This window comes from Pelobates fuscus, chromosome 12, assembly GCF_036172605.1.
Source record: "Pelobates fuscus isolate aPelFus1 chromosome 12, aPelFus1.pri, whole genome shotgun sequence".
Lineage (NCBI taxonomy): Eukaryota > Metazoa > Chordata > Amphibia > Anura > Pelobatidae > Pelobates > Pelobates fuscus.
The window spans coordinates 136,706,069-136,850,247 of NC_086328.1; the positions used below are offsets into that span (position 1 = coordinate 136,706,069).

The 144,179-nt window shown below is 43.1% G+C and overlaps 2 protein-coding genes and 1 long non-coding RNA gene across 5 annotated transcripts; 1 reads left to right on the top strand and 2 right to left on the bottom strand.

Moving 5' to 3' along the window:
* The first annotated feature begins 22,375 nt into the window (after positions 1–22,375).
* LOC134578327 (uncharacterized) lies at positions 22,376–112,545 on the top strand. Its single transcript, XR_010086099.1, has 3 exons — positions 22,376–22,441; positions 101,903–102,015; positions 112,210–112,545. It is a non-coding gene; the product is annotated as an uncharacterized LOC134578327 (long non-coding RNA).
* LOC134578326 (PRKC apoptosis WT1 regulator protein-like) lies at positions 30,650–57,784 on the bottom strand. The gene is made up of 7 exons (XM_063437312.1): positions 57,743–57,784; positions 52,185–52,609; positions 51,770–51,841; positions 51,348–51,382; positions 49,185–49,272; positions 48,946–49,050; positions 30,650–31,955 (listed from the first exon to the last, which is right to left on the bottom strand). Exons 2-7 carry the CDS (start codon positions 52,587–52,589, stop codon positions 31,869–31,871), a joined length of 792 nt encoding a protein of 263 aa, XP_063293382.1. The 5' UTR covers positions 52,590–52,609; positions 57,743–57,784; the 3' UTR covers positions 30,650–31,868.
* Positions 112,546–119,520: 6,975 nt separating the features above from the next.
* On the bottom strand, positions 119,521–138,319 carry LOC134578982 (protein phosphatase 1 regulatory subunit 12A-like). 3 transcript variants are annotated; one of them, XM_063438103.1, is made up of 24 exons: positions 138,033–138,319; positions 131,920–132,050; positions 130,166–130,284; positions 129,913–130,072; positions 129,467–129,611; positions 129,097–129,171; positions 128,846–128,931; positions 128,325–128,452; positions 128,064–128,140; positions 127,813–127,980; positions 126,206–126,282; positions 125,888–126,109; positions 125,350–125,424; positions 125,138–125,228; positions 124,835–124,993; positions 124,593–124,725; positions 124,063–124,193; positions 123,172–123,228; positions 122,867–122,886; positions 122,570–122,657; positions 122,137–122,241; positions 121,568–121,618; positions 120,304–120,354; positions 119,521–119,969 (listed from the first exon to the last, which is right to left on the bottom strand). In XM_063438103.1, exons 1-24 carry the CDS (start codon positions 138,297–138,299, stop codon positions 119,883–119,885), a joined length of 2,703 nt encoding a protein of 900 aa, XP_063294173.1. In that variant the 5' UTR covers positions 138,300–138,319; the 3' UTR covers positions 119,521–119,882. The 3 variants fall into 3 exon arrangements, with proteins under 3 accessions (XP_063294173.1, XP_063294172.1, XP_063294174.1); XM_063438102.1 differs by having other exon boundaries at positions 128,325–128,476; XM_063438104.1 differs by lacking the exons at positions 119,521–119,969; positions 120,304–120,354; positions 121,568–121,618 and having other exon boundaries at positions 122,154–122,241; positions 122,867–122,882; positions 128,325–128,476.
* Positions 138,320–144,179: the final 5,860 nt, after the last annotated feature.

The following is a 144,179-nucleotide window of genomic DNA, read 5'->3' on the forward strand; positions in this document are numbered from 1 at the left end:
AGTCTTACTGCACATTTCTCTATCATTTAGGAGTTAAATTACTTGTTGTTTCTGTTTATTTAGCCATAGTCACACCTCCCCTGGCTGTAACTCACACAACCAACATAAAAAATGGTTTCCTTTTCAATCAGATGTGGCAGCATTATGTGTTTATTTTAGAAGTTTTTGTCTCCTGCTCTGTTAATTTCACTTTTACCACAGTAACGGAATCATTCCAACATGGCTGTTTTTCCCCTTAGGACCCATGGTGGAATATTTCCGGCATGCAATATTTTACCAGCAGGAACTGTCTCCCTGCTGGTAAAAAGGGGAACACTAGGTATTATTAACAGCAAAAATACAATGCGTATGTAACAATTAAAAAAAGAAAAATTAGCTTTACAAACTTTAAAAAAAAACAGCACCACTACAAAGCTCAAAATATAAAGGGGGTTATTCTGTACTCAGCAGACCTTGGGAAAGCACAATTTAGTGGTAGTGCATGTCAGGTATACAAAATAAACTGCTAAATTGTAATGTGCTTGTAAAAATACTGTGAAAATAAACTGCAATAAACCTTGAAATAGGTGCTAAATTATCTCTACAATAAGGCTCAAAATACATTGCCTGGCCAAAAAAAAAGTCGCCACCTGGATTTAACTAAGCAAATAGGTAAGAGACTCCTATGGGATAGTTACTGTATGGGAGATTATCAGCTGGCAACAAATTATTTAACCTCAACTGATGAAATGAGTAGCTCCTCATCAGAGGCGGCTCTCTAATTAGGCGGTTTATGCAGCCGCCTAAGGCCTCGCGCTGTGTGGGGCCTCGCGGCCGCCTAAACCGCCATAGGGCAGACTGACACAGGAGGGGGCCCGGCGGCTTGCCCTTTGTGCCGCCGGATGCGAGGCCCCTCCTGTCAGTCCGCCCGGGGAGAGAGACAGCCTCAGTCTGAAGCTCCGCCGGGTGTGAGCTGCAGACTGAGGTGTCTCGCTCTCTAGCCAATCAGAGCGTTGCCGCGGGTTACCACGGCAACGCTCTGAATGGAGATCGCGAGACATTCCCCATGTGGTCTGCAGCTCTGCATCCGGTGGAGCTGCAGACCGGAAAGCCCACTGGACCACCAGGGAGCCATCTAGGACACTGGACCACCAGGGACAGATTGTCCCCACCGGACCACCAGGGAAAAAGGTACATTTTGACCCTTCCTAACCCTGCACCCCACCTGTCACCCCCTGTCAAAACCCTGTCACCCCCCTCACCCTGCCACCCCATCTGTCACCCCCTGTCACCCTGCCACCCCATCTGTCACCCCCTGTCACCCTGCCACCCCACCTGTCACCATCATCTCACCCTGCCACCCCATCTGTCACCCTGCCGCCCCCTCCTCCCTCTATCTCACCCTGCCACCCCATCTGTCACCCTGCCACCCCACCTGTCACCCCCTGTCACCCTGCCACCCCACCTGTCACCATCATCTCACCCTGCCACCCCACCTGTCACCATCATCTCACCCTGCCACCCCACCTGTCACCCCCCTCACCCTGCCACCCCTCTCTCACACTACCACCCCACCTGTCACCACCTGTCACCCTGCCACCCCACCTGTCACTCCATCTCACCCTGCCACCCCACCTGTCACCCCATCTCACCCTTCCACCCCACCTGTCACCCCCTTTCCCCCATCACCTTGCCACCCCACCTGCCACCCCCTCTCATGCTACCACCCCACCTGTCACCCCCTGTCACCCTGCCACCCCTCCTGTCACCCCCATCTCACCCTGCCACCCCACCTGTCACCCCCTCTCACCCTGCCACCCCACCTGTCACCCCCTGTCACCCTGTCACCCCATCTCACCATGCCACCCCACCTGTCACCCCCATCTCACCCTTCCACCCCACCTGTCACCCCTTCTCACCCCGTCACCTTGCCACCCCACCTGTCACCCCCCTCTCACGCTGCCACCCCACCTGTCACCCCTGTCACCCTGCCACCCCACCTGTCCATCTCACCATGCCACCCCAACTGTCACCCCCCCTCACCCTGCCACCCCACCTGTCACCCCCTCTCACCCTGCCACCCCCTCACCCTGCCACCCCACCTGTCACCCCCTCTCACCCTGCCACCCCACCTGTCACCCCATCTCACCCTGCCACCCCACTTGTCACCACCATCTCACCCTGCCACCCCACCTGTCACCCCCCTCTCACGCTGCCACCCCACCTGTCACCCCTGTCACTCTGCCACCCCACCTGTCACCCCATCTCACCATGCCACCCCAACTGTCACCCCCCCTCACCCTGCCACCCCACCTGTCACCCCCTCTCACCCTGCCACCCCACCTGTCACCCCCCTCACCCTGCCACCCCACCTGTCACCCCATCTCACCCTGCCACCCCACCTGTCACCCCCCTCACCCTGCCAATTCACCCTGTCACCCTGCCACTTCACCCTGTCACCCCTCTCTCACACTGCCACCCCACCTGTCACCCCTCTCACCATGTCACCACCTCTTACCCCTCTCTCACCCTGCCACCCCACCTGCCACCCCCTCACCCTGTCACCCACCTCTCACGTTGTCACCACACCTGTCACCCCCTCTCACCCTGCCACCTCACCCTATCACCCGCCTCTCGCCCTGCCACTCCACCTGTCACACCCTGTCACCCCCTCTCACCCTGCCACCCCACCTCTCATCCTGTCATCCCCCTTCCACCCCACCTCTCACCCTGCCACCTTGCCCTATCATTCCCCTCTCACTGTCACCTCACCCTGTCACCCCCCTGCCACCCCACCTGTCACCCCCATCTCACCCTGTCACCCCACCTCTCATTCTGTCATCCCCCTTCCACCCCACCTGTCATCCCTCACCCCCCTCACCCTGCCACCCCACCTGTCACCACCCTCACCCTGCCTCCTCTTCTCACCCAGTCACCCCCATCTCACCCCACATTTCACCCTCTCACCCCACCTCTCACCCTGTCACCCCCTCACCCTGTCACCCCACCTCTTACTCTGTCACCTCACCCTGTCACTCCCACACTGTCACCCACCTTACTCTGTCACCTCACCCTGTCACTCCCCACACACTGTCACCCCACCCCACACACTGTCACCCCCTAATACTGTCACCCCCTCTTACCCTGCCACCCCACCTTTCACCCCCACACCCTGCCTCCCCTCTCACCCTACATCTAACCCTGTCACTCACCCTGACACCCCACCTGTCACCCTGCCACCCCACCTGTCACCCCTTCTCACCCTGCCACCTCACCTGTCACCCCCTCACCCTGTCACCCCACCTCTTACTCTGTCACCCACCCTGTGACCCCCCACACTATGTCACCACCCTTACTCTGTCACCTTACCCTGTCACTCCACACACCATCACCCCACCTCACACTGTCACCCCCTAATACTGTCACCTCCTCTCACTCTGTGAATAGAGTAAGGAGCACACCAAAAATATTTATATATATGAAATGAACAAACTTTATTTACATGGGTATATACTCTGGGTCTGTCTCTTTAAATAGTATCCACAGAAATACAGAGTCATGCTATAAAAAAGCATTTACCAAAACAACATATGTATACAGACACATATGAACACGCAATGCGTGGTATATAAATGACAGAAATATCATACAAACAGACCAATATAGTATAAAGTATAAACAAAACCCAAACATATAAAAAATGCAAACAACCATACCAAGATCAGTGAGAAGCAGGTATGATCTTGGTATGGTTTTTGCATTTTTTATATGCCGCAGTTTTTGCATTTTTTCATCCCGCAGCCCGTCCGTGTGCCTCTTCCCCCCAGCCCTCTCTGTCCTTTCCCCCCTTAGCACTTTTATTTCTTTAAAATGTGTACACCGTTAAAACAGAAATTCACAACATAGAACGTTAAATGCACTTACCATTTACAATGGAACACTCACATGTTCCAGAGCTATAACCTAGCTCTGGTAATAGAGGCTTATGGATCCGCAGTGATAAGTTGTCTTCCTTAGGAGATTTTTCAGAATGATCACAGAAGTGAAAATATGTATAGCATAATATTGCATTAAAAAACATCCAGTATAAAAAGTAAGATTATTAGTCACAAGTGTGGAGCCTGTCAGTAGATAAATAAATAATATATATTAACTTCCTAGATTTTAAGGAAGGTGGCATTGCCCTCTGGTTGCCCAGCAGCTATTATCAGGTCCACCAAGCACTGCCCAATGTGGGCAAATGTTTTCTCTTACAGGGAAGCAGCTTTCCTCCCCTTCTAGCCCCGCCCACACTTTCTGTGGCTGTCCAATCACAGACTTCCAAATGCAGCTCAATGAGAAGTATTTGCAAGGCAGGTGCTCTGGGCAATTTCTGCCTCTTGAGTTTAACTCCCGTACGCTTACCAAAGCAGGAAGTAACTTGACCCGTTGTCTGCTTGAAAGCCAGGAGGGTGTAACCAGGTTAAGTTATAAAAATGTAAATTTCTATTGGAAACTGCACTTCTTACAAAATGAAAAACAGAGAACACACTATTCACAAATAAAGGGGGCTTCAACGCCGTTAGTGCAGCATGGTATGCCCTAATGATCATAAGCGCTCCCGGATACAAACACTCACGATCTGTGGCAATCCACAAGGTTCCCGATCTTGAGAAACTGTCTGACAAGCCAGGCAGTCCCCCTGCATCCAGACAGTACATCCCGGGAAATGTGATCGCGATGTGACCTTACAGCTTGTGGTGTCATCATTTATTACACAAATTAGCATGGCCATTTTTTTTTTTCACAAAGTTGCCAACGCTAATTGTGGAGCAGCAAAAGGCTATCAACACTATGGCTTCTAATCAGTTCATTGGGATCAAGAGCCCACTTTAGCAGAGAAGACTGGGCAACGATTGGGCAGTTAGTGGCAGTACTTAAAGGGACACTATAGTCACCAGAACAATTACAGCTTAATGTAGTTGTTCTGGTGAGTATATTCATTCCCTTAAGGCATTTTTATGCAAACACTGCCTTTGCAGGGAAAAGGCAGTGTTTACATTGCCCCTAGGGACACCTCCAAGTGGTCGTTCCTCAGATGGCCACTGGAGGTGCTTCTTGGCTCAGTGCTGCACAGTAGGCAGCCCTGCCGTTCAGCATCTCCACGTTTTGCATGGGGACACTGAATTTTCCTCATAGAGATGCATTGATTCAATGCATCTCTATGAAGAGGTGCTGATTGCCGATTGCTGATTGCCGATTTCAGCCAATTCAATGCTTTCCCTTCTAAGGGGGCTTAGGAGGGCAAGCCACCTAAATAGTGGGTTAAACACTATAGGGTCAGGAATACATAGTTGTGTTCCTGACTCTATAGTGTTCCTTTAATTCTTTCAGGGATGGTACTGAGAACATGCCACCCTGGGGTCAGATCATCAACTTATTCATGCACTTCTTGAGTAAAATAGATGACATTCCTCAGAATTGCAAAACAAATTAGTCTGCTCCTTAGCATTTCTGGCCCGTGGACCCTGCAGTCCTTCAGACACCTATTGTCCTTCTCCTTGCCCTTTCTCTATATTGTCCTATCAACTCTACCAAACGTCTGTCAATGAGTTACCAATAATTTACGGTCATATAAATTACTCTGTATATTTAGAATGTTGTTTACAAATGTCACATGAGTGATAACATTAGAAGTTTTCTTTACACTTTACTTCACGCTTGATTGACTATTTTCTTTTTATCTTTCCAAAAGACATGGTAAAAGCTTTTTTTATTATTTTTTGTGAGCCAGAGAGACAGTTGAGTTTATTTGTTGTTGCACTATGCCTCGGTGCCACTGCTTGTGCGTGCTGTAAATTACTATACTTGTGGCAGCTTATTGCACAAGTGAACCCTGCTCTGAATGTAACAGGTCTTTTTTAACACTTTGTAGAAAGAAAATCCGAGTGTTTAGTTTAATGTGCTGCAGAATCAATGGTGTTGCAGACAAAGTACAGCACCATTAGAGAACCAGTTTTAGCCCCTTAACCCCTTAAGGACACAGGCCATGTGTGAAATGTCATGATTCCCTTTTATTCCAGAAGTTTGGTCCTTAAGGGGTTAAAGCTGTTACTGCATTCTATGCTGTCCCACATTTTGGGCTTTAAAGCTGTTGCTGCGCCATAGAATGCCATAACAGCTTTCACCCCATGAGTTGCCAGGTACCTTCCTTACCAAAATTTTGCAGGAAACCACAGGTTTTTGAATTTCCCATATCTAAACTTTTACATATATTTTTTTACCAGGCACCCCTGCTGGCTGTCACACTTTTCTCAGGCTCCTGACCTTTCCAGGAATGATCTTAATTTTAACCTCCTTACACTCATAATTCATCAGAAATATTTCAAGGACCAATCCTCAATCTAAGCCTCTATCACAGCAGGCCAAACAGTTACCAGAACCACTACAATGGAATGCCAGATTGCCCCAGTTTATGGTCCACTTTTACAAATGTGGATATAATGGAGTTAAAAGAACCATGCAAGAGTTACACCCTACTATGTGCGACTTAGACCCTGCTCCAACTCAGCTTATATCTGGATGCATTGATACATTCGCCCCAGCCGTCACAAAAATAGTGCATTGTTCACAAAAAAATGGAGACTTCCCAGAGCCTCTAAAAGAAACCTCTATTGGACCCAGACTGCATGGCTAATTACAGACCAGTATCCAACCTTCCATTTCTGGGAAACTAATTTAAAAAGTCGTGGCAACTCAACTGCAGGCCCATCTATCAAGCTTGTACATCTTTGGTCCTTTCCAGTCAGGCTTCAGATACGGCCACAGCACTGAAACAGCGATAGTCCGAGTGCTAAATGATCTCCTTATTGCGAGAGATCTCTCAGCTGCATTTGACACCATTGACCAAAGGATGTTAACCCCTTCAGGATGGAGTCAATAGTGCACGTTCTGATCAAAACAAAACGTAAACAAAAACTAGAATTTGCGCTATATGTCTGTTCACCCGTAGTTCCCCTCTTTCAAATTATATGCACCCACACTTATTATATATCATTTTGCTCAGGAGAAACAGGGCTTTAATTTAACATTAACTATATTAACTAACATATTTGGAACATAATTTATTATGAATAAAATTTAAAAAACATGTGAGAAAATAAGATTTTTTTAAAGACATTTTAACTGTGAATGTCATAATACTGTTAGGTTTTACTGCACAAAAATGCACATATTTGTAATCAGCGATGTCTCACGAGTACAACAGTACCCCCCATTAACAGGTTTTATGGTGTTTTGGAAAGTTACAGGGTCAAATATAGAACATTCCATTTTCAAATTGAAATTTTCCAGATTAATAATGTTACCTTTGAGACGGTGTGGTAGCCCAGGAATGAGAATTACCCCCATAATGGCATAGCATTTGAAAAAGTAGACAAGCCAAGGTATTGAAAGTGGGGTATGTTTAGTCTTTTTAAGTAGCCACTTACCGCATATACTCGAGTATAAGCCGAGTTTTTCAGCCCATTTTTTGGGCTGAAAAACCCCAACTCGGCTTATACTCGAGTCAAGGTCTGTATTATGGCAATTTACATTGCCATAATACAGACTGGGGGGGAGAGGGGGGCTGGCAGAGCTTACTTACCTTTCCTGCAGCTCCTGTCAGCTCTCTCCTCCTCCGCGCCGTCCGTTCAGCACCTCGGTCAGCTCCCAGTGTAAATCTCGCGAGAGCCGCGGCTCTCGCGAGACTTACAGTGTGAGCTGATAGAAGGAGCTGCACAGACCGCGCGGAGGAGGAGAGAGCTGACAGGAGCTGCAGGAAAGGTAAGTAAGCTCTGCCAGCCCCCCTCTCCCCCCCACTGAACTGCCACTGGACAACCAGGGAAGGAGCCCCCCTCCCTGCCATGTATCAAGCAGGGAGGGGGGACGAAAAATAAATAAAAATATAAATAAAATAAGAAATAATAATAAAAAATAATAATAATAATAATAATAAAAAAAATAATAATAAAAAAAAGGAGGTATAAGGACCACTGTGGGAGGGGGGGGTATAAGGACCACTATGGGAGGGAGGGGGTGGGATAAGGACCACTATGGGAGGGAGGGGGGGATAAGGACCACTATGGGAGGGAGGGGGGGATAAGGACCACTATGGAAGGGAGGGGGGGATAAGGACCACTATGGAAGGGAGGGGGGGATAAGGACCACTATGGAAGGGAGGGGGGTATAAGGACCGCTATGGGAGGGAGGGGGGGTATAAGGACCACTATGGAAGGGAGGGGGGGGTATAAGGACCACTATGGAAGGGAGGGGGGGTATAAGGACCGCTATGGGAGGGAGGGGGGGTATAAGGACCACTATGGAAGGGAGGGGGGGTATAAGGACCACTATGGAAGGGAGGGGGGGTATAAGGACCGCTATGGGAGGGAGGGGGGGGATAAGGACCACTATGGGAGGGAGGGGGGGGATAAGGACCACTATGGGAGGGAGGGGGGGGGATAAGGCCCACTATGGAAGGGAGGGGGGGTATAAGGACCGCTATGGGAGGGAGGGGGGGTATAAGGACCACTATGGAAGGGAGGGGGGGTATAAGGACCACTATGGAAGGGAGGGGGGGTATAAGGACCGCTATGGGAGGGAGGGGGGGTATAAGGACCACTATGGAAGGGAGGGGGGTATAAGGACCACTATGGAAGGGAGGGCCGCTATGGGAGGGAGGGGGGGGATAAGGACCACTATGGGAGGGAGGGGGGGGATAAGGACCACTATGGGAGGGAGGGGGGGGATAAGGACCACTATGGAAGGGAGGGGGGGATAAGGACCACTATCGGAGGGAGGGGGGTGGGATAAGGACCACTATGGGAGGGAGGGGGGGAGAAAAGGAACACTATGGGAGGGAGGGGGGATAAGGACCACTATCGGAGGGAGGGGGTGGGATAAGGACCACTATGGGAGGGAGGGGGGGAGAAAAGGAACACTATGGGAGGGAGGGGGGGATAAGGACCACTATGGGAGGGAGGGGGGGATAAGGACCACTATGGGAGGAAGGGGGATAAGGACCACTATGGGAGGGAGGGGGGATAAGGACCACTATGGGAGGGAGGGGGGGATAAGGACCACTAGGGGAGGGGAGGGGGAAGTAAGGACCACTAGGGGAGGGGAGGGGGAAGTAAGGACCACTAGGGGAGGGGAGGGGGAAGTAAGGACCACTAGGGGAGGGGAGGGTAAGGACCACTAGGGGAGGGGTGAGTCAGGACCACTGGGGGAGGGGGGTGAAGGAACACGGGGGTGGGGAGGTAAGGACCACTGAGGGAGGAGGAGGGGAGGTCAGGACATATGGGGGGGGGCAAATATCCTTGCACCGGCCCTGCACACACTGCATTCATACACTGCATTCATACACACACTGCACTCATACACACACACACTGCACTCATACACACACACTGCACTCACACACACTGCACTCACACACACTGCATTCATACACACACACACTGCATTCATACACACACACACTGCACTCATACACACACTGCACTCATACACACGCTGCACTCATACACACGCTGCACTCATACACACACACGCTGCACTCATACACACACGCTGCACTCATACACACACACGCTGCACTCATACGCACACACTGCATTCATTATACACACACTGTAAATAAATATTCAATTAATATATTTTTTTTAGGATCTAATTTTATTTAGAAATATACCAGTAGCTGCTGCATTTCCCACCCTAGTCTTATACTCGAGTCAATAAGTTTTCCCAGTTTTTTGGGGAAAAATTAGGGGCCTCGGCTTATATTCGGGTCGGCTTATACTCGAGTATATACGGTATATTAGTGTTTTAAAACAGTAAAACATATTACAACAATAATATAGACCATAAAAATGCCGTTCGCTTGTAAAAAATGCGAAAAAAAGTCACTTTTACTTAAAATATCATCGTTGTAATACAATTTACCAGTTTGAAACACTACCGTAATATTTTAGTTCAGCGAAGTCTCCCGAGTAAAACAGTACCCCCCATGTACAGGTTTATGGTGTCTTGGAGAGTTACAGGGTCAAATATAGTGCTTGCGAATTAAATTCTCGGCACTTTCTCCCTGTGTTGTCAGGCACGTCAATCAAATTTTAATTAATCAAATCACATAATTACATTAAAAGATTATTTAAATATACACGTAGCATTTTAATATATATGCATTTATAGGTATTTAAATTCTACGTGTATACTAATGTAATCTTTTATGTAATTATATGTATTTATCTATATATATATATTTGCGGTTATTTGTATTTTATATAGATAGATATATATAGAATGTCATTCTAAGTGTATTTTGTTACCATTATATATATATATATTAATAACAAAATACAGTTAGAATGAAATTACATATGCATATATAATTTATATTAAATTTTGTTTCAATATTTTATTTATTTGTTTTATTATTTTATTTATTTATTATTTTTGGAGGCTCTGAAATCGTTAGTTCATCAAAGGTACGAAACCTCGGAGTGCTGATTGACTCTGGACAATCATTTAAACAGCAGATTTCCTGCATAATAAAATCTGCCAACTTTCATCTGAAAAACATAGCCAGGATACAACACTTAATTCCACCGGATGATATGCCAACATTAATCCATGCATTGTATCCTCTCGGCTAGATTACTGCAGCGTACTTTACTTGGGTCTCCCAGAAAAAGAACTCCATCGCCTTCAGACAGTACAAAATGCAGCAGCCAGACTACTGACCAATCAAACTCACTCCGGCCACATAACACCTGTTCTCCACTCCCTGCATTGGCTTCCAATTAAATGGCGAACATATTTGGAAGGTCCGCAGTGGAACACATACTGAAACGCACGCCGTCCTCACCGGCGGTCAGAATCCAGAGGACGAATTCATCACCAGTATCCTCATCCATCACGGTTGGAAATTAAGGTTATCTTGCCCTTTTTACCTGCAATAGACTGCTTACACGCTTGTGCATTGATATCCATCTTCATTTTTAACTTTTGACTTTTAAATAATAAACTGGTTATTGATCCCAGTTTGTTCTTCTTATTATTATTTTTGTGGTTCTAGAGATATATTATTTATATTGCATCTAGCAACCGATTCCATATACTGGTATGCTTAATTTTAAGTGGACTTTGGTATAATCTTTTATTCTTATAGAAGTATATTATGTTGGCATTGGTACCACCTACGCTGTATTGCTCCTCCAATCAGGGTTAGGATACCTATACCATATATATTGCAATTGGTCACTTCCTCCCAGCACTTCTTGCAGTGCAGCTGGCATTTTTAAAGGGGCCCGGTCACGCTATTACACGGCCGCAGTGCTAACCGGACCCCTGAAGATTTAAGGCCTATTGGGTGGCCCTAAATACTTGGGCCACCCGACAGGCCCTATCAGCCCCAGGGCCGCTGGGCCCGTGACAACCGTCATGGTTGTCATCTCCTGATGGCGGCCTGCCTTCAGGTAACTGGTGCATATCCTGGATTTTCCATGACATGCGCACAGTCGTTATTCGGCTTGTGGCATTTTGATCCCCATAACCCACCAATAAACACAGACACCAATTTCTGTTGGAAAATAAAAGTCCACAGCTTTATTTAAATTTTTCAATAAACAAGATAACAAATTGGGGTCATTGCCAAATAAAATTAATTTACCCCCACCCCCATCCGTACAGCATTAACCCAGACAATGACCCCATACCATAAACAATATATAACAATATAAATAACACATAAATATAACACACGGCCTACCAAAGAGGCCCCATAATTATAACTTTATTAACTGTAGGGGTGTACCGAGACACCCCTACACCACCAGGTTCGGAGCCACCGATGAGCTCGAACCAACAGACCACTTCCAACTCTGGCCTAATTCAACCTAAGCTCAGCCTAGCCACTTGCTAATCCACTTCCATCCCAATTACCCTAGCCCTATCCCGCCGCTGTGACCAAACGGGACCTGCTAAAAACCAGGGAGGGTGGGAGGGACAATTAACAGGTCAGTGCAGATTCTGATTAAAATGGCCACTTGCTAAAATGGCCGCTTAATATACTTGCACTTTTCACACCCTTTAACATGCTCCACCCTAATTCCCCACCCCTAAATCTATAGCTCCACCTATACAAAACAATGATAAGGTGCGCTGTGTCTTTAAGACCCAAGTGATTCAAAAGTGCAACTTGTGCAGTATATTGTAATAAAGTGCAAAGTGTTATAAAGTGCACTTAAATACGTAAACAAATTTATACATACATATATCCTCTCGATTTATACATAAAGAAAAAAGAGAGACATAAAAAACATGATAGTGTAAAAACGTTTTCGGAAAATGAATATAAATATAAAATGCCAGAAGGGTGCACTCACAAACATAGAGCAGAAAGAGCCTGCTCTAGCTTTAATCGCTTCTTGAAATATATGACTGCATGAACGGAGATACTTCACAAAAATTTATTTGCCCAGCACAGCATAGAATAGTCACCTTCCTTCACATCCAATTTTCAAATAAACACAGAGTCCGGCAAAAAAGCAGCTTCAGGGTGTCGACTGTCCCTTTGTGTTGATCGCCGCTAAGATCACCGTCTGTGTACGAAAAAAACTTCCGGGAGGAGGGACTTCTCGGTATGCGTGACGTAAGGTGCGTAACTTTGCGTGATGACGCGTTTCGCCGTATTCACGGCTTCATCAGATCTGTCCATGCAAGTCTTAGTCGTTATTTTATACCCATCTTAATGGGTAAAACATGGGAAATTGGCAATCAAAGTCCTTTACCTTAACGCTGGTGTCAATTAAATACATGTTTCACAAAACACACAATTATACTTTATTATAAGAACTTTCTCAATTAAAAATAATGACTTTACACTACTATACTTATAAAAAACCTAAATGTAGCTATAAAAACTTATATAAATTATATATATTATTACAAATCACATAATTCCAAGGAGAATATTCCGATAGACTTATTTAAAGAGACATTTTGGTGAGGCATTTTTTTAAAAAAGGGACATTTTTTTTTAAAAAGAAACAAACTTCAAAATATACAATATACGAAAACCAGAAAATAAGAGCAAAAATTAGTTAATACATGTAATACAAAGGAGAAAAATATGTTTTCCAGCATTAGGAGATATCTCTAAAGTAGAAAAAAAATATATTTATTAATATTAAAAATATTAAAAACAAATAATAAATTTAAAACAATAAATTATTACAATTTTAGCTTAAAAAGTTAAACAAATCAAATTCTATGTTGAGTCCCCTAGGTTCTAACGTTTTTAATCTGTGGACCCATTGCATTTCTTTTTTACCTATATCGATAATGTGATTTCCCCCTCTCCATGATTTCTTTACTACTTCTATTCCTAGGAATACCAGCCCTCTAGGGTCTTTATTATGACATTTTTTAAAATGTGCCGAAACGCTATGATTTTCATAGCCCTTGATGATGTTATTCACGTGCTCATATATTCTTTTGTGTAGGGGGCGAATTGTCCGCCCCACATACTGTAGTCCACATGGGCATATTATTAAATAAATTACATTCTTACTAAAACACGTAATAAAATCTTTGATATAAAATTCAGTATCTTTCATGTTATTTTTAAATTTACTAACCCCCTTTAAAGTAGCATTTTTACTACACCTACATCCTGCGCATTTATTGCAGGAGTAGAACCCTTTTTTATTGTCTAAAAACGTCTTGGGAATTTCTTTTTTAGGATGATTAAAAGTAAGAATACGTTTAAAATTCGGAGCTCCTCTGAACGTAATGAAGGGTTTTTCAGGGATAATTTTACTGAGTTCATTATCTTTCTTTAAAATATGCCAATGTTTGTTCACTATTGATTTCATTTTATTGCACTCTTGATTAAAATCAAAAACCAAGGGAAATAGGATTTCTTTTTCTTTATTTGGATTTCTTATTTCTTCCTGGTTACTCACTAATTGATTAGATTCTAAGCTTACTATTTCATTATATGCTTTTTCCAAAATTTGTTGGGGGTACTTCTTTTGCTTAAATCTGTCTATAATAATCTTGGCTTGTTCCTCGAATTTATCTTTATCGGTACAATTCCTCCTAATCCTTTGTAGTTGGCCTTTGGGGATATTATTAAGCCAAGGAGTATAATGGCCACTGTTATATAAAACATAATTGTTAGAATCTACCTTCTTAAAAAAGTTTTTTGTTTTTATCTCCTCATTTTCTATATATATTTCTAGATCTAAGTAATTAATATTTGTCTTACTAAAAACACTCGTCAAGCTAATACCCCAGTTATTATTATTAAGTTTTTCTAAAAATTCTTTAAGAGCTTCTTCATGTCCATCCCATATAAAAATTAGATCGTCAATATATCTATAATATAGGACCAGGTTTGCCCCCCATTCCGGACTCTCATACACATGTTTTTCTTCCCAGCCGGCCATGTATAAGTTCGCGTAACTCGGGGCAAACCTGGTCCCCATAGCCGTCCCTTGGCATTGTAGATAAAAATGAGAATTGAATAAAAAATAATTATTATGTAAAATCCAATTAATACTCTTAATTAAAAAATCAACATGTTCAATTGTGAATTTATTAGATCTATTTAGGGAATCTTCTATTACTTGGCAGCCTTGTGCGTGGGGGATAGAGGTGTATAGCGAAGATACATCGCTAGTTACCAGTATATATGTACTCTTCCATTTTACATTTTTTAAAAAATTAATAATATCTAAAGTATCCTTTAGATACGAAGGCACCATCTTAACTAAATCCTGTAGCCATGTATCTACATACTTCGAAAGATTGGCAGAAATGGAATGTATCCCCGAAACAATGGGTCTTCCAGGGGGATTCATTTTATCCTTATGGACCTTGGGTAGGGTATAGAAGACTGGCATTCTGGGGAAATCATTATGTAAGAATTTGTATTCGTCCTCATTCAGAATGCCGTCCTCTTTTCCCCTGTCCAGCAGTTCATACAAGGATTTTTTTATTTCCTCTATGGGGTCTTTTTTTAAGACTTTATAGACTTTTTGATCTTGAAGTTGTCTATAACATTCTTTTATATACGTCTCTGAATCCTGTACTACTATACTCCCTCCCTTATCCGCGGGCTTTATGATGATAGTTTTATTGCTTCTTAATTGCTGTAATGCCTCTCTTTCTTCTTTGTTTAGATTATTCCTCCTATTTTTAATCTTTTTTTCTAATTTCTCAAAATCTTCTGTTACTGATTTTTCGAAGATAGCTATAGCTCCACCTGCCTACTCCTTGGCTCTGTCAAGGCCCATTCCCCTGACTGCGCTGATCCATGGGCTTCATGACATGCGCACAGTTGTTATTCGGCTTGTGGCATTTTGATCCCCATAACCCACCAATAAACACAGACACCAATTTCTGTTGGAAAATAAAAGTCCACAGCTTTATTTAAATTTTTCAATAAACAAGATAACAAATTGGGGTCATTGCCAAATAAAATTAATTTACCCCCACCCCCATACGTACAGCATTAACCCAGACAATGACCCCATACCATAAACAATATATAACAATATAAATAACACATAAATATAACACACGGCCTACCAAAGAGGCCCCATAATTATAACTTTATTAACTGTAGGGGTGTACCGAGACACCCCTACACCACCAGGTTCGGAGCCACCGATGAGCTCGAACCAACAGACCACTTCCAACTCTGGCCTAATTCAACCTAAGCTCAGCCTAGCCACTTGCTAATCCACTTCCATCCCAATTACCCTAGCCCTATCCCGCCACAGCCCGAGACTTGATCCCTTAATGTCTCGAGCGCCCCCCACCACACAGAAATAGGGCCCGGGATATCCCCTCTTGAAAACCGAGGTTAAGCAAGTCACAACCAACCTCCGAAAGGTGCACCCCATCCTTACGATAATACCCAGGTAACATACCCTCTAGCTCCCAATGCCTGACCGGGACCCCACCTGACCTCCTAACGAAAACAGACATGGCCTTGTTAACTTTCCCCCGACATCTCGCCACCGCAGCTGTGTCCCTGGCGTGTCTCCAATTAAATCTAGGCACCATCTCAGACCATACTATAACCACTCCCGGCACCCGCTCCCGAAGGCGGTCCAAATCCCGCTTCATCCTCCTAATTAACTCCCTCTGAGGGATAAGCCCCAAATCGTTACCCCCACCATGTATCAGTATTACGTCCGGGGGATTTCCTTCCAACAATTTTTCAAAAATCACTCCACTAATGCTCTGCCAGCTGAAACCACGAAAACCAAACCATTTTAACTGTACAGTGTCCTGAAGAAAGCCCAGTTGTGATCCATTCCTCCGAACTGCGGCCCTCTTCTGCGCCCAATAAACGTAGGAGTGACCCACCAACCATACAACCCGACCTAGAAAGAAACACAAGTTATTAACTAGCAGAGCATTGAAACCACACTTTCAAACCAACCAGACCCCCCCTTCAAACCAACTTATCTGTTCGTACATATGTCCTAAAACGCGCAGACTCCCACCGACCTATCTGTTTAATCCGGTCATCCCGAGTCCAAGCCACGCTGCTTCCGTTGCAGCCCCTATGCGAAATGAATGAGTCCCAAATTGCATGGGATGCAAACCCAACTGCCGCAGCCCCATGCGAAAGACCCTGACAAATTGGAAGCGCGACAGCGCAAGACCATCCTTGTGAACGAGGAAGCACCCCAAGCCTTGAGGGCGAACGCCTAAGTATTTGTGCCCGCATGCTACTGGGCAGACTTCCGACCCTGGCAACGCAAACAAAATTATTGTCTTACCTCTCCCAAAGACATCCGTCTTGGAGCACCTCAGGCGTATCTCGGCTTTGTCCTGCCCCAGCACCACAGCCTCGAACCGGATCCCGTTCGCCCCGAACTTATTAGAGCTGACCAGTTCGCCGATGCGGAACGCCCCAAAGAACGCCCAGACAAAAGCTACGGTAAACAAAAGCACTTCAAACGGAGATGTACAAACGTCATGCAACCCTTCTGTCAAGCCCTGTAGAATGTTAAACGACACAGGCCGTCTCGAGTCTACAGTCCTTCGTCCTTTTCGAAAGCCGCGTAACGCCTGCCTCACCAAAATAGTTTTTGTAATATCCTCCTTACCCGTGAATTTAAACCAAAATGCCAATGCTGACATGTAACGGTCCACCTTCGCGGGAGAAGCCCCTCCCGCGAATAACCGACACAACAACCATAAGAGCGTGTCCAACCTACCTGCCGGTGAATTCGCCCCTCCAGACTGCCCCATCATCTCCTCCCATTCATACCATACCCTGGTGTACGCTGTCCACGTTCCGGGCGCCAGGGAACTTCTTATAAAGCCCCCAAGCAAGACGTCCCGAGCCGCCACATCTCCGCCGGGCATGCCTAACCCGTCTCCCGAGCTCCCGGCGCCGCTGCCCAAAAACGCTCCCACTGTGAACGAGATAAGGCGTCAGCGACAACAATCAACAATCCCGGGACATGTTTTGCCCTAAACACAATATTCCAAGACATGCACAGCAGCACCAAGCGCCTCAACAACCGTACCACAGGCAGAGAAGAGGCCGAGATATTATTAACTGCCTGCACCACCGCCATGTTATCGGAGTGAAAGATCACCTTCCTGTTCGCGAGCTCTTCGCCCCATAAAGATACCGCCACTACCACAGGAAAGAGCTCTAGAAAGGCCAGGTTCCTGATCAAGGCGCTTTCCTTCCACGCCTCCGGCCACTCTTCCGCGCACCACCTCCCTGCCAGGTAAGCACCGAAACCTACGCTCCCGGAAGCGTCCGTAAATAAGCCGATTTCTTCCGACGAGGCTGCCTCATCCCTAAAATACACCCTACCATTGAACTCCTGCAGGAAACACAACCAAACATCCAGATCAGCCTTCATCGCAGCGGAGACTCTGATATAATGACCCGGTAATCGCACACCGCAAGTTGCTCGAGCCAACTGCCTGCAAAAAACCCTCCCCATAGGGATCACTTTACAAGCAAAGTTCAAGCTCCCCAGCAGGGACTGTAACTGCCTCAAGGTCACCTTCTTCGAACCCCTGACTCCCCCCACCCGCTGGCGGAGCGCTGTCAGTTTATCCGATGGTAACCTACATTCACCCTTCACCGAATCTATCTCCAGCCCTAGGAAGCTCAAGCATACCGTCGGGCCCACCGTCTTCTCAGCCGCCAACGGGATCCCAAAGACCTGTGCCACCCATTGCAACACCCCCAGTATTTGCCCACAACGATCGGACCCTGCCGGTCCTACGCACAAAAAGTCGTCCAGATAGTGCACTACTGCACCCCCAGCCGACTCCTGACGCACCACCCATTCAAAGAAAGAGCTGAACTTTTCAAAGTATGAGCAAGAAATAGAGCAGCCCATGGGTAAACATAAATCCACGAAAAACCCCTCATCAAAGAAACATCCCAATAAATGGTGACATGTCGGGTGAATAGGAAGCAACCTGAAAGCTGCCTCCACGTCCACCTTCGCCATCAACGCTCCCGGCCCCGCTCTCCGTACCAACTCGACCGCTTGATCGAATGATGCGTAGGAAACGGAGCTTAGGGCCGCGTCAATGTCGTCGTTAACAGAAGCCCCTTTTGGGTAAGACAAATGGTGTATCAACCGAAATTTGCCTGGCTCCTTCTTGGGGACCACCCCCAACGGAGACACCCTCAAGTTCGGCATAGGTGGGACCGCATAGGGTCCCGCCATCCTGCCAGGCCGTACCTCCGACATCAATTTTTCCCGCACCACCCCTGGGTGATCCCGGACGGATCGTAAATTCAAACATAAAGTCCCTGGCCCCTTCCCTTTGAACGGTATCATAAACCCCTCTGTGAATCCTTTCCTCAAAAATTCTGCGTCAGCCCGGTTAGCGTAGCGCTTTAGCCAAGGCAGCATCTCGCCTACCTTCACCGGAGTTGCCCCCAGTGGCAGCGGCAGGAGCCGTGGCGCCGCTGGGACCTCCCCCGCTAGCCGGTTTGCCTCTCTTGAAGCACCTATTAACTCCATGCGCACCGCCGCAACCGGAACACTCGTGTTTGAATCTACACGACGAGCCCCATTTACATTGGCCCTCGTTGAAGAGCCAGCAGAAACCCTTCTTTTGTCCGGCCGGCGCCGCTCCTCCAGGTGCTGCACCGGCCGCCCCGTGAAAGGGCGCAGCCTTCTGCGCCATCATGAGCCGCATCCACAGGGGCAGATCCATCTGATCCCATCTCATGCTCGGGTTCGCTGCTAAACGCTGGCGGAATTGCTCATCGTATTTCCACCATGCAATACCACCGTACGTCCGGTAAGCGTCCCCTATCCCGTCTAAGTAGCAAAAAAGCTGCGAACAGCGATCGGGAAACTTTTCCCCGATGACGCTGGCCAGTATGCAAAAAGCCCGCAGCCAGTTCGCAAACGTCTTGGGGATCTTCCGATACCTACGCTTCTTCTCTTCTTCCTCCTTCTTCGCATCCTTTTTATCCTCATCCTTTAGATCGAGGAACTCCTCCAGAGGAAGAAGAGAAAAAACCTCTATGAACTCACCTTTCCAAATCCTGTCCTTTACCTCAGACTTCAGGTGACATCCCAAGGGGCCCGCGAAAGAGACATGCACATTCTGCCGCGCCGCATCGGAAACCTCCCCTCCTCCGACCGAACCTAAGCCTGTCTTCTCACCTGGTTCAGGCGTACTCCGTCCGGAGACACCACTCACCGCCCCCTTAGCCTGTCCCGTTACCCATACCCTCGAAAATTGCGGTGAAGCCCCCTCCCCACCGACCCAGGAATCTAACAACGATTTTAGGCAAGTTAACATGGAATCAGAATGTGATGTAACAGGCAACTCACCGCCAGAGCCTCCGGCCGCGGAGGGCCGCGGGGTCGTTTTCCTTCCATCCGCCGCGTGCGGCTCCGGAGTGTCCAGTTGACGCCGACTCCCTTCCGCCGGATCCCGCCGTGGGACCGTAGGTGTACCGCTCCGTGACCTGTAAGGAGAAGAACACCTGGGTAGTCTGTTCGAGTGCCCGTCTACCCACCCTTCCTCCTTACGTTCCCTGCCGTCAACCCTGCGCCTCTCCCGCCTAGTAACCAGGCCCTCTAGGCCGTAAGAACTCCCCGGCCGTCCTTGGGTGCTCCCGTTGGAGGACCCAGACTCGCTGCGCCGTTCCCTTCTCCTCCTGGCCCTGCAGACTGATCCCTGCCTACTGTACCCATCAGTAGACGGGCTCCTCTCCCTGACACACCCTGCCCGGTTTTGCCTGGCGCCTGCCCCGCGCCGCCTCTTGTATTCCGCAGGCCTAGGGTTGTCTCTGTAATCCTGCCGTCCCCGGGAGCGACATTCATGGCCCTCCCGTCCACTCCTAACCCCGCTGTCAGAGTGTGTGTCATACCCCTGAGACAATCCCTCACTGTCCGCTCCTCTGTCCACCGGGGACGCGCTGCGCTGGCCCTGACAAGCGGAAGCCCCTTCCGTTGCCGTCCTGACTTGGTCCTGCTGCCCTAGCTGGGTGACCTGTCCTGCCGTCCCCCCGCTGCCTTGCCTGGGCCTTGTCTCGCCCGCCTGATCAACTCCCCCTCCACTGGCGTCCCTTGCTGCCCCCTGAGGTGGTGTCAGCCCGTCCTCCCCAGTCCCCAGTGCCTTTCCTTGCCGCCCGGTATTTAAACCGGCGGCAGACTCACCGAGACGTGACTGGGCTCCATCCACACCTCCGCCATCCTCTGCGGTCCCGGTCTCCTCGGAGGCCGTCGCCAATTTTGCCGCCTTGCCGCCCGCCGTCCTGCGAGCAGCGCTCCTCGTGGTAGGCCGCGACACCATGCCAGGCCTAGTCGCCGCCCTTGCCTTACCGGCGCCGCGTCGCACAGACGGGGCCGGCGGCGTTTGCGATAGCTCCGACCGGCCTGCCTCCACAACCGATGAGCCGCTCGCCTCTCTGGATGGACTCCGTCTCCGACGCGCTGCGGGCATCACGCCCGGGCTCAGCCGCTGGGGCGGTCTCGCCCTCCGCACCGAGCGCCTCTCCACAGCCGCCGGGGGGTTACCGCTGGTCCCAGGAACCGCCAGTTGCTGTTGCAGCCATGCCATCCCCCTGTCTCTCACGGCTGCTCTCACACCGTCCAGGATCTCTTCAAGCGAAGCCATCTGAAAAACAGAAGAAAAGAAACCACACAACCTGCCAAAACAATTAACAGGTCAGTGCAGATTCTGATTAAAATGGCCACTTGCTAAAATGGCCGCTTAATATACTTGCACTTTTCACACCCTTTAACATGCTCCACCCTAATTCCCCACCCCTAAATCTATAGCTCCACCTGCCTACTCCTTGGCTCTGTCAAGGCCCATTCCCCTGACTGCGCTGATCCATGGGCTTCATACTCAGAGGTGACTGGACAAGTCAGGATTTGGCGCATCTAGTCTGCCCAATTTTCAAAATACTTTAATTAGTTCCCGGCCTTATCTTATAGTTAGGATAGCCTTATACCTATCCGACGCATGCTTAAACTCCTTCACTGTGTTAACCTCTACCACTTCAGCTGGAAGGCTATTCCATGCATCCACTACCCTCTCAGTAAAGTAATACTTCCTGATATTATTTTTAAACCTTTGCCCCTTTAATTTTAGACTATGTCCTCTTGTTGTGGTAGTTTTTCTTCTTTTAAATATAGTCTCCTCCTTTACTGTGTTGATTCCTTTTATGTATTTAAATGTTTCTATCATATCCCCCCTGTCTCTTCCTTCCTCCAAGCTATACATGTTAAGATCCTTTAACCTTTCCTGGTAAGTTTTATCCTGCAATATATGTGTATTCTTTTTTCTACTGTATATATCCCTTGATATACGTTTAGTTTTTTGTCACATGTTGATTAAAAAGATTTTTAAAAATCATTTTATTGGAAGACATTTGTAAATACCTTTGAAAGTGCATACCAAACACATTTACATAAAAATGTTCAGTAAAAAGTATAAAATAAAATATTTAATACCTAATTCTAATACCATAATATGTATTCATATTGTAATTCATTGAATTGGGCTCAGTGTTTGCTGATAATCTAAGATACTGCCTTACACTACGAAGTACACACACACAATAAAATTGAAGAATGTGTAACAGGGTACATTGTTTTATTATGTACACACGGTTGGCACGAAAGGTTCACTGAAAACAGTTAAAAAAAGGTAAATGTGGAACAAGCAGTAATGTTTTGAATTCCAAGCAGTGTAGGTACAATCGGTTATGAGGGTTGTACCTAGAAGTCAACAAACAGTATACAAACAAAAACAGAATAACCAAACTCAAACCATATGTAAAAGTAAGGAGTTTCTATACATTATGGTTATTATTACCATCTCATACTGAGATCAATACCTGTATGTATATATCGGGAAAGCTAACTGATACGTTTTATTACAGTGGGTGCGATCTGTCACATTGAAGGTGAGTGTACATAAGACTTCATCCAATAATTATATTATCTGATGATGATAATAATAAGTGGGGTTCCATTTTTTTAAAAACATAGTTCATTATCATTTCACTTTTATGTAACAACTTTCTCCCAAAGATACATTTCCTAAACATTCGGGGTTATCAGATCCAGTGTGAATTGTCGGGACTTCAAAGTGAGTTTAAAATGTTCCGTTTTCAATTTGTCTATAATGGTCTTCATTTTGAACCTCCCATTACTGAGGCTAGGTGCCCATGAAGGCACAGTTTAGGATTTCTAAAAATACAATTCCATGAAAACACACATTCCTGCTCGAACTCGTTTCACAAACTATTTGATGTGTGTTCTCATGATTTTTGTAAGAGAACAACGCTCAATATCAGACAAAATAATTTAGATACTTGTCTTTTTCAGCATTTCACATATGGCTGAGTAACTGAAGAATGTTACGAATGGCTCTTTAGTGTATCGACCCTCTAGGCTGGGAAATGTAACAATCATTTTGTTGCAACCCTAAACTCTTCAGATTTGCCAATGCGGAGAACTCTTACGATCATATTTCATTAGATAGCCTGGCCAACTGTCTGAGAATTTTTAGCTTTTATTTTTTTTTTGCTTCATGATTTTTAGCTGTTTTTTTTTTGCATATACTTTTGTTTTTTGAATATAAGATATATTTCTAAATACTTTTGTAATTTTTCTCTTGATACTTTAATAAATCGTCTGTCTTCTTTTTAATAATAATGAATACATCTTAAATTTTACTGTACTAGTTTGACAATTTCCGGTTCGGGTTACCCTTCTCCACGTTTATATAATTTTGAAACTCACTTTAAATTCACTTTCCCAACATACACACTTTAGTGGATAGCCCTGTATTTCAGGGATAGGCAACCTTCGGCACTCGTGATGTGGACTACGTCCCCTGATGCTTTGCCAGCATTATGGATGTAAGAGGAGTAAGGGAGATGTCGTCCACAACAGCTGAAGTACCGATGGTTTCGACCAGTGCTGTATATAAACCAGTGTATGTATTGCATAACTTTCCAGGAGACTCATTGACGAAACATCGGAAACGAGTCCTCAGGATGTCGCTCGTGGTTTCAAGCCTTTAGGAACAGACTGAATCATGGGAAAAGAAAATAGATATGCAGAGCTGTAAAACTTAAACATAAATTATTCAAAATGACAGCTCACATAGCTAAGTACTCTTGTTATGTTTTAAGGGTGCACAGAATACGTAGAGCTCCGTCACCCCCCTGGGAGCTTGCTGGCATTTGTCACACACAATTTTACTCTAAATTCTGAATTATTTTGACATGGTTTCTCATGGAAACAAACTCACAAACCAACAACACCTGGAGAGACACAATTGTATTAAATAGCTAGGTGCAAACCATACAAACACTCCCTCAAATGTTGCAAATATCCAAATATCTATATAATACAGAATGCACACTATACTAAAATACCAAAAAGATTCTTACAAGCCACAAGACAGAAACACAAGTTACCAAACCCCCCAACGTTTCGGCACCAACTGGCTGCCTTTACCTTTATCAGGTACCCCAACATTTCAGCACCAACTGGCTGCCTTTATCAGGTACCCTTGATAAAGGCAGCCAGTTGGTGCCGAAACGTTGGGGGTTTGGTAACTTGTGTTTCTGTCTTGTGGCTTGTAAGAAACTTTTTGGTATTTTACCATTACATTATTGTATTTGCCCTTGCTTCTGTCATTGTGTTTATTGTTCTTGTATGTTTTTACTTTGGTACTTTTTGTACATAATAAAGCTAAGTTTTTTGAGATTGTTATAGTGTGCATTCTATATTATATAGATATTCTCATGGAAACATATCCATTAGGACTATTCTTGCATCAGTAGACTAAGATTCTTTATTGAAGTCTTTCAACCACAAGATAAGTAGATACTACACAAATAAAGGATCATTTCAGGATAGAGCTGACCCTCTTTTTTAGTCCATTAAGATAATGTGTGAAGAAAATCTGTGCAAAAAAATAATTTAACAGAATCAGAGATGTGAAATTTCCCTAATATGCAGCAAATCAGCAAAATATGCAGGAACACAATCTGGCTGGAATTTCTCAGCCTGCCCTGTCCCGTTTTTTGTTTTTAATGGGTAAATCCATAACCTTTTGCCAAGTATGAGTTCAATGTGTACCCCAGCAGACGCTAGCAGTTTCATTTATGAAAAACATGAGTTGTGGCTTATATGAGCTGACTCAGTAGCTTTATTCATGCTTTTCATCAATGAAGCTACTTGTATGTACACATACTTGCTCTACGCGCTCTCATGGGATTGCAACTGGTTATTTGTAACTATAATGAACACACTAAAGGGAGACACAAACAACCTAGACATAGGTAGTTATGGTTCTTACAGTTTCTAAATTAATTTAATGAGCTGCAAATATTTTAAACAAATAAAGGGTGCAGAACATCTCCTATTACCTTGACAAATAGCTAATGTTGGAGGAGATTATTCTAGACAAAACCAATGTTCTTCTGATGCATCGTGCTAAATGGTGAGAAACATTCTATTGGTTTCCGTGGTGATTTAGAATTCTGACTCAGAACACGACCTGGTTGGATCTAGTACAGACCTCTTAGAAGTGTATGGGGTTGTGGGAATGTATAGACGTATAGTGCTGGAGTGTTTAAGCTTCACTCTCAGTTTTGATATTACTAATGTTTGGTTTTCTTAAATGCTGAGAAATTGGCATTTTGGAATTTGTGTTCCTGTATATGTCATCATTCGTGGTACACCGTGTAGCATTGCCTTGTTAATGAGTTAGACAGGATTGTAACATCCCAGCTAAACCGAATGATAGAAGGTCGTATTTATAAAGAACAGAAAATCCAAGCTTCGTAGTTTTATGTGAATAGGGTCAAAGGTACAGCTGAAGGAGACATAACTGTGAACTATGTATTATGGGAAAATTGTTTATACCAAAATCCCAGGATAGTGTATTAGTGTCAGATCTAGTGTTAGTGTTGCAGTTTTGGGTAGACTGGATAGTGTGGGTGTGCCATGCGATCTGCTCCATATTTTATACATACTATTTATTTATCCTTAAAGTGCCCACCGTGCAATAATAGACATAGATACAGAGCAAGTATAGTGGTATTTAGCATCTCCAGCTCCTCACTTTGGGGGTAATCCCACTCACATTAAGGATCATAAGGTTCCACTTCTTGCCCATACAAGATGAGGAATGGTGAGATCACCAGGCCCCTGACCCTTACGCACACCTCCCAGGTGTACCTACTTAGGAGAGACAGTCCCTATTTCAAAAATCTCTCTGTTCTTCTCTTCTACCCTCAACTCCCTCCATTGTAGGAGCTCAGTATTCTTAGTCTGTCTAAATTTATACCAGAGCTTCACAGAAATAACATTCACAGTAAAGTGTGTTTAAACTACAACAAATATTTTAGAAATCAGTTTGTGTAGATAGGATATATTGTTCTATATTATATTAAGACGTACAAATTATTATTAGTGAGTCATCGAAAATTTCTCAGGACAGCCGTACCCCCATACCATCTCCTAAACGTTCCTTTTTGGCTAAACCTTCATAAACTGCTTAAACTAGGTGCACATAAAATGCAATTCGTTTTAGGGTCTTAACTCTAAAGGTGGAACATTTCTGCTCCCATCACTTTAACTGCGTTATGGCAATTAGTAATATGCTGATTAGGAAATTCACACTCGCTAACAGCAAAGCATTATGTTTTGTATTACGCAATGCAGCGGCAAATTTCATTTTGCTTCATGTTACCTCTACTAAATGTACTTCCCGTGTAAAAACTTAAAGATCCAGTGAGAAAAAAAACTGAAAATATTCTGAATGTACGTTGTTTCTAAAGGACTCTTCCATTCCCCAAAAAATAGTCTTTAATCTCAGTTTAACCAGACTGTACAATATGATCTATTTCCCCCCTATTGCTTTTTTTGCATAAAATAAGTGGATTAGTGGAAGTAGTTTGGATATTGTGAAATTACTTGGGACCTGTCCCTTTTCTGTCTCATGTTCCACTCTCTCACTAGTGATTGTTTTCCCACTAGTGCGTCACACTAAGATCTCAAATTTCACCTAAATCAAAACATTAACATCTAAAAAACAAACAAACACACACAATGCCTTAATTGGCATGCAACAAAACCTCCTCTGTTTGTCTGCTCCGCATATTTTCTACCATTTAATTTGAAGAATGAAACGAGATCTTACTAAACATGTACGTTGTCATGGTACAATTTGTCACACAATTTGGCATTATTCAATACGCTTTTAAAGGTGAAAAACTGGACAGCAACAATTTAAATCATATTTTATGACGCAAGTGTGAAAGGAAACTAAAGAACTAGCAATCAGACTCTGCGGCTTGGCAGCACTTCCTAACATCTTACAGGGGTATAACGTCTTACAGGGGTATAATGTCTTACAGGGGTATAACATCTTACAGGGGTATAACGTCTTACAGGGGTATAACGTCTTACAGGGCTATAACGTCTTACAGGGCTATAACGTCTTACAGGGGTATAACGTCTTACAGGGGTATAACGTCTTACAGGGGTATAACATCTTACAGGGGTATAACGTCTTACAGGGGTATAACGTCTTACAGGGGTATAACATCTAACAGGGGTATAACATCTTACAGGGGTATAACGTCTTACAGGGCTATAACGTCTTACAGGGGTATAACATCTAACAGGGGTATAACGTCTTACAGGGGTATAACGTCTTACAGGGCTATAACGTCTTACAGGGGTACAACATCTTACAGAGGTATAACGTCTTACAGAGGTATAACGTCTTACAGGGGTATAACGTCTTACAGGGCTATAACGTCTTACAGGGGTATAACATCTTACAGGGGTATAACGTCTTACAGGGGTATAACGTCTTACAGGGGTATAACGTCTTACAGGGGTATAACATCTTACAGGGGTATAACGTCTTACAGGGGTATAATGTCTTCCAGGGGTATAACATCTAACAGGGGTATAACGTCTTACAGGGGTATAACATATTACAGGGGTATAACGTCTTACAGGGCAATAACGTCTTACAGGGGTATAACGTCTTACAGAGGTATAACGTCTTACAGGGGTATAACGTCTTACAGGGGTATAACGTCTTACAGGGGTATAACGTCTTACAGGGGTATAACATCTTACAGGGGTAAAACGTCTTACAGGGCTATAACGTCTTACAGAGGTATAACGTCTTACAGGGCTATCAATGTAACAATTTAAGATCCATCCTTTCAGCAAATTTGCAGATTTTAGAGAGCTAATGAATAGAAATGATTGGGCAGATCCATTAATTTATTGTGTTTGTTGGTTAATTGATTGGAGAATGGAAGAATAAGTGGATTGCTTTTGTAGCTAAATAGATTGATATGCTGGGATGGATGGATGGATGGATGGATGGATTGATGGATTGATGGATGGATGGATAGATTTGGTAGCTAAATAGATAGAGATGGATGGATAATGGCTTGAGATGGAAGATGGGTGGAACAGAGTTGGTAGCTCAATAAATTGAGTTGGATGGATTTGGTAGTTAAATAGAGTGGGATGAATGGATATATTTAGTAGCTAAATAGATTGAAATGGATGGGTGGATGAATGGTTGAAAAATGAATTTGAAGAATGGATGGAATGGATGTGGTAGCTTAAGAAATTGGGATGGATGGGTGGATGATGAGTCAAGATGGAAGATGGATGGGTTTGGTAGCTAAATAGATTGAGATAGATGGATAATAGCTTGAGATGGAAGATGGGTTAAATAGATTGGTAGCTTAAGAAATTGGATGGATAGATGGATGGTGGGTTTAGATGTAAGATGAATGGGTGGATCAATGGATGGATATCTTAAAAAAAAAAAAAAGGACAAAAGTTGCAGTATTAAAAAAAAATGTCTTGCTTTTCAGCCCTCGGAGAAACCTATAAAGGGCTCTGGTGAATTGCTCCTTTCAAGCACCTGCTTTGGGTGTTTTCTTCTAATTAAATGACTAACTGGTTGGTTACACTTCATAGCCAAGACAATCAACTCTAGCATTTAGGAGATATTTAGAAATCTGTCCCTCTATCTTGCACTAAGCTTTTATCGCGTAACTTTTGTCCTTTAATTCCAATTTTTGAAATACTTTTTTTTATTAGTTCTTATGCTTTGGTTATCAATCTATGGGGACCTTTTTTGTCTTTTGTACCTTCAGGGCATATTAGACTTTAGTTGTACATAGTCTGGAGTTTTGGGTTACCACCATTCTTAGGTCCCTAAGCACGATTACAAGTTCTCTAAGTGGAGATCATTCTTTAGGATTAATTAATGGACAGTTTACTGTATTGACTAAACTTGAAAATGAGACGTTCGTAGCCAAAGGATATTGGAAAACTAGCAAGTTTTACAGAAGGTTATTGCAGAACTAGTAAAAGTGCGGTAGTAAAGGGGATGGAAAACAGTAGTTATGAAGAAAGGCTAAAAAAAAAAGATGTGTTTCCTTTAGAAAAAAAAGACATCTCAGAGGGGATTTGAAAGCACTATATAAATATATATAAACCACTGTGTGCTAATCTGCTCACTAGTAGGAATATACAAGAGGGAAGAGGTCACCCATTGAGTGTGGAAGAAAGGTGATTTCACTTATAGCAGAGGAAAAGGTTCTTACATTTCCTCCCTCAAGTGTTGTTACTCCTGTGTCTGTCTCCCTTCAAGTCATTGGTGCTACCATCAGCTCCACCACGCAGGCTCGCTGCCCAGGTGTTCTCTTTGACTCCGACCTCTCCTTCAAGCCTCATGTTCACTCTATCGCCAAATCCTGTCATTTCCATCTCAAAAACATTGCGCGCATCCGCCCCTACTTAACGCCAGATGCGACTAAGGTGTTGGTCCATTCCACTGTACTTTCTCGCCTTGACTACTGTAATCCGCTTCTCAGTGGTCTTACGTGCTCCCAACTTGCGCCATTACAGTCCATAATGAATGCGGCGGCGAGGCTCATCTTCCTGTCCGCCCGCACCTCCCATGCCTCACCCTTCTGTCAGTCCCTACATTGGCTTCCTATAAAATATAGAGCTCAATTTAAAATTCTGGTTCTTGCTTTCAAATGTCTACATAATGCTGCTCCCACCTATCTATCCTACCTTATACACAAGTATGTCCCGTCCAGGCCCTTACGATCTGCTGAAGACTTACGTCTATCTTCTGTCCGTACTCCCACCTCTGATGCTCGCCTTCAAGACTTCTCGAGGGCTGCACCGTTCCTGTGGAACTCGCTTCCCTCCTCCGTTAGATGCCCACCCAGTCTCCACTCCTTCAAAAAATCATTAAAAACCCACTTCTTCATAAAAGCGTATCAATTAAACTGTTAATAGCTCCCAACTGATTCCTCTTCTGCAACTGTCACTAGTCTAATACTATCCTTACCTTTTTGTGTCATTTTACCCCACTCCCTCTAGCATGTAAGCTCATTGAGCAGGGCCCTCAACCCCTCTGTTCCTGTGTGTCCAACTTGTCTGGTTAGAACTACATGTCTGTTCGTCCACCCATTGACGGCGCTCTATAAATAATATAATAATAATAATAATAATTAATAATTAAGAACAATAAATATGTGGAATTCTCAGCCTAAAGGGGCTGTTGGATGCTTATTTTGCATAAAAATAATATTCAGGGATATAAATGATATGTATGTGATAATTGTTGCCTTGGTTGCTAGTATAAGGAGAAATGTAAAGTCACCATTAAAGTCTATGGGATTTTTGTAGATAAATTAAAAGTTTTTAATTCTAACAGATTGGTATCATTTACGATGCTGACTCAAACAAATTAAATTGAGGCCTTTTAGTCCTTAAAATGGCTAATAAAGGCAACTAAATAGGAACCAAATGTAAGGTATCACTAAATTGTGAATTAGCTATTGGAAAACAAATTCCCGTACACACAATTATGTGTCACAATTTGTCGCAAACTATTTTTCCTTAGTCAGGGAATCTGTCATATATATTTAATTTGTTTCCCTAAGGAATGTCGTTGAGAAAATGCCACATTTAAGCCATGGCTTCATTTCAATAACTACACAGTAAGAGGGATTAAACCAACTGATATAAATTCAAGAGGCCTTTTTTAAGGCTAATTCCTTAATTTGCAAGCAGCTTACCATGAAAAATGAGCTTAGAAGTGTGAAAAAGGGTGCTGGCACCTCAAAGAAAATTAAAATATAGTTTGTCTTTCAATACCCTGTTATCTACCCAACAACAATGGTCAGTGGCAGCCATATTGATCACCAACTCACCTACAGTAACATTAATAATCTAACTAAAGTCTTGAAGTTTTATCTAACATGTGCTGTGGAACTGGGACCAAATTAGGCAAGAGGGAGATCAAGAATCCTATACTAAACATAATGGATCCAACTGGGATTTTCCATCCCCTTACCTAAAAATAACAATCTATAAAGTTACATTTGGGACAGGAGTTGGCCAAGCCCCTATTTAAATATATATATATGACAGACCCACCTAAGTGGATTGCATGCATGTTCTGATCCTACACTCTCCCTTTAAGTACATATACAGCGACCAGAAGGTTTCCAATTCCCTGGTCGCACATGCTGTGCAATAAAAATGTACCACCACTCACGGTCCAGTATACTTATAACATGGGGCACATTATACGTTGGCAACTAAAGACTCCATAATTAATGTTAAAAGGACACTCCACTGCCGAAATACAAAATACATTTAAAAATACTGTTTAGTAGATATAACCCAAATGAAAACATGCATGCATTTAATTATGCATTGCTTCATTGGGAGTATCTATCAGAACAGCTTACAAAATATACTGCTTCTTGTCTGCTGCCTTTGCAAGCCGTCCTCTTCTGGCCCCACCTAGACTTTCAATGGCTGTCCAATCACAGACTTCCCAATGCAGCTCAATGAGAAGTCTTTGCAAGGCAGGTGTTCTGGGTAATTGCTGCCTCTTATTGTATAAGAGCATTATCTTGAAGTTAGCTTTGAAGTGGAAGCTGGATCACGGTTGCACATCTGTCACTACATAGGCGTGTTAGCTGAGTATTTTTGCAAGACAAGCAAAATTGTATGAGGCTATAGAGGAGATGGCTCTATCCTACTTTGTTTAGACGCATGTCCTGCAGAGCATTCATTGAATGAAGCACTTGATTGGATCCTTCGGTTCGTCATCGCCATGTCTGTCTTGTACTTAACAAGCACCAGTCTTCTTACCCTACACTGTGTCCACTCCTTGTCTTCTGTCTTTGTTCCTGACTGTGTGTTGGGGTTAGTGACAGTGAGTTTAGTGGGAATTACTATTTCAGTCTGTTCTTTGTACTGGACCATTGAAAACAGCTCTGTGTTGCCGATTCATTAACTGGCCAGCTGGCCCATTAACTTTAGCAGCATCTGATTCTCATCCTTGAGTCTTTTATTCTCATCTTCGGCTCTTTGCATTTTCTGTGGAAGAAGATACATGATCAGTTGGACTAAATTCACATATGGGTCACAAGAAGCTTCAGATGCAGAGTTTATTATTATTATTGGTGTTTATATAACGGCAACTTATTCTGCAGCACTTTACAATATTATAAAAGGGGAAAATTTAACAATAAATGAGACAATAACAAAATGGTGGAAAATAAAAATGCAACAGGAAGGTCATCAAAGGGGATAGAAACTGAGCAACAAGGTGGGAAAGTAGCAGAACTGAGGAGAGAGTAGAGAGACTGTGGCCCTTTAGGAGAGAGAAAGAGGAAGGATTGAGAGATAGAAGTTATTCTTGGAGGCAATAAGCATTTCTAAACAGAAGGTTTTTTAGGGACTTCTTAAATGATTGAAGACTAGGGGAGAGTCTGATGGGGGTAAGCAGGCTGTTCCAAAGTAAAGGAGTTGCCCGTGAAATGTCCTGCAAGTGCAAGTTAGCAGTAAGGGTGCGAGCAGCAGCCAGGAGAACGTCACCTGCAGAGCGGAGAGACCGAGAGGGGGCATACCTACAAATCAGTGATGAATTGCAACAGGGACTAAAGTTGGTTAGAGCTTTATAGGTAAGGGTTAGTATTTTAAATTGACTTCTATATGATACAGGAAGCCAGTGTAAGGACCGACAGAGGGATGAGGTATGGGAGGAGTGACGGGTGAGAAAGATCAGTCTGGCAGTAGCATTCATTACTGATTGTAGCGGGGCAACAGCAATATACCGGGGAGGAAGGAGGCAGGCCGCGGCGAGGAAGCACTGCCTCTGCTGCTGTTCTTCCTGCTCCCTCGCGCGCCCTCTGTGGTGATGCCGGGAGCCGAAATATGACGTCATTCCGGCCCTGCATCACTAAACTGCGCGAGGGAGGAGAGAGGAGCAGGAAGTCACTGCACCCTGGGGAGAGGACTCCTAAAGGTAGGAGTTACAAGAAATACAATTAATTTGTGTGTGTGTCTGAAAGTCAGTGTGTGTGTGTCTGGAAGTGTGAGTGTGTGTGTGTGTCTGGAAATGAGTGTGTGTCTGGAAGTGAGTGTGTGTGTGTGTATGTGTATCTGTCTGTCTGGAAGTGTGTGCGTGTGTGTCTGAAAGTAAGTGTGTGTGTCTGTCTGTCTGTCGGTGAGTGTGTGTTTGTTCTCCCCGGTCGGCCAGTGGAGAGGTGTCCCTGTTTTCTGGCTGTGGGCCCCCTTCGATCCTTTCGATCGGGGAGAGAAGTAGCTAGGACCCAGGACTGCAGGAGAAGCCGACCCATAAGGCAGATCACTCCTCCCGCAAGCAGGCTGTGTGGAGCGTTGCCGCGCATTACCATGGCAATGCTCCACACAGCATTCTGCGCGCAGGAGGACAGGAGACAGCCTGCAGCCAGACAAACTGCAGGCTGTACAGAATTCACAACTGGACCACCAGGTAAGAAGAAGGGTCACCAAAGGTAAGAAGAAGGGTGGGGGGGGACACATATAGATTGTATTTACTGTATAGTAGTATTAAAAAACAACAAAAAACATTTGCTACCTGCACCCCTCAAACACACAGCACCCAACACACATATAGCACTCAACACACGCAGCACCCCACTCATATAGCACTACACACACAGCACCCCACACTCACATAGCACTCCACACACAGCACCCCACACATCACACCCGTACACACAAACACATACACTGCACCCCTCACTGCAGTGTGTGTGTATTCAGCAGTCTGTATTTATTCAGCCATCCGTGTGTATGTTTGTTTGTGTGTGTTTGTATTCAGCAGACTGTGTGTATGTATTCAGCACTCTTTATGTGTACTTAGCAGTCTGTCTGTGTGTACTCGGCAGTCTGTCTGTGTGTAATCAGCAGTCTGTCTGTGTGTGTAGTCAGCAGTCTGTGTGTCTGTGTGTAGTCAGCAGTCTGTGTGTGTCTATTCATCAGTCTGTATGCGTGTATGTATTCAGCAGTCGGTGTGTGACTGTATTCAGCAGTCTGTGTGTATGTATTGTATGTATGCATTGCGTTTGTTGGAGGTACTTATAAATATAATCTTCGTTGTATCTATAATTTACTTTTTTATTCCTGTAAGTTGTGTAGGCAGGGCCCCAGTGCACTGCTTTGCCCGGGGGCCCATAATGTTGTTAATATGGCACTGGTGTCTGTCAGTAAGTGTGTGTGTCAGCGAGTGTGTCTGTCAAGTAAGTGTCTGTCAGTGAATGTGTGTCTGCCTGTCAGTGTGTGTGTGTGTGTGTATGTGTCTGCCTGTCAGTGAGTGTTTGTCTGTCAGGGTTTGTGTGTGTGTGTTATTGAGAGTGAGTGCCAGTGTGTCTGTCAGCAGGGCCAGCCTTTGAGGTGTGCAAGCTGTGGGGCCACGTAGGGCGCCATGACAAAAGAGGTGCCCGGCGGCCAACACAGCTCACAAGTTTGGGACACCAGCATATTTAATTTAAATGATTCCCTGGTGGTCCATTGGTGCGCACCATCAGTAGGTGCCTTAGATCATATCCTCTCCCTCGTGGTTCCGGCGCTCAGTTAGTGAGTCAGAGCACAGGCTCAGAGATTCTCAGCCTGCGCTCTGACAACATTGAAAGTCGGAGCCGCAAAGGAGTGGGTATGGCAAAGAGCTACTAATTAGCATAATATCAATATCCGTTATAAAACCAGGAAAAGGTGCGCATGGATGGTGAGCTGATTCGGGGGTGCAATGGGCCACTTGACTGGATTTGCCCCCCAGGCCTGAGGCTGCCAGCTCTCCCCTGCTCCACCCCCATAGTATTTATATTTTAATAGCCTACTGCTAGTAATATCTACTTCAACTGGTAGCAATCGTCACATGGTGATCACCACTGAAAATTTAAAAAATGCGCATGTAACAATAATAACAATGCCAGACGGAACTAATGTTAAACTTTAGAGTGTCATAGCACAATGCATTGTTTTCCTCTATGGCACAGAAAAAAAATTTAATAAAAAAGTTGTGTCCTCTTAGATCTCAATAGTATGAGGCAGGGAGCAATCAGTGGCCTGTACTCCATTCTTAATCCCATTGGAAGCAGATAACAATGGGGATGCCCTGGGTCCCTATGATCCCCATATAAGGGGAGCCAGATAATGCTTAGTCCGCTGGGCCCAAATAACAGGCCTCTACCCCCAGCTGACTAGCGGTTCCCAAGCACTTAACACCCACCCACATATCCAGAACTACAAACCTCAAACTAAGAATTGTGGAAGGAAATAAATCTACAAAATATAGATATATTTTATTTAAATGTATAAACAAAAATAAAAGATTTTTATATTTACTAGTTAAAGTCTTTGTTGTTCTATCTTCATTCGTCGGCCCCAAGAAAAGCCAAATAAAAAACTACTATAACCTGACAAAACTATTTAAAGAAACACTATAGTGTCAGTAAAATAATATGTATTCCTGACAATATAAGCCGGAAGTGGTTGTTTATGTGGCCAGCCCCCTACAATCTCAGTAAAAGCATCTCCTCATAGAGATACATTGAATAAATGCAACTCTATGAGGAAAGTTCAGTGTCTGCATGCAGAGGGTGGAGACACTGAATGACAGTCACACTGTGCAGCACTGACCCAGGAAGCACCTCTAGCAGTCATGAGTGACTGCATCTAGAGGTGTATCTAGGAACCAATGTAAACACTGCATTTTTTTCTGAAAACGCCGCGTTTACATTGAAAAGCCTGCTGGGACAGGCTATAGACTCCAGAACCATTACATTAAGCTGGAGTTGTTGTGGTGACTATAGTGTCCCTCTAACATACAATCCTTTATTCCTATCAATCACCCTTTATTCCCATCAATCATATTTTATTCCCACCAATCATCCTTTATTCCCACCAATCATCCTTTATTCCTATCAATCATCTTTTATTCCTATCAATCATCTTTTATTCCCACCAATCATCTTTTATTCCCACCAATCATCCTTTATTCCCATCAATCATCCTTTATTCCCATCAATCATATTTTATTCCCACCAATCATCCTTTATTCCCACCAATCATCCTTTATTCCTATCAATCATCTTTTATTCCTATCAATCATCTTTTATTCCCACCAATCATCCTTTATTCCCACCAATCATCCTTTATTCCCATCAATCATCCTTTATTCCCATCAATCATCTTTTATTCCCACCAATCATCCTTTACTCCCACCAATCATCCTTTATTCCTATCAATCATCTTTTATTCCTATCAATCATCTTTTATTCCCACCAATCATCTTTTATTCCCACCAATCATCCTTTATTCCCATCAATCATCCTTTATTCCAATCAATCAGCTTTTATTCCCATCACCCATCCTTTATTCCCATCAATCATCCTTTATTCCCATCAATCATTCTTTATTCCCATCAATCATCCTTTATTCCCATCAATCATCCTTTATTCCCATCAATCATCCTTTATTCCCATCAATCAGCCTTTATTCCCATCAATCATCCTTTATTCTCATCACCCATCCTTTATTCCCATCAATCATCCTTTATTCCCATCAATCATTCTTTATTCCCATCAATCATCCATTATTCCCACCAATCATCCTTTATTCTTATCAATAATCCTTTTTTCCTATCAATCATCCTTTATTCCCATCAATCATCTTTTATTCCCACCAATCATCCTTTATTCCCATCAATCATCCTTTATTCCCATCAATCATCTTTTATTCCCACCAATCATATTTTATTCCCATCAATCATCCTTTATTCCCATCAATCATCCTTTATTCCCATCAATCATCTTTTATTCCCATCACCCATCCTTTATTCCCATCAATCATCCTTTATTCCTAGCAATCATCCTTTATGCCCATCAATCATCTTTTATTCCCATCAATCATCTTTTATTCCCACCAATCATCTTTTATTCCCACCAATTATCCATTATCCCCATCAATCATCCATTATTTCCATCAATCATCCTTTATTCCCATCAATCATCCATTATTTCCATCAATCATCCTTTATTCCCATCAATCATTCTTTATTCCCATCACCCATCCTTTATTCTCATCAATCATCCTTTATTCCTATCAATCATCCTTTATTCCCATCACCCATCCTTTATTCTCATCAATCGTCCTTTATTCAAATCAATCATCCTTTATTCCGACCAATCATCTTTTATTCCCACCAATCATCCTCTATTCCTATCAATCACCCTTTATTCCCACCAATCATCCTTTATTCCCATCAATCATCTTTTATTCCCACCAATCATCCTTTATTCCCATCAATCATACTTTATTCCCATCAATCATCTTTTATTCCCACCAATCATATTTTATTCCCATCAATCATTTTTTATTCCCATCAATCATCCATTATTCCCATCACCCATCCTTTATTCCCATCAATCATCCTTTATTCCCATCAATCATTCTTTATTCCCATCAATCATCCTTTATTCCCATCAATCATCCATTATTCCCATCAATCATCCTTTATTCCCATCAATCATCCTTTATTCCCACCAATCATCCTTTATTCCCATCAATCATCCTTTATTCCCATCAATCATCTTGTATTCCCACCAATCATCCATTATTCCCATCAATCATCCTTTATTCCCATCAATCATCCATTATTCCCATCACCCATTCTTTATTCTCATCAATCAGCTTTTATTCCCATCAATCATCCTTTATTCCCATCAATCATCTTGTATTCTCATCAATCATCTTTTATTCCCATCAATCATCCATTATTCCCATCAATCATCCTTTATTCCCATCAATCATCCTTTATTCCCACCAATCATCCTTTATTCCCATCAATCATCTTGTATTCCCACCAATCATCCATTATTCCCATCAATCATCCTTTATTCCCATCAATCATCCATTATTCCCATCACCCATCCTTTATTCTCATCAATCATCTTTTAGTCCCACCCATCATCCTTTATTCCCATCAATCATACTTTATTCCCATCAATCATACTTTATTCCCATCAATCATCTTTTATTCCCACCAATCATATTGTATTCCCATCAATCATCTTTTATTCCCATCAATCATCTTTTATTCCCACCAATCATATTGTATTCCCATCAATCATCTTTTATTCCCATCAATCATCCATTATTCCCATCACTCATCCTTTATTCCCATAAATCATCCTTTATTCCCATCAGTCATCCTTTATTCCCACCAATCATCCTTTATTACCATCAATCATCCATTATTCCCATCAATCATCCTTTATTATCATCAATCATCCATTATTCCCATCAATCATCTTTTATTCCCATCAATCATCCTTTATTCCCATCAATCATCTTGTATTCCCACCAATCATCCATTATTCCCATCAATCATCCTTTATTCCCATCAATCATCCTTTATTCTCATCAATCATCCTTTTTTCCTATCAATCATCCTTTATTCCCATCAATCAACTTTTATTCCCACCAATCAACTTTTATTCCCACCAATCATCCTTTATTCCCATCAATTATCTTTTATTCCCACCAATCATCCTTTATTCCCATCAATCAACTTTTATTCCCACCAATCAACTTTTATTCCCATCAATCATCCTTTATTCCCATCAATCATCTTTTATTCCCACCAATCATCCTTTATTCCCATCAATCACCCTTTATTCCCACCAATCATCCTTCATTCCCATCAATCATCCTTTATTCCCATCAATCATCTTTTATTCCCACCAATCATCCTTTATTCCCATCAATCAAACTTTGTTCGCATCAATCATCCTTTATTCCCATCAATCATCTTTTATTCCCACCAATCATCTTTTATTCCCACCAATCATCCATTATTCCCATAAATCATCCATTATTCCCATCACCCATCCTTTATTCCCATCAATCACCCTTTATTCCCATCAATCATCCTGTATTCCCATCAACCATCCTTTATTCCTATCAATCATCCTTTATTCCCATCAATCATCCATTATTTCCATCAATCATCCTTTATTCCCATCAATCATCCTTTATTCTCATCAATCATCCTTTATTCCTATCAATCATCTATTATTCCCATCAATCATCTTTTATTCCCACCAATCATCCTTTATTCACATCAATCATCCTTTATTCCGACCAATCATCTTTTATTCCCACCAATCATCCTTTATTCCTATCAATCACCCTTTATTCCCACCAATCATCTTTTATTCCCACCAATCATCCTTTATTCACATCAATCATCCTTTATTCCGACCAATCATCTTTTATTCCCACCAATCATCCTTTATTTCCATCAATCATACTTTATTCCCATCAATCATACTTTATTCCCATCAATAATCTTTTATTCCCACCAATCATATTTTATTCCCATCAATCATTTTTTATTCCCATCAATCATCCATTATTCCCATCACCCATCCTTTATTCCAATCAATCATCCTTTATTCCCATCAATCATTCTTTATTCCCATCAATCAGCTTTTATTCCCATCAATCATCCTTTATTCCCACCAATCATCCTTTATTCCCATCAATCATCTTGTATTCTCATCAATCATCTTTTATTCCCATCAATCATCCATTATTCCCATCAATCATCCTTTATTCCCATCAATCATCCTTTATTCCCACCAATCATCCTTTATTCCCATCAATCATCTTGTATTCCCACCAATCATCCATTATTCCCATCAATCATCCTTTATTCCCATCAATCATCCATTATTCCCATCACCCATCCTTTATTCTCATCAATCATCTTTTATTCCCACCAATCATCCGTTATTCCCATCAATCATACTTTATTCCCATCAATCATACTTTATTCCCATCAATCATCTTTTATTCCCATCAGTCATCCATTATTCCCATCACCCATCCTTTATTCCCATAAATCATCCTTTATTCCCACCAATCATCCTTTATTATCATCAATCATCCATTATTCCCATCAATCATCCTTTATTTCCATCAATCATCCTTTATTCCCATCAATCATCCTTTATTCCCATCAATCATCTTTTATTCCCATCACCCATCCTTTATTCCCATCAATCATCCTTTATTCCCATCAATCATCCTTTATGCCCAACAATCATCTTTTATTCCCACCAATCATCTTTTATTCCCACCAATCATCCATTATTCCCATAAATCATCCTTTATTCCCATCACCCATCCTGTATTCCCATCAACCATCCTTTATTCCCATCAATCATCCATTATTTCCATCAATCATCCTTTATTCCCATCAATCATCCTTTATTCCCATCACCCATCCTTTATTCTCATCAATCATCCTTTATTCCTATCAATCATCCTTTATTCCCACCAATCATCCTTTATTCACATCGATCATCCTTTATTCCGACCAATCATCTTTAATTCCCACCAATCATCCTTTATTCCCATCAATCATTCTTTATTCCCATCAATCAGCTTTTATTCCCACCAATCATCCGTTATTCCCACCAATCATCCTTTATTCCCATCAATCATACTTTATTCCCATCAATCATCTTTTATTCCCACCAATCATATTTTATTCCCACCAATCATCCTTTATTCCCATCAATCATCCTTTATTCCCATCAATCATCTTTTATTCCCATCAATCATCTTTTATTCCCACCAATCATCCTTTATTCCCATCAATCATCCTTTATTCCCATCAATCATCCTTTATTCCCATCAATCATCTTGTATTCCCACCAATCATCCATTATTTCCATCAATCATCCTTTATTCCCATCAATCATCCATTATTCCCATCACCCATTCTTTATTCTCATCAATCAGCTTTTATTCCCATCAATCATCCTTTATTCCCACCAATCATCCTTTATTCCCATCAATCATCTTGTATTCTCATCAATCATCTTTTATTCCCATCAATCATCCATTATTCCCATCAATCATCCTTTATTCCCATCAATCATCCTTTATTCCCACCAATCATCCTTTATTCCCATCAATCATCTTGTATTCCCACCAATCATCCATTATTCCCATCAATCATCCTTTATTCCCATCAGTTATCCTGTCTTCCCACCAATCATCCTTTATTCCCATCAATCATCCATTATCCCCATCACCCATCCTTTATTCCCATCAATCATCCTTTATTCCCACCAATCATCCATTATTCCCATCAATCATTTTTTATTCCCATCAATCATCCATTATTCCCATCACCCATCCTTTTTTGGCATCACAGGCAGAATTCCAAATCCCAAAGCAAAATCTAGCCATTTGCTCAGTTATACGTCTGTATGCCTCTCCGAAGGTAATTCAGCCAACTGGCCTAAATTTTGTGATTTTCATAACGTTAAAGATAGGTTACTACTTCTGTATTAGCGGTCACAAGACTGTCCACCTTTAATTCATTGGATAAGAATGTCAGCTAACACGCTCAGTCAGTTAATTCTGTCCAAATATGGCAAAATTCATATATCTAATGAGAAGGGGAACATTTACTGCAGTGGTAAGAAGGGTCAGACCAACAGAGCTCAGGAGACAAATGTAAATTTAAAACAGTTTGTCATTTACCATACATGATGCTCTTTCTTTTATTGGCACTATAGGCACCCAGACCACACATATCATTGAAGTGTTTACATTGCAGCACTAAGACTGCCTCTAGTGGCTGTCTACCAAACAGCCACTAGAGGTGCTTCCTGCACTTACTCAGAGTTTAATTCTATTTTGCATGAGTTCGTCCAGCATGGTTAAAAACCTCATAGGAAAGCATTGAGTTAATGCTTTTCTATGGGGAAGACCTAATGTGCAAGCGGCACTCATCGCGCATGCACATTCGGTCCCCCCATCGGCTGAAGGTGAAAGAAGAGTAGCATGACCAGAGGGACATCGGGGCTGGAACCAGTTAAGTGATTAAAGGGTTATTTCACCCTTTACACCACCAGGGGGTATCGTGAGGGAGGGGGGCAGAGGGCTCCGATAGTGTTTGGAATACAGCTTTGTATTCTAAACACTATAGTGCTCCTTTATATCCATACCTGTGAATCTCAGATAGAAAACTACCAGAACAGACTTTCCAGAAACAATAGCAGAGATTACATTTGGATAACCACAATCCAATCCAGTTTAGTTATATGTGATTCCAAGAGTTATCTTAAATCATTCTTTTTATTCAAACCATCTAGCACATTAACCCAAGCATGACATAACGTAATGTCACTTGACCCATTCATATTGCATTCATGCAAGATTTTAAAGCACCATAATCACTACAACAGCCTGTAATAGTTATGGTGCCAGGATTTCCTGGAGCCATTCCACTATTAAAAGGAAAACCGTGGGGGGCGGAGCCTAACCAGCAAGCGGCCAGGTCGTGCTTTGCCTGATCTCCCGCCGAAGAACGCACAATCCTCGGATTAACCCGAGCTAAAGAGACATAAACCCTTGGCAAAATGCACCACTACGTTGGGAAGCGTTACCTGAACTTGGCGATGCCAAAACCGACACCCAGGACTACAGGGAACCGCAACAGCGAATGAGGCCTGCCGCGAGAGGCGACAGGGAATGGCGGCCGCTTTCCCGCCAGCCGCACGCGACGGCACAAGAATATGTACGGCTTCCCCCCCCCCATGGACCGGTAGGGGAGATCCCGGTCCCCACCAGACGGAGTGCCCCCCACCCCAGAACCCCCGACCCAGCAAGCGACGCACACAAGCAATGTAGGGAGTGGTACCTCCAGAATGGCGGATAAAGCGGCTCGAACTCAGCGAGACAAACCCCAATCTACCCAGCCGGGCACTGGCGAAAACGAGAGGGACCCGATAGACATCATCTTTGAAAACTTTTAGGTCCAACTAACGAATCGCATGCAGGGTGCTGGGCCAAGTCACATGAAGCCCGCTACGCGTGCAAAGGGGGGTACTAGACCATCGCCTTCAAGTGCCTGGGATCACCGAGCCACATCCTCCCGAACCGGAGGCACTTCCGGGTCCGAGAGCAAGAGGGGATGTACCCCACAGGTGCCAGCCACACCGGCGGAGGGTGGCATAACCTCAGCGACGGCGACCAAAGAACAAGACCCACCGCGCAACCCCGACAGGGGAGACCTCGGGCCACACTGGACCCCGAGCTCGTGGCACAAGGGCATCAGCTCTCAATAGGTACCAGGGCAGAAGGGTACAAGTAGCGCACCTGGGTTCCAAACGGCCCACAAGCCCACTGGACTTGATTTCATCCTGGGGACCTAGAGTCTTGGACGTACCGCTTCAGGCCTCCGACGATGCGTGGACCATACAAGCCCAAGAGGCCTACACACAACTCCAACGGATAAGCAGAGTAGGCGTTGGCTGACTACAGACACCTCACCCAAGCACTGGAGAAGGCCCTGCGCAGCACCATGGACGCCCCACGGTTTTATTTTTTCTATATTTTTTTTTGTCTTGCCTATAATTGCCTATAAATATGCATATAGTTTTAAAATAGTATTGGCAGATTCAAGAATCAAGGTGGCTACTTTTGCAGTTAAAACAAATATATCACTTTTACCAACTGAGGCAAATGTTTTAAGTTTTGTGTCTGATAGCTAGATAGGCAAGAATAGCCTATAACACTAGCTTAACGCACCATGTACTAATGTGACTCCGAGTGGCCTACCTAGCTTGAAGTAACTACCTATCGAAAATAGTGCAGAACCATGATATACATCTCACTGTGCAAAGTGTCTTTTCTATCTTATGAGCAGATTAATGTTTAACTACATACCCACTGATGCTTGGCTAATCCTCCTTAAGTTTCTACTAGTTACTCAAAAAACGGTTGTATTTTAATGTTCTATGTTATTTTTATGCAGTTTGTGTAAGCCATTGATCCATCTACTTAATATATAAAAAGAGGTAGATGATTATTTGAGGTGATATATACTGAGCTGGTATGACCCCTACTTGTATGTACTCATATCATCTCCCTCTCTTCATTCTGTATCCTTGTAATTTTATGCCTCAATAAAAGAAAGATTGACAAAAAAAAAAAGGAAAACCGTTTTTAAAATGTTTGGCATTTCCCTGAGTAACTCGGACACGCACTAGTAGGCAGAGATATCCATACTTGAAGAGGATCCCTAGCTATCTGGAGACTGCCCATCCTCCCAGTAGGGCCCTGGAATTAACCCCATGTTAGTAGTCAAATTGTTTGCTAATAGTTTGACATCATAACTGGGGTTTGCTGAGCTCCGGTCACATCCTCAGTGAAAGCTGGAAACTGTGCATTGAGTTAAGCCCAGTGGTACAGGCTTAGACATTGGCTAAAAGCAGAGAGATGGCAGTCATTAGGTCAGGAAAGATAACGGAAGCTCCATGCAGGAGCCCTCCATAGAGGCAGTGACCGTCAGACCCCGGTAAGAAGTCAATCTTTTAGTAAACGATTTGACTTACTACACTGGGGAGGAAGGGGATGCTAGGCTCCTTATAGAATGTGTACCTAGAGTCTTACTGTGTATGCAAAGTAATGTTTTTAATGGTTAATACATTAAGCTAACATGGAGTGTTCACATCTCCATCCTTTTAATACAAATCTTACTTTTTCGATTTATCTCTGTGATTGACGTGATCTGTGATTTGGAAGCTATGTCCCGCTATTCAGACAACTTAGAAAGAGGTAGAGACGGTTATTAGATGACAGGATTCAACATTACAGTAATAGCAGAAATGGTCCTATATAGACTAATCCTATCTGATGAGCCAAAAAGCAATAAGGAACTGCACTCAATCCCATCACTCTGAGCCAGGGTGCAACCAAACCAGGATCAATCACCAGGTCCCAATAACAATAAGAATGAAATACAAAAATGGTTTAGGCACATCAAGGTTCAGAAATGTCAAATTTATTGGAGCCCAATGTAACACAACGTTTCGACCTACACAGTCTTTGTCAAACGTTTCGACCTATAAGCTCTTGATAAAAGGCTGTGTAGGTCGAAACGTTGTGTTAGATTGGGCTTCAATAAATTTGCCATTTCTGAACCTTGGAGTGGCTAAATTGTTTTTGTATTTAATTCGAGGCATTTCCTAGGCAGCTAATTATAAATATCCTAAATCTCCACATCCTCCTTGATTGCTGGGACTTAGAAAAAAAAAAACAAATGTCCTATTATTACAAACATTATTCAATAGGTGGAATACAATAAAAATATGAACAAATGTGGTTAGGGAAGGGAGACTTTCCATGGGCTGAGGTAGGACCTGGTGCAAACTGGACATTACTAAGCAGGAGCTCTGCTGGCAGCTGAGAGGAAGTGTGAATGCTGATTGTTCCTGAAATTAGAATTTTTATAAAATAATTCTGTAGGGAAATTGGAGTGCTTTCGGGGACTGGAGTTTCCTTTAATATGATCATTTTTGGCTTGTATTTATGTAGATGACTTTTTGTTACCCTGCCTAAAATTGTACATAAAAATGAAGGATTACATATATATTAAAGCGATATCTCTGAACTCCATCAGTCTCAGATGGAGCTGGCCAATGATTTTTTGCTTGCAAGCTTCCATTGTCCAGACACAATGTAACCAACTGGTAAATGATTATACAACCACCGCAGTGATGAGAATGATTGTTGCATCTTATACTTGGAATGCACTTGATATAAACAGCGACATCATGTGGCGTGAAAGAAGAATGCAGTGTACCTATCCTGTATAATCTGTGGATGTGTGCCTTAGTTTTTATTTCTATGGAATATTAATATGTAACTATGAAGAAAGAATACCAAGACTAGAATAAAAATGAACCTGGCAGTCTTCTAAATGCCCGATCTTAATATACACCCCCATATTTTGTTGGCAATTAACCTCCCGCTTCTTCCATATAGATAGCCATATTGTACTCCAAAATAACAAGCTCCCTACTTGAGTTAGATCATATCACTTCCATGAAAGTTATCTCTGTACCCTCCCTCGTTCGAACTACGTGCACACATTAGCTTGACAAATAGCTATCTCTACCGCTTCACGCTACACCCACGATATGTTTTACCCTCCTTCTCGCCTTCCAGAGTTACTACCTGGCCTGGGTCTCTTTGCCAGAGGCAAATAGTTAACTACATGTGTAAAAGCATAGGGTTTCCCAACAGTTAACTAGGGAAATCCCTCCACTACCCTTGCACCGCACAAGGTAGTGCTAAAATGCAAATAGGGGGGCTTGGTTAGCCGAGCAAGACGCGTTTCTGTGAAGCTCCATCTCAGACCGCATACAGGGACTAATAAATCACTGTTTCCAGCTCCAAAAGACATCGGATACCACGTCTGCCACCATAGACAAGAATGGGCCACAGGCAAAAAAAACGTTGTCCTCCAGAGACACCAAGGATGCCAGATATCAGGCCTGCTCCTTCCACGTCCTCCAAGATTGCGCCTGCAAGTTTATTAAGTATCTTTTTTTAGTGACTCCTTCAGATTGTACATATCGCATTACAGGGAGTGCAGAATTATTAGGCAAGTTGTATTTTTGAGGATTAATTTTATTATTGAACAACAACCATGTTCTCAATGAACCCAAAAAACTCATTAATATCAAAGCTGAATATTTTTGGAAGTAGTTTTTAGTTTGTTTTTAGTTATAGCTATTTTAGGGGGATATCTGTGTGTGCAGGTGACTATGGCTGTGCATAATTATTAGGCAACTTAACAAAAAACAAATATATACCCATTTCAATTATTTATTTTTACCAGTGAAACCAATATAACATCTCAACATTCACAAATATACATTTCTGACATTCAAAAACAAAACAAAAACAAATCAGTGACCAATATAGCCACCTTTCTTTGCAAGGACACTCAAAAGCCTGCCATCCATGGATTCTGTCAGTGTTTTGATCTGTTCACCATCAACATTGCGTGCAGCAGCAACCACAGCCTCCCAGACACTGTTCAGAGAGGTGTACTGTTTTCCCTCCTTGTAAATCTCACATTTGATGATGGACCACAGGTTCTCAATGGGGTTCAGATCAGGTGAACAAGGAGGCCATGTCATTAGATTTTCTTCTTTTATACCCTTTCTTGCCAGCCACGCTGTGGAGTACTTGGACGCGTGTGATGGAGCATTGTCCTGCATGAAAATCATGTTTTTCTTGAAGGATGCAGACTTCTTCCTGTACCACTGCTTGAAGAAGGTGTCTTCCAGAAACTGGGAGTTGAGCTTGACTCCATCCTCAACCGAAAAGGTCCCACAAGCTCATCTTTGATGATACCAGCCCAAACCAGTACTCCACCTCCACCTTGCTGGCGTCTGAGTCGGACTGGAGCTCTCTGCCCTTTACCAATCCATCCATCTGGCCCATCAAGACTCACTCTCATTTCATCAGTCCATAAAACCTTAGAAAAATCAGTCTTGAGATATTTCTTGGCCCAGTCTTGACGTTTCAGCTTGTGTGTCTTGTTCAGTGGTGGTCGTCTTTCAGCCTTTCTTACCTTGGCCATCTCTCTGAGTATTGCACACCTTGTGCTTTCGGGCACTCCAGTGATGTTACAGCTCTGAAATATGGCCAAACTGGTGGCAAGTGGCATCTTGGCAGCTGCACGCTTGACTTTTCTCCGTTCATGGGCAGTTATTTTGCGCCTTGGTTTCTCCACACGCTTCTTGCGACCCTGTTGACTATTTTGAATGAAACGCTTGATTGTTCGATGATCACACTTCAGAAGCTTTGCAATTTTAAGAGTGCTGCATCCCTCTGCAAGATATCTCACTATTTTTGACTTTTCTGAGCCTGTCAAGTCCTTCTTTTGACCCATTTTGCCAAAGGAAAGGAAGTTGCCTAATAATTATGCACACCTGATATAGGGTGTTGATGTCATTAGACCACACCCCTTCTCATTACAGAGATGCACATCACCTAATATGCTTAATTGGTAGTAGGCTTTCGAGCCTATACAGCTTGGAGTAAGACAACTTGCATAAAGAGGATGATGTGGTCAAAATACTCATTTGCCTAATAATTCTGCACACAGTGTATTGGTTGTCTCTGTCTTTTATTTGTCCATATGAGTGGAACATTTGCACTACAAGTCATTGGGGACATAACATCCCAACAAGCTCCCATGAAGACATTTACTAAAGTGAGATCCTCTTATTTGGACAATTTTTTGGATAATTTGTCTAGACTCTGGAGAGTGTTCTATCTCTTTTTACTGTACGTGTGTACAGCCTTTACTCCTCCTCTGTTGTTGTTTACCTATTGGTATAAGTTATTGTCTTTTTTAGGGTTTTTATCATATCTGGCGCAGTCCTTTCTCTCTTTTGTATTGTATGTTCCTAATGCATTTTGTGCCTAACATGACATGCCTGTATGTCAATAAATCATAGAATGAAAGAAAATTGGGGCATCTGTGATGAACAATTATGAAGGAGGCTGGTAGAATACCAGTGCCCTAACACCATGGCTAGCAAGATGTATGCTAGAAACGTTTTTTGTGAGTGTGCAGGAAGATGTCTACATGTGAGCTCTTCCACCACAGGCACTGGAGACTTAGCTGATGCAATTGAACAATAATAACATGCGTAGTGACAGTGAGTCACTTTACATCCATCTACGAGGGTTCCTCTGGACCTCTAAGATATAGATCATCTAATGTGTCCTAATGTGTTTTACACCCCACCTCCTATAGACTGTAAGCTCATTTGAGCAGGGTCCTTTTCAACCTATCGTTTCTGTATGTTTTCTTGTAATTGTCCTATTTATTGATAAATCCCCCCTCCCAAAATATTGTAAAGCGCTACAGAATCTGTTGGCGCTTTATAAATGACAATAATAAATAAATACATCTAAATTCCTAGACCCCGCTCCATTCTCACTCACCATGAGTGGTGTTGTGTGAGAAAAGCGATGAAATGGATGAAATTTAAAAAAAAAATTAACACACATTAAAATGGGGGAATGTCTAGTTTGGAAACACATTCAAACTTGAAACTCCATTTAAGGAAACAACCTGTTTTCCAAATACAAGACCTGGTATTGTCAGTGTAGTTACCCACAATCTACCCTCCGTCCATTGCTTTCTTACTTGCGTCACAGTCTTAATTTCCTTTTGAAGAAACTGCAGGGCTCCATCTTTGTCACTCAATTCAGCATTCAATTTGTGGTTGTCTTGTCTCTTTACAATGACTGCCTGTTAGTGGAAACAGAACACCAGCATTGCAAGTGGAGTTAGTCACTAAGCCACTATTTAAATACATCTCTACATTCACACACATGTTGGAGCAAAACACAAAAACAACCCTGAATTGTTACTGAAATCCATACCTTCTGCAACTCCTCCATCCAGCTCTGTCTTGACATGTTGGCGTTCTCTCTATCTTCCTGTGATGGAACGTTGATGTCTGTATCTGTCCTACAAGATAAACTGTGTCACAAGTTATTGGCCAAAGCATTGCCAGGTGAAATAACCGTGGTATTGTCAGGGGGCGACACTATTACCATTTGTGCTGCCCAGGCAAATGTTTTATCAGTTTAGTAAGAGGATATCATGCTTTCAGCAGTTCTCAGTCAAATAAAAAATACCAAACTAGCATCGTACGGTAAGAACTTCATACACTAAACCGAGAACTGTGGATAATTGAAAAGGAAGCTGCAAATTCTAAGCAAAAATGGTCAAACTTGGAAAAAAATTCTCGAAAATAATGTTTTATTTAGAGTGTACTGTCATGTAAATAATTGGAATTGCAAATAAAATCTAAAGATATTTTATAATATTCAAAAAACTAAATATTTTTAAAAGAAGGTTTTTCAATTTTTTTGTAAAAAAAAAAAAAGAAAGCCAAATAGCTTTTTATTCACTTAGAAATGTCAGATTATAATTTTATAGGTCTATCCCATAAACAAATGGTTGACACAAATGCTGTAATTCTATTATTACACAATAGCCCATTGGTGACTCCTCCACAACTGTCCATTTGACTGGAGCAGACTCACAATGGTGAATACCTGTATTACGGGTTATCTCCCCAAACAGACACCATGAAACATTTCACATCATGTGCATTCCCCCATCACAAGAGAGGACTGGCGATATTTCCACCCAAAAGAATCAGAACCTTGCCAGGTTAATTCTGATGATAAATGTTTTGTGGCAGTATTACAACTTTGCCATTATTATTTCCTTGAAAGAAAATCTAAAACAAAGATCTAGAGTTTTGAGAGTAAAGATAGACTTTATTTGGGACCAGGGCTGCTGTGAATTAGCAGTCCTATCATGCAGAACCACACGTTGCAAAGTATGACGGTTTGTTTATTCTCCATCAGTCCAAGTTCTGACCAGTATAAGGCTGAGGTAAGGGTTACTGCAGACCCCTGAGAAAAACAAAATACAAACGTTTCCTATTGTTCTGCTGACACCTCCCTCTGCAGCTCCAAGCAGCGTAAAGTAATCCACAAAAATAGAAAAAAGGAGGGCAAATGTGCGCATCAAGTGCTGCAAAAAGATTTTTAAGGACATAAGGTACAAACGCTTCGGGTTATCCCCTTTAGCAATGCAGTCCAAGTTCTAGATCCCATTGAAAAAAGGCATAATGCCTAAATGTTGGGTCTATGGTCTCCATTATCTCTGCATACTTACAGGTAAAACGTAGGCTCTATGTGGGTTTAATTGGTACTTTGCTTCTTTATTGCAGTTGAGATCATTTACATCGATTTGTGTCTATTACTTGGTGTTTTTTAGAAGATAATTCTGTGTATGTTATATGGATATATTGTACTAATAAAGATAACAAGATAACCGAGGGCTGCTCTTATTGTTATTTTTAATGTACGAGTACTAAGGATTATCTGTCTCTGAGCACAGGATGCGTTTGTTGATACTGGATAAAAATATATTTTTGAGAAAATACAAATAAAGCTTTAGATTAAGGTTCCTATGGGCTCTATATGTGTATCTGCTTAGATGAATGTGTTATAAATCCTCAGTAATTTTATTGCCAAGCCACTAAGCCTTTGGAACATTATTTTCCACATGTCACATGCTGCAGCAATTGGCAATGAGGGGCAAAAAGAGTCCATGTCAGTGTGGAATACCTGTGCACCAATGCTGGCATTTATTATGATTCCAGATCACCGGCATTGCACATGGGTCGATCACTGGGTAGGTGCTCCTTGCTGTATAGTGCACACAGGAAGGTGGCCAGAAGTGGCCATGTGCATGCACAGTTCACCAATTGTCAGTGAATTCCTTCTGTGTTCTGCAAATCCAGAACCCCCAACAAATTACCCATGATGCAGTTGCTGACCCTGGACAGTCCTGCCCAAAAGTTGACATGTGTTCTGTACAAGAAACCCAAAATACTAAATACATCACGAATCTACTAAATATTACACATCATTATCTACATTTAGGAGACAATTGAATAAAACACTGGATATAAATTTGTAGGTCGGCAGTGAATTAATTCTTGACTGATGGACATTTCCTACCTGTTTGGACAAGTGACTTGGGTTGTTCTTTGATCCTACAAAATAACAGATAACATCTAAATAAAATAAGATACTAAACATAATTACACATAAATGAGAGAATGGCAGTAGTAACACGTGGTGAGGGGTAACCAATCATCATAGAGACATTAAAGGCTGCTTCAAGGGCATAAAGTATATTTTAGGATTTTTCAGTCAATAAGCACTATTTGACCAATTCTGGGGTTTAGCCATTTGGCAGTATACAATGATTGCAATACACACAAATTCCTATCAGAGGGGTAACGTTATTAAACCCAGGGTAGGAAGGCTCAGATATATATAGCTGCCACTCTCTTGCAGAAGTCTGTAAATGTTACAAAATATTAGAAAATAGAAAGACTTAATAGGTTCTTATCACTTGTGGTCATGTATCTTCTTACCTGATCGGGGGTGGTGTCCTTTTCTCTGTTTCCTTCTTTCGTATCAGCATGATCTTGATGCTCATCTGGATCCTACAGACAGAAGAGGGGCTTTGTTTATTAAAACTAATCCTAAGACATATTAAACAGAATCTCCCTCAATGACTGCTTAAAAACCTTAAAGTGTAAACATAAATCAGTAAGCCATCTGATATGTATCCTCTTCTCTTGTGACAACATTTATACGTAGGGTAACTTTGTTTTTCTTTGTAAAACATTGCAAAATTAAAATGACATTGTTGGCAAATAGAAAACAGCTGACTTGGGAAAATGGTCCAACAATTCTCAACAATTTTTCCAACCCAACTATGCTACCATGGCCAAAATATTTTAATATAACTTCAATCCATAAACTCTATAATATGATTCAACTCACCTCCAAGGGCAATATATTGGCTACCCCTGTTGGTCTTCTTTTTTCTCTTAGTTTCCTCTTCTCAATCTGAGTCCGGTGTTTTTTCTGAGTACTGCCTTTCTTTTCTTTGGTTTTTAAGGCTGATGATTCACTTGTGTCAGGCTCTGCTTCACCATGAGACTGTAGTTTTGTGGTTGTTTCTGTTGACCTTCCCCCGGCAAGATCTCGGCTCTTTCCTTGCTTGTCAAGCAAGGTATTATTGCGTGCCTGGGGATCCCCCTCTTGGTGAGACTGGCTGCTGTCTATTGACCTATTCACCGAGATGCTAGAAGAAGAGGAACGTAGCCTCATTCTCTCACGTCGGGCTTTCCACTCTTCCAGGAAAGGCACTGGCTCTGAGGTACTACTCCTTGTCTCTCTGGACATAATGGGTTCCTGAAAAATCCCTGTCCAAAAATCACCACGTCAAACTGTATAAATATAGAATATATTTTATCAAACAATTTAGTATAAAATGTACAGTATTTACCTCAGTTATGTGCAATAGTAAACTCTGCACAATTCTAAATACAACGTGATAAACGCATTGTGAGTAATTATCATTCATTAGAAATATGGCTTTTGTTATGTGTATATGTCAGCCTGCGAAATGTTGCCTAATCTGCTTCAATAAATCTACCCCGGATTTTATCCAGTTTTGTGCCCAGTCCTCATTCTATTGGATTGCAGTGAGAGTGGACCCCACTCTAGGTTTCGGTAATTTCGACAATTCGTTTATTTGTGTGCCTTGCATCTCTTCCTGAGTTGTGTTCTAAATCTGTTGTAAATAGCAAACATAAACTCCAAGGTATCCATATTTAATATGGAATAATGAGGCAAAAATGTGATTCTTTGTTAAACTAATTTGCATAGTCCCACCAAGGAAAAATGAGGATAGCGACTAGGAATGTCCCCAGGTGTTTTAAATATGAAACGAGAGGAAGGAACAAGGGACAATGGAGAAGTATATAGTATAGTGTTTTATATATAATGGGCTTTAAGAAAAGAGATGCACTTACAATTAGCTCTACCTCTGTTCGCCCCAGGTCTTGGTCCAGAAATATCTACAGAATAGACACCTATTTAGTGTAGTATGTTGAGATGACACACTAAATAAATGGAAATTCACTCACATTTAATGGAGTCCCTAATGGCTCCTAATAGGCAGCGTGAATGATTCCTCTCGCAGTATTTATATGAAATAAAACAAAATGGCAAATATTTAGTGAACACTGTGTGATAAATAAGTGCAAACAAATGAAAATCCATTTACTGATTCAGAGCAAAATATTTTTTTTGCTCAATCCATAATGCGTAGGTTGTACATTCCCCATAACAGAATATGGTGTCCAAAAGGTGGGTAGAATGAAGCAGGATTGTCCAGGGGCCAATAATAAACATAAACCTCTTTATTAAAGTATTAAATCCAGAATGTAGACATAAAATCAAGTTAAAAATAAACAATAACCATTAATAGGGCTTTTCTCATTGACTGTGAGTGAATTTCTACTTGTTTATTTACCCAGTTTTCGTCATCTCAACATATTACACTATACAGGTGTCTACTGTGTCTATATTTCACAGATAACCACATCTGGACCAAGAGATGCATCGCTTCCTTAAACTGGGATCATACCACTGAGGCACACCGAAGTAAGGCTAAATCATAGCTCCAGAAATTGTGGGTGCATCGCTTCTTCTAAAGTCCAGTAAATATAAAATGCTGAATTCTCACGTTAGTAAATAAGAGTTAAATAGTGATTTCACAGGCTTTGTAGGTTATACTATTTCAAAGCCCCAGATTTGGATTCTGTTGCATCTCATGAGAACAGCAACGTCCCAGCTTTGCCAAGTTTTTGGGAAACATATACAATAAAATATGTAACGTTCGATAATTTAGACATCGCTTGCTTCCCAGAAATGCTACTTGTCACCACACTAACTAGCTTCACACTTTAATACTATTTCTTTTTTTTCTTTTTTTTATATTCTTTATTTTTGCGAGTATTCGCCATAAGATAACAAGACATATGAAACTTATAGGTACACATCCATACATATATATATATATATATATCAAGAACTGGGGGTTTCATAGCAGTAGTCAACTCTTTTTTAATTTATGTTGCCAGGGGTTCCCTCCGTTTGGACAGTGTGTGTTAGGTCGGTGTGGTTTCATGCTAGCTTTGGATCTTGTAGCGCCTTATCGCTTATCGATCCCGCTATGGGCTTTGTGCTCTACTAAGGCGTTTGGTGGGGAGGGGTGGTTAGCTGGTTAGCCTCTGCTGGCAACTTTACTTGCTTAGAGAACATAGCCTGGGGTAAGGCTTAGGGTGTGGGCCGTATGTGCATAGGGCTTGTAGGTGGGTGAGTAACGGCTGCCGTTCGTTGCACACAATGTGCAGGGGGGGGTGATAAAACATAACAGTGGGCTAATCTTATAGCTCGCGGAGCCAGTGAAGTCCTGCATTAGGGTAAAGTTCTCTCTGCGGTGGGTCTCTGCGACCGACAGTCATGTGGGCCACGCTAAGTGTGGGCCAGTTGTAGATGTGTCGGCAGGTGCGGTCTTCAAGTAGGTTGCTCACGTCTCCCTTTCCTGGGTACGAAGGGAGTGATGCCCTCGACTGTCCATGTCGGGTGGTCCATCCGTGGCACCTTCTCTGCTGGTATTCCCAGGAGCCGGAGGAATGCTGGTGCTTCCAGGAGGGATGTCAGCTTATGCAGTTTGCCGGCCTTGTCAACCAGGATCCGACATGTGCCCCACTGGTAGGGGATTGTGTGCTCTTGCAGTAGCTGGGTGACTGGCTTTAGGTTTCTCCGCCAGATGAGCGTATGTCTGGATAAATCCCGGTAGAATATCAGTTGTGCCCCCTCAAAGGACACAGTTGCGGAGTCCCTCACCGCCGCCATGATTGCTCCGCGGTCAGAGTCTCTGGACATTTTCAGCAGGACGTCCTTAGGTGCTTCGCAGACTGCGCTGGGAGCCTTTGGAAGGCGAAAGCAGGAGTCCACCGCAACCTGCTGAGCCTGTTTGGGCAGCAGCAGTGTGGCGATGAGCCTCCGGCAGTAGTGGGGGAGCTCCGCTCCGGCAACTGTTTCCGGTATCCCCCGGATTCTGAGGTTGCGGGCTCTAGCTCTGTCCTCCAGTGAAGCGATTTGCCCCTGCTGGTCTGTGCATTGCTTTTGTAGGGCGCTGATGGCGGCGTCAGTGGCCGATTGAGCCAGTTTGGTGCCTTCCAAGTCCTCTTCCACTGCCTTCACTTTGTCTGTGAGTTTGGCCACCGCTTCCCTGATCGGGGCCATGTCTGCCTGGAACATGGCTTTGATTTCGACCATTAAGGCCTTGATGTCAGACTTGGTTTCTGGTGCAGAGTCTGCCAGAACGACAGTTGGTGACCCTGTGTGTGGTCCTGTGTGTGGTCGGGATGGTGGATAAAAATCAGCGAGGAGACACTCAGCATGTTACTAATACGTTTGTTTACTTAACTAAGCATCATGTAGTCCTCACGACATACCTGTATAGGTCCATGCGCACAGCGACCTCCCTATTAATGCTGATGCTTTGCCTAGCTTAAAACTAAACCATTTGATTGTATATCCAGCGTAAAGTTTGAACGTGAATAACCCCACTGTACTTATATAAAACAGGTGCACGGATTTATATTAACCCCAATGTTAACATGTTGATACTTAGCGTGCGGAATGCTGTTGGGGCACCACACGTCTGCTGTTATAGTTTTTTATATGCACCGCAAAAATAAAGAATTAAAAAAAAAAAAATCAGCGAGGGCGTCGTCATCATCTGATGACGTTGGTGTGCAGGCCTCAGCCGCCGCCATTTTGGCTGTGCCGAGCCGCGGCGCCGTGTGGAGGAAGTTTCCGATATTGTGGGAGCCCGATCCCGGAGTTTCTTCGCTTTCTTCCCCATAACTGGGGCAACGTGCAGGTACTTTTGGGGCTCAGTGGCAGGTTCTGAATCCGCTAATTGTCGGTTTGACAGATTTAGTGCACAGAGCTGTTCCGATGTGCGTCCAGCTCGTGCTGGCGCTGGCTCTGCCCCTATCTTTAATACTATTTCTAATCCTAGCACTAAGCCTAGCTAACCCATGTTAACTCTAACCCAAGCTAACGTCCTAGATTGGCCCCCGGCTGTGTGATCACAGTGAGAGACAATCATAGGGATCACAATGCCTTAAATGACTGCTAAGGCACATGTCACTGTGAATAGCTTAATCAGACGTCATAAGAGACTCATAGACACACAAGTGGAATAGCCAGTCATAGTCATTTGACAGGTGATCCCAGCATGCACTGCTGCAGATGTCGATAACAACATAAGACCACTTTAACTATGGAGGGTGGCAGGGGATGAGGCACCCTCATGAGTGAGTCTTCCAGTTACGGCAAGCATGCACCATGATTGCAGTGATTGTGGCTTGTACAGTTCTTAATGGTTATATTATTATTGAAATTTTTTTATTTATTTTTTTAAAGCCATTAAACTGACCTTTATTCCCACTCCAGGCCAAACTATCACTGCAGTCTGGCCCTCCTCCACTGAGGTCATCAAGACTGATGACTGTTGTCCAATCAGATGCTTTTTATAGAGAAGTATTGCGAACACATGGCACATGTGTGGCAATCCATTGCTTTTCTATGAATAGTGTTGGATCCATGCTTATATGAATCATGAAGTGAGTGCTGTGAGAATGCAGGACTAATTAATAATTTATGGATACAGGTATATTATCAGGGATGTATGAAAATGTATACATATTGATGTAAGTAGAGTAGGTCATCAGTCATGTAAGGGTTATTTTGTTGCTAAGGGGTTTCACTTAGACTGGAGCCACAAGTGCCATTTAGATCTAGCCCCAAGCCCCCTGTTTTATGTTATAATTATAATACCTCCAATTACATAATTTGTGACAATACCAGTTAATGCACCATTTTGGTGTGGAAATTATATAGCACAGTGTGGGGGTATTGCTGTTTTAATGCTAGGCGGAGCCAGCTGCGGTGAAACCGGTGAGGTACTGGAACAAAGGTGGGTAAAATACCTTTTCAAATGGCAGCAACTTGGTGGGGAGGAGTGGGCTACAGCGGGCATGAATACAAACCATATTCCCGAATACCCTGTGCCCCCTCATTACTCTCTCATATCTCTCAATATCCCAAGTGGTACAGAGAGACACTTTCCTTCAGGGGGTGTGGTCGGAGGTGGGTCCAGATAAATGGACTATAATAGAACACTTTAAATAACTGCATAAACAACTAATAACTATTTATATAAAATGTAATTTAGAACTATATCATAATATTGTATTTAATTTATAAAGATTTATTTATAAACACTCATTGTAGCTGATAGAGACATTGCTGTTTTATTATTGACACACAACAAATATTTAGAGTGAGAAAAACAGGACATCCCAATGCCCTGTACAATCCTAGATGGAAAGAAAAATGGATCACCTGTAAAATAGTTTTTAAAAGAGTACACGCAAAACTAAATTTCATAGATTTTCTCCTTTTGATACCTTTTTCATTCCACCTTCAATGATGGACCCTGTAATGTTCACAATATCCCATAGGGCAGACTCATGACGAAAGCCAATGACATCAGTTTCACTGACATGGTTCCACTGTGCCTCGACACTATGATAAATGGAGTTAAATGGTTACAAGTTGAGTTCTAGAGTCTAGTGTTTATTTATATTATAACAATATAAATAAAATAAATGCTCCTAGTAGGATTCAGTCAGTATTACACTTGTTGACGGGTGAAAAACTTGATTCATCAAAATCAATTAGTCAGAATTAAAAGAAAAAAAAATCAAACAAACTGAATGTGGTCCACTGAGTTTTGGTTTGTCTGAATTTCATCTTATAAATGTGGTTATTTTTTTTTTTTAATTCAGGCAAATCAAATCACACGTTCTCAACCTTTTCTTAACTTTGATCTTTCAGCTGTTGAGTAGATAGCTCCCTGATTCGACACCCTTACGTGGCATTGCCATATTTAAATATACTAAACTTGGCAACTGACCGTATATTCAAAACCGAATGATATTCATTCGGTTGTAAATTAAATTCCATTCACATTCGTGACTGTTTTGAATCTGTGAATGGCTGAATTGCATGGAAGAATTACTTTTTATGCAATTCAGGATTTGTTTGATACGGTCATTTAGCAGTTTGATTATTCTTTATTTGAATGAACTACTGATTCGGCCAAATTTTGTATGAATCTCGCTTCTTCCAATACGAAATGTCCAAGTCTAGTCATTACTTCAAGGCAGAGATTCAATGGGCTTTCCATAACTGGAAGGTGATACAATGCTGCTGTTCATTCTCATTCTGGGGAAATCCCACTATTGCTACATTATTACAAAAGATGAAATCTTAACTGTTGGTACATGCTGCTCTTGTCTCCCATGTTGGTAATAGTGTAGGACTCAGCGATATTGGGGTACTGTGACCTAGTGATGGGTTTAACACAATGTGATTTAAATGAATATCCATGTTTGTTTGCTGAGATAGGTGATTTAAAGTAGCCTTATAAAATTGAAAACTGTAGTTATATGTGTGCACTGTTCCTTAATCTGTATTTTGTATACATTGTGGTCTCTGCTGCAGCATCATTCCTGAGAAATGCAGGCTCAGGGTGTGCCCCCAGTTCCCCACAGATGAGCTTTCAATGAGTTGAGCAAAACATGTTTAAAGACGGCCCTCTGTAATCTATCAAAGTTGCCTCATTTTGAAAAATTGGACATTTTAAAGGAATTGGTTACGCAATTTTATAGGGTGGACTTCATGGACCCCTTCCATACATCTTGTGCAGCAAATATGTGAACTGGAGAGTATTAAACAGTCTTAATAAAGGCTGCTGCAGACTGGCGAGTCTTCAACAATCTCCATTATATCCTCAGAGGATAATTTAAGGATGTCCTTTAAAGAATGGGCATGTGCTGTCATGTCATGTCAGCTGGACCTTGACCTGCTTAAATGTATTTAGTACACTGATCATGGGACACACCAGATACCAGGAATGTGTTCATCAACATAAAAGTAATGATTTACAATGAACAAACAGAGCGATTCACTAAAAGTATGTATTCAAAGAGAATAAGTTGGCACTTAGAAACAGTCCTTTTCTAAATGATGTCACCTTGCTTTGTCATGAACGCATTCTGATGACATCATAATGCAGATGTGCATTGTGTTCACATCCTGGTTTCACTGTTATATTGCATGGCATTGTTAATGAACATTTGCACTCTATATCTGTGTATTTTGCCCTCAATAAAAAATAAAAAATAGATAAATAGACAGAAATACTGTAAGTGTAGTATAATTTGTAATAGTTGAGATTCCATCTGCTAGACGAATCATTACGATAACAATGTAGCAATAGTGAGATTTCCCCAGTATCAGAATGTACCAATATATCACCATCCAGTTACAGGGAATCTGGTAATTCTCTACCTTACAATAATGACTGAATCTTGCTGGGAGAGGAGCAATTAAGTCATTTATTTAGTTATAAGATCACTTTATAGAGCACAAATCACTAGACTGCTCCTCTGGGGGTTGAGTCACGTACTCCATTTTTTCGCACTCTCTGGCCACAATAGAACCATAACACTGAATGGATTGGGTTCCATGATGAGTCAGTGCCTTCTCTTGCCCGATCATATATATTGTGAGCATTGCGGGTTAATTATGGAAGGTGGAATAAAGAAGGTATAGTGAAAACGTACTCTATGTACTCTAGATTGAAAGCTCACAGGGAGGCAATGGGACAGCATACACCTCACGCTTCCAATTTTTTGTAATTCAATTTTGGTTTCAAATCCCTCTGTCCCTCTTTTCATTATTAATGTCTCCCTTGCTCTAAATGTTTGCCATGTTGAGTGTCTGACAGAGCTTCACAGTAATAAAACTCACAGCAATATCTCTTCCAACTACAAAAAATGTGTTCAGAAATTAATCTGTATAAATGAAATGGCAGATTATCAGTTATGTATGGATATATGGATAGTGGTAGCATATCATTGTTATATACAGATAGTGTTAGAATATCAATGATATATGGATAGTGGTAGAATATTAGTGATATACGGATAGTGGTAGAATATCAATGATATACGGATAGTGGTAGAATATTAGTGATATACGGATAGTGGTAGAATATCAATGATATACGGATAGTGGTAGAATATCAATGATATACGGATAGTGGTAGAATATCAATGATATACGGATAGTGGTAGAATATCAATGATATATGGATAGTGGTAGAATATTAGTGATATACGGATAGTGGTAGAATATCAATGATATATGGATAGTGGTAGAATATTAGTGATTTGCGGATAGTGGTAGAATATCAGTGATATATGGGTAGTAGTAGAATATTAGTGATTTACGGATAGTGGTAGAATATCAGTGATATACGGATAGTGGTAGAATATCAATGGTATATCGATAGTGGTAGAATATCAGTGATATACGGATAGTGGTAGAATATCAATGATATATCGATAGTGGTAGAATATTAGTGATATATGGATAGTGGTAGAATATCAGTGATATACGGATAGTGGTAGAATATCAGTGATATACGGATAGTGGTAGAATACCAGTGATATACGGATAGTGGTAGAATATCAATGATATACGGATAGTGGTAGAATATCAATGATATATCGATAGTGGTAGAATATTAGTCATATATGGATAGTGGTAGAATATCAATGATATATCGATAGTGGTAGAATATTAGTGATATATGGATAGTGGTAGAATATCAGTGATATACGGATAGTGGTAGAATATCAATGATATACGGATAGTGGTAGAATATCAGTGATATATGGATAGTGGTAGAATATCAATGATATACGGATAGTGGTAGAATATCAGTGATATACGGATAGTGGTAGAATATCAATGATATATGGATAGTGGTAGAATATCAATGATATACGGATAGTGGTAGAATATCAGTGATATACGGATAGTGGTAGAATATCAATGATATACGGATAGTGGTAGAATATCAATGGTATACGGATAGTGGTAGAATATCAATGATATATGGATAGTGGTAGAATATCAGTGATATACGGATAGTGGTAGAATATCAATGATATATGGATAGTGGTAGAATATCAATGATATACGGATAGTGGTAGAATATCAATAATATATGGATAGTGGTAGAATATCAATGATATATCGATAGTGGTAGAATATCAGTGATATACGGATAGTGGTAGAATATCAATGATATACGGATAGTGGTAGAATATCAATGATATATCGATAGTGATAGAATATCAGTGATATACGGATAGTGGTAGAATATCAATGATATATCGATAGTGGTAGAATATCAGTGATATACGGATAGTGGTAGAATATCAATGATATACGGATAGTGGTAGAATATCAATGATATACGGATAGTGGTAGAATATCAATGATATACGGATAGTGGTAGAATATCGGTGATATATGGATTATGATAGAAGATCAATAATATATGGATAATGTTAGAATACCAATGATATCCAGATAGTGGTAGAATGTCAGTGATATACAGATAGTGGTAGAATATCATATATATATGGATAATAGTAGAACATCAGTGATCTATGGATAGAGGTAGAATATCAGTGATCTACCGATACTAGCAGAATATCAATGATATCTGGATAATGGTAGAATGGTGGGTGATGTTATACAGGTAAAGTAAGTGATAATAGCAGACTGGGTGATGTTATTATACAGGTAAAGTAAGTGATAACAGCAGACTGGGTGATGTTATTATACAGGTAAAGTAAGTGATAATAGCAGACTGGGTGATATTATTATACAGGTAAAGTAAGTGATAACAGCAGACTGGGTGATGTTATTATACAGGTAAAGTAAGTGATAACAGCAGACTGGGTGATGTTATTATACAGGTAAAGTAAGTGATAATAGCAGACTGGGTGATATTATTATACAGGTAAAGTAAGTGATAATAGCAGACTGGGTGATGTTATTATACAGGTAAAGTAAGTGATAATAGCAGACTGGGTGATATTATTATACAGGTAAAGTAAGTGATAATAGCAGACTGGGTGATGTTATTATACAGGTAAAGTAAGTGATGACAGCAGACTGGGTGATGTTATTATACAGGTAAAGTAAGTGATAACAGCAGACTGGGTGATATTATTATACAGGTAAAGTAAGTGATAACAGCAGACTGGGTGATGATATTATACAGGTAAAGTAAGTGATAACAGCAGACTGTGTGATATTATTATACAGGTAAAGTAAGTGATAATAGCAGACTGGGTGATATTATTATACAGGTAAAGTAAGTGATAATAGCAGACTGGGTGATGTTATTATACAGGTAAAGTAAGTGATAACAGCAGACTGGGCGATGTTATTATACAGGTAAAGTAAGTGATAACAGCAGACTGGGTGATGTTATTATACAGGTAAAGTAAGTGATAACAGCAGACTGGGTGATGTTATTATACAGGTAAAGTAAGTGATAATAGCAGACTGGGTGATGTTATTATACAGGTAAAGTAAGTGATAACAGCAGACTGGGTGATGTTATTATACAGGTAAAGTAAGTGATAACAGCAGACTGGGTGATATTATTATACAGGTAAAGTAAGTGATAACAGCAGACTGGGTGATATTATTATACAGGTAAAGTAAGTGATAACAGCAGACTGGGTGATATTATTATACAGGTAAAGTAAGTGATAACAGCAGACTGGGTGATATTATTATACAGGTAAAGTAAGTGATAGCAGCAGACTGGGTGATATTATTATACAGGTAAAGTTAGTGATAACAGCAGACTGGGTGATGTTATTATACAGGTAAAGTAAGTGATAACAGCAGACTGGGTGATGTTATACAGGTAAAGTAAGTGATAACAGCAGACTGGGTGATGTTATTATACAGGTAAAGTAAGTGATAACAGCAGACTGGGTGATATTATTATACAGGTAAAGTAAGTGATAGCAGCACACTGGGTGATGTTATTATACAGGTAAAGTAAGTGATAACAGCAGACTGGGTGATATTATTATACAGGTAAAGTAAAAGATAGCAGCAGACTGGGTGATATTATTATACAGGTAAAGTAAGTGATAATAGCAGACTGGGTGATGTTATTATACAGGTAAAGTAAGTGATAACAGCAGACTGGGTGATGTTATTATACAGGTAAAGTAAGTGATAACAGCAGACTGGGTGATATTATTATACAGGTAAAGTAAGTGATAATAGCAGACTGGGTGATGTTATTATACAGGTAAAGTAAGTGATAACAGCAGACTGGGTGATATTATTATACAGGTAAAGTAAGTGATAATAGCAGACTGGGTGATATTATTATACAGGTAAAGTAAGTGATAATAGCAGACTGGGTGATGTTATTATACAGGTAAAGTAAGTGATAACAGCAGACTGGGTGATGTTATTATACAGGTAAAGTAAGTGATAACAGCAGACTGGGTGATGTTATTATACAGGTAAAGTAAGTGATAACAGCAGACTGGGTGATGTTATTATACAGGTAAAGTAAGTGATAACAGCAGACTGGGTGATATTATTATACAGGTAAAGTAAGTGATAATAGCAGACTGGGTGATGTTATTATACAGGTAAAGTAAGTGATAACAGCAGACTGGGTGATGTTATTATACAGGTAAAGTAAGTGATAACAGCAGACTGGGTGATGTTATTATACAGGTAAAGTAAGTGATAACAGCAGACTGGGTGATGTTATTATACAGGTAAAGTAAGTGATAACAGCAGACTGGGTGATATTATTATACAGGTAAAGTAAGTGATAACAGCAGACTGGGTGATATTATTATACAGGTAAAGTAAGTGATAACAGCAGACTGGGTGATGTTATTATACAGGTAATGTAAGTGATAACAGCAGACTGGGTGATGTTATTATACAGGTAAAGTAAGTGATAATAGCAGACTGGGTGATGTTATTATACAGGTAAAGTAAGTGATAATAGCAGACTGGGTGATGTTATTATACAGGTAAAGTAAGTGATAACAGCAGACTGGGTGATGTTATTATACAGGTAAAGTAAGTGATAACAGCAGACTGGGTGATGTTATTATACAGGTAAAGTAAGTGATAACAGCAGACTGGGTGATGTTATTATACAGGTAAAGTAAGTGATAACAGCAGACTGGGTGATGTTATTATACAGGTAAAGTAAGTGATAACAGCAGACTGGGTGATATTATTATACAGGTAAAGTAAGTGATAACAGCAGACTGGGTGATATTATTATACAGGTAACATAAGTGATAACAGCAGACTGGGTGATGTTATCATACAGGTAAAGTAAGTGATAACAGCAGACTGGGTGATATTATTATACAGGTAAAGTAAGTGATAACAGCAGACTGGGTGATATTATTATACAGGTAAAGTAAGTGATAACAGCAGACTGGGTGATATTATTATACAGGTAAAGTAAGTGATAATAGCAGACTGGGTGATGTTATTATACAGGTAAAGTAAGTGATAACAGCAGACTGGGTGATGTTATTATACAGGTAAAGTAAGTGATAACAGCAAACTGGGTGATATTATTATACAGGTAAAGTAAGTGATAACAGCAGACTGGGTGATGTTATTATACAGGTAAAGTAAGTGATAACAGCAGACTGGGTGATGTTATTATACAGGTAAAGTAAGTGATAACAGCAGACTGGGTGATGTTATTATACAGGTAAAGTAAGTGATAACAGCAGACTGGGTGATGTTATTATACAGGTAAAGTAAGTGATAACAGCAGACTGGGTGATATTATTATACAGGTAAAGTAAGTGATAATAGCAGACTGGGTGATATTATTATACAGGTAAAGTAAGTGATAGCAGCAGACTGGGTGATATTATTATACAGGTAAAGTAAGTGATAACAGCAGACTGGGTGATATTATTATACAGGTAAAGTAAGTGATAACAGCAGACTGGGTGATGTTATTATACAGGTAAAGTAAGTGATAATAGCAGACTGGGTGATGTTATTATACAGGTAAAGTAAGTGATAATAGCAGACTGGGTGATATTATTATACAGGTAAAGTAAGTGATAATAGCAGACTGGGTGATGTTATTATACAGGTAAAGTAAGTGATAAGAGCAGACTGGGTGATGTATTATACAGGTAAAGTAAGTGATAATAGCAGACTGGGTGATATTATTATACAGGTAAAGTAAGTGATAACAGCAGACTGGGTGATGATATTATACAGGTAAAGTAAGTGATAACAGCAGACTGGGTGATATTATTATACAGGTAAAGTAAGTGATAACAGCAGACTGGGTGATGTTATTATACAGGTAAAGTAAGTGATAACAGCAGACTGGGTGATGTTATTATACAGGTAAAGTAAGTGATAACAGCAGACTGGGTGATGTTATTATACAGGTAAAGTAAGTGATAACAGCAGACTGGGTTATGTTATTATACAGGTAAAGTAAGTGATAACAGCAGACTGGGTGATATTATTATACAGGTAAAGTAAGTGATAACAGCAGACTGGGTGATGTTATTATACAGGTAAAGTAAGTGATAACAGCAGACTGGGTGATATTATTATACAGGTAAAGTAAGTGATAATAGCAGACTGGGCGATATTATTATACAGGTAAAGTAAGTGATAACAGCAGACTGGGTGATGTTATTATACAGGTAAAGTAAGTGATAACAGCAGACTGGGTGATATTATTATACAGGTAAAGTAAGTGATAACAGCAGACTGGGTGATATTATTATACAGGTAAAGTTAGTGATAACAGCAGACTGGGTGATGTTATTATACAGGTAAAGTAAGTGATAACAGCAGACTGGGTGATGTTATTATACAGGTAAAGTAAGTGATAATAGCAGACTGGGTGATATTATTATACAGGTAAAGTAAGTGATAACAGCAGACTGGGTGATATTATTATACAGGTAAAGTAAGTGATAACAGCAGACTGGGTGATGTTATTATACAGGTAAAGTAAGTGATAATAGCAGACTGGGTGATATTATTATACAGGCAAAGAAAGTGATAATAGCAGACTGGGTGATGTTATTATACAGGTAAAGTAAGTGATGACAGCAGACTGGGTGATGTTATTATACAGGTAAAGTAATGAGTGATATTATTATACAGGTAAAGTAAGTGATAATAGCAGACTGTTTCATACTGGTATACAGGTATAGTGAGTGGGTGGTACTGGGTGATACTGGTATACAGGTATAGTGAGTGGGTGATACTGGGATACAGGTATAGTGAGTGGCACAGATATTGACATACACAGATACTGACATACAGGTATAGTGAGTGGGTGATACTGGGATACAGGTATAGTGAGTGGCACAGATATTGACATACAGGTATAATGAGTGGGTGGTACTGGCATACAGGTATAGTTAGTGGGTAATACTGGCATACAGGTATAGTTAGTGGGTGATACTTGAATACAGGTATAGTGAGTGGCACAGATATTGACATACAGGTATAATGAGTGGGTGATACTGGCATACAGGTATTGTGAGTGGCACAGATACTGACATACAGGTATAATGAGTGGGTGATACTGGCATACAGGTATAGTGAGTGGCACAGATACTGACATACAGGTATAATGAGTGGGTGATACTGGCATACAGGTATAGTGAGTGGCACAGATACTGACATACAGGTATAATGAGTGGGTGATACTGGCATACAGGTATAGTGAGTGGCACATATACTGACATACAGGTATAGTGAGTGGGTAATACTGACATACAGGTATAGTGAGTGGCACAGATACTGACATATAGATATAGTGAGTGGGTAATACTGACATACAGGTTTAATGAGTGGGTGATACTGGCATACAGGTATAATGAGTGGGTGATACTGGCTTACAGGTATAATGAGTGGCACAGATACTGACATACAGGTATAATGAGTGGGTGATACTGGCATACAGGTATAATGAGTGTGTGATACTGGCATACAGGTATAGTGAGTGGCACAGATACTGACATACAGGTATAATGAGTGGGTGATACTGGCATACAGGTATAATGAGTTGGTGATACTGGCATACAGGTATAGTGAGTGGCACAGATACTGACATACAGGTATAATGAGTGGGTAATACTGGCATACAGGTATAGTGAGTGGCACAGGTACTGACATACAGGTATAATGAGTTGGTGATACTGGCATACAGGTATAGTGAGTGGGTGATACTAGCATACAGGTATAATGAGTGGGTGATACTGGCATACAGGTATAGTGAGTGGCACAGATACTGACATACAGGTATAATGAGTGGATGATACTGACATAGATACAGGTATAGTGAGTGGGTGATACTGGGATACAGGTGGAAGATATAGAGACAGAGTGCTTGGTGGTGATAGAGTGATTGATGGAATGGGTCCAGTGATGGGAGAGATGACCCCTTGTCTAATACCTCCTTGCTGGAGACAGGATCCTTCTGCTTCCGCCTGTAATCTGGGAACTCCCTGGGGGAGGAGTGAGACCCCCTGCCCGGAGCTGTGCAGATCAGACAGTGCTTCCCAAAGGACCAGAAACCTCTGATCCTGACAGGAGGAACGTCACAAGCCCTCTCCCCCTCCCTCGCACCCCGGACTCCTTATATAGGAACATGCCTGGGACTTGGCAACCTCCACTTCCAAACGCAGTGAATCATTTCCTCCATTTAACAAAAATGGGAGCAATCTCTCTGGGAATGCTGGTTTATTTTAGATCAAATCTCATTCTATCCAAAAAAGAAATGATAATACTGAAAGATTTCTGTGGTTACGGGAGCCAGAATGCACAGGCAAGAGATAGATCTGAAAGTGAATACAGGCACATGCTCCTGTTAGGGCAGCCCAGTTATAGGGGGCTGCAGGTGCTGACAATCCAATGGTGTGGTATAACTTAGAACACGCAGCGTCTGTGAGGTGACAGTACTGTCTGCAACACGTAACGTCGTCATCACAAGCTTCGTCTGTACCAACCCTCTGCTTCCCTTTAAATTAAGGGGTTTATTCGCTCAACAGTGAATCGTATTAAAATGGAAACAGAATCCAAGCATAAAGTGATTATTATCACAGCTCGGCTATTTTAGCCTACCGTTTACAATTATTATTCAATGTCAGTGTTTGATGCATAAACCCTGAAATGTTTGAAGGTAGACTCCGGGCAACCTTACAACTTCATCGCAATTAAGTTGTTATGGTGTGAGGAGGTCCTTGGCACCAGCTTACCTGAATGGTTAATGAACACCCACAGCCTATCAGTAACCCCTCACAGTGCCATCTTAACAGCATTTGGGGCCCCCAAGCAAAGCAGTGCACACAAATCACAGGAATAAAAATGTAAATTTATAGTTAAAATTAAGCTTATATTTATTAGTACCTCCAACAAATTCAATACACTCATACAACACATACACACCAACTGCTGAATACACGCACACACAGACTGCTGAATACACATACACACCGACTGCTAAATACACACACACAGACTGCTGAATACACACACACACCGACTGCTAAATACACGCACACACAGACTGCTGAATACACACACACACCGACTGCTAAATACACGCACACACAGACTGCTGAATACACACACACACACAGACTGCTGAATACACACACCGACTGCTAAATACACACACACACACACAGACTGCTGAATACACACACACACCGACTGCTAAATACACACACACACAGACTGCTGAATACACGCACACACTGACTGCTAAATAAACGCGCACACAGACTGCTGAATACACACACATTGACTGCTGAATACACGCACACAGACTGCTGAATACACACACACTATTAAGTACACACAGACAGACTGCTGAATACATACACACAGTCAGCTGAATACACACACAAAAACACACACACACAGTCCTCTGAATACACACAGACTGCTGAACACACACACACACACAGACTGCTGAATACACGCACACACCGACTGCTAAATACACGCACACACAGACTGCTGGATACACACACACACACCGACTGCTGAATACACGCGCACACAGACTGTTGAATACACACACACTATTGAGTACACACAGACAGACTGCTGAATACATACAGTCCGCTAAATACACACACACAAACACACACACACACAGTCCTCTGAATACACACAGACTGCTGAATACACACACACACATACAGCATTGAGGTGTGCAGTGTATGTGTGTCTGCGTGTGTCTGAGAAGTGCTGTGTGTGTGAGGAGTGCTGTGTGGGGGGGTGTTGTGTGTTTGAGAGGTGCTGTGGGGGGTGCTCTGTGTGTGTGTGAGTGTGTGTGTTGTGCGTGTGGTCTGTGTGTGTGTGTGAGGAGTGCTGTGTGTGGGGGTGTTGTGTATTTGGGGGGCTATGTGTTTGAAAGGTGCTGTGTGGGGGGGGGAGGGGGTGTTGCAGAGTTTGAGGGGTGCAAGTAGCAAATTTTTATTTTTTATTATAATATACATTAATAAAGTCTTCATCCCCCCCAACCTTTTTCCTACCTTTGGTGAAGGTGGGGGGACACTGCCAGCCCTGGTGGTCTGGGGGTGGTAAGTTCTATGTAGCCTGGCTGCAGGCTCTCCTGTCCTCCCGCGCACAGAATGCTGTGTGGAGCATTTCTATGGTAACGCAGGGCAACAGTTCACACAGTCTGCTCACGGGTGGAGCGATCTGCTACACAGGTCCCTCCCCCTGCCTCCGGGTCCTCCCACCCTCTCTCCCACTAACGAAGATCTCTGATCTCCTCACCGGCCCAAAAGGGTCTGCGGCCAGAAAACAAAGGATCTCCCCTGCTGGGCTGGGCACGCTGGGCAGCGCGGTGGGGCCCCCAAGCAACTGCCCAGCTTTCCCAAGGGGAAAGATGGCCCTGGCCCCTCAGTAACAAAACAGTGTATAATGGGCACATAAGGTAACAAGGTCTTCACTCCTTTTTTTTTTTTTTTTTTTATAATTTTTTCATAAGAACCTGCAGCTATTTTTTTTGTAATTGAATTCTTCCGAAAATGGTCAGAACCTGTTTTCAGATTCCATAAACCAATAGTAATATTAACACTTTTAAGTGCTGACGTCTTGAGCATTTCCCCAGTCGGTATGTAGGGGGTTAAAAATTAATATAAATACATGCATATAACGGTTTCCTTCGTTCTGCATTCCATTTGTTCTAAATACTTTACCAGCCCCCTCCTCTCACCATTCTAATCCGGCCATGGGTTTAAATAGAATTTAGTTGCATGTCTTATTTACATTACTTATCCCTATAATTCTTTTTGCCGTAATCCACCGAGTCCTAGAGTCTGGATAATATAACTAATGCTAGAGTTGGCGCTTCCGCCCCCTTCCAGCTCTCCAACATTCAGTGTGTGTGTGTGTCTGTGTGTGTCTGTGTGTGTGCCATTTTTTTAGAATGTTAAAGCAAAATGTATAACTCTCCAATCAAACCAGACCCACCTCCAAACTGCCCAAAATTAGCTCTAAATTCAAGCAGCTCTGTTTGGGATGAAGCAAGGGACACATAAGAACACTTTCTGTTGGCGCCCTCCAGTGGTCATGATTCAGAAGCAAACCCCTCCAATTTTTTATTACCCACCTTTCCTTTTTACACCCCGAGGTAGGCAACCTTCGGTGCTCTAGTTGTTGTGGACTACATGAAGCTTTGCCAGCATTATGACTGTGAGAGCATTATGGGAACTGTAGTCAACAAAACCTGGAGTGCGAAGTTTGCCTTCTCCTAGCCTACAGTAAAGCATTAAATGAAAATGAGTCTATAAATATCTGATTCAGTGTCGTGCCAAGTTAAACCGTGGCATAGCAGAAATGTGTGGACTACAATTCCTATGGTGCTCAGCCAACCAAGAGATTGACTGAACATTATGGTTAATGCATTCCACACATGGCATTTACAAACTCCTGTTGAAGAGGAGCCCTCAAACAACAGCTAATGTTGCCACTGCAGATTTTAATGGACTACATTTGCCATGATGCTCTACCAGTCAATAATGGTGTTTATGTGGTTTGCAATGAATCAGGATGGATCAGTCAACAGGATCATACCCCGCTGGACCACAAGGGATTATACCCCTCACTACAAAAAGATATGCAGGAAGGGGGTACAACCTATATTATCTTCACACATGCAATCACCCTCAGACAACCCCACATTCAATCAAACTCAACCAACTCTACACTCATTACACTCAACCAAACCCTACAGTTAGTTACACCCATGCAATAAGATGCAGGTGCAAACATATGTTTATGGCATTCTTTGCTATAATATGTAGCAGTATCACACAGGGACAGCTTTATGGGGCACACAGAGAGAGGGAAACAGATGCACGTGGGTTCTTGTAGCATGTCCAAACTACCAAATGATCCTTGTATCTGTGTCCCCTGATGCCGCCGAACCATTTTCTGACCCTTGGACGGGCTTCATGGACTGCCTGCCCAGATCCCCAACCACAGCTGGAGATACCAGGAGTAGGGACAGTCGGTCCCACTCCCAAGCAGCAGCATACCTTGCAGGGAGTATAGACAGAGGATAGACGTAGGTCTTCGGCAGAGCACATGGGCCTCGACGGGACATACTTGTGTATTAGGGAGGATAGGTAGGTTGGAGCAGCATTATGTAGGGACTTGTTAGCAAACACCAGAATCTTAAATTGAGCCCTATATCTAACTAGAAGCCAATGCAGGGACTGACAGAGGGGCGAAGCGTAGGAGGTGCGGGCGGACAGGAAAATGAGCCTCGCCGCCGCGTTCATAATAGATTGCAGCAATCCAGACTGAAGCGGATCAAGCAGAGAGTTGGATTCGAGGAAGTCTGTCAATCTTGCATACACAACTCTACTAAGGATCTTGGAGGCAAACGGCAGTAGTGATGTAGGACGGCAGATGGATGGGGAGTTGGGGAGTTATAGTGTGCATTCTGTATTATATATAGATTTTTGTATTTAAGCACTTGAGGGAGTGCTTATATGGTTTGCACCTGGCTTTTGTGATTATTAATTTTGTCTCTCCATGTGGTTTTGGTTTATAGGCTAGGTAATCCTAACATGCACAGAATAGAGGAACAGTAAGCGAACAGTATGTAATTAGGACACAGAGGATACATAATTCCAGACCTTAGAGAGTGGCTGGGCTTATCATGATGCCCAAGAGAGCCAAAAATAGCAAAATCAGAAAAAAAACTGAGGTCAAGAATTCCAGGTGTACACAAAACAATAAGACAATACAAGTTCAAGGATACCAGAAAAACAGAATGGATGGACAAAGCTGGGTGTCATGATCTTGTGCAGGTCAGATAGGAGACTTATGCCAGGGTTGCTCTTTGAGACTTTATTGGTGCTTTTCGACATATTATGCAACTTGAGGGAAAACAAACTTTAGGTAACATGCCACATAACAGGATACTTGCCACAGAACAGGATACTTGCAAATATAGAATGTCTGTGATCTCCAGGTAGGGTTGAAACAAAGGCAGGTTGGTCACAGAGGCAGGTTGGTTACAGAGGAAGGCTAGTAACAGTGGCAGGCTAGTAACAGAGGAAGGATGGTAACAGAGGAAGGATGGTAACAGAGGAAGGAGGGTAACAGCGGCAGAGGTTGAGGGTAAGTCTGGAGCAGGTTCACAGGAGCCAGGAACTGAAGTGATTCAGGTAAATCACCAACTTCAATATAAAGGACCTGTTGTGAGCAGGGTGTAGCCTTGTGAAGCCTCTTCATTAGTCCAGGCAGGTGAGGATGATAATGTGATTGAGGAGACTAGTGGCTGGGGAGGCCACTAGAGGTGAGAAACAGGTGTTGCATGAAATAATAACAGAAGGAAAGGAAACATGTTCCTGGTTGTCAGGATAGGATCCTGACACTGGGTCAGAAAGAGGAAAATAGTATCAATATCCGAATGCACTCTTGGCTAATGAAAACCACGACAGGGCACCTAATAGTAACAATAGGGAAATATATATAACATAAACTAAAACACTGTAGGGTAGCATCATCACCATCTGTTATATGTGAAGAATGTTGAATAGTCCGATCTGGAGAATGATGCCCACCATCCAGGAAGAAGAGTGCATGGCTTCCTCCTGCAAAGGAGAAGATAAATGGATCCCTGAACATCAAGGCTGACAAAGGTATGACGGAAAAGTATCTTTCACCAGTAATCATCAGGATATAGAGTGAGGATTGTTCATGTTGACAGACACATTTTGAAAACTTAGCAAAGCCAGAGTAAGCATCATAACACTAGGAAACATCTAGTTCATGTGGCAACATAATATTATAATAAATGTACTTAGTGTAAATCAAGGTTTAGATTGTATCTAGTTAGACTAATAGAACACATGATGTTAAGTTTTCTAAATTCTTTGTTGCCGTCTTCTCGCACTAAAAACGCTCAGGACTGTACGTAGAGAGTAGAAATGAAACTGAACCAAGCCGTGAATATCAAGGTTTTTGGTAATAGCAAAAGGTGAAGATTCAACAAGTTTCTATATGTGTATGAAATGATGTGTCATGTTTTTATAGCTTAAAATATAGATCACTAACTGGTAGTCTGGTATGGTATTGTGTTTTCTTCCTTTTTCCTTCTAAACATAAGGCACATGTTGTTGTTGTTGTTTTCTCAATTAAGAATGAATAGAGACGGGAGGTAACCATCCTCAAAGATTAAGTAGATGGTTTTACTTTAGGAATTATAATTAGGTGTCAGAAAAGTAGAGTAAACACTAAAATATGCGGGTTACAAAAAAAGGTGCAGTAGAGGAAATCAATATCGACAATCTGATCCGAATGTGCAGCAAATAGGCAATCAAATAAAGGCTGGAAAAACATATAGAAATATAAAGGCTGGTCCAAGTTGGCAACATGCAAGCAATCAAATGAGGGCTGGAAATGTATACATTACAACAATAACAGAGAATATGAAAACTCTGAGAATGGATAAAAGCTTAGAGGAACGCAGTAGCTTGCCCTTCGATTAATCCTTGTTCAGGTCTCAAAATAGGTTTTGCTCACTTGTGCCATCATAGTGTCAGGATCGGGACAGGGATCCAACACGCAGGGTACAAAGAGTGGAAAGGTACGTATACCGGGCCTTAGAATGGCCGGACTAACGTACCGAGAGTGATAGAGAATAGTCAGAGACAAGCCGAGGTCGAGGGAACGAGAAGACAGATAAGCGAGAGACAAGCCGGGTCAAGGGATAACAGAGAAGCAGGGTAGTACAACAAGCCGAGTCAAAACCAAATAGAGCAAACTAGAATACCAGAGCACTGAGTGACTAGACAAGCTAGAACCACGACAGGGCAATGAGCTGAAGAGAGAAGCAAGCTTAAATACCCTGGCTCCGGATGGTAAGCACGCCTCTGACAAGTGCCGATTGGATATCGGACACTTGAGTGACAGATCGCTCGTGATAGCGTCATGACGTCACGTATTGAGCGTCCTGCTAGAAAAGGATGTGGATTCCTCGCGGCCGGTGTTTAAGTGGCTGGATGAACCGCGAGGAACGGAGGAAACAGCTCGCCTGGATGGATAAACCACCAAGTCTCTACCTCCCTTAGAGGTAGAGGCCTCAGGTACCCTGACAGTACCCCCCCTCTCAGATACGCCCACCGGGCGGAAGGAACCGGGGCGAGATGGGAAGCGGAGGTGAAATGCTCTGCGAAGGCGAGAAGCATGAACGTCCTCCTGAGGTACCCAACTCCTCTCCTCAGGACCATATCCCCTCCAGTTGACCAGATATTGCAATTTTCCCCTTGAAATTCTGGAATCAACGATGGAGCTTACCTCGTACTCCTCCCGACCCTCCACCTGAACAGGACGAGGCGAGGAGACCTTAGAGGAGAATTTGTTGCAAATAAGGGGTTTCAACAAGGAGACATGAAAAGAGTTAGGAATGCGTAAGGCAGGTGGCAGAGCAAGGCGATACGCAACCGGATTGATACGAGTGAGAACCCTGTAAGGGCCTATGTAGCGAGGAGCAAATTTCATAGATGGAACTTTTAGTCGAATATTCCTAGTACTTAACCATACCCTATCCCCAGGAACAAAAACAGGAGCCGCTCTTCTATGCTTGTCAGCGTGTTTCTTGAACAACGAGGAACTATGTAACAGAATTTGCCGAGTCTGATCCCATAATTTCTTCAGGTTGGCGACATGATCATCAACCGACGGTATCCCCTGAGAAGAGGAAACCGAAGGAAAAATCGAAGGATGAAAGCCATAGTTCATGAAGAAAGGGCTAGAGCGAGTTGAATCGCAAACAAGGTTATTGTGTGCGAACTCCGCCCAAGGAATCAGACCGACCCAATCGTCCTGGTGTTCGGAAACAAAGCAACGCAGATACTGTTCGATTTTTTGATTGGTCCGTTCAGCAGCTCCGTTAGACTGAGGGTGATAGGCCGAGGAGAAGTTCAATTTGATGCCCATTTGAGAACAAAAGGATCTCCAGAAACGTGAGACAAATTGAGAGCCTCTATCAGAAACAATCTCTGAAGGAATCCCATGTAGGCGAAAAACCTCTTTTGCAAAAATCTCCGCCAATTCAGGAGAAGTCGGAAGTTTAGGTAATGGCACGAAATGGGCCATCTTAGTAAATCTATCCACCACCGTGAGAATAACAGTCTGTCTCTTGGAAGCAGGCAAATCAACGATAAAGTCTATGGATAAACAGGACCAAGGTTTCTCAGGAATGTCCAAGGGGTGCAACAGGCCACATGGAGATGCATGAGGTAGTTTAGTCTTGGCACAAGTTTCACAAGCTGCGACGAACTCCTCAATATCTTTTCGAAGTGAAGGCCACCAGAAATCCTTGGATATCAAAGAGTATGTCTTGCGAATACCAGGATGACCAGCTACTTTACTTTCGTGAAAACATTGTAAGAGCTCCAGTTGAAGTTCAGGAGGAACAAAGTTTCTTCCCTCAGGAGTGTTTCCGGGAGCTAGATGTTGTGACTTCAAGATCTGGTCAAGTAGCGGAGAATGAATTTTGAGACTGGTATTAGCAATAATATTGCATTTGGGTACAATGGAAGACATAAGTGGTTCAACTGAAGCAGAGGGCTCATATTGGCGAGATAGCGCATCGGCTTTAGAATTCTTTGACCCAGGTCTGTAAGTCAGAACGTAATTGAAATGGGTAAGAAACAACGACCAACGAGCCTGCCTGGAGGACAACCGCTTAGCCTCTCCGATATAAGACAAATTTTTGTGGTCAGTTAGAATGGTAACAGGATGTAATGTACCTTCCAATAAATGTCTCCACTCTTTCAAAGCCTTGATAACCGCTAGTAATTCTCTGTCACCAATGTCATATCTGCTTTCAGTACCGGTCAATTTTTTAGAGAAAAATCCACATGGATGTAATGGTTTATCAACCCCCAACCTTTGAGATAGGACAGCACCTAAACCAGTCTCTGATGCGTCTACCTCAAGTAGAAAAGGCAGAGAAGTGTCGGGGTGAACTAAAATTGGAGCGGAAGCGAAAAGCTCCTTGAGAGTTTTGAACGCAAGGAGAGCTTCAGTAGTCCAATTCTTAGTATCAGCCCCCTGTTTGGTCATATTAGTGATAGGTGCGATAATGGAAGAATAGCCCTTAATAAAGCGCCTGTAATAATTAGAAAAACCAATAAATCTCTGTATGGCTTTAAGACCTGTGGGTAAAGGCCACTCTAGAATGGATTGGAGCTTATCCGGATCCATCTTAAATCCCTCCCCAGAGATCACATAGCCGAGAAAGGTTACCTGGGTTTGATCAAAGCTACATTTCTCCAACTTGCAGTACAAGCCATGCTGGAGAAGCTTGTGCAAAACCCTCCTGACTTGCTTGTGATGAGTCTCAATCTCACTAGAATGAATGAGTATATCATCTAGGTATACAATGACGCAATCTTGCTGAAATTCCCTAAGAACCTCATTTATCAGATCCTGGAATACAGCTGGCGCATTGCATAACCCAAAAGGCATAACAGTATATTCATAGTGACCATATCGAGTATTGAATGCCGTCATCCACTCATGTCCCTGCTGGATTCTCACCAAGTTATATGCCCCTCTGAGGTCTAACTTGGTGAAAATTGTAGAGCCCTTCAAACGATCGAAGAGTTCGGTGATCAAGGGAATCGGGTAGGCATTTTTAATGGTTATCTTATTCAAGCCTCGATAATCAATACAAGGTCTCAAAGAACCATCTTTCTTTTTAACAAAAAAAAATCCAGCCCCGGCAGGGGAGGAGGACCTCCTGATGAATCCCTTGTCTAAATTCTCGTGAATATACTCCTCTAGAACTGAGTTCTCTTTTATAGATAATGGGTATACATGACCTCTGGGAGGCATGGTACCAGGGAGTAGGTTAATTTTGCAATCAAAGGACCTGTGTGGGGGTAAGGTATCGGCTTTCTTTTTGTCAAATACTGCCTTTAAATCTAGATACTGAGACGGAATTTGTGTCTCAGTAGGATTGTCAGAGGTATTCGATGTATTAGTTAATCCGAGAGGTAAGACCTTCCGCAAGCATTTTTCTTGACAATTCTCTCCCCACGAAACTATCTCCCCTGACTCCCAATTAATAATAGGGTTGTGTCTCCTCAACCAGGAGTACCCCAGGACTATGGGAATAGACGGAGAAGAAATGAGCATTAAGGATATATCCTCTTTATGCAGGATGCCAACAGTTAAGTTAATCGGTATGGTCTCATGGAAAATAACAGGCTCAAGTAACGGTCTACCATCGATGGCCTCGACAGCCAGTGGTGTCTCTTTTAACTGGGATGGGATAGCATGCTTGGCAACAAAACCCTGATCTATAAAGCTCTCAGCAGCTCCAGAATCGATTAGTGCCATAGTCTTTACTACTCCCTTCTCCCACCTCAAAGAAACGGGTAACAGAAGCCTGAACTCTTTGTAATTGTGAATAGAGGACAAAGTAGAAACACCCAAGGCCTGTCCTCTAGAGAAACTTAGGTGCGAGCGTTTCCCGAACGATTAGGACAATTTAGGCGTAAATGTCCTCTGACTCCACAATACATACATAAACCCTCCCTTCTTCTGTACTGTCTCTCTCTCTCTGTGAGATGAGTACTGCCTATCTGCATAGGTTCAGAAATACGTAAGTCCTCGAACTCAGAATTTTGAAAGGTAGGCGCTAGTTTAAAGGAGGGTCTACGGGTCCTATCTCGAGTGTTCTGCCTCTCTCTTATGCGTTCATCAATACGAGATATAAAAGAAATTAAATCCTCCAAATTCTCAGGGAGTTCTCTAGTAGCGACTTCGTCAAGAATTACATCTGATAACCCATTCAGAAACACATCTATATAAGCCTGTTCGTTCCACTTAACTTCTGCCGCCAAGGACCTGAACTCTAGTGCATAGTCCACAAGTGTTCGATTGTCCTGTCTAAGGCGCAACAGTAATCTAGCTGCATTGACCTTTCTACCAGGAGGGTCAAAAGTTCTTCTAAACGCAGCTACAAAGGCATTATAATTATAGACTAGTGGATTATCATTCTCCCATAAAGGATTGGCCCATCTCAGAGCTTTCTCAATGAGTAAAGTAATAACAAATCCAATCTTCGCTCTATCTGTAGGATAAGAGCGGGGTTGTAATTCGAAATGGATGCTAATCTGGTTCAGAAAACCACGGCACTTCTCCGGTGACCCGCCATAACGTACTGGTGGGGTAATACGGGAAGAAGCACCTACAGTGGCTACCTCTAGACCTGAGACTGCAGGAGAAATAGAAGGAGTACGTGTCTCCTCAGGTGGGTTACTAGCACGAGACAAAAGTGCCTGTAGTGCTAGAGCCATCTGATCCATCCTATGCTCCATGGCGTCAAACCTGGGATCAGAAGAACCAAGCTGACTGTTTGTACCTGCAGGATCCATTGGCCCTGTCGTAATTTCAGGATCGGGACAGGGATCCAACACGCAGGGTACAAAGAGTGGAAAGGTACGTATACCGGGCCTTAGAATGGCCGGACTAACGTACCGAGAGTGATAGAGAATAGTCAGAGACAAGCCGAGGTCGAGGGAACGAGAAGACAGATAAGCGAGAGACAAGCCGGGTCAAGGGATAACAGAGAAGCAGGGTAGTACAACAAGCCGAGTCAAAACCAAATAGAGCAAACTAGAATACCAGAGCACTGAGTGACTAGACAAGCTAGAACCACGACAGGGCAATGAGCTGAAGAGAGAAGCAAGCTTAAATACCCTGGCTCCGGATGGTAAGCACGCCTCTGACAAGTGCCGATTGGATATCGGACACTTGAGTGACAGATCGCTCGTGATAGCGTCATGACGTCACGTATTGAGCGTCCTGCTAGAAAAGGATGTGGATTCCTCGCGGCCGGTGTTTAAGTGGCTGGATGAACCGCGAGGAACGGAGGAAACAGCTCGCCTGGATGGATAAACCACCAAGTCTCTACCTCCCTTAGAGGTAGAGGCCTCAGGTACCCTGACACATAGACAGAACCTATTCCAAGGCATATCAGACTAATCCCACCCATAAGGGCCGTCCAGAACCGAAATAACAGAAAGTTCTCTTTGCATGAGAGAATCAGCAAACCCGGATGATCGTTTCGGCCTTCCTTGGACCTCGTCAGCAAGATAGCTGATAATGGCACAAAAAAAAGCAATCCATGAGCAAAAACTATTTTGAGATCTGAGCGTGAATTTACCGAAGGGAAAGCTACTAAGTTTCTCTAAGCTTTTGTCCATTCTCAGAGTTCTCATATTCTTCGTTTTTGGAGGAAATTTAAACAATGACTAAAGTCCGGTACGAGTTTAAATTCCATTAACAAAATCCGAGCAAGTAAGGTTCCTAAGTGGATGAAGAATCGGGTATGTTGGGGCCCGTAACAGCAATTCCTAAAGGAAGAAAACGTTAACAGCAAGCTGTTCACTTGTAAGACGCATTAGCAGTACATAGAGGCACTATGGTGCATGTTTATATGATGGTGCGTAACACTCATAAAATGTCCTTAAAAGGCATACATAAATCATCACAAAAAGTCTAAATCATAATAGCAGGGATGTTTGTGGCTTTAAAATAGTTTATACGTTTTTATTTTGATTTCCTCAGGAGCAAAGAAAGCATTTTGAACAAGCTTGAAGATAATGGCGAAACGCGTTACACATAATTAGACTTTAAACATGCTTTGCGATTGCAGCCTTGGTAGGACAATCCATTGTCGTTTGTGATATATTAACCAATGTATTTGCAAAACGGATTAAAGTATTGCTTAAGATTTACTGCTGTGTCTGACATGGATTTTGTTTTATATTCAGGATTAAAATTGTCTTAAATTAAACAACATATCTGCTCTTTCTCTTCCACATATTGAAAATCATTTAAGAAAGAAAAGTTCTTAAAGGCAAAGACATCCTATATATGTGAAAGATGCACTGGATGTACAAGGAATGTCTTGATTCTTTCGATTTCTGAGACAGTGTTTCAGTGTTACTGGTTTCAGAGATCTTCTTATAACATGTATATGAAAGTTATTCCCCAAACTTTATATGTTCCCCTAGATGGCGGTTGCATCTGGTGGAATATCTACCTCATCTGAAGTCTCACGGTGGACGTGCTGGATAACAATTTGACCACAGGAGACATTCTCTACGTAGGAAAAAGCGTATAATGGGCAAATAACATTAGTGGATATAAAGAAGGCAGATGTTTACACACTCGGCAATCAAATCAATGCAATAGCAAATAAAGTAACATCTACCTCACCGGGGACAGACAGATTCCCAAGGATTCCAGACAGAGGGACCCCATATAGCTATCTAGGTAATTAACATCAGCGGTATTCCAGAGAGCGCCAGGCCTACATTATCTACTTTTGGACCATTTCGGGAAAAAAACGTTTGTTCACTTTTAGAACATTTATTGTTTGACCTCAGCTACTATTCCTGTAGATGGTATTTTCAGATTGTCTAAACCCTAAACTTAGAGCTGTCATTTTTCTGGAAATTACATAACTGAATAAAATATTAAAAATTACTTATATGTAAATATTGAACTTTTTTATCATGAGATGGTCTACTTTTTTTAAGATTTACCTTAAAGATTGACTAAATTCTGTCATAAAACACACTAAGGCAAAGTCCGGGCAAAGCAAACGTTGCAAATGCTAAAGGGAAATTAGATGCACCAAAACAGCGTTAGCTTAATGAAGTGGTTTTGGTGTGTACATCATGCACCATATCATGTACTAAAGCCCACTGGGACAAGGGCAGAGGCAAAACCGTCTGCCAAGATCGTGCAACTGAGAAAGGAACAAAAAGTCAGTATTGCAAAATGCTTTGGAGTTTGTCCAAAGAGCCACTAACATAAAGCTGCACTGAATTCTGTCCTTACTATTTGTCAGGGTACTCACCTGTGAGACAGACGGCCAGACGTGGTCGCTCCTGGAATTCCCAACACGGGACTTGAACCGGGGTACTTATCTATCCCAGTCCTGCTCTTTGCCTCTGAGCCACAGCAGCTTTACCAGAGACTTCTGATTCCGGTCTTGTTCATTCTGGCTTGGCTACTACACCGGGGGCTGCACCTTGTCTTGTCTGCTTCTCACCTGACTCTGATCTTCATTAGCAGGGTATTTAAACCCAGCCTCGCCCTGCACTCATTGTCAAGTCTTTGATCTTTGTTCCTGTGTCGTACCAGTGTTCCTGTTTATTCTGCTTCGTATATTTGACCTCGGCTTGTGACTACGTTTATTCTAACCTCTGGCATCCTTTGACCTCGGCTATCCCTCGACTATCCTGCTGGTTCTGCCCTTGCCTGTCCTGCGAATTTGGTACTGCATCCTGCACAGCCCCCGTGCACAGACCCACAGGCCAGGTGAATTCTTACCTGACCACCTCGGCCTGTGGCTATCTGCAAGGGTGAGCGACATATCTGCGCTACAGACTCCCAACTCAGGTAAGACCCTGACAAAAGACTTGACCAATATGGAGTCCGCAGAAATGTGCTCACCCTCACTCCAGCAAGTGTCCAGCCTGGCCCAGATTGTTTCGGAGTTGCAGCAGGAACTTTTATCTCTTAAAGGCGCAGTACATCCAGCTCCGGAACCCTTTGTCATCATGCCCGACAGATTTGATGGTAACTACACGTCCTTCCAGTCATTCAGGATGGATTGCGAGGTATTGTTCTCTTTAAAGCCTCGAACTTACGCCACGGATTTCATCAGGGTCAGAGCGGCTATCAACCTGTTGTCTGGACGCATTAAAGCTTGGTCTTACCAAATGTTGCAGAGGAAGAGTCCTGTCCTTGTCAGCTGGGAGTCCTTTATTATTGCTTTGGACTCACAGTGCAGGATCACTAAGCCCAAGCCAGCTCCAACTACTAAAAAATCGCGGAGTCTACGTCACCACACCCCAGTGATACCCTCTTATGATCCAGTTCCCAGGAGAACTCCAGAGGTATCCTGTGTTCAACTTGATCCTGAGGAACCTATGCAAATTGGACGTGTCCACTGCAAAGTCACACCGGGAGAGAGGGACCGAAGGAGAAGCCATGGTCTGTGTTTTTACTGCGGAGAAGGTGGACACTTCATCACGCTTTGTCCTGTTCGCCCTCCTAGACCTCCTGCTCCAGAGTCGTCTGCCTTTACTACCAAAGTTGCTTCCTGTATTACCACCACTACTTCCTGCCCACTTGAAAAGGATTTACCTAAGGATTGTGTCATTGCTTCTAATGGCACTACGGTCTGTAAAAAAGACCTGGAAGTGTTCGAAAAAGCACTGCTAGCTGCGAGCACTGTCCCTCCCGAGGTTGTGGAAGTTTTTGTCACCCCTACCCGGAACCTAGACCGATCGTCAGCTGTACCAGAAGCTGGTACTGGGAAATCCCGAGCTAATCAGGGATCCCATACTGAGGACTTTCACTATGGGGACTCGACGGATTCTGAGAGTGACTCTGGAGAGACGGATTATTTCAATGAGGAGCCTACCTACGCCCAGAGGTCGTTTTTGAAGGGGGAGGTACTGTCAGGGTACTCACCTGTGAGACAGACGGCCAGACGTGGTCGCTCCTGGAATTCCCAACACGGGACTTGAACCGGGGTACTTATCTATCCCAGTCCTGCTCTTTGCCTCTGAGCCACAGCAGCTTTACCAGAGACTTCTGATTCCGGTCTTGTTCATTCTGGCTTGGCTACTACACCGGGGGCTGCACCTTGTCTTGTCTGCTTCTCACCTGACTCTGATCTTCATTAGCAGGGTATTTAAACCCAGCCTCGCCCTGCACTCATTGTCAAGTCTTTGATCTTTGTTCCTGTGTCGTACCAGTGTTCCTGTTTATTCTGCTTCGTATATTTGACCTCGGCTTGTGACTACGTTTATTCTAACCTCTGGCATCCTTTGACCTCGGCTATCCCTCGACTATCCTGCTGGTTCTGCCCTTGCCTGTCCTGCGAATTTGGTACTGCATCCTGCACAGCCCCCGTGCACAGACCCACAGGCCAGGTGAATTCTTACCTGACCACCTCGGCCTGTGGCTATCTGCAAGGGTGAGCGACATATCTGCGCTACAGACTCCCAACTCAGGTAAGACCCTGACACTATTACTGGGTGTTGGGCAAAACAAGGGACAAGCATATTCTAATGGAGAGATGGCCTTAGATGGGTGTGTACTCTTGGTGGCTTATTACACAAGCTATTGGGACTAGGGTTCTGGAAGAGATTTAATGGACACATGATGCAGTAGAGTCGGTTCTGGAGAAGGGGAGAACCTCAAAACTGAGGCCTTGTTCTAATTCACAAGTGAGGCCTAGTTCCAATCCATCGCTTCTCTGTCAGAAAAGATTGGAGAAGATCACAAGTGAGGCCTAGTTCCAAGCCATCGCTTCTCTGTGAGAAAAGATTGGAGAAGATCACAAGTGAGGCCTAGTCCCAAGCCATCGCTTCTGTGTGAGAAAAGATTGGAGAAGATCACAAGTGAGGCCTAGTTACGATCCATCACTTCTCTGTGAGAATAGATTGGAGAAGATCAAAAGTGAGGCCTAGTTCCAAGCCATCGCTTCTCTGTGAGAATAGATTGGAGAAGATCACAAGTGAGGCGTAGTTCCAATCCATCGCTTCTCTGTGAGAATAGATTGGAGAAGATCATAAGTGAGGCCTAGTTACGATCCATCGCTTCTCTGTGAGAAAAGATTGGAGAAGATCACAAGTGAGGCCTAGTTCCAATCCATCGCTTCTCTGTGAGAATAGATTGGAGAAGATCACAAGTGAGGCCTAGTCCCAAGCCATCGCTTCTCTGTGAGAATAGATTGGAGAAGATCACAAGTGAGGCGTAGTTCCAATCCATCGCTTCTCTGTGAGAATAGATTGGAGAAGATCATAAGTGAGGCCTAGTCCCAAGCCATCTCTTCTCTGTGAGAATAGATTGGAGAAGATCACAAGTGAGGCCTAGTCCCAAGCCATCGCTTCTCTGTGATAATAGATTGGAGAAGATTACCATCACCAGGTGACACTCATGGCTGAGAACACTGAGTGTCCAAGTTCAAAACAGGTTCAGTGTCTCTTGTATAACAGCATGAAGATGAGCTAACTTTATTACGTTTATTTAACTCTTTGAGCAAAGGCAGAACCCTCAATTAATTTAGTGAAGCCCCTTCGCAGACATCAGACGTCAGCAGGCCCGCTATTTCCAAAGCTCAGTGTAATAACTTAGCAGCAGACAAACAGCATAACCAGTTCATGTAGCAGGAAAGAACAGTGAGAATTGGACTGCCGAGCCTGGAACGGATATTACAAGGAAAGCCTACACTATCATTTCAAATGCAGTGATTACCTTGAAAGGATAAAAAAAAACTCATGCAATGCCATCAAAGCAAAATAATATATCATTATTTACACACATACAGGTAGAGGGAGATACAACCTTAGCTACAGATTAAACAGAAGCAAAAATAAGTAAAGTAAAGGTCCTTTCATTGCGGTAATGTTGGCTTTGCTAAGTTTGTAGCTCTCAGCTTTCCTGATGTCAGGCATTGGAGGACCTTTGAGAGTTTTGGGTAACCTGGAATCAAACTATGCATGTGGAGTAAAGGGATGGCTGAGTATTGTGGGACGCGTTGTCCACAAGCATACGCCTGGGGAAGATTAGCCAGTGACCGGTCTGAACTAGAGTCAGTCAACGTTCCAGTGAAGTTTGCTCCTTGGACTGCAGGTTTGATTATATCAAATTTGAAATGATCACGTACAGCAGAGACTCTGTACGTCAGGATGTCGACAAGATGTGGGACCATGTTGAACATCTATAAGCTCTTATGAAGACGGACCATGCGCAGTCACGCCCAACCTGGACAGCAGTGATAGGTGACAGCCCTGGGCTTATCTGCTCACAGCACTCTCAGCTATGATTTCAATCCAGAGTATTAAGAATCCCACTTGATAATTCAGAGGTGCATTTTCTGCATTATCAATGCTCCGAGATGGTTTAGGGGAAAAAAGTATGTGCGTTATAGACTATACAGCGAGCTGCAGTGTTAGAGTAAAGTTAGAGGGATATAACCAATGTGAGGGATATAACCAAGAGGTGATAATTTTAAGTTTAATTTGAATTAATTCTACAGTAGGGATATACATTGAGCAGTGTAGTTTAGACTAGACATCCAGCTTCCATACAGCATCTTATCACAGGACCGTCTTCCTTTAACAGGTAGAATATACCATTCGGAGTATTGGAGCCACTGATTTAGTGCACCTGTTATAGCCCACCAGAAGTTGGACTTCTACGCCTCTTCAAATCTGAATGCAAGGAGTGAAATCCACACACACAAAATTAATCAATGCGTGCTGTGTTTACTGCCATATTATATAGTTGTAATCAAAATGATTCAAAATGATTCAACCCCCATTGAAAATCCAAATTATTGTCAAAATGTACAGACTTTTAGCTGTTTGAAATGAACACATCAACAAGCTCAGCACAACAAATGTTTCAAGTGGTTTTCCCAAATTCAACTGAAAATGCAACCTATTCCCTGTTTCCCCCAAAATTAGACATCCCCCGCAAATAAGCCCTGGCTTATTTTCACAGATGCTCGTAATATAAGCCTCACCCTAAAAATAAGTCCTAATCGCTAGTTCGCTAGTTCGCTAATCTTCCATTCGCAAATAAGCCAATCTATGTTCAGGGGGAAGTTTTCCCGAAAATATATTTGCAGGATTTCATTAGCAAGTAAGTTAATCTACGTTCGGAAAGTTTCTCCGAACATAGATTTTCAGGATTCCATTTACGAATAAACTAATCTTTGTTCAGGGAAGTTTCTCCGAACATAGAATTTCAGGATTCCATTCACGAATAAACTAATCTATGTTCAGGGAAGTTTCCCCAAACATAGATTTGTGGGATTCCATTCTCTAGTGAACTGGTCTAGTGAACTTCTGCGAATGTAGAACTATTTTCAAGCACATGCTTGCTACCATTTTTCCCCCGAAATAAGACTTCCCCCCAAAATAAGCCCAGTGAATTTTTCGAAGGAAAAATTAATATCAGACCCGGTCCTTTTTTCGGGGAAAGATGGTAATAACTTCTCCAGCCTCAACATTATTGGCCTTTACAACTGGTGGCAAGCAGCAGGATCGCCAAATTATTACCCTGGTGCAACCCTATCTCATCAAACCAGATAATTGGTGGCAGTCTGGGTAGCACCTTGATTGGGAGCTCAGTGCTTGGGATGTGGATACATGCATTATGAGTACCCTCCCTGCTGGGGAATTGCAGAGGCTGGCTTATCTCCTCATACTAACTAGAACCTAGTAATGCAACATTTCAAGTGACCACCTGGCAACTGGCCCACAGTGGGATTGAGTGTGTGTAGAGTGAGTTCATTGTGGTGTGGTGTTTTGTGTAAATGTCGGTTTCAGTTGTGTTGTGTTTGTGGTGTAATATGTATGGCTAGGGGCTGGAGAGAGAGAGAGAGTGTGAGTATAGGGGATGTAGCAAGTGTGTGAATAGGGGCTGTAGTGTATGTGTATATAGATGATGTAGTGTGTGTAGGGGTTGTAAAGTGTGTGTGTTTAGGGAAAGTAGTGTTTGTTTGCTTACAGGGGATCTAGTGTGTTCATAGGGGATCCAGACTGTGTATGTCATTAATGTAGTGTGTGCAGGTGGTGCAGTGTATTCCTATAGGCGATCTATTGTGTGCGTAGAGGATCTAGTATGTGTGTAGGACCCAGAGTGTGCGTAGGATATTGTGTGTGTGTGTGTAGAGGATTCAGAGTGTGCATAGGGATTCTAGTGTGTGTATGTAGAGGATCCATAGTTATGTATGGGATCTGGGGTGTGTGTATAAGGGATGTAGTGTGTGTGTCTGGAATGTAATGTGTGTAGGGGTGCAGTGTGTGTAACGGATGCACTGGGTGTGAAGAGTGCACTGTGTGTGTGTGAAGGGTGCCCTGTGTTTTAGGGATGCAGGGTGTGCAGTGTGTGTGTGTGCAGGGTGCAGTGTGCGAAGGGTGCAGTGTGTGAGGGGTGCACTGTGTATGATGGGTGCACTGTGTGTGATGGATGCAGTGTGTGTGCAGGGTGGTGTTTGGGGTGCATGGGTGTGTGAAGGGTGCTCTGTGTGTGAAGGGTGCAGTGTGTGTGTGTGTGTGTGTGAGGTGTGCAGTGTGGTGTTTGGAGTGCATTATGGTGTTGGGGGAGTAGTGTGTGTGTGGGGGTGCAGTGTGGTGTTTGGGTTGCTGTGGGCTGGGGTAAAAATAAAACATATGTATATGTGTGTTGTTTTTTTTTAATTATTGTGATTAAAATATATATTTAGAATTAGAAAGGGTGAGAGTTTAGGTCTGAAGTGGTCAAAGGGCTAGATAGGGGCATGAACCTATAATTATTAGACTAAATTCAAAGAGGAATCCCTGACCAAACAAGATAATGATGAGATATTAATATGTCTAAACCCTCTCTTTTTATTGTTATATTGTTAAAAAAAAAAAAGGGGGGGGGTGTATATCAATAATTAGTATGAATCATGGACACAACAGGTATTTTCAAAATATTACCTACTGTGACAAGAAAATAAAAAAGTATTGATCAAAGATACACTGATCTCCCCTGTCGGCCTGGGTCCATGGCTATCGCGGCCCACCGGGCATTTGCCTGGTATGCCCGATGGCCAGTTTGGGCCTGGCTATAGTCACTCAGAAGCTATTCACTAAGAGAGAAAGGTAGTTCTTGGCAGTGACACTTTGTCACAACATTAAAACCACTGGATATGGATTAGGCAGCAAGTGAACAGTCAGTTCTTGAATTTCATGTGTAGGAAACAGGATTCATTGGCAGGTAAAAAAAGGTTTGAGTGACTTTGACAAGGGTTAAATAGTGATGGCTAGATGACTGGGTCAGAGTATTTCCAACATGGCAAGTCTTGCGGCGCGGTCCCAGTATGCAGTGATTAGTACCTACCAAACGTGGACACCCAAGGCTCATTGATGCACGTGGGGTGTGAAGGCAAGCCTGTCTGGAGCTACTGTAGCTCAATTTGCTGAAAAAGTTATTGCTGGCCATGATAGAAAGGTATCGGAATACACAGTGCATTGCAGGTTGCTGCGTATGGGGCATTCTGCTCAGAGTGCCCATGATGACCCCTGTCCACCACCGAAAGCGCCTCTAATAGGGACATGAGTATCAGAACTGGATCTTGGAACAATGGCAGAAGGTTTGCTCGTCTGATGAATCATGTTTTCTTTTAGATCAGGTGAATGGCCCGGGGAAGAAATGGCAGCAGGATGCCCCATGGGAGGAAGACAGGCTGGGTGGATATAGAAGAACCAGTCGTGGATTTCTTTCTAAGTTTAAGTGTAGGTTGTCGTATGGTGGAGTAGGATTGCGTGTTGTAGTGAGGTGGGCAGGTTGCGGGGCTGGGGGATTGTCAGAGAACCTCTTTATCATCGTATAAATTGTGCCCCAGTATGGGAGATTAGTGAGCGTTCCCACCAAATACAAAGTAAAAACATGTTTTTAATAGAATGACCCTTTCATCAAGTTTGAGGTCGATTTTTTGTTAAATTAAGTACATGTAAAAATATGAGAATAACCGATCCCTCCCTTTGGTATATGACAGGATCCTCCTGCCATATACGTAAACCTTGGTTCAGACAGTGTTTGAAAACCTCTATGTCTAATTCTTTTCAAAACCTGATGAAAGGATCGTTATATTAAAAAAACAGATTTAGGTGACATTTATCCATAAAGGACTGGCATGGGAAACACGGTCCTGTGCAGCTTATTTTACTCTGGACACATTCCCAATGTTCCTTATGCCTGGAAGAGCTGCAACCTGTGGTAGATCCGCCAGGGCCGCATATTAAGGGGCCCATCGGTTGGCCCTAACAGCATGTATTTCCAGGGGGCCGGTCAGCGCTGTGGCTCTTTAACAGCACGAACGGGGCTTCTGAGATGACATCAGAGCTGGGAGGAAGTGACTGCCCAAGGCACTCCTCCCAGCTTACACCGGGAGCCGCGCAGGAGGAAGGAGGAGGGAGTCAGAGTGGGAACCATCAAGTTGAGCCACCACTGGACCCCAGGGAAGTAACCCTCCTGCATCTAAAAGGTAGGAAACAGGAGGGTGACTAAAACATTTTGTATATGTGTGTGTTTGTTTGTATGTATGTATGTATGTGTGTGTGTTTGTATATGTGTGTGTTTGTGTATGTGTGTCTGTACAAATGTGTGTCTGTATGAATGTTTCTCTGTATGTGTGTCTGAATCTCTGTGTGTGTGTTTGTGTATGTATGTGTATGTGTGTGTCTGTGTGAATGTATGTGTGTGTGACACATTCATTTTAATGGTGTGACTATGGGGTGTGGGTGTGAGTGGGTAGTATGTCGGGGGGGGTATCAATTTTTAAATCCACTCTATGCATCCTACCTCTGAGGGATAAACTACTTATCCCATAAATCTCTGATGAATATCAGACTCCTGTATACCAGAGTGAGGCATTCCTGATTCCTATCCTGGCGAGGGGCGTAAAACTGACACACGTGCAATAGAATATAAAACGAAAGTAAACAAAATGTTTTTTTACTTTTTAGGTGTATTTTTAACGCATTTTCTGTGTTATTTCTTGTTAATGGGGAGGGGGGGATTTTCAAACATGTATTTCCCTCTAGTAATACTTTTTACTGGGTAATCAATCACGAAAGGTAAATGATAAACCAGGAGATTTCCAGTCGTTTATCACCAGTCAGATAATGTCAATAATGTCGATAATGTCGAGATTTTTATACCATCTCTCCTAATAAACGACTTGCTATATATAGTTCGATGGGTACCGTGTTTGAATGCCTTGTTCAGTTGGAAATGTATTTCCTGAGTAATCTAGCAGAACAAAGCTCAACTCTGTATATGAAGTTCCATATTATGTCTTTTGCTTATGTTAGTCTGGTGTTTATTAATACTCTCTGTAAAGTCCTGCAGGCCCCGAGGGTGCATAGGATTTAATGTGCACAGCCATAAAAGGCAGACATGCAGTGCAGTGAAATGTAGAGGGCTTGTGTTGTTGTTAGGGTGCTATAGAAACTAATCTTCATATAAAAGAGTTATAGAAAAATAAAAGCATTCCCCCTCAACCTCCCACGTCACAGCTGCATTAACTGATTAAATATAATTAACAATGGTTTCATAGCAAAATGTGTTCCATTCCTCCGAGGCCAGAGAGTTAAGGAACACCGGGGAGGGGGGGGGGGGGGGGCGCAGGGCGGGGGGACCCGGAAAAGTCCTGCAAATGTGACACAGTTAAAGGGACACTTCAAGCATCCGGACCACTTCAATTGTATATATAATAAACCATAAAGGGGCACTCAATTCACCATATCCTATACAGCATGTAGTGGTTATGGTGTTATGGTACCAGGAGCCTCCTTGCGTTGTTCCACTGATATGTATTCCATCCATTTTTGGAGGGAATTCCTTGGATGAGAGTGACAGCTTGGGCAAATTGATATTTCTAAAGTGGATGTTATAGGAGAGAGTGCTGGAACGTAACGTTAAAGGTCAAGAGTTAATAGGGCACACAAGGGGATAACCCTAGGTAAACAGTAAGTAATAAAAAGGAACTGCCCGATGATGTTCTGATTTTTAAAACGTAACATTTAATAAATTAATTAAAAAACATTGTGTCACAAAGTGAAATGGTATAAGAAGTAAACTCACTTAACAAAGTCAATTTTCTATAAAGAAAAAGTGAAAAAGAGTTAAGATAAAGATAATATATACATAGTTAACGACCAAATGGTCATAAAATTAGAGATCAAAACCGGTTTGATTTCTGCTCCGTATATATGGAGGTAGAGACGTGTCTGTGATCTTGTGATAGTAGTTAGACTGCCAGGGAAAGACTAGCAGTCTGCAATTCCAAGTGTCAAGTAGAGCAAGTGTAACAAAGGGAAAGGATGTGCCGATAGACTCTAATGTAACAATTGTCCTTGAAGTTAGCTGCTGTCTACGCTGTTGCCTGAGCTCTGGCTTGAACAGAAAAATAAATCTAACGATACCCAATAGTAAATATAGCAAAAAACCAAACTCAAGTGAAAAAATGTCCCCCCAAACTGCGCTGTAGTCAGTAAGTTAGAGTATTCTAAACTGCGCCTTCGAGGGCACCTATTCTGTATTGATTTGCAATCTGCTAATCTAAAGTTAGCACCATTGAGGAAAAATTAAATAATATTAAAGAAAAACTGCATTTGATATACTGGCTTCTCTCTGTGTCCTTGATCTGTGGACAATCTTTTACTCACTATATTGTGTCTCAGGCAATACTTGGTATATTTATAGAAGTCAGAGGTGAGCAGAGTAGAGGCCAGACACGCGTTTCGCCGGTCAAGCAGCTCTTGAAGAGCCACCTGACTGGCGAAACGCTCGTCGGGACTCTACTCTGCACACCTCTGACTTCTATAAATATACCAAGTATTGGTATTACCCAACACACTTTTTCTTTATGGAAAATTTACTTTATTAAGTGAGTTTACTTCTTATACCATTTCACTTTGTGACACAATGTTTTTTAACGAATATATTAAACATAACATTTTCGAAATCATAACATCATAGGGCAGTTCCTCTTTATTATTTTCTAAAGTGGAACTTCTGCTTCAGAGATATATCTAAAGAGGGGCCTGATTGCAGGTGCTGCACGCAAAAGGTATGTTAACATCAGTGGTGTACACACCGCGGTCACAGGGGTCGCAGCTGCGCCCGGGCCCGTCACTCCAGGGGACCGGCCGCCCTGCGGACCCCTGCGACCGGTTACCAGCTGCCTTGTTTTGCGGCCCGTGCAGCAAACCAGCGGGGCCGCATGTTAAGGGGTCCATCGGGTTGCCCATGCTGTCAGGGCCACCGGATGGATATGGATTATCAGGGGGCCCGGTGAGCGCTGGGCGCTTTAACAGCACGAACGATCCCCCTGTGATGAGATCACTGCTGGGAGGAAGTGACTCCCCGGTCACTCCTCCCAATTATCAGAGCCCAGGAGGGACTTAGAATGGGAACTCTGACTCCCATCAGGCTGAGCCACCACTGGACCCCAGGGAAAGTCACAAAATGTAGAAAACAGGATACATTTTGTGTATGTGTGTGTTTGTCTCTGCCTCTGTATGTGTGTGTGTGTCTCTGTTTTGTGTGTGTCTGTGTCTCTGTATGTATCTGTGTGTCTCTGTATGCGTGTGTGTCTGTGTCTCTGTATGTGTGTGTGTCTGTGTATCTCTCTTTATGTGTGTGTGTCTCTGTATGTATGTGTGTTTGTCTGTGTGTATGTATGTGTCTGCGTGTGTGTGTGTATATGTGTGTGTGTATGTGTATGTGTGTGTATGTAAGTGTGTGTGTGTGTGTGTGTCTGTCTGTCTGTGTGTATGTATGTGTGTGTCTCTGTATGTATGCGTCTGCATGTGTGTATGCGTCTGTGTGTATGTATGTATGTATGTGTGTGTCTATATGTATGTGTGTATGTATGTGTCTGTCGGGGGGTTTGTCTGTCTGTGTGCATGTGTTTGTGTCTGTATGTGTGTGTCGGGGGGGGCACGGATCGGGGGCAAGGAGGGGCCAAAGATCAGTTTCGCACCGGGGCCCAATGGATTGTGTGTACGACACTGGTTAACACATTTATGTGTGTATCTATTTGTATGTGTCATTTTGTGTATGTGTATCTGTGTGTCAGTGTGTATTTGTGCACGTGTGTGTGTGTGTGTGTGTATGTGTGTGTCAAGGTGTCAGTAAATATATCTGTGCTAAAGTGTGTGTATGTGTATCATGGTCTTTGTATGTGTCAGTGTGTGTATTGGGTCTGTCAGGGTGTGCGTATACATCAGTGTGTATATCTATGTTTGTGTTCATATGTGTGTATCTGTGTGTGTTAATGTGTATGTATATCTGGATCCATCTTATTGGCCAGGAAAAGGAAGGCCATGCCCCAGTCCCCTAATGTGCTTCATTACAATATCTAATGTTTCTTTTAACCAACAGATAAGGTAGGAAGATGCTGTCACTATATAATATACTTATGAATAGAAGTATCCGATTTCACTTCCGGGTGCAAAACGTTGTCAATGTATATGCTAATTCTCTGTCTCACACTGATGATGTCATTTTGGCGCTAAATTTAACATTTTAATGAAGCGTACTAGCTATAAATACCCTTATGTACCTGGTTATTTGTTTCCATTACCACTTGATGAAGCCCTGTTAAAAATTGTTGTTTTTAACTATTATTGTGTAAATAAATGAATATTGGCCATTTTACCTTTCCTGTGCCGTATACACTTTTTAAAAATTTTTTTTTTTTTTTTTTGACAATCTTTATTTTCCAAATTCAAACGTGTACAGTACATGTGAACAAGATGAGCTGTAGGGCACACCAATCATCATAGATCCAAAAGAAAAACTCCGGTATGTGGCATAGGAATTTACATCATAGCATAGTTATAGCAAAAATGAGCCTCAGATAGAGCCCTCTAGATAGAACATAGAAAGCAACTGGTTAACAAGCTAGTTAGTACATTTGCAAGGAGCCACGGTAACCTGCTTGTGGTCCGGAGTGCGCAATGGTAGACAGATGTGGGTGACTTCGAATCGTTGGAGCGTACAGAGGTAAATCAAGAGTGGGGTGTAAAATACGAATAGGGTCTAGGGCGGGAAGATGCCAACGTTAAGGAGTTTCTGTTAGGGCTAATAGCTTACAACAATAAAATCAGGTAAATATCACATGTGAGGCAATTCAGCTTAGTCGTAATATGGGTCGTGATCCCCTTTTACATGAGCGTAGACTGTGACGATCAGCAAACGGGGTATGGGGTGCAAAATGATGGGATAGAAGTAAGCGCCTGTTGCGCGATACCCGGTCGAGAAATGGCTACGGGGTAGTCTGGCGGGTATGGGTCATCCGTCACAGCGGTCTAGGGATCTGGTTAAGTCAGAGTCCGTCAGGCCGGTCAGCTAACGTGAGAGGGGTAGTATAGTCCATGATGCGAGGGGTCAATGACCCTGTGTCCGAAGTCTGGTTATGAATGACAGGTGTCCAGGGTAGGGCAAGGTCTGGGCGGTATATGGATGGTATTTCAATGTAGGTGAGCAGGGAGAGGAGGGGAGGGGAGAGAGGGTGGGGACGAGGGGGGGGGGGGAGAGGGATCCACGGTTCCCGTCCCCGTCCATCATGAGGTACCACAACCATGGCATCCAGGTACGATCGCACCTCTCCAATCTGCCCTGTAGGGCTGCCGTGAGTGATTCCATGTGGTGTATCTCCCCTACTCTGTCTAGCCACCGCTGGAAGGTGGGTGCACCTTTTTGTCTCCACTGGGCGGGAATCAACGCTATGGCTGCAGTCAGGAGGTGTCTGACCAGGGATTTTTTGTAGGCCGAGATAGACATGTCTGTATGGTGCAATAGCATGGTGAGAGGGTGAAAGGGGAGGGTGATGTCTGTTATGAGACGGATGGCTTCTCTGATTTGCGTCCAGAAGGGCACAATATCAGGGCACGTCCACCATATGTGGAGGAAGGAACCGTCCGTGCCACCGCATCTCCAGCATTCCTTAGGGGATCCTGGGTCTATACGGTGTACCACGTCAGGGGTTCTATACCAGCGCGTGAGGATCTTAAAGCCTGTTTCTTGAACCTTAGAGCTGATGGAGGTTTTGTGTGTTAGCGCAAAAATCTTGTCCCATTCCTGGTCCGTGAGTGTAGTCTCTGTCTCTTCTTCCCATTTAGCTATATATCTAGGGTGTGTCCGATGTTCGCTATCAAGCAGTGTCGCATAAAGCAGTGATATTCCCCTGTCGGGGTGGGTTCGGGATGTGCACAGTGACTCAAACTGAGTGGGGGGTCTGTGTAGGCACTGTTTGTTTGAAAAGGCGTTATAGTAGGCCCGTATCTGAGCATAGTGGAAGTGGTCTAGTCCTGTGGGGGCCTTGTCCCCAAGGATGGCCGCAAGGGGTATAAGTTGGTGTCCCTGTAGGAGCTGTCGGAAGCTAAGCCAGTCGGAGTCGGTGAAGGAACGCAGATCTGCTGGCGTGAGACCTCCACCCACCCCCGGGTTGTGGGTAATGGGTGTAAGGGGGCTGTCGGTGGTGGTGAGCTGGCGTGTATACCGTAGTGAGCACCAGACCCGTAATGTAGCGTCTATCAGAGGGTTGCCCGTTTGTAGCGATGTCAGAGTGAGAGAGCTGAGCCACAGGCGGGAGGGAAGAGTGCCCTTCGCCTGCGCCTGTTCAATGGGGACCCATTGCTTGGCCGTGGGGTGGGCGTGCCAGTCTATCACCCTGAGCAGATGTGTCGCGTGGTAGTACCCTTGAGGGGAAGGGAGGCCTGCGCCCCCTTTGCGTTTGGGGCGTTCTAATAGTGCCCTGCTAATCCTGCTTGCCTTCCCATTCCATACAAATTGCCGTATGGCTGTGTTCAGTGATTGAAAGTATGTCCTGGGGATGGTGATGGGGATAGCCTGGAACAGGTACAGGAGACGCGGGAGTATATTCATTTTTATTACGTTGATTCGTCCGAACCAGGAAACGTAAAGATTCCTCCAGCGTTGAAAGTCCGTTTGTATTACCGCGAGTATGGTGAGGAAGTTCAGTCGAAATAGGGATGATAGGTCACTGGGCAGCCATACGCCAAGATATTTAAGTTTGGAGTCACACCACGAGAAGCGGAACTGGGATTTTAAGTGAGCGACCCTCTCAGCTGCGAGGGATATCGGTAGAGCTTCCGATTTGCTCATGTTGAGTTTTAGGTTGGATATGTCGCCAAAGGTCCTGAAGGCACGGAGGAGGTTGGGGAAAGAGATTGCGGGGTTGTCTAAAAAGAATAACATATCGTCCGCGTAAGCCGCTACTTTATGTTCCGTATGGTGAAGTCGGTATCCGCTGATGCCCCCATCCCGTCTGACCGCCTCTAGAAAAGGTTCCAGAGTGAGGGCAAACAGGAGGGGGGACAGAGGACACCCTTGTCTAGTTCCGTTACGGATGGAAAAGGGGGCCGAGAGAGCGCCGTTCACCCGAATGCGGGCCGTAGGGTCTGTATATAGGGAGAGGATCCATGAGCGGATATGGGGGCCAAATTGCATATGGCGAAGGGTGGCTTCGAGGTAGAGCCAATCTACCCGGTCGAAGGCCTTCTCTGCATCGGTGGATACCAGAATTAGGTTCCTCTTCATCGACCGGGCAGAATGGATCATGTGTAGGGCCCGGATAGTGTTATCACGCGCCTCACGTCCCGGGATGAATCCTACCTGATCCGGGTGGACAAGGGTAGGGAGTACTCGGGAAAGTCTCATGGCTATGGCTTTGGCGAAAAGCTTGAGGTCTGCGTTAAGGAGGGAGATCGGTCTGTAGCTCCCGCATTCCGCGGGATCTTTGCCCTCCTTTGGAATGACCGTCACGGTGGCGCGTAGAGTGTCTGTTGGGAACCGACCCTCTTCCAGCAAAGAGTTGAAGCCGAGTACAAGGCGTGGGAGCAGTACGTCCCCGAACCTGCGTAGGTACGAGACGGGCAGACCATCCGGGCCCGGGGCCCTGTGGGTTTTAGATCGTTTGAGCGCAGCGGCCAACTCTTCCACTGTGAGTGGCTGTTCTAGTTCCTCAGCCAGGCCTTCTGGGAGCGTGCGGCCTACGTGTTCCGTAAGGAAGTTCTCTATGTTGCGCAAGTGTTGGGGCGCATCAGTACGTCGGGTGGTATTATCTATGTTATAGAGCTCCTCATAGAAGAGCCTGAAAGTTTGTAGTATATCAGTCGGTGTCCTTTTCATAGTCCCGTCCCGTCCCTTGACCTGGTGTATGTGGTGTTGTCTCTGTCTCTGTTTCAGGGTGCGTGCTAGTGTCCTACCGCATTTGTCTGAGAACTCGTAGAAATGTCTGTTGGATTTGCGAATGGTGAGCAAAAGGTTCTGGGATAGAAGGTCTTTGAGTTGCCGTCGCGCGTCTGTAAGGTGGCGGTAGATATCGTCTGTTTGGTCAGTCTTGTGTCGTGTCTCTAGGGTGGCTATTTCGCGTGTCAGGTCCTGTATCTTAGCGGTATGTTCCCTCTTCCGTTGGGTGCATATACTGATCAGGTGTCCCCGTATGACGCATTTATGTGCCTCCCATATAGTGAGGGGGGCAACGTCCGGTGTGTCATTGTCATCAAAGTATTGGGTCAGTATTTGGGCTACGCGTGTGGTAGTTTCATTGTCCGTCAGAATGTTCTCGTTAAGTCTCCAGTGGCGTTCACTGGGTTTAAAGAGCGGTGATTTGAGTGTAACCTGGACCGGTGCGTGGTCTGAGTCGTGTTGTATGCCAATGGAGGAATCTATCAGGAGGGGGAGATATTCTTGCGCAAGGAAAATATAATCTATTCTACTGTATCTGGTGTGGGCTGCTGAGTAGCAAGTGTAATCCCTGTCCTCGGGGTGCACCACCCTCCAGCAGTCAATCAGGCCTGATTTAGCTAAGGATTGTTTAGCCTGACGTATACAATGTAGGGGAATGGCACTGGTACCCACAGACGAGTCCATCCGTGGGTCCAGTGGAATGTTGAGGTCTCCGGCCAGGATCAGCGTGCCCTCTCGGAATTTTTCTAACAGTGTGAGGGTTTTAGTCAAGAACCGGTGCTGTCCTTTGTTAGGGCAGTATATCGTGGCGAAGGTGTACTTATGGTCGGCAATATCGCCTTTAACAAATATGTATCTGCCCAGGGGGTCTGCCTGTGAGGCGGAGCTGGTAAAAGGGGTGCTGTGGGAGAAGAGGATGGCTACCCCCGCTCTTTTGGCATCGGGATGATTGGCATAATAGCCTAGGGGGAATCGTTTATCCCTGATCAGGGGGGCATCCCCCCCCTTCAGGTGTGTTTCCTGAATGAATGCCACCGAGGTCTTCTGAGCCCAGAGGGAGCGTAGTAAATGTCTCCGTTTTTCGGGGGTGTTGAGGCCTCGGACATTATGCGTCCTCAGAGTTAAAGGTGCGGGCCGATAGCCCGATGCCATGGCTGAGCACTGGCGCGAGATGCGGGGGGGTCGGACCGTGGGTTTCCGACGGGGGGGGGTAGGAGAAGGAGAGGTAAGGGGGTTGGAAGAGGAAGGAGAGGTAAGGGGGGGATGAGGGGGGGAAGATAGGAGGAGGTGGGCACCTAGTAGGGGGTCAGGGGTTATAGGCAACCGTGGCCCTAGGTCAAGTGAGGATGACCTTATATACAGGTGGGTCAGTTGCTGGGAGGTCTGGAAGTCGAGTGTGTGAGAACCGTCCGGTGGCACCGGGTGTCACGTTCCCCCGGACCACATTAGGGTGGATAGAATGTCGTTCAGGGGTCATTCTGGTTAGTGCAAGAGGGGGGGCAACACTTGTGGAGTTAGCGGTCTGTTTGAGGGGCAAGAAGGCGTCCGTAAGGGCTTGTTAGGTGCGGGTCAGCAGTCAGGGCTACGGGACAGCAGGGGCCGGAGGGGGGTCTAGTTGCGTCAAGTACGTTCCCCTGGGGGGGGGTCCTCTCCTGGATAACCCAGGTATTGCGGGGAGGGTGAGGTGGCCATGGTGGTTCTCTCGTCCGGGCCGTATAGTAAGAGCGGTCTGCTGGGCAGGGGCGGGGGGGGGAGGGGAGGGGATAGGGAGGTGCAAGGGGCTACTGGCGGGGCGTAGAGAAAGCATACATTCTGACGAGGGGTGCATCAGTTTGCAGGGAGCATACAATTCAAACCACTGTTCGCAATTATTACAACAGTTGAACCTTAGCCAATTTCTCCGTTAGCTCATTAGGCCCTATGTCTTAGCTACTGGGCAAGGGAGGGTCTGCAGGTTCTTTCGGGCAAGAAAGACGTGCAGGGTTGTTGGTGGGTTAGAAAATCAGTACACAGTCTGGTAAGAGGAAAGCAGCTATGCAAACAGTGTGCAAGGCAAACGACAATTCACATAATATACATAATATTCAGCAAATGAAGCATGGTCAGGCTCCCCGTGTACACGCGGTATCCCCATCCTGGCCACTGGGCCGAGGAGGGGTCCGCCATGACCCTTGGGCATTAGGGGCATCGGCAGTCTGGTAGCGGGAGTAGAGGCTTGCCCGAGACTGCGTGGCGCCCGGTAGGGCGTGGGCGGTGAGTGCGCTAGCTTACATGTCTCGCCACGTGCCACATGAGATGTTCAGGTGAAGGCTAAGCCACCCACAGGCCCCCCGCCCCCTCCCATCCCCCGACCCAGGAACGGAGCGGCCGCCCTAGTTCTAATCTGGGGAGCGTATCGGGTTCGAGCTGGGTCAACAACAGCTTAGTGGCATATTTAGCGGCTGCATGGGCAGTAGGTTTCGGGAAGAGCGAGTCTACTGGTATCATACACAACGGGTAAAAGAACAGAGAATATGCAAATAAACATACAAAACCAATCCAAGTCCCCCCCTCCCGCCAACACCCATCCCCAACCTGGCACTGGGTCCCCCCTATCTAATAGTTGAAAAGGGAAACGGTTCCCGGGGGCTCTAAACATTATTGGGGAGGCTTGCAATTCGACATGGGCAGTCGGGCGGGCGGTCGGCTGGGCCTTGGGTAGCGTCCAGAGTCCCGGCTTTGGTGGTAGGAGGTGTCAAGGGAAACGGTGTGCTCCGGCTTCCCGGGCGTGAGGAGGTCCGTTAGCGGCCGTCCTGGGGCAATAATATAAGGGTCCACACCCGTACCCCACCCAAAAGCTATAAAAAAAACGTGGGAAATCGAGTCCCCCCCAGTTGCCTTGAGTGTCCCCAAGATTCCGACCCCGGGCCCCCGTGGTCTGCGTGGGAGAGAAAACAACAGTGTACCCCGTGTGCAATATTATATGAGTACTTAGCTGTCATCGAGGCCGTTAGGTGGGTACGTCCGCTTACAGGAGCAATCACAGTGGGCCAGGGGACATCGGGGCCGGGGTTGATACGAGTTCGATTATTCTTCGGGCCCGTTAGGGCCTCCCCATCGGAGAGGCTGTGTGTCTCTACGTGCCTGGTTGCGGAGCTGTGCAGGTACCTCCGGGTGCTCCGGGCGTGGTGGAGGTTGGTCCAGTATCCAGTTGCGGATGGTGACCGGCGGTAGGTCCATCGATCTCAGGAAGCTGGGTACGTCGTTGGGCCATCTCAGGGAGCTCCATGTGTTCCCCCGCTTGGCTTGGAGGCTGAAGGGGAAACCCCACTTGTAGGGTATGCGTTTCTCCTGAAGGATGTGCGTGAGTGGCCGCAACGCCCTCCTTGCATCTAGGGTAAGGGCCGATAGATCCTGGTAAAGCGAGACTGCGGCATCTTGGAAGACGACAGTCTGAGCACGTGCGGCCCTCATGATGGCGTCTTTGAGTTGGAAGGACAGGAGGCAGCAAATGACGTCGCGTGGAAGGCCGTCTCTTCTGGGGGGGCGAAGGGCCCTGTGGGCTCGTTCAATCTGGTAGTCATCCGGGGCATCCACACCCAAGATATGGGTAAAGAGCTGCTTGAGGGCAGTGTCCAGATTTTCATTCTCAGCCTCCGGTAGGCCTCTGATTCTTATGTTGTTTCGTCGCCCCCTATTATCCAAATCCTCCACCTGTCTACGGAGCTCGAGCAGAACCGAGCCCTGTCTAGCAGTGGCATGATCAGCGGTTTGGGAGTGCTGGATGGCCCTGATATTCTCCCCCTCCAGCTCCGTGACTCTTTCCTCCAGGGCAGTGAGGTCTCTGCGCACCTCCTGGATTTCTTCTCTGATCGCCGCCCTTAGTTCCGTTACCAGTGCAGTTTTATCGCTTTTGGAGAGCATGTTGGCAGATATAGAGGCCAGTTCAGCGGTAATGTGCGTTAACTGGTCACTTCCCACCGGGCCCGGTTCCAGACCTGCGTTGTTGTCCAGGTCCGGGGACACGGCCGCCATTTTGTCCGCGTGTTTCGCGGCTCGGGGGCCGTCCGGGTAGGCAAGGAAATCATCCAGCGGTCCGGTATTTTTCCTCGGTGGGCTAGTGCTTGAGGGTCCTGGGGTGCCCTGGCGTTTCGTTCTCCCCATATTAGGCGTGAAATGTGGCATTTATAAGGGGCTTTGTGGTCCGGGTTCGCGGAGCTCCGGCGATGTGCGACTCACTCCATGCACGGCAAGCCACGCCCCCCCACTTTTTTAAAATTTTATTAATTTATTCTAACCTGGTCATCCAGAACTTTGAAGAACTACTTGCAAAAAAATATCCCAGGTGGGAATTATTCCACCCACGCCCAGAGAATTGAGCAGTATCTCCAAATACTGAGTTGAGCAGTATCTCCAAATGTGAGTATAATACCTTATTATTGACCATTTAAAAACATAACTATATACAGAGAGCACTATTTTTGCCTTGCTTTTTTCTTTTTGGGACACCTTCACTTTGAGGACTTTGTTGAAAATATCATCACCTACATCCTACCAGTGAGGGATTAACATCACTGAATGCGAGTTACACCTGAGCTTGTACTAGCTCTACAGTATGTGAGTAGAACTATTACGTATTGTATTTTATCTGTTCGTGACATATTACACTATTTCAGTTTCTTTTTTTTTCCTATGGTCATACCGGATAAAAAGAAACAATTATCTCAAGATTCACACAAGAAAACCAACAACAAAAGGTCATGTTCTAATCACCATTGTACCTCATTTTTATTTTCTACATATTTTGGACTGTAATAATTTCAGAATGTTTTTTTTGTTATTGTAAGTTCATTTAAGTACCTTATTATATATTTTTATAATTGTGGTGCAACCTAATATCTGTTCTATTGTATACATTCTTTTTTGTCCGTGAGGGAGCCTTAAACGGTTTTGCTGCATGTCTTGAATACACTTTCTGGTTGGTCACTCAGCGCTGATCCATCTGTTGTCCATCTACTAAATACAGCTGACACATGTCTGGAAGAAAGCAATCCTTCTATTTTTCCCTTTTCTATCTTTTATTTGATTATCCTGCTCTCTATAGGTTGTGCGCCCCAAAAGCACGCTATTTGCACGCTAACAAAAGATTTTATGTACATGAAAAAAACAATGTTGGGCAACAGAAAAAATATGAAACACAGTAGAGAATCATATTTTAAAGAGAAGTCACATGTCTTATCATTTGCAAGGTAATGGGGAGTAGGGCCTGACTTCCAAGATAGCCAGATGTGTATTCTTCTAGCTCCTTCAATCTAGATTTCAGATCAAACAGCTCAAAATCTTACTAAAGGCAGTACAGGGTATACAACAGACCAACACTAACGCAAGCAGGTCATGATTGGACCTGAATCTCGACACTCCAACTATCCACTACCATCCGGCATGGCGGCCTAGCGAGACTGAAGATCCATTGGGTGGGAGAGACAGCCAATCTCCTGACAAGGGGCACACATCTCAGTAACTTTCCTATAGCCCCATGATCCCTCCTCCCCCCACCTTTGGACCGGTGGGTTTTATCTCAGTCCATGTTGAGGAAACTTACCTCCTTGCAGTAGTGGAATTTAAGGCTGCTGATCTGGAGACCACGTGGCAAGTCCAAAATGGCCTCTGCACCAAAACCTATACAAGGCCAAGCAGGCTTTGAAAATTGGAATCGGAGGAAATCGGAGGAGTTTGCAATACCCAAGGGTTCCTGCAGGTCTGCAAACCGTCCGCCTGGAGTAAGAGGATCCCTGGACGTAGGGAAATGGCTCCCATCAAGGCCTAAGCTCGAGTTTGTAGATAGCCCTGGTGCAACAAACCAAACCCAACGTGCTTGTATAAAGATTGGCCTTTGCTACCAAGTTTGGAGTGGTGAAATGGTGTCCAACATGGAGACTGTTTGTCTAGTCTGGCCTACATATGGCATTGGTTGACCAGAGGCTGGCAGAACTGTACATCCATAGCACTTACTCTACACTATTGGAGGGATTTCTGTTCTCTTCTCTTTACTTTTCATGCATGTAGTACTCAGTGGTATCACTACTTACTTTAACCTATCTGATATAGCCTAAATTCCTAAAAAAGTGTGAAACTCATACAATGATTGGAAAAAGTATTTGATCCCCTGCTGATTTTGACCGTTTGCCCACTGACAAAGAAATGATCAGTCTATAATTTTAATGGTAAGTGTATTTTAACAATGAGAGACAGAATAACAAAAAACAAAAAAATCCAGAAAAACGCATTTCAAAAAAGTTTTACATTGATTTTTCAATGAGTGAAATAAGTATTTGATCCCCAAACTCTCCACCATGGCCAAGACCAAAGAGCTGTCCAAGAATTTCAGGGACAAGATTGTAGACTTAAACAAGGCTGGAATGGGCTACCAGACTCGCCAAGCAGCTTGGTGAGAAGGTGACAACAGTTGGTGCGATTATTTGCAAATGGAAGAAACACAAAACAACTGTCAGTCTCCCTTGATCTGGTGCTCCATGCAAGATATCACCTCGTGGAGCTTCAACGATCATGAGAACGGTGAGGAATCAGCCCAGAACTACACAGGAGGATCTTGTTAATTAACTCAAGGCACCTGGGACCATAGTCACCAAAAAAAAACAATTGGTAACACACTACGCCGTGAAGGACTGAAATCCAGCAGCGCCCGCAAGGCCCCCCTGCTCAAGAAAGAAGTTTGCCAATGAACATCTGAATGATTCAGAGGAGAACTGGGTGAAAGTGTTGTGGTCAGATGAGACCAAAATCAAGCTTTTTGGCATCAACTCAACTCGCCGTGATTGGAGGAGGCGGAATGCTGCCTATGACCCCAAGAACACCATCCCCATCGTCAAACATGGAGGTAGAAACATTATGCTTTGGGAGTGTTTTTCTTCTAAGGGGACAACTGCACTGCATCAAAAGAACAATGGATGGGGCCATGGACCGTCAAATCTTGGAACCTCCTTCTCTCATCCAGGGCATTGAAAATAGGCAGTGGATGGGTATTCCAGCATGACAATGACCCAAAACACACAGCCAATGCAAAAAAGAAGTGGCTCAAGAAGAAGCACAGTAAGGTCCTAGAGAGGTCTAGCCAGTCCCCAGACCTTAACCCCATGGAAAATCTGTGGAGGGAGCTGAAGGTTCGAGTTGACAAACGTCAGCCTCAAAAACCTTAATGACTTGGAGATGATCTGCAAAGAGGAGTGGGACAAAATCCCTCCTGAGATGTCTGCAAACCTGGTGGCCAACTACAAGAAACATCTGACCTCTGTGACAAGGGTTTTGCCACCAAGTACAGTACGAAGTCGAAGGGGTCAAACACTTATTTCACTCACTGACATGCAAATCAATATATAACTTTTTTTGACATGCGATCTTCTGGATTTCGTTTTGTTATTTTGTCTCTCACTGTTAAAATACACCTACCATTAAAATTATAGACTGATCACTTATTTGTCAGTGGGCAAACGTTCAAAATCAGCAGGAGATCAAATACTTTTTTCCCTCACTGTAGCTTGACTACACAATATGTTTATAGTTTATCATAACTAACGCTCTGTAAGTTGCTTTCATTGAATCTTGCTACATGTCTATTTACCTCTATGTCTCACTTACTACCAACACAGCTATTCCCATGTAAATCTAGTCTGTTTCTATAACACTAAAAATTGTGCAGTATTTAGGAATGACATCCAAATGTTTGACTATATGTTCTTCAATGTCCGTGTTTTTGCTGTTATGGACTGTATTCTCAAGCACAGCAAACAGAATTTATTCTTATTTATTTTTTTTATTGCAAGTTAACTGTAATAACAACGTACCAATTGTAAATATATATATACTACTGTTTTTTTTTTTAATTTATTTTTTTAGAGAGAATCGCTGTATGACTCCAAAACTTAAAAAAAAAACTTTAATTTGAAATAATAACCAGTCCTCATTCGTCTATTGCAATGAGACTATTTGGCAATGGCAGTCACCAAATAATTCAAATGGCAAGATTAACATTACTGGGACTGACGGCGACAACATTTATCTAAGGTCCATCAGTGTTTTTAGTTAGAGGCAGAAAGGCAGCAAAATCCACAGCAACATGTTTCATCTTTAAATGATTCAAGAAGGAGAAATATTGAAATTGTTTTTATTTGTATCTACTAAAATATCGAAGCAATAACGATCAATAGAGGTGACAGGGAGTTATGGTCAGTTTTTCATTAAAAATATCAAAGATAGATAATCTAAACCTAGACCTGGTTATTTTTAGCATTTTTATTTCCACGCCAGTGTTCACGGAGAAACAGACTGTTTTCGATGATTAGTCACAAAAAGGTAAATTTGTCTGTGATAAACGTTGTATTATGTCTTTGAGTTTGAAGCATTCTTGAAAACAGAATCAGGGTCAAACAAGTCCATGTTTGGTATAAAACGTACCATGGTTATTCTCATCTTTGAACCTTAGTGAGTTTAACGCTGAACACTCTGTGACTGTTGGCAGGTTTCAACAAGGGTTCAACTTAGAGAGGCATAAAAATGTTTCAAAAATAGATCATTCAACAAGCAACTCTGGTGCTCAAAGAAACCTTTCCCTATGTGATCGGTTCTCTAAATTACAGGAAGAGTTGATAAAAATCTAAAATTCATGAAAGTGAAGTGGTGAATAAACACTATATTATTCCTCAGCAATGATGAGACTGCTGAGTTCCAAACTTGTATATAATACAGAGAATAGAGTGCAGCATAATCCGAAAGTATGCCAAGAGGTACAATACTATAGATTGACCCAAACATTACAGGGACCTGAATCTATCTATGGAGATTTTCCTTGTTCCTTGGATTTATTTAAGTACACAAGCCACACGATTTTTTTATTTGCATTTAACATCAGAATTACTCATTGTGTTTAAACAATTTTCTGTGGGTTGTAGAAATTATCAGAAAGTGCTCAACAAAATTTTCTAAGTCATCGCAGTTAGCTGATATTATTTTTACCTGGAATGGCAACCCAAGAGCCTGGTTGTCACTTCTGGTTTGTGGGCTCATACTACACACTGATTTAATAAAGATAAAAGCTTCAATGCTCATTCTCAAATGCCTCCGTTGACGCCTCAGTAGATTAACTTGCACTAGCTAGATAACACAGCAGTTAATATAAGTAAGCAAATATTCCAGTGCCTAAAGTTAAGCATTCCACGTGGTTCTCACTTAGACCCTTCTTTCATCTTTTCTTTTTCCACCTCCGTTATTGATCATGGGATAGCTAACAAATACTTGGTGCCACCTGCTCTGACCTGCATTAAAGGCCCATGAAAGCATTATAGTCCTAGCTATCACCACAGACTAAGGTTAGGCTTTACCCTGCCTGGTCAACTCAGTGGAAAGATTGTCCACACCTTCTCCAGCAGAGGTGTACCAAAAGAATTGCATCTCCCTGCTCTAGGTTCTGCGCCACGTGCTCCACCAAGTATTCTGAGTAATCATAGCTAAGAACTCTGTATAAAAGAGCTTCAGTGGCTAGATCTCTATGGCCATATGGTGGAACTGAATCCCCATCTCTGTTTCCTGTGATAGGTGACTTTAAGTAGCCTTGTAAATTGTAAAACTGTGTTTTTACGTGTGTTCTGTTCCTTAATCTGTATTTTGTAAAACTGAAGATGAGTCCAAACTGTCTGAAGTGATCATCAGAATTGACTTAGCCTGGAGCAAAGGTGGGCCATCTACCCTACTCCAGATTTTGTGGACTACATTTTCCCTGAAGCTTTGCCAACATGCTGGCTATAAGAACATTATGGGTGATGTAGCGTTGTCTACCCCAGGCCTAGAGAGAGATCTCCCAGCCCTTATCACCAGGCATGTTCCATAAAAACATCCTACTTATGTTTTTCCTTACTGCCGTGGAACACGTACCACTCCTATCTTTTTTGGTAAGGGGGTAATGCAAGGGTGTGAACGTCTCTGTGCCTGGCTTCCAAGGTTTCCCAACATTATGCCCAGGACGAGTGGAGAGTTGACATCCAAATGATTTTTGGGGTTACGATTATATTAATATTGTAAAGGACATTCGTGAATCTCAAGATATAAGGAGCAATGCAGCCAGATCCCAAAGTATTGTTAAAGAATGAAATTCAACACCACAATCCAACCACACAACAAAGTGGACATTGTAACGTTTCAATACACAAAGTGTGTTTGTCTATACTTGACAAAGACACTTTGTGTGTACAAAACATCTGCACTGGAGTGTTGGTGCCAAGCTTCATTCTTGTATTTTGTCTGCTGTAGGTCAAGAGCATTGCAAATTAAGAAATAATTGAGCTGTAGGCTAATGTTAAATATCTGGCATCAAAAATTAAATCTTCGTAAAAGAGACCAGTAATCTTGGGACAAGAAAGAGAGACCAATCGTTCACATCATCAACACAAGGGTTCCTTGTTTATTTGTAAGGGTGTTTGGTACAATAAAAAGTATTTTGAGTTAAAGTTCCACATCCCTAATGGCGCGAAGAAATTCTACATGATCGATTATTTCCATCGGCAAATCCTGTTTTCGGAATCCTGTATTGCGCTGTGGATGACGCTGTCCACATATTATTCTCTGTAATGTTCGATTTAACAGATATCTTGCATGACAGGAGGCACTAACTGCAGGGTAGCACCAGGACATATCCCAGTGCGCCATCCCTCTTCCGATAATGCTACTGTGTTAAAAGGGGGTGAGGAGAGGGAAACAAAATGTTTGTCTCCCCGGTTCCTCTGCCACCGTATCACGAATGGAAAAGAATGAATTGTAAGATCACAGTAAGATAATGCAGTAACCCTGACCCCATTAATGTATGTAATTATATTTATATATATATATGTAAAATAAAGTCTATGAGGGGAACATTATGCCATCTCGTACACACTCAGCCTTCCATCTCATCTACGTCTACGCTGGTGTCTCCAGAACCCCCTGAATAACATTATATTGCCAGAGACAGAGGGTGGGGGAGAGAGAGAGTATGGAGTGGAAATTGTATCAGATTATGCATGATTACTTTTGGGACATTGTGCCCCTCTCTTCCACTAGGTGGCATGCTCATACTCCTTCCCTGTATGTTTCCAGTTGAATGTTGCTTCTTCGATGTTTGAGAATTTAACCTTATAAGGATCCCTGCAGCCTTCTCCCAGCCTGGCTGGATTCTTCTCATGTGAAAGCACAGCCTGGCCAGAGCTGCGGCCTTTTAAGGCATACAGTGGTTGGCTGTTTATTGTTTCTAAGGAGGCTGCCAGAGAGAGGAAGCGATGGGGGAGATCAGACTCTTCTTTAGCCTTGAGGGGAGTGCACAGAGAACCTTCTCAAGCAAAATGTTACTAAATGTCCCGAGGAATTAAAAAAAACACAAAAAAAAAACGCAGCCTACCTCGTGCACCCCCTCCCTGCCTCTTTCTCACACACATTCAACATCTTAATTTCGAGAGCCAGATCAACGCTCTGTCTGTCACAAACACTAAAAGACACATTGCGGAGCGAGATCTTAGCGTTTGGTTGAAAATACTTTTAAAAGAAATTGCTTTTATGTTCAATTTTACTTTTTCCATAGATGAAAGTAAACATTCTGTAAGCGTAATTCACGGATGTACATACACATTATAATAGGAATAAATTCTGAATATAGTGTGCAGAATAATGCCACAGCAGAATAGCTTATATGGGTGTAAATATTTTAACGTGAACTGCCAAGCTTTGGATTATTTCAAAACGTGGGCGCTGTCGTCCTAATCTATCAGGGATCAATAATCACTCCTGCGTTATTACTTCTCCCAATGCATCTACTTCCATTAATTTTGACATCTTACGCTGTAACTTTGTAACATTATTTCCTTTCAGTAACTGCAGGCATAGGCGTCATTTGGCAACACTTTGACGCTGACCGTACGCGTGCGCACATTTTAGACACATGGACATTCTGGAGACACAGGAAATACACAATATAGTCTCCATATTTAAACTACAATTCTGTTTGATACTGCAATCTTTTATGGTTCCTTTTTGACCCAATAGTGCGTTCATTTGGTGACTCTCTGCTTTTGGTCTTGGTTATTCGTTATTGTGATTTGTTGGTTCCCTAGGACTTAGATTTCTCTCTTCTTTGGAGGTTCTGCTTGTTAAAGGGACACTCCAGGCACCCAGACCACTTCTGCCCATTGGAGTGGTCTGGGTGCCAACTCCCATCATTCTTAACCCTGCAAGTGCAATTAGTGCAGTTTTTATAAACTGCAATATTTACCTTGCAGGATTAAGTTCTCATCTAGTGGCTGTCTTAACAGACAGCCACTAGAGCAGGGGTTCTTAACCTTGTCCTCAGGACCCCCTACCAGTCCAGGGTTTAGGGATTACCTGGGTGTGTCTAAGGTGTTTAGAAAAAGAAAAAAAAAACACCTTAGAGTCTAAGGTGTTTTTTCCCCCCCTTTTTCTAAACACCTTAGACACACCCAGGTAATCCCCAAATCCTGGACTGGTAGGGGGTCCTGAGGACTGGGTTGAGAGCCCCTGCACTAGAGGGACTTCCGGGTTCTTAAAACCCGAAAAGTATTTTGAGTGACGCAGGACGTCCTCGCGCTATGCATGAGGACCTGTAGTGTCGCCGGAATCCCCATAGGAAAGCATTGAATAATACTTTCCTATGGGGAGGTCTAATGCACTTGTGCAGCTATTGCAGCGCATGCGCATTAGGTCTCCCCTGCTGGCTGGCGTCGGTTGGGGAGGAGCATGGGCGGAGCCTGACCCAGCACCGAGGTACATCAGCGCTGGATTCAGGTAAGTCACTGAAGGAGTTTTAACCCCTTCAGCAACATGGGATGGGGGGTGGGTGGAAGAGGGGCACTGCAGGGTTCTGCAGTGCCAGGAAGAGTCCCTTTAAGCCTGACCAATTCAAAGCTTACCCACACCTTGCATGTACAATCTTTAGAGAATACTGACAATTGTAGCAAATAAAATGGTAAGAAGTAAGCAGCTATCAATAGCCGTATAAGATTAGAAACGTAAGATAAACGGGACAAGATAGAACTAAACACACTCTAATATGTATTATCTATGAATCAATATCGTGGTAACATTCCCCACCCTCTAAATCTATCCGTTTCCAGCATGAGAGTGCTAAAATCCATTGATCCTGTGAACATTTTGGAGAATTTGATGTAAAGACCAGTTCGTATGCAGAAAACTTTATTTAATCATTAATTTTCAGATATTGATTTCAAAACGTGTCTGTGGAACTGTAATGGCTATTTATCTACCCCTGACTGTAACCAGTCTTGCATTCTAGTTTTTAATTCCATTTTCATTCCAGAATTAAATACTAAAAAATGGGGAAACATGCAAGGGGTGAATAATTGGCAAGGCCCTATATGTAAATGTTATGTATGTCTGGAAACTTCAGAAGAGGCGTGCTGAATTTATTTATAAAACATTTTGCCAGGAAGGTTACATTTAGTCAACACATAGACTACAAAAACAAAGTGGATTGGCCCACTTAACAATAAGCTCCATAATTTGGTGTAAAACAGTGAGATTCAAATGGGGACACTAAAGTGGTTGAAATGTCAATATTAAAAAATGAATACAAAAAAAACTTACAGATTTCCTTGTAGATGATAATAATTGTAAAACTCCTAACAGATAAAGAAAACATTTTTAATATAACAGAATAGTAAGGCATAATAGTTTATTATGTGACATAACCGTAATCAACTGCTTCATGAGGTTCCTGGGCATGGTAGTCCACAATAGCTTTGTATAACAAATCAGCACGTAAATGGGCACGTAAAAATGAATACTTAAAGGGATACCATAGTGCCAGGAATACAACTTTGTATTCTTGTACCAAAGGTCCATTAACAGCCAAAAAGCGCCTTCAGTGGCTGTCTGGGGAACGTTCTGGAAGACAGCCACTGGTGGCTGACTTAGTGCTGCAATGTTAATATTCTACTACTCTGGAACTGCAATGTTTTACATAGCAGCACTAAATGCAAAAGGGACCCAGCACCCAGACCCCTTCAATGAGCTAAAGTGGTCTGGGTGCTTATAGTGTCCAGTGAAAAAACTACACTAAGTCACATCCAACGGATTCTTCATTGATTGATACCTAGCGGCTAAGCTGGCTACTGCTGTTTAGCAGATTATCAGATTCACAGAACAAATAACATTGATGTTCAGATACCCTAAACCTCTGTGTTTATCAGTAGACACAATCACACTGTCTCAGATACAATTCTGGCCAATTTTCAGTGAATGTCTGGAGAATGTTTGGTTCAGTTTATTAAACCTGTCAGATTTTTCACCTGTTGCTTTTTGTACCTGATCTAACATTTTAAAATTACGTCATTTTTTTCTCCAATGCACTAGATTTATGACTATTCCAAACAGAAAAGGCTGGTACATTTTTCCACTCTAGAAATTTGATGGCCTTCTGAAATGGAAATTTGTGCAACAACTGGTATAATGTATTATGGAGGAAAAACTGGCACTTTAAATATCACTTTAATAAATAACCAACCAAAATAATGACGGTTTTTATGTGCTTTTTTTTTTTGGAAAGCTGATGTATACTACCCCATTGTCTGCTATGAAAACAGCATAATGTTAAACCATCGGCAGCACCTTGGAACGCAGTGTTGAATAGTTATGTAGGTTGCTCTATAGTCTAGTCTGCTCTGAAACCAGCAGGAAAAAAACAATTCATCAACTTAGGCATAGCTTTCCATTCCTCCCTTGCCCAAATATTTCATTCATTATTCAACAGCAGTTTCTTACATTTTGCTCCTAGAAGTGGAACCATGTTCGCTTGTCTAAACCCTTTGAAGTATAATAGATTGTGTTCTTTTGTTGGACTTGGGGCACAAACTGTAGGCCAGATATTGCTCTGTATACTTTGAGTCAGCCCCGTCTGACCTGTGTTTTTTTTTGGGGAGGGGGGGGTTCAAGGAAACCTTACCTGGCTCCTGGAATGGTGGGCCTTCGGTTAAAACTGGAAAAGTTTGAGTGTGAAACACCAAGCAATATTACATTAAAAGACAAATATTTTACCAACTGAATGCCACACATGCAGGAAGTACTTTTAAATTGAGTAACAACTTATTTAGTGGGTCTCCCAACCATCTACATTACAGTCAGTCTAGCACAACACATCAACAAAGGCAGTACTTGCATCCAGGAGTTGAATCTCTTCTGCAGTCGAACAATTCTAAATATAAACCGGATCAATCATGATTATTACATAAATAGGGTGTGACTTGCCCACATTGCAGAAATAAAAAAAAAAATCAATAATAATTCAACTTTATAACTTTTGACTGAAACAGCGGTATGAATGAATCTAACTATGCAGAGTATATTTTAAAGAAAATGAAACTCTGGGCCCGTTTAAAGGTAATCGGTTTAAATGATAAGGTATAGCTGAATTCCTTATAATTTTATGGCCCACCTATTCCAATTAATACATTTGACCAAGCTGATCCATTAGCCATAAACCAAGCAAGTTTGCAAATTGTCCATTAAGTTAGAAAGAGTCGAGGACAATGCTCGATGATCTGCAACCTACTCTCTGCTAATACAAAATGTTTGTAGCTGAACTACAAGAAACATGTGGCAACAGTGGCATTCGCCATTCGGCAATAAGCAGCTAGTCTTCATCAGACAACTGTTACTTGTGTGACATTCTAGAAGTGGTTGGACTATTCTACAAAAGGACGACCTATAGCAATTCAAATATTTTTAAATGTATTTTTCCTTGTGTTGCAGTTTTTTCTTCATCTTTTATAGATTGAGAAGATTTTTTTTCCCCCATTATTTATACTTTTGATTTTCGACTGGTGATAATGAAATGTTTTGACAGATATGTGAATTGATTGGTTGGTCTGTGTCTGAAGAGTTCTCCCTCCTATTTAATCTGGGGACTGTAACATGTATGTTAAACTGACTAATAAGATATTTGATTAACATGAACAGTTTATGGTGCAGTCAAGTGGCTAGTTGTTTTGGGTGTAATGTTTCTATTTTGAATATTTTAAAATATGTTTTCCCCTTCCTAAAGCCACAAAATATAGATGGCTGTAATTGAAATGCCCTCGTAACAGATCTGTGAATTCTCTGTCCACCAACTAAAAGACCTGACCAAATCTTGTTCATATGGTTGTTAAAGGCAATAAAATGGTATCATTTGGAACAGATGATTTCAATTCAGATAGAATAAGTTTGTTTGTGCTCGATCCACTTTGCCATTTTTCCTGTTAATACTTTTTGTAAAACTGTAAAGCGATATGGAAGATAGTCACTATATAAAATGCTAATAAACGTGTTTCCTACCACACTTCCACCAGTAGTTAAATAAAATCACTCGGAATTCATAATGTCCTCCATTGTTTAGATCCAATATACAGTAACATGCAAATATATCGAATAGCTGCATTTAAACTGGGTTTTCATTCTCAAATTACTTCAGTCTTATGAAGTTATTTTAATTCTGTTTTTGTATAGAATTGCAGAATACACAACTGGAATTTTATCAATAAAACAAAAACCTATTAGCTTGAACTGAAATATGATACGTTAAGGATAAAAATAATCCAGTGTCCCCCTTGTCAATGTTAAACCAACGCCATCTTAAGCCACTATCAAACTGAGCATCACAGAAGGTCTGGCATTTTAAATTAGTACCAAAAATGCAGGAGAGCAGAGTTTGTTTAGACATGACGTTGGAAGCCGGAATATTTCCCACGAGGCTTGCCATATCTACAGCAAAGAGACATTTGGGGAAACTTACAGCGGTTATCTGTAGCACAGACTAAGATTAACACAAAGTGTGACTGGAAAAAGAGGATACCATTAAACCCACACAAAAAAACACATGGGGGGCTGCATGTAATTGTGGGGGAGGGCAGATCCGAAGAATAAGCCCAAGCACGATACCCATACACTGTAAATGTAGAGTAAATCATCACTTTCTATATACACATAACTAGTGACTGTATTTTATCACCATGGAAGGGAAACATTATATGCTACATTTTCCAACAGAAAAAATATTTACAAATAGAAAAATAATGCATTTCGTGGCAGGATAGCATTTAAAAATATCTATAAACCAAAATCAGGAGATTTAAAAGAAAAAAAAAGTCCCCACTTTTGTTTACATTATGTTTGTTTCGTTGTTTTGACATTTTTTTAATTTTAAGTGTAGTTATCAAGGTAAACTGGATTTTATTATTACACAGAAGGAAAACATCTCTTCATTGCATTAGCAAATGTACGGATTTGTTTTGATAAATAGAAAATGAATGTAACCGTTTACCAACACAGTGTAAAGTCATACGGAGCTCTGCCTGCGTCTGTGCACGCCTCTATGCTGTAGGAGGGCAATTTGCAAGTCTTCCTTAAAGGAACACTTTAACCCCTTAAGGACACATGACATGTGTGACATGTCATGATTCCCTTTTATTCCAGAAGTTTGGTCCTTAAGGGGTTAAGGTCAGGAACACAAACATGTTAAAACTACTATCTAGCCCCCCCCCCGGCTCCCCACAGCCTCCCTAAATATAGTAAATCTTACTTGTATTTAAGTCTGGATCTGCTAGCTCTGCCCCGGTCTGCTCTCATCATCAGAAGTGGTGGTCTGAGCCAATCACAATGCTTCCCTATAGGATTGGCAGATCATGGGCAGAGCCAGCAAAAGTCAAACACAGCCATGGCCAATCAGCATCTCCTCAGAGATTATTTGAATCAATGTATCTCTATGAGGGAAGTTCAGGGTCTCCATACAGAGGGTGGAGACACTGAATGTCAGTCACACTGTGCAGCACTGCCCCAGGAAGCGCCTCTAGCAGCCATATAAGGAGTGGCCAGTGGAGTTATCACTAGGCTGTAATGTAAACACTGCATTTTCTCTGAAAAGACAGTGTTTACAGCAAAAAGCCTGAAGGTAATGATTCTACTCACCAGAACAAATTCAATAAGCTGTATACTATACAATAAACTGTAGTTCTGGTGACTATAGTGTCCCTTTAATATATATCTGTTCATTTATCATCTTAATAAAGGGAAAATATCACTACACTGGAAATTATAGCACGGACACTGAAAACAAAGATTAAAAAAAATAAAAAATATCACATTTAAACGGTTAATCTTTTCTGTGTCATGTGACGCTTAAGATTTCACAATTGACATCACAATCCAGTTGATTACAGCCAGGAAATGCATCTCAAATGAGGGGAACAAAAACATTAGGGTTACGAGTGAAATGATAATGCCATAACACCCCCCTCCCCCCCAAATTGCACCATAGTTTTACATATAAACCCATGTCACAAAATGTTGGTAAGGGATCAAGTGGAGCCACTAAAGGGGAGTAAAAAAAAAAAAAAAAAGGTGTAAATGTATATGCAGCATTCCTTATACGTAAGCACCATTGTTTAGTGTCTCTATCTTGACAGCCAAGTACATAACACAAAGCTTATGACAATGATTGACAGGTAGATAGAGGCACCTAGTTGCAAGAGCCATGATTTCCTTAAATGAAAATTTTACTTTTTTTTTGTTAAAAATGGGTGATAATTCACAATATTAAAAATTCTGTGAAGTGACAGCTCCCCTCTACTGGAGGGTTTATGTTCCTAATGTGCTCTGGTGTCCCTTCCCCCGTCCCCACCCTCCAGTTTCATATTAAACTGTTTAGGAATTGGTTTGCACTGCCTGAGACTTCCCCCATGTTGCCCACACCTATAATGCAAACGTAACTCTTGCGTATTAATGACGTCCGTTTCATCCAATCTGGACAATATTGGTCAGCCAATATTGATGGGCTTACCAGCACAGGTTAGGCAATTTTACAAACATGATGTCCTAGTGTAAAACGGTTACTAAATGGCCAAATTTGAAATGAACATTCCACACACAACTAAAGCACTTGATGAAGTGCTTTATATGTGAAGAGTGTGTCCTCTTTTCCATTTTACAAAACGTGGAGATTACAATAGAAAGTAACTTATGAATTATTGGTCAAGCAGACAACACATCCGGTTACATCCTGGATATTTATCTCAGTGGAACTAAAACCAAGAGGCAGCAATTGCCCAGAGCACCTGCCCTGCAAAGACTTCTCACTGAGCTGCATTGGGAAGTCTGTGATTGGACAGCCACAGAACGTCTGGGCGGGGTTAGAAGGGGAGGGCTTGCAAAGGCCTCAGACAAGGGAAATGCTGTTTTTAGACATGACACCATAAAGAAATGTTCACGTTTCCATTGTGGGCATAACTACCAAATAGAGATTTATTTTTTTTATTTATTTTTTAAGTCATTGTATCTAGGCCACAGACAGTTGGGGCACTGTGCAATATAACCACTTCAGTGAGCTGTAGGGATTATGTTCTTAGTTTAAGACACTGTCCATCAATGGGAGACTAGAATAACTGGCAAGGCTGGGAAACCAACTGAAACGTCTTTTCAAAATCACCCCAATAATGCCGCAGACCGAGCACACAATTCTGATAAGCACCGTTGCAAAATAGTGAGCATTGGTTGGGATAACTAAATATCTATCGGAGGTGCATAAACGTGGCTGTCAGAATGGGGAAAGCAGGCAAGTTATTTTATGTAAAAATAAATAAAAATAAAGAGTATATTAAAAAAAATATATATATATTTTTTTTTTAAACAAACAAAAATGATGACTGTTTAATAAATACAATTTTCACTATGAGGAAAATGCACACACGTAGAGCAAGGTACATGGTTTCAAAGTGAGTTTATTTGCGAGTTTGGGTGACAAGAAAGAAAATATCTTGGCACCATAAGGACACACAGGGGGTCTTGAAAAGGACAGACATCCACAACAGGTTAATGAAACATAAGACACAAACTAAAGATCAGACACACAGACCGGAAATGACATCATCCCGAACTACAAAACATTACTAGGAAGTAACAAAGTTGGCAAACTGGCAAACTCACACACACACACAAATTAGTGCCTTGAAAACAGTGCATTTATAAATTATATAAACAATAATAAAGCAAAAGGCAGTACTGCAGCATGAACAGAACGCAGTGTTTGGTAAAACCATTTATAAATATAATATATTGCACAAAATAACAAGTCAGTGTAAAGGTAACACAGGCAAGGGGAATACATGGGGTGCACATTGATGGGTAGGGGGGGGGGGGACTTGTGTAATAACTATTTGGGGATGATTGCAGGAATATACAAAATTCCAAGTCAATTTCGTTTACCATTGCCCGAGCTCAGGCCTGTTCTTCAGATATCGTCTTTGAAGCCCCTGACGTCCCTCAGTTGGTTCAATGCCAGGAAATTAGTTGTATTCCTGTTTTTTCTCACTGTTCTGCTTCCTGCCTCAGCGTTAAGATTTTTATTTTTTTTTCCTCCTCTCTACGTTCTGGGAACGAGGACAGATTTCTACCATGTCACAAGATAGTCAATTCACTGCCAAAAAGGTCTGGAACATATTGCTCTGCAAAATTATAGCCTTCATTCACTTGTCATTAGACTGTTCTTTAAACCATCACAGGTCAATCTGGCAGGAAAGAGTTAACTATATGATTCTAGCAGAAAGGGGACACAATAAGTACTATTCATGGCTTGGTTGGTGATGTGTGAGGCTAGATTGGCAAATAAAACTCCGGACACTTGGTAATGCTAGATCAGTTGACTTTGGCTCCTGTTTTTTGGGGGTTTGTTTTATTGGCACTGAATGTGAGAAGTCAATACATTGTACAACTCATTTACAAGTATCTATAATGTTTATTCTTTATCTGGCCAATGCCCCAACTTGTAAAAACAGTTCCTCTCCTAAGGTCAGACCTAATTTGTAAGTTGGAAAAAAAACAAAACTTCATTTTCCAACCATTCTTCATCAGTCTTACAAATATTTGAGCAAATACACATTTAATAGACTGTGATTGGTTCTCATGGCACAAAGTCCGAAAAGGTCTCATAAGGCATCAAGAAAGTGGGACACTGGAATCTTAAACACAAGGGTGGGAAACTGGCATCTAAAATGTTTTGCAACCCCTTTATAGAAATAAAACAAATTCATAAATAAAATAAAAACTCTCTCTAAAATGAACATTTAATTCAGGAACTCACACCTGTGGGGGGGGGGTGGGGTAATGTGACCCAAGTCACGTCACATCCAAGTTTAGTGTTTCAAATGTGCTCAAAAATAAAACAAAACATATTGTGATATCTACCCCTACCTGGTAGCTTCTTTCAACAAAGTGACATCCATTGCTAAAAAAAAAAAAAAAAAAAAAAAAAAAGATTTTTTTTTTAAAAAAAGGATTAAAAATTAAAAAATTAAAAAATATGGCCATACAAAGGTGTGCTCTCTCCAAAGTCTGAATCCTGTAGGTCAGACAGTGCTTGCCCCACGCGTAAATCTGTGCTCCATACTGTGACTTTCTCTCTGTGCACACGTTGTGGGTGGGACACAGTGGTCAGAACATAAAACAGTAGCCACCCCTTCACATCTGAGGTCCCCACAGATTAGAAACCATCCCACATAATCCAGGAAGCTTTCCCACGGTCCGTATTGCTCTCCCAAAATTAGACAAGGCACAAGGGAATGAAAAATTGTTAACGCTGGTTTTTGGTCCACTTCCTTTTCTTTCTTAACACAAGATATATCCCAAATTGCAGACCAGCCTGGTGCTTTAGCAGAAATTCAAGAAGCATCCTGTAAATCATGTTTCAAGACAAGGGAGAGCATTGTCGGTGGATTCTCATCTCATAAATGTACAGGAAAATACACTTTTATATTCTTGTGTTACCAGCTTTCAAAAATTTGTAATGCCAGAAAAAAAAAGTTCCAATTTTCCCATTTAAAAAAAATATAAAAATAAAAATAAACAACACGTTACGGAGGATGGATCTAGTGAAGCTTGAACGGGTTGACCTTGTTTGCACATAGTGCACAGTAAACCATAACTAAAATCCCCCTCTGATGATTGTATTGTCCATTCCTCTGCATCTCCACAGAATAAAACGACCTTTGATGTGAAAATTCCTGGACAGGTGAAAGGGTGGCTGTGTGAAAAGGTAGGGTTGAAGTGACAGGAGAGAGAAGATACGATCACATCCTTTTCCCCCTCCATCTAATCCTCATATTCTATTTATGTCCTGGGTGGTCCCAACACATGTGAAAAGTGGGAGAGCAGGTAACACCAGCTACCACAGGAAGCAGACCCAAGACAGCTGCTCTATTTGGACAATTTGCTGATAACACGAATCAGGGCCCCATTCTCATCTTTCAGACGTTGGTTGTCAGCCTTCAGATCTCCAAGGACCTGACAGAAAGGATCACAGGAAGTCATCAGGAGTAACATGAAGGGTAAAACACAATATGAACTTCCTTAGCAGCCTGATTTAACAACATGTAATTAAAATAAAATAAAAATCTTGGTCCAAGGGAACAAGAACCAAAGCATTAACTAGTCGCAGAGGCAATCCACCAGAAAGAGTCAATGATGTTTGACGTTAAATGCAAATAGAATAAACAATATAAGTGATGATCTGACAAATAAAGGAAAGGGATCTCAGTTAAGAAAATAAAAATATGTCCAAAATCATCTCTTTAATACGGACAAAAAAAACAAAAATTAACAAAAAAACAAAACTTACCTTCAATTCTTCCTGTAGCTCAGACATTCTGCGCTCCAAAATGAGCTTTTCCTGTCATTTGAAACAGGTACAGGAAGATCACAGTGGGAAGAGAAAATATGAATGTTAAACAATAACTATATGTACTTAACTGAACTTTAAAATTAATCTAGGCACATAGCAGGCCCTAGAGCAACAAATACACAATTTAAAGGGACACTAGGCACCAAAACAACGTTAGCTTAATGAATTTGTTTTGGTGTACAGATCATGCCCCTGCAGTCTCACTGCTCAATTCACTGCCATTTATTAGTTAAATCACTTTTTTATGCAGCCGTAGGCCCCACCCCATTGTACACCCTTCCTTAACACTTCCTGTAAAGGAACTAGATATTTTCAGTTCCTTTAGTGCACAGTCTGTTTAATAATAAAAAAAAAAAATCTGCTTTTTTTAATAGCGTTCTAGTGCCTGCATTAGCCTCCTGTGCAAGATTAAAGTTCAATTTACAGAGCGGGAGATAAAAACTTCTAAAGCAAATCAAAATCTGATTGAAAATTAAACAATTTTTTCATGCAGGCTGTGCCAGTCACAGCCAGGGGAGATGTGGCAAGGGCCGCATAAACAGAAAAAAAGTGATTTAACTCCTAAATTGCAGAGTATTGAGACTGTAGGAGAATGATCTATATACCAACACTGCTTCCTTAAGCTAAAGTTGTTTTGATGCCTGTAGTACTCCAAATGATATATTTTTTAGGTACTTTAGGATCTATTCATTTAATATAAATCTTCTCTCCAGGGTACTCGTAACACCCTGATTAAGGGGTCTGGAGTCGCATTCCACTTATCCTCTGGTCCAGCCTTACTCCCGTCCTTCTCTGAAGGCACTGACATCACTCACGCTGGATTCAATGCCAGTGCAAAGAGTCAGAAACAGAATTCCCCCAACTAATGCAAGATGTGCACACTCAATGAATATCACACCAAGCACAGTGCATATACAATGTAGTTATTGTGATGGGGAGCAGAAACACATCTTGTAAGAGGGTCCTCCTCTATCACGGTTGTTGGTATAGACCTGTAAGCCATAAACATAAAGGTCTATGCTGGCAATTAATAGGTGGGGAGTAGTCACATTTAGAAACAGATTTTAGCTATCCTTTCTGATAACACAATTGGTAGATTCCTTGTTTATGCTGTAGAATCTAGTGCCAGGATGTGCATATCAGGGCAGGTGTAGGGCTTCTGTAAACAAAACGTTACAAAAGGGAGACTTTTATTCCTTACCTTCTTTTCTGTGTCAATTAGAAAAGATCTGTCAACGCTACGTTCCTGTCGCTGTGAAAAAAATATTGTAAAAGAAAAGGAGTCGTCTTATGAAACAGAATTAAATTGAACAGAACGATTTGCAGGCAAGTAGACAAAGGTATTGCAGCTAAACTTCATCTCTAAAGGATTCATTTTCAGGTTGATATTTGATTCTTGGCACGAAGTATATAATCAATGAGTTGCCATTCTTGTCCATTGTATAATGCTTTACCTCTCGGATATTTACTCAGCGCCTTTCCCCTTACATTAGATAAGGTTTTAAGACTATTTACAAATGTACCCCTGGATCTTTCCATAACAACCCCTCTAGCAAGAGAGAGGACCTTGCTGAATCAAAATATTTGCCATTTTGTACTGAGTGCACCTTGTGCTGAACTAAATGTGACTGTGCAAACAGTATGCAAGCCTGTTGGGATTCTCCAAATCCGATGTGGATGTGAAGAATCACATTATGTGGTTTCTTGATTCTGTATCAGTTTTTCTAAATGTAAATGTACTTGTTTGATGGAAAGCGTCCACTTCCTTACTTGTGTTGCTCTTTCCAACTCTGCCTTCGTCTCGCTGACCAGGTTTTGGGTGTTTAGCAGCTGGGAACGTAGGCGGCCGTTGTCTCTCATTAAGTCTTCATAGAGCTACAACACAAGAATCCCAAACAAAACTTGATCAACAAGCTCTCTACCTGGCTGTCACCTAATTTAGTTTTACGAATTAGAATTACCAAGTAATGACATGTAAGACCACGGGTTCATGGGTTTCAGTTCTCCAATTCCTAGAATGTATCTTTATGTTCACTTTTGCTAGTAAAAGTTTTAACAAACAGAACAAGACCCTCTGTGATCAATCAGTATATTCATCACCATGCAACAGGCAGATATTGCCAATTCTCAGTCACATTGTACTAGGTATTGAATGCGCAATTAAACCAATGACATACACATGCACCACAACGCAGCGTCTCACTTTCTTAAAGTCTTTTGTGTCCCGATGTTCAGCTCCTATTGCAGTCTCACCGCGGCTTGTTGTATGTGCATTGGAAACATTATCTGATCTGATGGAATTCCAAAAACAGAAGCAATTCAGACAAACTACAAAACTATCGCACAGAAATACAAGTCATTAACATTACTGAATAAGGGTGGCAACCACCTCCCAGTAAGCAGTTCATATTGTGTGTGCATGCATCACAACTGTACCAGTATGTAAATAACCTATGTGTACACAATCACCGGCACACGTATACGTTCAAATGTTTCTTACCGAGAGCCAAGTCCATCTACCTGGGAGGAAAAAAGAAGAGACACATTGCGTCACATAACTTATACACTAGTGTGTTATTATTTATTTAAGCCTGCCCTTTAAAGGATACTTTATGACTCTGAAAACATTCTTTGGCAAGTCACTTACCATTTAGGAGAGAAACTCAGCCAGGCAGCAACAATAAACACAAAGCCAGAAATTATAAAGAATGAACCTGCCACGTACATTTCATCCAGCAACACACATTCCCTTAACATTACCAAAATTAGATTATGAATCCCCCTATAGTTAGTAGACCCAGGCACCTGAGCACGCGGTCTCTCCTCTTCAACATCCTCCTCTTCGGATTCCTCTCCATCACACTGACAAAATAAAAATAGAACAATTGTAAAAAAAAAAAAACAAGTTTCACGGAAAGGTGCTAAATTATAGCAAATCTGTAGGAACATGTTATAGGTACTGCTCAACAGTTCTTCTAATGTATAACAAAGTTCTGCTAAACACCATAAAAGGAGTATTCTAAGCACCATAACTACTACAATGCTCTAATGGTTATAGTGCTAGGAGTACCATGGCTCTGTCCCATGGTAACAAACTGCCTGTCACTTACCTGGCTTTGTAAGGCTCCCATGGTTCTTCCAGTCTACAGTGATATGCTAAAGCAGAAATTCACAATTCTGGATTAGCCTACAAACTCATAGTGACTGGGTATTTATTTATTGCCTGAGAATGTCAGCTGATTTTCTCTAAAAAAAATAAAAATGTAACGCGACTTGAGTTGAACAAACTCAAGAGAGCAAGAACTGATAATCACTTTAACTAGAAGTGATAACTTTAACTAGAAGTGATAACTATAAATCCTGTGTGAAACTGGTTTCTAAACTTCTCTGTCATTTTATTCCAACCTTGCGATAACGGTTTTGTTAACTAATTGCTCCAAGGAGAGAATATCACCCTTCAGATTCAGTTTTTGGAGTACTTGAAATAAGATTAAATTGTAAACCATAAATTAAAAATACAGTTTTAGCAGAAAATACAAAAGTAATCGACAAATACTAGCCACTTTTACACGCATCATACACTGTAACAGGAATAACCCACATCTACCTTGTAAAAAGTTCCTCACACGCAGAATTTCCCTTTGAAAGAAAGATTGTATTTTTGAACAAGAAGATTTACATCTAATGACATCTTACATCTTTGGTGGTTAATGGGACCCCCGTGGATCTCCGCTTTCCTCTCGGCCTCCTCCGGTCCCGCACACCTGCCTTGTTTCTCCCTCCTCTCTCATCACTTTCCTTTTCATCCTCTTGGGATTTCTGCATCTCTAGGGAGAGCAATGATTGCTTCTTAAGGCATATTCAAATAATACATGTTAGATTAACTTAAAAATGCAGTCAGCAGCCTCTATAATGCGTACAGCTGCTATATTCTGATAAACTGAACGTGGTGGAAATACAAAAAGCAGAGTACTACACGGAATACAACAAGTTTCAGATATAAGCCAGAATCTTTAGATGGATTTGCTTTTAAAGTTTCCAATCATTGCTCCTATTCTCTCCTTACCATCACTGTGCTCAGAAAAATCATACGGATGCTACCAAAAGGTCAGTCCACATGTACTCAGAAATCGTAATGAATCCTTGTATCATATATATAATTAAATAGTATGGGGGGAATCACACCCCTCAATCTACTCAAGTCAACATTTGTTCCTAACCTTCACCTTTGTTCTCCAATGTCTGTGCTGCTCCCCTCCTGGTGGATGAAGATGGAGTAGTTGTTGGATCAGGTGTGGTTAGTCCCAAGAGGTCCGATTTCTGCAAACTGGCAATTCTTGCTCTCCAGCTGACTTCAGTCTGTAACAACCATAAATCAGGACATAACCCGATAATTACCAACAAGAACTATGCAAAAAAACATTGTTCTTCAGTAAATACAAAAATAGTTGTGTTACAGCTTACTCACCCCATCATCATTCGTTGCACGGCTGCTCCGGGCTCGTGACAGACTGTCTTTGCTGCTCTCCTCTTCTTGGGTTTTCACTGGTTCTGCCTCAGCCTTTTGATTTTCTTGTTGTCCTTTGATCACTTTTTCAGCCTCTTTCAGGTCTGTAAGTGTCACTCCCTGCAGTAGAAGGATATGAGGAGGGGATAGTAAAGGCCAGGACAGAATGTATATGTATGTGTGGAAATGGTTCAACAAGAGAAACAAGAAGTGGAATATAGAGTTTAAAACAATATGATAAAATAAGGAGGTTAAAACAATAACCTGAGTTGATCGTCGAGACTGACGGGCATGTCGAGACCTGGCTTTGCGCTGAGCTTCAGCCTCCTCATCTCTCACAGGAGTCAAATAAGACCTGGAATGATTGGGAAAAAAAAAAAAAAAAAACACATTTATATAAATAGAACTCACCCCGTTGCACACCATAGACCGTATAGGTCCTGTAGAATTTGACCCACTGCAAAAAAACTTCTTACCTTCGCCTCTCTTTGGTCTCAGTGTTGGGGGTCGTCTCCGCATTTGTGGTAGTGGAGTTTTGAATTTCTGTGCGTCTAGAGAAATAAAGCATAAATGAATTTCAATGCAGAGTGAAAAAGCGTTTTCACAGTGATCTAAGCTCTCTTCTAGTTAATTTTAGATGTTTAATGAGGCCAACGTGATCAATATAATGCAGGAACTCTGCACTAATATGGGAACTAGGATTCGCCCAGCTTTTCTCTTAAGGTTATTAAGAGTCCCATTAGCCCGGCAGCCAACACAGTCTTCATTATACAATATTGTTATTTTTTATTTTTTGGAAGATAAGTTATCTGGTTACTCCTATCCTGTAACAAAAACTACCAATAATCTGGTAATGTGTTCACGGTCACTCTGTAGGTAAATGTGCTTTGCAGCTGAAGATCATGTAGAATTTCTCCACTAATTTCTTACTTACGTCAACCCATGTCAAGTCAGGTTTTTCCTCTAAAAATATGTAACTAGTTTGCTGAGCACATGCTGTCTTAATGTCATTACCTTCCAAGGGAATTGAGAGCAGACACGGTGGCATCTGGTTTGGCTGGCACAGTGTTTGCACTTCGTGTAGAGATTTCTGGCTTATTTGCCAAAGGTTCTCTTCTCAGAACAGGTGTTTCTGTTTTCAATGCAAGGGGATCTCCTCTTTGCCTGCGAAGTGAAGTTAATCCATCTTCCCCCTCATTACGCAGTCGTACAAAGGACCCGCGCCCAAGCGGATCTCTGGAAGACAAGAAACAAGTGGAAAGACTTTTCTAGAAAATTCCCCTTTCCTAAAGTGACAAATACTGGCACCTTTTTTTTTTTTTTTTTACTCACCGTGTATTCTCTTGATTACCAAGCAATTTCTGGCTGGGGGGCACTCGTGCCATACGAAGTTCAGCTCCAGTCTTGTCCTGAAACAGAACGGAATCTCAGTTGAGCCAATTATTAGAGCAAGTCATCAATAAAGATCACTACAGTTAAAGAAGGAATCCTATGGAACACGAGGGAGGAGGATAAAAGTACCGTATATACTCGAGTATAAGACGAGTTTTTCAGCACATTTTTTGTGCTGAAAAACACTCACTCGTCTTATACTCGAGTCAGTTGTCTGTATTATGGCAATTTTCATTGCCATAATACAGACAAGGACCGGGGGCTGTCAGGAAGCTGTAACTTACCTTCACCGCAGCTCCTGTCAGCTCCCTTCTCTCTCCTCCGTCCGTGCAGCTCCCAGGTCAGCTCCCTCTGCAAATCTCGCGAGAGCCGCGGGGTCAGAGCGTTGCCACGGGTTACCGTGGCAACGCTCCGCGCGGCCGCGAGAGTTGCAGAGGAAGCTGACCTGGGAGCTGCACGGACGGAGGAGAGAGAAGGGAGCTGACAGGAGCTGCGGTGAAGGTAAGTTACAGCTTCCTGACAGCCCCCCTCCTACAGCCCATCCACTGGACCACCAGGGAGTGAGAGCCCCCCTCCCTGGCCAGCTAACAAGCAGGGAGGGGGGACGAAAAAAAAAATAATAATAATAAAAAAATAATAACATTAAAAAAAATATATATTACAATAATAATTAATAAAATGCCCACCCCCACCAATGCTCTGCACTCACACACACACACACACACACACTGCACTCACACACACTGCATACATACATACACACATACACACACTGCATTCACACTGCACTCATACACACACTGCACTCAATTCATTATATACACACTGCACTCACACACTGCACTCATATACACACACTGCATTCATACACACACACTGCATACACACTGCATACACACTGCACTCATACACACTGCACTGCATTCATTATATACACACTGCACTCATATACACACACTGCATACATACACACACACTGCACTCATATACACACACTGCACTCATATACACACACTGCACTCATATACACACACTGCACTCATATACACACACTGCACTGCATTCATACATACACACTGCATTCATTATATACACACTGCACTCACACACTGCACTCATACACACACTGCACTGCATTCATTATATACACACTGCATACACACTGCACTCATACACACACTGCACTGCATTCATTATACACACACTGCACTCCATTCATTATATACACACTGCATTCATACACACACTGCATACACACACACCATTCATATACACACTGCATTCATACACACACACACACTGCATTCATTATATACACACACTGTAAATAAATATTCAGTTAATATAACTTTTTTAGGATCTAATTTTATTTAGAAATTTACCAGTAGCTGCTGCATTTTCCACCTTAGTCTTATACTCAAGTCAATAAGTTTTCCCAGTTTTTTGGGGTAAAATTAGGGGCCTCTGCTTATATTCGGGTCGGCTTATACTCGAGTATATACGGTAAGTGATTTTACAAAAGGTAAAACATGAACAGCATCACAAACCCTCTCTGACAACTGGGAACTGGAAGCAGATTTGGGTAATGCAGCTTTTTTCCCTTCCTCAGATGCAGTGCTAGAACTCAGAGTGCCAGAACTACCAGTCTTCCTTAAGGAGGCTCGCCACGAACCCAAGGCGGGTTCCACTTTTGTCTGATCCTGTGTAACAGGAGGCTGCATTGAAGTGAAGAGAGAAGATACCTTATTAAAAGGAAACAAACATAAGATAAGTAAAAGAAATTTGGGGTTAAGTTTACCTTTTTTGCTGCTGTCCCTGAAAGATTCCTCAACTGATTATTCAGATTATTAATTCTTTCTTGCGCTTTCACTTTTTCTGCAAATAATAATGGGTTATAAAATGATTGAAATGGGAAGGGGGGAATCATGGTAATACAAGAAAATACATTAATGCACCATTGGAAACGAATAGATAAAATGGAAAAGCAAAGGATACAAATCACAGGATAAACAAAGAGGCGGTACTGAGACTGACATCAATGTATGTAGCGCTGGCTCACCTGATTCAGCATCAGAGCCGGACTCGGCATCAGAACTGGAAGCAATGGGTTGCGCGGTATGTCCTGTTACGGGGGGGTGCTGTGCTCTGCGTTCTTTATCCTGCACATGAAGTGCAACCTTCTCCTGGCTGCTCAGACGAGAAATAGAACTCCTAATTGAACAAGGGATGGGGGGTAGGGATCGTGCAGGGATCAGTGCAAGGTGTGCAAAGAGTGCCTGGGGCCAACACTCTGTGTCACTCAACAAAACGAGTGAAACACTCAAAGATCACACGGTGTGCAAAATCACCACTGTGCATAAACCAGTGTGGCAAAATACAGTCATGTGACCAATCCATGTGCAACATACCCACAGTGACACACCACACCAAAACCTCAATGACACAAAAATTCAATTTAAATTCAATTTAAATCCATCAATAGATGGCAGACAGACAGGCACACAAAGACACAGACACATTCAGTTTTGATACATGAAATATGAAAAAGAAAAAATGCAGCAACACATGATTGCCACAAACCTTCTAGTCCTGCTGCTAGCACTCTGATTGGGAGGGCTTGTTTGAGGCAGAATTTGTGGAGCATTTTTCATCTTCTCCAGGCGCAACTAAAATATATTAATAAAGATAAAAATCTGCATTAAAAAATAAAAAAAGACAAAGAGGGAAAGAAATGGGGGGGGGGGGGGTTGAAATCAGACAGCACGTGTGTACAGAGATTTCACTGAAAATGGAACAAATATTCAACACTTGGACTAAGTTGAATTTCTCACCACGCTCTGTTTAGTCTTTAATTCTTCCAATGTAGACTCTACGCTGTCATCAGCAACATCAACTGGTGTCTGCCCCTGCAAGACAAATCGGAACATTTCAAGACCAAGAAATATACAATAAGAACAGCACATATCACTCTGCAAAAGAGAAGCTCATAGACAAACAGGAATTGCTGAAAGCAAGCTGGCGGGGAGGAATGCAGAGACAAAACGCATGGTAAGAAACCGACAGATAACAGCCCAGAGAACCAAGCATGGCACTAGCCAAAGTGGCCGCATGGCAGGAGACACATGGTAGACAAGGCAGAGGTGCAGATAAGGGGGTAGAAGCAGTCTGCATTTAGTGTGAGAAGACCGCTGACCCCCTCACCACTTTGTTGATCGCCTCCATGTCACAGAGAGCCTCACACAGGAGACGGCATGCATCCGACTGGCCCCAATGAGCGGCCGCGTGCAGAGGCGTCCAACCATCAAAGTCACGGGCGTCCACATCAAACCCCAGTTGTAGGAGTAGCCTGAGACAGACAGGAAGAGTGAGAATGATGGGGTGGAGATGGAATGAGACATTGAAAAATAAAGGATGGCAGGTGGTAACATGACCTTGCTGTGTTTCTCCTGACCTTATAGATTCTGCCTCCTACTTATCTGATGTTTTCACGTTTTTATGGCATCAACTTGCCCCCCCCCCCCACACACACACACACTTTATTAAAAAAATAAATCATTAAAAAAATAAAAAATAAATAAAAGTAAGAGATCCATCTGCTGATTCCAGCAGTTATTTCCAACGTACTACCCACCTGTCACACAGCTCACCTGATTACTTCAGTATACCCTTTGGCTGCTGCAACATGGAGAGCTGTGGCACCTGTAGTTGGGTGCCTCAAGTCCTCAACTTTTCTACTATTTAACCAAAGTCGTGCGTCCCTCAGCATGAGTTCCTCTTCCTCCCTCCGTGCTACATCTAGGTCCACACCTGTGTACAGTTTATTGTTATAAGAATAAGATCATACAAACAATCAAAAAAAGAAAGGTGTACTGACCTTAGGTCAATGACTGTGTTTCTTACCTTGCTTTTTGATCTCACTTTTTAGCAATTTCTCCATTGCACTCTCGTGTGAAACGTCAAGTGGTAACTCCCCCTCACTATTCACAGAAGCGACACTGGCTCCTTTTGAAATCAGGTACCTGTCCAGACATTAAATACAAACAATAGCAGAAAAGGACAAAATGCAGTGCCAATATGCCAAATTACATTGATGTACTCCGAAATAAAAATTGGGGGATACTCCAGTGGTTTTATTTCTCAGAGTAACTAAACTAAACACTAATTAAAAAAAAAACAAAAAAAAAAAAAACTATAAATTGTCACAGGGTGCAAAGTAGCCAAAAATCAGAGGCAAGCTGAGTACCTTTCCACGTGACCGCAAGATATTAGCACAAGGTACAGAAAAGAGGCAAACTGTTTCCTGGCACATGTCCAGGAGTTCGGTAATTTGGGAATTGCTGTGAGTGTAACAACGCCTTTACTGATGTTACATAATCACCTTGATATGAAGGTTCTGATAAACTTTCAGATCATATGATCAATGTCATCACAACTGCAAACATTGTCAGTGCTCAGTAAATCAATTGATAGATTGGTTTAAGAGGCGTTGGGATTTTGATCAATCTTTCCCTTTAAGAAAGACAGAGAAAAATAATTTTACATCATTAAGCAAAATGTTTAAAGGTGTGCATTGGCCTAAATACCTTGCAACTAATTGTGCATTCCTGGAAGAACCTGTCCTGGCAACATACCGAAGCTCAATGTAAAGCCTTCAAAAATGTTTGCAAAAACAAAATGTAAAAAAAATCTGACATCCCAAAAGAAACAGGTGACTTACTAGTAAAAGGTGGATTTAGCCCAACAATGGTCTGCCCACAATCAGCTGTCACTAAGCAAATAAAGGAATGAGTCAATTGTAGCCACAAATACTTTAAGGGCTACTAGCCAATGCTTCTTATAACTTAAAGGGCAACTAGGACGTAAAAATAATTCACAATTATTTTAACTTATTGAGAAGCTAAATACTATCTTCAAAGCGCAAAATATAATGCACTGTGAGAAGCTGCAGGGACAGGATCGTTTCAGCAAGCTGAAATGGTTCTCGTGCATAGAATAACAATTTCCCTTCAATAATACACAGCCAGCAGGAACCATTGAAAGTCACAGAATGTAATTGTATCCTTTAATATAATTTCCAAGGGGCAGGTCTCTCAATGCCAGCAACTGTTTCACTATGTCCCAAATGTGTATAATTTCCCTTGTACATAATAGTAATACATGAAATGGAAAAATGTATTGCAAAACGTAATTATATGGTCTACTGTTCCTTTAAATAATCCTGTGGGTTTGTGTGACTGTTGGCAGAACATTCTTTAAAATATAGCTTTTGGGAAATTCACTTTAGTTTGGCCCATCCATTTGACAGGCCGGCACTAAGAATTTTTTTGCGAGATCGTTAAAGATTATATATATATATTCAGACGTCACATAAATTGTATAGTAGATACCACCGTTTCTTCTCTTTCAGTTTGTGAATCCATGGTTATAGTCCTAAATTTAATCTACCAAAAGAGATGGGTTTATATTTAAAAATAAACTAAAGCTTTCGATAGATTATTAAAAATGTGGGCATATGTAAACCAGGAGATGATCGACGGTGAAAGAAAAAAGGAAGAAAAGTGCCAAGTTAAACCATAACATTTTGTCAGCGAGGAGAGAGACAGCAGGGGGTGGGAATACAATCTCACACAAGAACATGCAGGACGGGCACTCACTGTGCAATGTTCACAAAACCACAAGACGCTGCCGCGTGAAGGGGGGTCCATCCTTCATTATCCGGCTGGTTCACAGTTGCGCCATTTTCCACCAAAAACTGAACCATTTCTATATTCTCATCAATACAGGCCTGGTGGGAAGGGGGAAAGGAATTTCAGATGGGTCATAATGGAGACTTGATTAGGATAAAAAATAGGAGATATAAGCATTGCCAAACAAAATAATACGTGTTTCAAGATAGTGACTTTATAATTAATTATCACATAATTACAGCACACCTAGAAAACCAGGGGCAGTATAAATAATGCATAGAATATGTAATTGGTGATCCCCAATAACCACATATCACTGCACCCCTAGAAAACCAGGGCCAGTATAAATAATGTATAGAATGTGTAATTGGTGATCCCCAATAACCACATATCACTGCACCCCTAGAAAACCAGGGCCAGTATAAATAATGTATAGAATATGTAATTGGTGATCCCCAATAACCACATATCACAGCACCCCTAGAAAACCAGGGCCAGTATAAATAATGTATAGAATGTGTAATTGGTGATCCCCAATAACCACATATCACAGCACCCCTAGAAAACCAGGGCCAGTATAAATAATGTATAGAATGTGTAATTGGTGATCCCCAATAACCACATATCACAGCACCCCTAGAAAACCAGGGCCAGTATAAATAATGTATAGAATGTGTAATTGGTGATCCCCAATAACCACATATCACTGCACCCCTAGAAAACCAGGGCCAGTATAAATAATGTATAGAATATGTAATTGGTGATCCCCAATAACCACATATCACAGCACCCCTAGAAAACCAGGGCCAGTATAAATAATGCATAGAATGTGTAATTGGTGATCCCCAATAACCACATATCACAGCACCCCTAGAAAACCAGGGCCAGTATAAATAATGTATAGAATGTGTAATTGGTGATCCCCAATAACCACATATCACTGCACCCCTAGAAAACCAGGGCCAGTATAAATAATGTATAGAATGTGTAATTGGTGATCCCCAATAACCACATATCACAGCACCCCTAGAAAACCAGGGGCAGTATAAATAATGTATAGAATGTGTAATTGGTGATCCCCAATAACCACATATCACAGCACCCCTAGAAAACCAGGGCCAGTATAAATAATGCATAGAATGTGTAATTGGTGATCCCCAATAACCACATATCACAGCACCCCTAGAAAACCAGGGGCAGTATAAATAATGTATAGAATGTGTAATTGGTGATCCCCAATAACCACATATCACTGCACCCCTAGAAAACCAGGGCCAGTATAAATAATGTATAGAATGTGTAATTGGTGATCCCCAATAACCACATATCACAGCACCCCTAGAAAACCAGGGCCAGTATAAATAATGCATAGAATGTGTAATTGGTGATCCCCAATAACCACATATCACAGCACCCCTAGAAAACCAGGGCCAGTATAAATAATGTATAGAATGTGTAATTGGTGATCCCCAATAACCACATATCACTGCACCCCTAGAAAACCAGGGCCAGTATAAATAATGTATAGAATGTGTAATTGGTGATCCCCAATAACCACATATCACTGCACCCCTAGAAAACCAGGGGCAGTATAAATAATGCATAGAATGTGTAATTGGTGATCCCCAATAACCACATATCACTGCACCCCTAGAAAACCAGGGCCAGTATAAATAATGTATAGAATGTGTAATTGGTGATCCCCAATAACCACATATCACAGCACCCCTAGAAAACCAGGGCCAGTATAAATAATGTATAGAATGTGTAATTGGTGATCCCCAATAACCACATATCACAGCACCCCTAGAAAACCAGGGCCAGTATAAATAATGTATAGAATGTGTAATTGGTGATCCCCAATAACCACATATCACTGCACCCCTAGAAAACCAGGGGCAGTATAAATAATGTATAGAATGTGTAATTGGTGATCCCCAATAACCACATATCACTGCACCCCTAGAAAACCAGGGCCAGTATAAATAATGCATAGAATGTGTAATTGGTGATCCCCAATAACCACATATCACAGCACCCCTAGAAAACCAGGGCCAGTATAAATAATGTATAGAATGTGTAATTGGTGATCCCCAATAACCACATATCACAGCACCCCTAGAAAACCAGGGGCAGTATAAATAATGCATAGAATGTGTAATTGGTGATCCCCAATAACCACATATCACAGCACCCCTAGAAAACCAGGGGCAGTATAAATAATGCATAGAATGTGTAATTGGTGATCCCCAATAACCACATATCACAGCACCCCTAGAAAACCAGGGCCAGTATAAATAATGCATAGAATGTGTAATTGGTGATCCCCAATAACCACATATCACTGCACCCCTAGAAAACCAGGGGCAGTATAAATAATGTATAGAATGTGTAATTGGTGATCCCCAATAACCACATATCACTGCACCCCTAGAAAACCAGGGGCAGTATAAATAATGTATAGAATGTGCAATTGGTGATCCCCAATAACCACATATCACAGCACCCCTAGAAAACCAGGGGCAGTATAAATAATGTATAGAATGTGCAATTGGTGATCCCCAATAACCACATATCACAGCACCCCTAGAAAACCAGGGCCAGTATAAATAATGCATAGAATGTGTAATTGGTGATCCCCAATAACCACATATCACAGCACCCCTAGAAAACCAGGGGCAGTATAAATAATGTATAGAATGTGCAATTGGTGATCCCCAATAACCACATATCACAGCACCCCTAGAAAACCAGGGGCAGTATAAATAATGTATAGAATGTGTAATTGGTGATCCCCAATAACCACATATCACAGCACCCCTAGAAAACCAGGGCCAGTATAAATAATGTATAGAATGTGTAATTGGTGATCCCCAATAACCACATATCACTGCACCCCTAGAAAACCAGGGCCAGTATAAATAATGTATAGAATGTGTAATTGGTGATCCCCAATAACCACATATCACAGCACCCCTAGAAAACCAGGGCCAGTATAAATAATGTATAGAATGTGCAATTGGTGATCCCCAATAACCACATATCACTGCACCCCTAGAAAACCAGGGCCAGTATAAATAATGTATAGAATGTGTAATTGGTGATCCCCAATAACCACATATCACAGCACCCCTAGAAAACCAGGGCCAGTATAAATAATGTATAGAATGTGTAATTGGTGATCCCCAATAACCACATATCACAGCACCCCTAGAAAACCAGGGCCAGTATAAATAACGTATAGAATGTGTAATTGGTGATCCCCAATAACCACATATCACAGCACCCCTAGAAAACCAGGGCCAGTATAAATAATGTATAGAATGTGTAATTGGTGATCCCCAATAACCACATATCACTGCACCCCTAGAAAACCAGGGGCAGTATAAATAATGCATAGAATGTGTAATTGGTGATCCCCAATAACCACATATCACTGCACCCCTAGAAAACCAGGGCCAGTATAAATAATGTATAGAATGTGTAATTGGTGATCCCCAATAACCACATATCACAGCACCCCTAGAAAACCAGGGGCAGTATAAATAATGTATAGAATGTGTAATTGGTGATCCCCAATAACCACATATCACAGCACCCCTAGAAAACCAGGGCCAGTATAAATAATGTATAGAATGTGTAATTGGTGATCCCCAATAACCACATATCACAGCACCCCTAGAAAACCAGGGCCAGTATAAATAATGTATAGAATGTGTAATTGGTGATCCCCAATAACCACATATCACAGCACCCCTAGAAAACCAGGGGCAGTATAAATAATGCATAGAATGTGTAATTGGTGATCCCCAATAACCACATATCACTGCACCCCTAGAAAACCAGGGCCAGTATAAATAATGTATAGAATGTGTAATTGGTGATCCCCAATAACCACATATCACAGCACCCCTAGAAAACCAGGGGCAGTATAAATAATGCATAGAATGTGTAATTGGTGATCCCCAATAACCACATATCACTGCACCCCTAGAAAACCAGGAGCCTGATACAAAGTCACAAAAAGTCACAATAAAACCAGCCTTGGTGTTCAGAATGCGTTCTATATACCAGGATCCACCACACTCCTTGCTCACGCCTACCTAATAGCACCCCGTAATACAGGAGGCCTTGCCATAAAAAGATTCGGTATTTTTCTTGGCCTTTAATCCATTTACACTGTTTAAACAACTGACCATATGTCCAGTTACTGGACGTGTTTTCTGTTAAAAGAATTCTTGCACATCTCCTTATCAGGATTTGTGGCTCTAGCAAGTGTCAGGATCTGTTACAGCTGCTTCAAACTTTTTAGTCTCCTAAATATTAAGCAACGTGTAGCACAGAAACGATCTCAGTGACATATTGAAAATATCAAATGAAATGTATTATTCCAGGGTAGCGGTTACATATGGTTATGCAAGACCATAGATTATTTTAACTTTGTACAGCAAATTAATTTAATGTTATTCAAGGGGGGCTGTAATGTGTGGGGTACCTAATGAAAGCTCAGAGTCTGTGTATTGTGGGGTGCTGTGGGGCAGCTGATCACAGTCTGTGTATAATAGGGTGTTAAGGGTTGTTGGGGTACCTGGTGCAGATCTGAGCACAGTTTATGTGTTGCGGGCTGATGTGGTGCTCGGTGAGCAATTTGTGTGTTGTGGGGTGGCTGGTGAGCACAGTCTATGTATTTTAGGGTGCTGTGGGGGATATAGGGGTACTTGGTGCAGGCCTATCTGTGTAATTTGGAGTGCTGTGGGGGTGTTGGGTTACCTCGTGCAGGGCTGTCTCAGTAATTTGGGGTGCTGTATTAATAGGGTACCTGGTGCAGGGCTGTCTCAGTATTTTGGGGTTCTGTATTAATATGGTTGTGCTGTCTCAGTATTTTGGGGTGCTGTATTAATGTGGGGGAACCTGGTGCAGGGCTGTCTCAGTATTTGGGGGAGCTGTATTAATATGGGGGTCTGTCTCAGTTTTTGGGGGGGCTGTATCAATGTGGGGGTACCTGGTGCAGGGCTGTCTCAGTATTTTGGGGGGCTGTCTTAATATGGGGGTTACCTGGTGCAGGGCTGTCTCAGTATTTGGGGGGCTGTATTAATTTTGGGTTAGCTGGTGCAGGGCTGTCTCAATATTTGGGGGGGGCTGTCTCCGTATGGGGGGGGTTGTATTAATTTTGGGGGGTTACCTGGTGCAGGGCTGTCTCAGTATTTGGGGGTGCTGTATCAGTATGGGGGGTTACCTGGTGCAGGGCTGTCTCAGTATATAGGGGTGCTGCCTAAGTATTTGGGGGGGAGCACCTGGTGCAGGGCTGTCACAGTATTTTGGGGGCTGTATTAATTTTGGGGGGTTACCTGGTGCAGGGCTGTCCCAGTATTTTTTTTTTTTGGGGGGGGGTTGTATTAATTTTTTTGGGGGGGGGCTGGGTTTACCTGGTGCAGGGCTGTCTCAGTATTTGGGGGGCTGTACCTGGTGCAGGGTTGTCTCAGTATTTTGGGGGGGGGCTGTACCTGGTGCAGGGCTGTCTCAGTATTTGGGGGGGCTGTTTTAATTTTGGGGGGTTACCTGGTGGGGGGGCTGTATTAGTATTTTAGGGGTGCTGGGTTTACCTGGTGCAGGGCTGTCTCAGTATTTTTTTGGGGGGGGCTGTGTCTCAGTATTTGGGGGGTGCTGCTGTGTTTACCTGGTGCAGGGCTGTCTCAGTATTTTTTGGGGGGTGCTGTCTCAGTATTTGGGGGGTGCTGGGGTTACCTGGTGCGGGGGGCTCTCAGTATTTTGGGGGGAGGGCTGTCTCATATACCTGGTGCAGGGCTGTCTCAGTATTTGGGGGGGGGGGGGGGAGAGCTGTCTCAGTATTTGGGGGGGCTGTATTAATTTGGGGAGCTGTCAGTATTTGGGGGGGGAGGCTGTATTAATTTGGGGGGCTGTCTCAGTATTTGGGGGGCTGTATTAATTTGGGGGGGCTGTCTCAGTATTTGGGGGGGGCTGTATTAATTTGGGGGGCTGTCTCAGTATACCTGGTGCAGGGCTGTCTCAGTATTTTTTTTTTTTGGGGGGGGGGGGCTGTATTAATTTGGGGGGGCTACCTGGTGCAGGGCTGTCAGACCGTCCACGTTGGTGCCATTGATCGGGGCTCCGGCCGCCAGCAGTTCCCGAACCTCCTCTCGGTCTCCGGCCGAACAAGCCGCCATAAACACGGCTCCCTGGGCGAAGCGGACCCGCGGGGGGCGGCGGGAGGTGCCGGGGCCCCCCGGGGGGACACTCCGCTCCGTGTCCGACCCCAACCACCGGTTTAACTGCTCCCGCCGCTTGTCCTTAGCCGCCTCAGACCGGCACCGATCGTCCGCCGCCATCTTCCGAGTCCTGCCCGGCCGGGGAGGGAGGGACACGGGGAGAGGCAACGGGAGGGGGGGAGGAGGGAGAACACGGGGGAGGAGACCTAGGGGAGGGAATGAAAGGGAATAAGGGGGAGGGAATGAAGGGGATAAGGGGGGAGGGAATGAAAGGGAATAAGGGGGAGGGAATGAAGGGGATAAGGGGGAGGGAATGAAGGGGATAAGGGGGGAGGGAATGAAGGGGTTAAGGGGGGAGGGAATGAAAGGGAATAAGGGGGAGGGAATGAAGGGGATAAGGGGGGAGGGAATGAAGGGGATAAGGGGGGAGGGAATGAAGGGGATAAGGGGGGAGGGAATGAAGGGGTTAAGGGGGGAGGGAATGAAAGGGAAAAGGGGGAGGGAATGAAAGGGAAAAGATGAAAGGGAATAAGGGGGAGGGAATGAAGGGGATAAGGGGGGAGGGAATGAAGGGGATAAGGGGGGAGGGAATGAAGGGGATAAGGGGGGAGGGAATGAAGGGGATAAGGGGGGAGGGAATGAAGGGGATAAGGGGGGAGGGAATGAAGGGGATAAGGGGGGAGGGAATGAAGGGGATAAGGGGGGAGGGAATGAAGGGGTTAAGGGGGGAGGGAATGAAGGGGTTAAGGGGGGAGGGAATGAAAGGGAAAAGGGGGGAGGGAATGAAAGGGAATAAGGGGGAGGGAATGAAGGGGATAAGGGGGGAGGGAATGAAGGGGATAAGGGGGGAGGGAATGAAGGGGTTAAGGGGGAGGGAATGAAGGGGAATAAGGGGGAGGGAATGAAGGGGATAAGGGGGGAGGGAATGAAGGGGTTAAGGGGGGAGGGAATGAAGGGGATAAGGGGGAGGGAATGAAGGGGTTAAGGAGGGAGGGAATGAAGGGGATAAGGTGGGAGGGAATGAAGGGGATAAGGGGGGAGGGAATGAAGGGGTTAAGGGGGGAGGGAATGAAGCGGTTAAGGAGGGAGGGAATGAAGGGGATAAGGTGGGAGGGAATGAAGGGGATAAGGGGGGAGGGAATGAAGGGGTTAAGGGGGGAGGGAATAAAAGGGGGAGGGAATGAAGGGGTTAAGGGGGAGGGAATGAAGGGGTTAAGGGGGAGGGAATGAAGGTGTTAAGGTGGGAGGGAATGAAAGGGAATAAGGGGGAGGGAATGAAGGGGATAAGGGGGGAGGGAATGAAGGGGATAAGGGGGAGGGAATGAAGGGGTTAAGGGGGGAGGGAATAAAAGGGAAAAGGGGAGGGAATGAAGGGGTTAAGGGGAAGGGAATGAAGGGGTTAAGGGGGAGGGAATGAAGGGGTTAAGGGGGAGGGAATGAAGGTGTTAAGGTGGGAGGGAATGAAGGGGTTAAGGTGGGAGGGAATGAAGGGGTTAAGGGGGAGGGAATGAAGGGGTTAAGGTGGGACGGAATGAAGGGGTTAAGGGGGGAGGGAATGAAGGGGTTAATGGGGGAGGGAATGAAGTGGATAAGGGGGGAGGAAATGAAGGGGTTAAGGGGGGAGGGAATGAAGGGGATAAGGTGGGGGAATGAAGGGGTTAAGGGGGGGAATGAAGGGGATAAGGGGGAGAGAATGAAGGGGATAAGGTGGGGGGAATGAAGGGGTTAAGGGGGGAGGGAATGAAGGGGATAAGGTGGGAGGGAATGAAGGGGTTAAGGCGGGAGGGAATGAAGGGGATACGGTGGGAGGGAATGAAGGGGTTAAGGCGGGAGGGAATGAAGGGGTTAAGGGGGGAGGGAATGAAGGGGATAAGGTGGGGGAATGAAGGGGTTAAGGGGGGAATGAAGGGGATAAGGGGGAGAGAATGAAGGGGATAAGGTGGGGGGAATGAAGGGGTTAAGGGGGGAGGGAATGAAGGGGATAAGGGGGAGAGAATGAAGGGGATAATGTGGGGGGAATGAAGGGGTTAAGGGGGGAGGGAATGAAGGGGTTAAGGGGGAGGGAATGAAGGGGATAAGGTGGGGGAATGAAGGGGTTAAGGGGGAGGGAATGAAGGGGTTAAGGTGGGAGGGAATGAAGGGGTTAAGGGGGGAGGGAATGAAGGGGTTAAGGGGGGAGGGAATGAAGGGGATAAGGGGGGAGGAAATGAAGGGGTTAAGGGGGGAGGGAATGAAGGGGATAAGGTGGGGGAATGAAGGGGTTAAGGGGGGGAATGAAAGGGATAAGGGGGAGAGAATGAAGGGGATAAGGGGGGAGGGAATGAAGGGGATAAGGGGGAGAGAATGAAGGGGATACGGTGGGGGGAATGAAGGGGATAATGTGGGGGGAATGAAGGGGTTAAGGGGGGAGGGAATGAAGGGGTTAAGGGGGAGGGAATGAAGGGGATAAGGTGGGGGAATGAAGGGGTTAAGGGGGAGGGAATGAAGGGGTTAAGGGGGGAGGGAATGAAGGGGTTAAGGGGGGAGGGAATGAAGGGGATAAGGGGGGAGGAAATGAAGGGGTTAAGGGGGGAGGGAATGAAGGGGATAAGGTGGGGGAATGAAGGGGTTAAGGGGGGGAATGAAGGGGATAAGGGGGAGAGAATGAAGGGGATAAGGGGGGAGGGAATGAAGGGGATAAGGGGGAGAGAATGAAGGGGATACGGTGGGGGGAATGAAGGGGATAATGTGGGGGGAATGAAGGGGTTAAGGGGGGAGGGAATGAAGGGGATAAGGTGGGGGGAATGAAGGGGTTAAGGGGGAGGGAATGAAGGGGATAAGGTGGGGGAATGAAGGGGTTAAGGGGGGACGGAATGAAGGGGATAAGGGGGGACAGAATGAAGGGGATAAGGGGGGACGGAATGAAGGGGATAAGGTGGGAGGGAATAAAGGGGTTAAGGGGGAGGGAATGAAGGGGTTAAGGGGGGAGGGAATGAAGGGGATAAGGTGGGGGAATGAAGGGGTTAAGGGGGGAGGGAATGAAGGGGTTAAGGGGGGAGGGAATGAAGGGGATAAGGTGGGAGGGAATGAAGGGGTTAAGGCGGGAGGGATCGAAGGGGATAAGGGGGGAGGGAATGAAGGGGTTAAGGGGGGAGGGAATGAAGGGGATAAGGGGGGACGGAATGAAGGGGATAAGGCGGGAGGGAATGAAGGGGTTAAGGGGGGAGGGAATGAAGGGGTTAAGGGGGGAGGGAATGAAGGGGATAAGGTGGGAGGAAATGAAGGGGTTAAGGTGGGAGGAAATGAAGGGGTTAAGGTGGGAGGGAATGAAGGGGATAAGGGGGAGGGAATTAAGGGGTTAAGGGCGGAGGGAATGAAGGGGATAAGGGTGAGGGAATGAAGGGGTTAAGGTGGGAGGGAATGAAGGGGTTAAGGTGGGAGGGAATGAAGGGGTTAAGGGGGAGGGAATGAAGGGGATAAGGGGGGAGGAAATGAAGGGGTTAAGGGGGGAGGGAATGAAAGGGAAAAGGTGGGAGGGAATGAAGGGGTTAAGGGGGAGGGAATGAAGGGGTTAAGGTGGGAGGGAATGAAGGGGTTAAGGGGGGAGGGAATGAAGGGGATAAGGGGAAGAGAATGAAGGGGATAAGGTGGGGGAAATGAAGGGGTTAAGGGGGGAGGGAATGAAGGGGATAAGGGGGGTGGGAATGAAGGGGATAAGGGGGAGAGAATGAAGGGGATACGGTGGGGGAATGAAGGGGATAAGGTGGGGGGAATGAAGGGGTTAAGGGGGAGGGAATGAAGGGGTTAAGGGGGGACGGAATGAAGGGGATAAGGGGGGACGGAATGAAGGGGATAAGGCGGGAGGGAATGAAGGGGATAAGGGGGAGAGAATGAAGGGGATACGATGGGGGGAATGAAGGGGATAATGTGGGGGGAATGAAGGGGTTAAGGGGGGAGGGAATGAAGGGGATAAGGTGGGGGGAATGAAGGGGTTAAGGGGGAGGGAATGAAGGGGATAAGGTGGGGGAATGAAGGGGTTAAGGGGGGACGGAATGAAGGGGATAAGGGGGGACAGAATGAAGGGGATAAGGGGGGACGGAATGAAGGGGATAAGGGGGGAGGGAATGAAGGGGATAAGGTGGGAGGAAATGAAGGGGTTAAGGTGGGAGGAAATGAAGGGGTTAAGGTGGGAGGGAATGAAGGGGATAAGGGGGAGGGAATTAAGGGGTTAAGGGCGGAGGGAATGAAGGGGATAAGGGTGAGGGAATGAAGGGGTTAAGGTGGGAGGGAATGAAGGGGTTAAGGTGGGAGGGAATGAAGGGGTTAAGGGGGAGGGAATGAAGGGGATAAGGGGGGAGGAAATGAAGGGGTTAAGGGGGGAGGGAATGAAAGGGAAAAGGTGGGAGGGAATGAAGGGGTTAAGGGGGAGGGAATGAAGGGGTTAAGGTGGGAGGGAATGAAGGGGTTAAGGGGGGAGGGAATGAAGGGGATAAGGGGAAGAGAATGAAGGGGATAAGGTGGGGGAAATGAAGGGGTTAAGGGGGGAGGGAATGAAGGGGATAAGGGGGGTGGGAATGAAGGGGATAAGGGGGAGAGAATGAAGGGGATACGGTGGGGGAATGAAGGGGATAAGGTGGGGGGAATGAAGGGGTTAAGGGGGAGGGAATGAAGGGGTTAAGGGGGGACGGAATGAAGGGGATAAGGGGGGACGGAATGAAGGGGATAAGGCGGGAGGGAATGAAGGGGATAAGGGGGAGAGAATGAAGGGGATACGATGGGGGGAATGAAGGGGATAATGTGGGGGGAATGAAGGGGTTAAGGGGGGAGGGAATGAAGGGGATAAGGTGGGGGGAATGAAGGGGTTAAGGGGGAGGGAATGAAGGGGATAAGGTGGGGGAATGAAGGGGTTAAGGGGGGACGGAATGAAGGGGATAAGGGGGGACAGAATGAAGGGGATAAGGGGGGACGGAATGAAGGGGATAAGGTGGGAGGGAATAAAGGGGTTAAGGGGGGAGGGAATGAAGGGGTTAAGGGGGGAGGGAATGAAGGGGATAAGGTGGGGGAATGAAGGGGTTAAGGGGGGAGGGAATGAAGGGGTTAAGGGGGGAGGGAATGAAGGGGTTAAGGGGGGAGGGAATGAAGGGGATAAGGTGGGGGAATGAAGGGGTTAAGGGGGGAGGGAATGAAGGGGTTAAGGGGGGAGGGAATGAAGGGGATAAGGTGGGAGGGAATGAAGGGGTTAAGGCGGGAGGGATCGAAGGGGATAAGGGGGGAGGGAATGAAGGGGTTAAGGTGGGAGGGAATGAAGGGGTTAAGGGGGGAGGGAATGAAGGGGATAAGGGGAAGAGAATGAAGGGGATAAGGTGGGGGAAATGAAGGGGTTAAGGGGGGAGGGAATGAAGGGGATAAGGGGGGTGGGAATGAAGGGGATAAGGGGGAGAGAATGAAGGGGATACGGTGGGGGAATGAAGGGGATAAGGTGGGGGGAATGAAGGGGTTAAGGGGGAGGGAATGAAGGGGTTAAGGGGGGACGGAATGAAGGGGATAAGGGGGGACGGAATGAAGGGGATAAGGCGGGAGGGAATGAAGGGGATAAGGGGGAGAGAATGAAGGGGATACGATGGGGGGAATGAAGGGGATAATGTGGGGGGAATGAAGGGGTTAAGGGGGGAGGGAATGAAGGGGATAAGGTGGGGGGAATGAAGGGGTTAAGGGGGAGGGAATGAAGGGGATAAGGTGGGGGAATGAAGGGGTTAAGGGGGGACGGAATGAAGGGGATAAGGGGGGACAGAATGAAGGGGATAAGGGGGGACGGAATGAAGGGGATAAGGTGGGAGGGAATAAAGGGGTTAAGGGGGGAGGGAATGAAGGGGTTAAGGGGGGAGGGAATGAAGGGGATAAGGTGGGGGAATGAAGGGGTTAAGGGGGGAGGGAATGAAGGGGTTAAGGGGGGAGGGAATGAAGGGGATAAGGTGGGAGGGAATGAAGGGGTTAAGGCGGGAGGGATCGAAGGGGATAAGG

Bases quoted from the DNA above. Each gene is read 5' to 3' on its own strand.
- LOC134578326 (XM_063437312.1), bottom strand. From the start codon at position 52,589: ATGTCCAGAGAGACAAGGAGTAGTACCTCAGAGCCAGTGCCTTTCCTG. The intron at 49,273-51,347 runs GTAGGAAATGTC...TTTATCTTGTAG, and splicing joins CAAGTCACTTGTCCAAACAG to GACAGATACAGACATCAACG. The intron at 31,956-48,945 runs GTAAGAAAGCAA...CTTCTTCCACAG, and splicing joins AAATTAAGACTGTGACGCAA to AAAATGCAAAGAGCCGAAGA.
- LOC134578982 (XM_063438102.1), bottom strand. From the start codon at position 138,299: ATGGCGGCGGACGATCGGTGCCGGTCTGAGGCGGCTAAGGACAAGCGG. The intron at 128,932-129,096 runs GTGAGAAATTCA...AATATATTTTAG, and splicing joins TAAAGACTAAACAGAGCGTG to TTGCGCCTGGAGAAGATGAA. The intron at 127,981-128,063 runs GTAAACTTAACC...ACTTCAATGCAG, and splicing joins CAGGGACAGCAGCAAAAAAG to CCTCCTGTTACACAGGATCA.